The following is a 144,179-nucleotide window of genomic DNA, read 5'->3' as shown; positions in this document are numbered from 1 at the left end:
TGCAGGAGTGGGAATGGTGGGGCAGAGCTGTGGCCTGAGGTGTGTGGGCCCCGTGGGGCTGCTCAGCACGACTGCATTTCATTCCTGGGAGTGTGTCCTCCAGGATGCAACCGTGGGCACAGGAGGCTGAGGGTGTGTGCACGCTCAATAAAATGTTATTTTCTCCTTCACAAAACAATGGCTCCCCGTTCCCCCATGAGGCAAAGAGTGCACAGACCCCAGCGGTTAGCGGGGCCTCCAGCTCACCTGGGTGTAGGTGTGGGAATGCCAGGCCCCTGGGCTCACAGCACGAAGACCCGCCAGGTTCCCGGAGCCTGACCGGACTGACCGGAAGAGAGACGGACCAAACTCTCACCTCCCACTATTTTTATTCTTTCTCTCGACCCGGCACAGAAGCAGGATTAGATGGGATGCAAAGGGGAACATGGAGGAGAAAAAAAGCCCTTGTGTTAGTTGAAGATGTCTGTGATCTGGTAAAACAAGAATTTGACTAGACTTTTCTTTTGATACCCCGTCTAAAAGATTTATATTATTTTAAATATATTTTCAATGCCATCTGGAAAACAACCTGAAATCTTGGATTTAGTGCGGGCTACTAATAAAAAATGACAAGCCGCTTCATCCTGAAATGGCAATAGAAATATGATGCAAATCTATGAAAGTGATCTACATGGTATATATGCATATACACACTGCTGGTGTGTCAGTCAGTGTTACTGCAGAACAAATAGCCCCACATTCTTGGTGATTGGCTCTGGGTAGAAAGGCCACGTCTTGGCAGTGTGGGACACAGTCACGGTGACACAATGTGACAAAGGAGACAAGGGCTTCCAGTCCCACGTGGCTCTGATGCCACCTGCCCTCCCGTTGTCCCCACTTTCGGGGTACAGCAGTTCTAGGATGTCTCTGCCCAGTCTTGGGATGATGGGCCCAGAGGGCTCCTTAGGCCAATGTCCATCTCCAGCAGCTGAAGGGCCTCAGAACCATTCACGCCAGGAGCAGCCCAGGAACGGCAGATGTTGGCCTGGAAAAGAGAAGATGGGGAGGAGGATGACGGTCTTCAAAGATTTGAAGGGACTGTCATGGAACAGAATTAGACTCGCTTCCTCCTTCCCTGAGAGGTGGAAATCACAGGGAAGTGTGTTTTGTTCACACATAAAGGACAGTTTTGTACCACCCGATCTCTCCCAGGGAAGGAGGCTGTCCCTGTGGACCGTATGGTGACCTGGAGGGACGCGTCCGGGAGGACTCAGGCCCCAGATGAGCCGGTCAGTGGCCTTCAGGCCTCTGCCAACCTAGGAGCCTGTGGTCTGTGGGGCTGCCTGCCTGACAGCACTGGATATGGGGGCCGGCTCCTCAGCCTCAGTTACCATCTATTCCAATACGTCAGACAATTCTTTAGAGGGTGACCGGAGCATATTTCACAGTTTTACTTTTGAGCCATTTGACTAGGATTTTAATTTTTGGGAGGTGTGGGGAAATCTAAAATCGTGTGAAGTTTATTTTAATTTCACAGATGTTGCAGATCAAAGGGATCATCCTGGAAAAAATACCCTCATGATTTGAGATGATCAAATTCTTGTAGCCATTCTCAGAATAGTTCAATGGCCCAACCAGAGGCCATTTATGGCCCTTTAAGTTGTCTTGAGAATAAAACGGTGTTGCCATTATCACACCAAAGCATGGGTTTTCATTTTGTTAAAACATATTTTAACTGTTGAGAAATTATATGCAATATTTGTTGTTTTTGTCAAAGAGGAAAAGACTTGTATTAGAGAGGCAAACACGTTTTCCAGATACGCATGATTCATCCACCAAAGACTTTATGAATATCTGTTTCATTACATTTATTACATTTTGGGCTGCAACTGGAAAAGAAAAGAGAGTGGAAAAAAATAATCAAAATTAATGATGGCCTTACAAAATAAGATGAATGTTCTAAAATTTCTATTTCTATTTCTAAGCTGTGAAGAATTTACATGAAGCTTATGTTATTTTAAAACATTCCTTATAGCAATATGAAACTTGACGTTTCATGTTCCCGATGGTGAATTAGAGTCAATTTGGTTAGCTGGTGTGGTGCTGCTGTGTTTCCCAAAGTGAGTTCCTGGTAGCACCAAACCCAAAAGCTGCTCCTCAGCTGGTTCTGTGAATTTTGTGGTCGAAAAAGCCAGGAAAAACTAGAACCTGCTTCCCTGACTTGCAGAGTCATAAATTTCAATGGCGTTAAAGGCTCTGATGGAGTCTGCCTGTGGCATAGTGGTTAAGTTCCCATGCTCCACTTTGGTGGCCCAGGGTTTGAGGGTTCAGATCCCAGGCAAGGACCTACACATCGCTCATCAAGCCATGCTGTGGCAGCATCCCACATACAAAGTGGAGGAAGATTGGCACAGATGTTAGCTGAGGGCCAATCTTCCTCAGCAAAAGAAAAAAAAAGATTCTGAGATGTCTTATAATAAAGACTCTCATTAATTTCTCTTGCAACACATTTCTGGAAACTCTGGGGGTAGGATTACTAGCATTGGGTTGATTACCAGGAGATTTGGTGCTGGCCCTGGTCCTGCTACTAACTGGATTGTGGACCTTGGGGAAGCCACTTTCCCTCTCTGTGCCTCAGTTTCTCCAGGTGTGTATCAGAGTTAGAGCTGTGCCATCTGCAATAGTTGAGTTGTTCACAATTATTCACTCTCCCCTTCCATGTTAAAGGATTGCACATCCTTGCCCCATTGCTTTGGGCTTATCCATGGGGTATGCTTCAGCCAATGGAAGATGCGTGCATTGGACTTAATCCACATGTGAGAAAAGCTCTATCTAGGAAGCACTGTGGGAGCTTCTGCCTGCTCTCCGGCTCTTTTCCTCTGCCTTGAGAGCCAGAACAGGGCTGCTTCTTGAGCCTGGATCCCGGAATGAGAAGATGCTCGGATCAGGGCCACAGCAGCAGACCCCGCAACACAGTGAGAAAGACGTGTTTGCTGTTGTAGCTGCTGAGAATTCAGGGCTGTTTGTTACTGCAGTAACGCGGCCTCCTATACCGGCTCAGGTCCCCTCCGGCTCTGACACCCCAACATTCACAAATGCCTCTGACCCCCCTAAGTTGTCCCCTCCAATCTCGCCATTGGCAGCAGCCCCCTGCACACGAGACGCCCATGACACTCCTCCCCACAAAGTCTCCAAGTGGCCCCTGTCACCATCCCAGGATTGAGGGTCAACAGCCTCTAGTGGGGACACAGCAAGAACCCAAGCCTGCCCACTCCAGGGTTTTGACAGATTTGGGCATTTCCAAAGCCTGTGGGTGCTTAAGCCAGGACTGTCCTGGAGGCCTGAGAAGCCCCCTAGGAAAGAACCCGTCCAAAGGGAGGAGTCAGCAGATCTTCCAGCCCAGCATAGTCATACTGTCGTGGCACGCGGGTTCTCGAATCTTCCAGTCCGCCTATGCACTCATGTCTGTGGATGGGGACAGTGGGAGCCAGGGCAGTGCTGAGCTTGGACTGTGTGTGACAGAGCTGGGGGCTACTCTGCCATCCTCCTCAGCTCAGAGACTTGTGGCACCAGAGAGGGGAGTCGGGTCCTCAGCGTGGGGAACTGGGCTGTGGACATCTCATAAGACTGGTGCGGGGAGGCGAGAGGAAGAAAGTGGAGGAAGCTGCAGGGTGGCCTAGAGGCCCGGGTGCTGCTCCCTAGGTGTAGAGTCTAGAGGATGCTTCAAGGGGGTTTGAGGGGTCCTGCAATGGCAGGCATGGGCAAAGCCAAGAACGCAGGTTGTATTGTTACTGGGATGTGGCTTTTTTACCCTCAGAGGGTGTGGCCCAGCATAATACGCATGGTGACACAAGTCTTTTCAAACCTGCCCTGTAAATCTGTCCTGAGCAAATACTTCAAGATGCATGAAGATGTATGAGTATTTGGGAAATGCTCCTTGCAGGGTTGTCTGTATATCACGACGCTGGAAACACCCCGTATGCCCGTCAAAGAAGAATTGTTAAATACAGGTCCATTCATCGATGGAATACTCTACAGCCCTGAAAAAGGACAAGCTGCCTGGGAAGCTGTTGCCGTGGAAAGACCCCTGAGAGACAGAGTGGAGTGAAAAAGCAGGTTCACAATGGTATGACCATGTGGATTCCCTTTATTCTAATTATACACGACCCTCCACTGTGATTCTTGCAGAGTGGGGAGAGGAAACGCAGAGCTACTTTTTTTAATGCTTTTGGACATTTTATAATGAACATGCATTTCCTTAAAAACTAAAACAGTAAGGCTATTTCCATTCTGAAAAAAAAATTTTTTTCCCCCAAGAAGTGACAACAGTAGCCTACGAGTGATGTCTTGGCTTCCTGGCCTCATGTTACGATGTTCCTGCCTTATTTTCCCAGTCAATATTGGGGTGAAAACCAGGCAAATCAAGTTCCTTTGGATCCAGGGCAACTTACTCATAAATCTTTCCAGCAGAAATTTTTCCACCTTGGTGCAAACAGAGTCGATCCCTGTGGCACGTTACTGAAACTTTGGACATTATCGCAGTCACACAAGTGTGGATTTGAATCTTGCGATTGTGACTTCCTAGCTGTGAGCTGTACGTGCGCTGTGGGCCTCAGTTTCCTCAGATGACAGAGACGGTTGTGAGAACTTCATGAGCAACATGTGTTTAGAGCTCAGTGCTGTGCTTACACAGCAGACAGCGCAACGGTTGGAGCGTGCCTGCATCTTCTTTCTGTTTCTGTGTTTCGTCTGCCTGTTCTCTTTTCCCCTTTAATGCATCTTGCTCTTCTGTCTCATTTCTTTTCTCATGCTCATAGTCAGCCCAACTGTCTTCCATAAGTCCTTTATGTCCAGATGGATGGCAATCCTTCCCTTTCCTGCCCGTACAAACTGAGAGAACAAACGGCCTCGTAGTTGTTTGTCTGTATCTGTGCTGTCCAGGACAGGTAGCCATCAGGCACGTGAAATGTGAAATCTGAGTGCTTAAAATGTGGCCAGTGCAAACGGAGATATGCTGTAGGTATAAAACACACAGCGCTTTCAAAGACTTGGCAAGAAAAAAGTAATGTAATATATCTCATTAATAATTTTTTGTATTGATTACAGGATGAAATGGCAATATTTTGGAGATATTGGGTTAAACAGAATGGATAACTAAAATTAATTTCACTTGTTCCCTTTTATCTTTTTAATGCAGCTACCAGAAAATTTAAAATTACATCTGTAGTGTGCATTACATTTCTGTGGGGCAGTGCTGATCTGGGTCTGCCGTGAGCATTTATTTCTCTCAATATACCTCTCATGTGGTGTATTGGGCAATACACCACGGTGGGCCTGCATGTGGACAATGGCACGGAGGAGACCCAGGGCAATGGTTCTCCGCTATGTGGGAGAACTCTCTGGAACCTCAAGTTCAGACAGCCACTTCTTAATCTGCCTCAGAAATCTCTTAGGTCTGCACAAAAATATTGGACACATAAAATAGAACACATCTATTTAGCCAATATTTATTCTATGTATCTACTGAGCCAATATTTATTCTAGGTATCTATTTAGCCAATGTTTATTCTATGTATCCTATTACTCTATGTATTCTAAGTAAACTTGACTTCCCAGCCCAAAGAAGCATGAAACAGGTGGGTCTGAAGAAGGTACAGAAGCAGGAAAATGTGGTTTCTTACTTTACAGAAAAGATGAATCATGAGCCTCCTTGAGAACCTAAATGTCCCCTAGGCATTTAAAAAACCACTCGGTCAGCTGTGGTGACCTTTCCAGGGGAGGGTTATTCTAACCTGGTGTCTGAGTCTCTGTCTGTCTTTTACTCACTAACCAGAATAAGCTCCAAGAGCAGGACGGACACCTTCATTGGCTCCCATTGACCCAGCTGACTGAGGGCAGCAGAGGACGAGAAACATCCCACAGGCTGAATCCGATGAAGGATTTGGGGTGGGGCAGCCTGGCTCTGTCCCCTGCCTGCCGCGCGCACTTAAGCCAACTCTTGTGTCTTGACTCTGTTTTCTTCTTTTCTTTTCTTCTTGATGCTCTGGCATTTGGGGCCTCGATCCTGGAGGGACGGCCCCTCCCAGGGCAGGCTAATTCCTAGAGAGAGCCAACAGCTCCCCAGCAAGCGTGCCTGTGATACACCAACCAACCAACCAACCCAGAGCCCACACCTCAAACGTCTCCTCCATCTCACCCGCCAAGTCAACACCCCCTCTGCCCTAGGTCACCCAGGGCCAGGTGCAGATACGAGGGAAGGCCCCAGGGCCCAGAGCCCACCGTAATTATTCAAACTAGTTATTCTCACCTGTGGACTCTGCCCTGCCTTACCTTCCCACAAAAACCCCAGGAAAGGCCGTGGGCCATGCTCTCCCCTCTCCTGCCCTCTGCCCCTTGACGGACCCCGGTGCCTTCCTGTGTAACCCTGCACGGTCTCTGTGCCTCCTGTTTCTAGGCAGCTGTGAGGATAAACTCCGTCCCTCATGACAGTCATTTCTGCGTTTGCATGTCTTACCATTTCTGATGAAAACAAATCCCAGGCACATCTTTAGAACATCCAGGCTTCATGGAGTCTTGGCTTCCTCATGGATGTCGGTGTCCCCTCCACAGGGAGAGTCTGTGTGTGAATGTCACTTGGCACATTGCCCTTCCCCACAGAGCTCAGAACACCTGGAGAGATTTTCAAAAGAAGGTGCCTCCTGGGCCAGCCCCAGTGGCCTCGTGGTTAAGTTCAGTGCACTCCACTTCAGCAGCCTGGGTTTGGTTCCCGAGTGCTGACCTACACTGCTCTGTTAGAAGCCATGCTGTGCTGGCAGTCCATGTACTAAAAAATAGAGGGAGATTGGCATGGATGTTAGCTCAGGGTGAATATTCCTCAGCAAAAAAAAAAGAAAAAGAAGAAGAAAAAGAAGGTACCTCTTATGATTTCATTCTCTTTTTCCACTTTGTTCCATGATGTACTGTTATGTCTTTTATTAAACAAACAGACAAATAAAAATGAAAGTCCCTCAACCTTGGAGAATGTGGGCTCCAGAGTCCAGGCTCCAGGAGCCTCGGGGTGGCCTGCATGCGGTCAGATTTGGGCACATACACCTCTTCCTCGGCCTCAGCCCCAGCTCTACCCAACCATTCCCCTCAGCCCCTCGCAAAGAGGGGGGGGACCAATCTCCAAGTCCCCCTTCTACCCTCAGCAGCCATCGGCCTGACACCCACCGAGGGGAGTGAGCTTCTTCTCCCCCTGAGTCGAGCTCTTCCTTAAACTGGTTTGTTTGGTGTTCCCAGCATGGGAATGAGTCAACTGGAGGACTGGTGAGCAGTGTATCCTGTCCCATGTGCATCAGCTAAATGGGAGCCTGCAGTCCAAACGCACATCTCCACAGTGGCTCAGCCTGATCCTCCAACTTCCTTTGTGACTGAGGTCACCGTGCTCCCCCAGCTTTGAGCCAGAAGATGCTGCTGGCGGGAAGACTCAGGGCAGGCACCAGGACTGCAGGGTTCTGGGCTCCTGGACACACCAGGTATCTCTGTTCGCCTTTCTCAAGAAAAGCCAAAATCTGAGAAATGCCCAGGGTAGAAATGGTTGAAACTGACGCGAGCTACTTCCCCGCTAGAGGGACTCACCCTGCTGCCCTCTGTGGAGGACTTGGCGAGAGGAGTCCTCACCACCTGTACCTGCGCACAGGTACCAAGGGGGCGCAGGTGTCTCCGCCAGGCGGCCAAGCATTTCCCGTATGTTTCCTTCTCCAGAATCTGTCCTTCAGTGAGGGCTGTTTGGGAAGCAACCCAGCAGACACTCAAAATAAAAGAGTGACACTTGAATATTTGAATAAATCCCAGAAATGTGAGATTCCAAATGGCCTGCAGAAGGGAAAAATTTAGAAAGCGATGTTGAACGAAATAAAATCAAAGAACAAATGGAAGCATCCTGGGAGGGATCAGAGCAGAGGACCCTCCAGGCCACAGGCAAAGACGTCGACATTGGAGTTGATCCAAACCTTGTGATTCTCCTGCTTTGCTCGCGCAGAACATTTCTTGCGCACAATTTACGCGATGACATCAGCTTTCCGGGTGAGTCGGAAGAAATGAAAACACTATGCATTAGCTGTAATTCATAAGGTCAAAAGAAAATGATCGGACAGATACTTAACTGTATTCAATTACTAGAAAAGTCTGTTTATTGTAAAATAAGGTAATCATCTCAAATAACTCACTTTATAATGAAAAAAGGGATTTTAAAACTTTTTTTCCATTTACAGCAGAACATCTTTAACTGAAGAAGAAGTTGAATCAGCTTTTCACGATTATATATTTCAGTTAGCTGCCTTAAATCCTTTCTGGAACAAGGCACGGTACAATAAATAATCTATGTTTTACAGTTAAATCTGGAATATATCACAGTAAGCCAGCTAGTTGGGGCCCGGGTTTGCCACAGGTGTTCAACAGAGAACCTAGAAATGTTTGCGTCTGTGTGGTAGGCGGCCTGGTTTGCAAATTTTTTTAAAAAGGACAAAATATGGTTAAGATTTTACCCAATCCGTTTGCTTTCAGTCTTTAGAGAACTCTGTTTCTAACTCTCTGGCTCCCATCTCGATCAGATGATGTCCAGAAGACCCCAAAAGGAGTCTGCTGATGGAATGCTGCAGGTATGCAGCCATCAGGGCTCCTGAGGCCTGACTAGTCAAATCCATTCCCTTAGAAACAAAGCATCCTACTCTTCTGGGTCCACCTTCCACCAGAGCCAGACTGTGGCCCTCTCTGTGAAGGAAACCTCCACCTCGCCATTGCCTGAAGGGTGAAATTCTGTTGGAAAGTCACAAGGCTAACTTCATTCTGTGTCACCGGGTGACAGTATTACAGGGAGAGGCGTCCATGGTCAATGCCAGAGCCATGGGCACTGGGTTAGATGTGGGGCAGAAGGCAGAAGGAAATAATCTGTGTGTTTTTCAGCCAAAGCCTAAAGCTGGAAAACCCATCCATTGGTAAGGGATCCAAGGCCTTGATCATGGCAGAAAGTGGACAGTTTCATCCTGATCAACTTATGCACTCACGATGAAACAACGGAAGCAAGGGCATGGAATTCCACAAAGACAGAATCCAATGACTTTTCATCTGCCTAACCCATGCTTTCCTCCCAAAGGGCTCTAGCCTACGCCGATCCAACAGAAACACATTTGAGAACACACCAGGTACCACTTAAAACGACAAAGGAGGCAAGAAAGTTGGAACATTAAGGCTTAAAATAAATGTTGGTCTGTGGAACCATTAATAAAAAACTGACTACCTTTGGCGTGGATTTGTCCCACTGTCTTATTCTGAGTTGAAAACACTAATAAAAAAATAATATAGCCTTGAATGTAAAAACCATATTACCCCAGTCCCAAAGATTTCTTCTGTCAAGAAACCCCAGGGAGTTGTCAAAAATAAATAAAATCTAAGCTGAAGAGAAAGTTATTGAGAGGGTGGGATATGGTAAGAACCTTGTCTGTGGCACTCAGGAATGCTGGGTTGACAGATGTAGCTAATTCTGAAAGAAAACCTTCCTATTTGAATAACAAGTAAAAGGTGTTTAAAGAGAGAAAGGTGATATTTTCCTTCAGCAAGTACAGCTTGTGGTGAGTGTTACATAAATAGTGATTAAGGGCCCTGTGTCACTTTCCTTCCCTCTAACAGAGAGAAAGAACATGAGCTCATCAGAGTCTTTCCTCCTCGGCTGGTCCATTGCAGAGGTCAGATTGGCCAGAGCTCCTCGGCCATATTCAGGGGAAACCAGGAATTTCGATTTTATGTTATTTTAATTCAAAAAGTAGAGGGTGCTTGTTAGTTTGGCATTTGGTTTCGCTTGCTTTTTGCAGCAGTTTTAATGATGACTGTGTTTACTGTATGTGGAGTTTCATATGTTCTTTGGGGCCGGGTCACATCACATGAGTTAATTTGCTTGGAGAATGAGTCTGGGAGAAACGGTTGACAGGAATATTTCTGCAGCTTCTGAAAGGGCAGTTGACCAGCCAGAGATGGTTAGTGCAAAACTCAATGGAGAGGCCATACCAGACAGTGGGAGGGATGACCAACCCAGGAGACTACGTGTGTTCGTAACTCGCCTGGTCAAACTCTTTTAAATCTCTATCCTTTATTTCCTGCTCTGTTAGGAAGGCACAATAGTAGCTTAAACCCTTTCTAGGTAAAAGACTGCCTTATCAGTCTTTTAATACTGATACTGATAATAGTGGTGACAGTACTACTAATAAGGTAATTACACTCATAGTGTTCCAGTTCTTTTTTTTTTTTTTTTTTTGAGGAAGATTAGCCCTGAGCTAACATCTGCTGCCAATGCTCCTTTTTTTGCTGAGGGAGATTGGCCCTGAGATAACATCCATGCCCGTCTTCCTCTGTTTTACATGTGGGACACCTGCCACAGCATGGCTGAATAAGTGGTACATAGGTCCACACCCAGGATCCAAACTAGTGAACCCCAGGCCACCGAAGAAGAACGTGCAAACTTAACTGCTGTGCCACCAGGCTGGCCCCAGTGTTCAGTTCTCCATTGCCATGTAACAAAGTACCCCAGCACCCTGCAGTCTAAATCAATCATTTAATTATAGCCTGATTTTGTGAGTCATGAGTTCAGGCAGAGCTGGGCTGGGTGATTCTTCTGTTGCACACTGTGTTGAAGGATGGAGGTCCTTGGTGGCACTCAGCTGGCAGCTTGGCTGGGCTGGAGGGACTATGGCATCTGGCACCTTGGCAGGGATAACTGGAAGGCTGGGCTTGGCTGGACTGTGGACCACAGCGCTCCCACATGGCCTGTCTCTGGGTAGTCCATTTACTTATAAGGTGGCTCAGGGCTCCAAGAGCAAGCATCCTCTGTGAACAAGGAAGAAAGGACATGGGCTTTATGACTCAGCCTCATAAGTCACACTTTTTCTATATCCTAGTGGGCAAGGCAGTTGAGAGCCCACCCAGATTCAGGGAGAGGGGGTGTAGACTTGCTCTCCCCACCCCCGCCCCTGCAAAGGGAGGAGTGAAAAAAAATGGCCGCCCTGTTTTAAAACTACCACAGGCAATGAGAGTGAACATTTGGTGACTATTTCCTGTGTGCCAGGCCATCTCTATGAACTGTATTTGTATTAAGTTGTTTCATCCTTACCACAATCCTATCAAATAGGTAGAATAATCCCCATCCTATTGACGAAAAAATTGAAGAACAGAAAAGTTAACTAATTTGCCAAAGTCACACACCCAGTAAGGGATGGTGCAAGGATTTGCACTCTTATAAGGTTGTTTTGAAGTTCAAATAAGATAATGTGTGAAAGCCCTTTTAAAAAATATGATTTTTTTAATAGCCACCTTGTCCTGAAAAGGATTTGAGGTGACTTTGTCAAGGGCAGAAAGCGGTATATGGAAGCAAGATACTACTGTCTTGCTACTGAGGCCAGAATGACTTTAAGACACATTTCTGACTCCCTCGCTCCCTTGCATACCACCCTCAACAGTTCCTGTCACCTTAACGACAAAGCTCATAATCGTTTGCAACAACACGGAGGCAACTGTCTTCCTCAGGTTCCAGGGAAATTGAGCATGGCTGACCTGCCCATGGGAACACCCCTTGGGGACAGGCAGATGGCCCAGTTGTACCTCCCTGGGGACTACGGTTGGCAGAGAGGGACATGGGGAAGACCACAAAGGGTGTTCGTGCTGTGCGACACAGAGGACACATCCTTCCTGCTGCCACACAATTTGCAGGAAAGTCTGCATTGTTTGCTGAGCCTCCCTGGCTGCCTTATATATCATTTCAACTTCCCATCCTTATACTTTTTTCCTTGGCGCACACCAATTCTTTCTCTTTTTGGACTGTCTCCTTCGGCAGAATGTAAGATCCATGTGAGCAGATATTTTTGTCTTTGGCTTTATTCCCAGCTCCTGGAAGAATATCCAGAACATAGTATGGACTCAGTAATTAGGTGGATGATTTCATTGTCCACTGAGTTGTTCACGGCCATAGAGGCCCTGTGTGGTTCCACAGTCTCATCAATTATCCAATGGCCATAGGAAGGACTCATTGGTTAAAAGAATGAGTACTTTAATGTCGGTGGATTTCTTATCCTGGTTGAGGTTCAAGGAGAGTCCCATCCTAAATTTGAAGGCAATTGAGGAGATTGAAGGTAAGATAGAAGAGTAGAGATCTTGGAGACGGCCATTCTTGGTCAAAGTTGGGGAGGATGTGAGCAGCAATGAGCATCCAGAATCAGACCAAGGCCTTGCTATGCAAAGCGTAGTCCCTGGACCCACTGCACCAGCATCTCCGGGAGCTTGTTAGGAATGCTCACGCCCCAGGGGATTTATTTGCACCGTAGGGTCTGAGAAGCACTGGGTGAAGCACTGGCAGCCCAAAAGAACCCAGCTCACAGGATGCAGGCTTTTAAGAAGACGAGAGGGAGGGAGCCAAATGCTCTGGGAACTCTCTCCTCCGGGGGAGAAGAAGGGAGAAGGGCGAGAGGACGGGAAACCTGGGGGATGGGGAAGGAAGGCGTGTTCTGCAGGAGGCTGGGGAGTGAGACGGCGCAATGAAGCTGCTTTAGGTTGAGGCAGGCGGAGGAGAACAGACCCAGGGCCCTAGGTTATAGTTACCTAACCTGGGCCCTCTCTAGTATCCTCCAGGCCTCCCTCCGGGCGCCTTCTAGGTGCCTCCAACGTAAAGCCGTCCATCTGCCACCCTCCCACGCACCTGCTTAGAGCAGGGACCTGGCCCTGCCCTCTTCAGCAGATGCTCGCCTTCCCTATATTTCTTCTTCTCCTGCCTCCTTTCCCTCCCCATCTCCTAGCAAATTCTATCCACCTTGAGGTCTCCACTTCATGGTCACCTCCTTCAGGAAGAGCATCCCCCAACTAGTTAGCTCCCCTGTGACATGGTCCTAGAACTCTGACGCCTGGAAGTACTCATCACACATGAAATTACATGTTCGTTGTGGATACTTCCTCACTTTGCTGGAAGCTTCAAGAGAGCAGAGACTATATTCCCAGCACCCAGGGTAGGGCCTGACATAGTCGAGTTCAACACATATTTGTTCAGGGATTGAATAAGTGAATGGATGAGTAGTCCATCAGACTTTGATCAGTTGGTAAGTTTTGGTTAATAGGAAAATAACACTTTTTCATGAGCACTCTGGCAGATGTTTGGTTCCTCGCTTTCTTCCCGGCTAATAGAACACCAGCTCTGTTGAGTGTTGGGCAAGCCCAGGAGAGGCCCTTGCCCAGCCCCAGGGGGTGAGTCATGACAAGGATCCCAGGCCTCTTTGCAGCCACTGGCCTGGTGGTGAGGGTGTGACCTAGATCTGGTCGGAAGACATAAGGGAAATGTGCTGGGGCTTCTGGAGGAGATGTCTTTCCCCACCAAAGGAGGGCCATAGGGTGACCAACTTGTCCCAGTCTGCCTGGGACCTTACAGAAATCTCCGCTTCAGTCTTGGGCATAGGGGGCTGGTTGGTCACCCCAGGCGTTGACCCTGGGCATTCTTTCCTATTTGAGACATCCTTGTGTCTGCAGCTACAGCTGCAGAGGCATCTTATGACCATGAAGTGATGAGTTGAAAGATGAAAATCTAACTTATTGAGAAGACCTGAGCAGAAGAAGAGTTCTCAATGATATCACTGAGCCACACAAGAAGAACCATGGAATTTTCTACTTCTCACTTCTTGTTACACAGCACAGTCGATTGTCTATGTTGCTTAAGCCACTCTTGGCTGGGTTCGCCATTACTTGCAGCTGAAAGCAGTCTAACTGATACAATCCATAAACTGCAGGGGAAATGCGCCTGCAAAAATAAGACCAGTGGAGTATAAGAAACGCAGAAGGCAAGGTCTCTGCATGCTCCAAGTTCTATAAACATTATTGGCCAACAACGGGACACATTCGGATCCGGGTCTCAGGCTGGAAACCACTCGGGCATCTCGCTGTCATAGGTGCTGCCACACACACCATCTGTTCAAATATTGTCAAACAGAGAAATCCTGTGTTGAAAAACTCCAGCACAATTCAGCTACACGTTTTACCTGCAGCAACAGGCAGAGCCATTATTTGAGAATTTCCACTAAACAAACAAGCCTTCCCATTTCATTTGGTAAGCCACGTGTGCGACGCGCATGAAAAGCAGAGTCACGAGCATTATTTCGCCTCCTTGATGTGCACATTTTTCATGGCCCAATAGAGGTGTGTGTGGTTTGGCTCCACTAAAAATTCTCTGCCCTTCCCCGTAAGCTTCAAAACAAAAGTGCTCTCTTTACGTGTCTTTCAACAACCTTTCGTCTGCAGCCTTCCTGTGAGCTGGATTGACTGACTGCTTGGAATTTCAAAGGGAGGCTCCCCGAAACGCGCTGGGACCTCCTGCACCTCCCTTCACTTTCAATTACGCTGGGTGTCCTGTGCCTTTTGGTGCCTCTCCAAGTTAGAAGTCTCCTGAGGTTCTTCATTCCTCTGGAACAGTGTTGGCAGCTCCCCCGGGTAAGGAAGAGCAGCTGGGGGTCTCAACTCACAGTTGAAATCAAGTAGATCCATCTAGCATCTAGAGGATGCCCTTGGTGACACATTCCTAACCGTCCCACAGACCCTAGCAGGGCACTCATGCTCAGCGCTGCTGACATTTTGGATCAGATAATCCTTCGTTGTGGGGGACTGCCCTGTGCACCGTAGGACGTTTATCAGCACCTCTGGCTTCTGCCCGCTAAGTGCCCGTAGCACATTCTCCTCCCAGTTGGGACAACCGAAAATGTTTCCAGACATTGCCAAATGTCCTCTGGAGGGCGAAAATCACCGCTGGTTGAGAACCACAGGTTTAGGGGAACACAGGAGTTATAACAGAAGTTACGAGGTTCACGGACGCTCACCAACTCCTATTCTGGGGCTGGGGATGGGCATTTGGGAGAGCTTGACGTGAGTAACCGACATGGGCAGGATGTCAAATCGGCTCAACTTTTAGTGACTGTGGGGAAAAGGTGGAGAAAAGGAGAAATCAATTTGCAAGTCGTCCACTGTGTTGCATGAAAACATCCCCATAAGTCCCAACCCATTTATTGCATTTGATTTTCAAAGAGCTCTTCTGAGCCAACCCCCCCATGTATCGCTTGGCACGGAGGAATCAGACACCAGTCACCGTGAGGCTCAAGTTCGCCAAAGCCTCTTGTTAGGCTGGCTTCGGGAGCCCCACACGCGTCAGAGTCTCAGCGGTATGGGAGCCTGGGGGGGTCCCTGCAGGTTAGAGGAAGGCCTGGAAGTGAAAATAAGGAAGGCTGGCTCTGATCTGTAAAGAGAGTGGATTCCAGTGGGCTAAGCACCATTGGAATGCATCTGTCACCCAACCATTCTATCATCCAACAGATGCACATACTGAGCACTGTGTGAGCGTGATGTGACCCTAGGTGCTGGGACTTAGACCAAACCAGGAGCCCCTCGGAGCTCACAGGCTGGCGGGGGAGCCAGGATACAGACACGAGGGGAAAGCTGATGAACAGCAAACGCAATCAAATGGCGCTGAGGGCAGGCACTGGAGGAGTCTGGAAGGGAGGCGAGGGTGAAGCTGGAGGGGGCTGGGCAAGGATGCCCAGAGGAGGGGGGAACTGAGTGAGTGAACCCTGGAGGCCGTGTGGAGCTGGAGAAAGCGTGAGTAGGCTGAGGCCAGCAGGAAGGCTGGGGCAGGGCAAGACACACCGGCCAGGCAAAGGGACTGAGTGGCGGTTGGCGTTGTCCTTTCCAGAAATGGTGGCAGCGCTTGAATGCAGTAGGGTGTCAGTTTGGGGGACTCATGGGAGATGAAATGGAGAGAAGGAGCAGGGGTGGCATGGGGGAGCCTTGAATGCCAGGCCAGGAGGCCAAGGTCCTGTCCTGTGGTCAGGGAGGGAAGCACGATGGGGTTCTGCACAGGATCAGGGATGCAAACACCGAGTGAGTGACTGAGTGAGTGGGGTCTGGGCCAGATGGCGGGGGTCCCACAGGGGGCCAGGCCCGAGCTCAGTTGACACCAGCCCACTGCCTCCCTGAGGAGCCAGCCCCTGCCCTCCACCAGCCCCCACACAGTCCCTGGTGGTGTTCCTTTCATTTTAATGGCCGTAAACAAAACCCTCCTCCACAAAGGCCCAGTGTGTGGAAAGCGAGAGCCTGCACGTTTCTCAGCGTCACACCCCATTTATCCCACGCGAGAACTGCAACCCCACCTGGAAGTGGGGAGTCGGGCAATTATCAAGAGAATGTGATCGATGGAGACAACCAGTTGGGAATAATCGGGTCAAAAGCTCCTCTGTTTCCTAAAGGACCAGTTGGCTGTGGCTGAGTTTCTGCCGGAATCATCTGGAGATCGACCAGGACTCTGCAGTCCCCTGGGCGTGGTGTGGGTGGGCCTGGGAGCCCACACAGACCCCCTCGGCCCCTCCTGGCTCTGGGGAGGCCAAGGTGGGGCCTCTGAGGGCGGGCGTTCTGCAAGACAGAGGGCTGGGAGGCAGCTCTGCTCCACATCCAGGAGTCGAGTCCTGGGGGCCTGTGTGGAAGGCATCTGCTCTGTGTCCTTCCTCCACGTCCCTGGGCCCTCAAGGTGCTAGGCTGGTGGGAGCCAGGCTGGGGCCTTTCTCTGGCAGCAATTTGGGTTTTCTCACAGCCCCTCACTGTGGTGCTCAGTGTGAGGGACAGGCAGGAGGGCACATCGGTGGGACAGGCGCCCAGGATCACCGCTTCCTCTGATGCCCAACTCTGTGCGTCAGATCAAGAGCAGGTGGTCCCCGATTCCCGTGCAGGAGACGCTTCTTTCTAGGGAGGATGTTGAGCCCCTAGTGCTCACCCCTACTGGCTCTCCAGATGTGAACCGAGCAGGGTGGGCTCAGTCTCCATTCCCTGGGACCGGCTGTCTCTGTTGCAACCATGTGGAGAGGATCTCCTGCCTGGGGACGGAAGCCATGCTTGCCAGGCTGGGGGTCTGGGGGGTGTTTGCTCTGGAATGCCCTCCTGTGAGCAGATGGGCCGCCTCCTTAAATCCTCCTTATGCAAAGCAAAGGTTTTAGGGCCCAAGGGCCAGACAAGGCCCTAGTGGCTGGGATATGAAGACAACTGAAACACAGCCACAGGCCTCTCTAAGCGAGGAACGAAGTGGGAGAGAGTCACGCACGCTAACAAGAAGCCATCATGTTGGCGAGTGCTTCACGGCTCAGGGGAGCATCCGCCCACCTGGGGAGTCAGAGCCAGCACCCAGAGAAGCAGCCTGCAGGCTGCATCCGAAGGGAGGACAGGAGTCTTCCTCACAAAGAAGGGGGCATCGGTGGAGGAAGAGTCCAGACCTCACGTAGCTGGGAGAGGGACTGGTGAGTGCCTGGAACCGTGTGGGGTGGGTGGAAGGGGAAGAGCAAGGAGAAGGGGCCCAGTGTCCATCCTGGAGCCCCACCACTCAAAATTCAGATTTGCAGAGAAAGACTCCAAGGGGCCAGCTCTGACGCATCCTGTGCCCAGGATGCTGGTTACTTTGACCAGCAACCGAGGTCACATGCATAGGTGAGGGTGGTTCCCCAGGAGGAACAATCCAGAGTGCTGTTGGTGAAGGGGGGAGGTGGATGGAGCACTGGTCCTGGTGGGGAGCAGAGAAGGAGAAGTTTTGTCCTCCAGTCTAGGATGGCTTGAGGAGCGAGAGGAGATAGAGAGTGGGCAGCCCATTGCCCGTACCAGCAGGAGAGCCCAGGAACTAAGGAGGCAGGAGCCGCTGGTGGGGGTGGCAAAGGCCTGGCTCTTCCTGGGGTCCTCCCCTCAGGGTGGCTGTTGGTGTTGACTATCTTTTACTGGGAACAATCTACTTTGCTAAGGGGCTTTCCTACACTGGCCTGTGATTCTTCACATCCCCTGAGGCAGGTGATATTTCTTCATTTTATGGATGAGGAAACTGAGGCCCAGAGACTCCTAGTTCCTTGCTTAAGTCCACATGGCTCTGAGGTCCCCTTGACCCCCATGGTCCCTTCTGAAACTATGGGCTGCTCCTCTGGGTATGCTCTTTAACAAACAAATCAGTAAACTCAAATGTTTCTAAAAGTTTCATGATACCCTTTACAGGAACTGTGATGGGTCCAGGCAGTGTCTTAAAACCAGAGCCAGGACACACCTCATTGGCCAGGGGCACTGCTCTTCACCATGATGCCCAGCAAGGCCTGTGGGTATCATCAGCACTGGAGTCTCCCCTTGGCCAGGACAGAGGAGGAAGATCAAGCAGGTGGCCACGAAACTCCGGTGGGCTGGAGATGCAATAAACAAACATCATCCATATTATATTTTTAAATTACCTTTTTATTTTTCTTTTTAGTCTGGGTACTACAGTCACATGGTTTAATAATCAAAAGAATACAGAAGGTACAGAGTGAAAATTTGGCTCCCTCCCGCCTGCCCCCTCTCCTCTCACTTCCTACCTTTGTTGAGTATCTTTTCAGAGTTCCATTAGAAAGCATCATTTACAGACTTTTCACATTCGCATTCACGGCTGTCTATCGCCCGCTCAGGAAACGCAGCGTGTTTAGTGAATGTCGAATACGCTCTTCAACTCAGAGAAAAATCTCTCTCTGAGCCACTTGAAGGAGTTTGAAAATCCTGTTCTGAAGAATCTTTGCTCTGAGGGAAAAACATCAACTTCATAGCTTTGTACATCGGATAAATTAAAGCAAGACCCAAACTCTCCTTGAAAACGTAATCTATCATCTAGGAAGAGATCCTGTGTTTCTCTGGCTTGGAAACACTGCTGCTTTGTCTAACACTCAGAAAATACATTAATAAAGCCCCAGGGATCCTTTGCATCTGGAACTGCCTCTGTGATAACAAGATCCCCAGATGCCCTGTCTCCTTTGTCCTTGGTGTTGAGTTAGACACTGGAGCTGGTCTTCTTGGGCCACTTAAGAATGCACCAGAATGGAGGAGGGCATGAGCGCTCATCAGGCGAGAGATTGTTCTTTTCTGTAAAGCCAAATGAACAGAATCTCCTCTCTCTGCGTCTCCACAGGCTTGGCATTTGCTCAGCAAGAGGTGGTAATAAAACCTTCTCCAGCGGGGCCAGTTCCTGAGAGTTTATAAACAGCACATCAGAGAGGAGCAGATTTCCACCAGGAGGTTCTGGATTTTTAACGAGCAGTGGTGTGCTCTGAGGAACTTACAGGGGATGAGGAACGGCCAGTCTTGCCAGCATTCAGGACTTGGAGGGCCCGGCCCTGTGGCCGAGTGGCTAAGCTTGCATGCTCCGCTTGGACAGCCCTGGGTTTGCTGGTTTGGATCCTGGGCGTGGACCTACCCACCACTCATCAAGCCGTGCTGAGGTGGCGTCCCACATAGACCTAGAATGACTTGCAACCGGGATATACAACTACGTACTGGGGCTTTGGGGAGAAAACAAAAAAGAGGAAGATTGGCAACAGATGTTAGCTCAGGGCCAATCTTCCTCATCAAAAAGCATACCTTAAAAAAAAAAATAAAAGGCTTGGAGGCCACGGTGACTGCAGAGCGGCGGAAGCGCCCGCTGACTTCCTCTGGATGTAAAAGTTCGGTTCGGAAAAGCCCCAGAGGCCCAGCCGGGGACATGGAAAGGGAGCCTGTGTTGTTTTTCAGGGACTCCAGCAGGAAAGCCTCTGCTCTTTTAGATCCCTTAACCTCCTAGGCCAGGGGTTGACGCACTCCGACCTCTGGGCTGAATCCGGCCTGCTGCCTAGTTTTATCAATACAGGTTTATTGGAACACTGCCCCACATACTTACTTTCATATTAAGCAGTTGAGACAGAGATCCCCATATGGCCTGCAAAGCCAGAAATATTCACTATCTGGCTCTTTACGCAAAAAGCTTACTACCTGTTATAGGCAGCAAAGAGGAGCATCGCCTGCAAAGGAAAGATATGAGGCATCTTCCTGGGCTGTGAGTTTACTCGAGGAGCATGGACAAAAAGAAATATGGTAGGTCGTTTCCACAGAAATAGAGAGGAAAGGAGGCAAGAACACAGCCCCACAGGCCCCCCCCCCCCCAAGCTGGGCTGTTGGAGGAGCTCCAGCCCGTCGGTGCCTGTGGTTGCCAGCGACGCCGGGAGGGAGTTGGGAGTTACAAGAAGAAGAGCTGTCTCAGGGACACCTGGATCAGAGAACTCTCAGAGCTGTCAGGCCTCAGCGGAAACTCTCCGATACGTGGCCCTTTAGTTCCAGCTGCCAGGGGGTCCTCAGAAGATGGGGTGCTTAGGTACCAAAGTCTCGGGCAAGGTCAGCCATACACCATCCCCAAACAAGCAGCTCCTCGTCTGTCCAGAAGCCTCAGAGTCTGAGGTCACCCACAGCTGACCGGGGGTCTCTGAGGTTTCACCCTCTGCCTGGTAAGGAGGAGATGGCCCCTTAGGCAAAGAGAGGCCTGCAGGCGTAGCCTAGCTCTCCCGGGGAGGGAGGACACACCGCTGAGTTGATGACCCCCCCGGGCTGGGTCCTCCAGCTGTGAAGACCATCCCCTCCTGGTCTCACCCCCAGTCTCAAGCTTCTCCTATTTGAATAGTTACAAACTCTCTCCTTTTCCGTTTTTTTCCCCTAAAAAATTAACTATATATTTATTTAATTAAACTTTATGCATAGCATTATTACCAGGTGCCATGCACTGTTCTAAGTGTTTTACTGAAAAATAACTAAATCAATCCTCTTAACCTCAGGGTGAACAGATGGCGTTGTCTCTGCTGTGGGATGGGGAAGGGGGAGGGAGGCAAAGAGGATAAAGCGAGAGAGAAAGGACAGTGAGGGGTACAGAAGAGGAGTGAAGAGGAAAGAGTGGAAGAAACAAAAATCCATAAAGAGAGGGGGGAGGGGAGGGAAAGTGTGTGCTTTTCACCAAGGGCAACCATGAGACGCAACCGTGAAAACTGTGAAAACTCTCAAAACCACAGACGCCATGATTTCTGACACAGCGAAGATCTTTGGTTATGAACAAAACAAGATACAGTCTTCCCTCCATTTATATAGTTGTTGCATTCCTGGAATACATAGTGCAAAATTCACCTTACACTCACAGGGAATTAGTTTCCAGGCTCAGACACTCATAAGCAGGTTTTCACTTACATCAGTGGTGCGTGGGACAAACGACAAGTTTCTGTTGAGAGATACTGTTCTGTGCCTGGCCTTGGCTTCTGTCCCCTGGATGCCAGAAGCCCCGGTTGCCCACTCCACCCTAATCGTGCCAATCCAAAATGCCTCCTTCAATTTCCAGAACAGCCCCTAGGGGGCAGTCCCACCCCTGTTGAGGACCACGTATCTATTGGATACTTACTCCTGTGCCAGGCGTGTGCCAGGCTGCGGAGGCGGAGGGGCCTGCGAGCAGAAATGAGTCAAACTTGGAGTCCAACCCCACAAAACATGTCCTTTCATTAAATTAGGGCTGTCAGACTTAGCAAATAAAAATATTGCGTGAGACATACTTAGGCTACAAATTACTTGTTTATTTGAAATTCAAATTTAACTGGATGTCCTATAATTTACGGGGAGCCCTACTGATTATACGAAGACCATAGGAGCCGCGGTGGGTGGGCCGGCAGAGGGGCTCAGGGCCCTCAGAGGAGGATCTGTGGGAGAGGGCTTGTTGGCTGTTTCGGGCACTGGAGTGGCCCCTTCCATTTGCAGAGTTCTACATAAGCAGCAAGTCCCTGAATGCTCACACGATCCATGGGTTGGACATCATTATCCCCAGCTGGCCAGTGAGGCCATTGAGGTGCTGAGGTCATGTGACTCCCCCCCAAACACGCATCCCACAGAGGCAGGAGAGGGGAGGCTGACATAAAGCTCCCCACGACTGTCTGCAGGAGGCCCCACACCCTAAGGTTGGCTGAGGTGTGTTAGGAAGGGCAGGCGTGGAGGCTCGTGGTGGGAAAGCCTGCCGCCAGGCGTGGCCTTCTCAAGGGAAGAACTCAGTGTCAGAGAGCCTGGTTTAGATCTGGGGTTTAGCGAGAGGGGCTTGGAAGGGGTGACGGTCTGCATGGCTGCAGAAACCAGAAGCTGCCTGGAGCGTGAGGAGAAAATTGTTTGCAGGTTTTCTTGTACCAGGGAGGCCAGCCCACCTGGAAGGGAAAAGGATAAGAGATGTGCACTTGTTCCTAGGAAAAAAGCGCAGGCCTCCCTTTGGCACATGCCTCTAGCCCAGCCCAGCACCCACAGTCCCACACACTCAGCATCCCGGCCCTGTCATCACCACCTTTGAGCCTCAGCCTCAGGACTGTCCAGGAAGCCACGGACCTGCTGAAAAGTTTGTCCCTTCCGAGACCTGGGTCTACAGCTGGCTCCTCACCAACAGGGGTGCTCTTCCAATGGTGAGGTGAACAGGGACGGGGGTCCCCACTCAGTGGGGTGCCCAGTGGCCTGTCTTCAGGACAGGGAGGAGAAGGCCCTGTTAATGCCCAGACACACAGCGACACACGGCGAGAGATGACAGGAAGACGCTGGACGTGGCAGGCTTCATTCTTAGCTTAGGCGTGTTCTTATTTATACATGGCTTAACTGGACCAGTTTTCACTGAAACTCAGATTCCATATCTTTGGGGGATGAGTTCACAATTGGTCATGGAATATTCTCTCAACAAACAATAGCAGAGAGGCTGGCCTGGGACCTGCTTCGTGGAAACCCTTTCTACGCCCGTGGGAGCTGGAGGCCGAGTTCTCCTGCTGGGAGCAGCCTGGGTAGGTTGCTCAGAAGATCGTGTCCTGTTGTTTGTTATTAACATACACACAGTTTATATACAAACAGATGCAAAGCTGGTTTTAAAAGTTTCTTGAGAACGTGGATGTCTCCTTTTAGTCTCTCCTATGAATTTCCTTGTTAAGCCTTTTTCTTAATAGATGATCTAAAGGTAAACTTAGCTCAGCTCTTGTTAAAATAATTAGAAAGTAACAAGGTCTTGGGCCAGCCCCGGTGGCCTAGTGGGTGAGTTAGGCACACTCTGCTCAGCAGCCCGGGTTCGGTTCCCAGCGCAGACCGACATCACTGGTCTATCAGGGGCCATGCTGTGCAGCAGCTCACATACAAAATAGAGGAAGATTTGCAACCGATGTTAGCTCAGGGCGAATCTTCCTTTGCATTAAAAAAAAAAAAAAAGCAATGAGGTCTTGTCTTGCTGTATGAATCCTAATGCAAGGCTGGATATTTCAAAAACAGATCCAAAGTTGCACATGACCAGGTTGGGAAGAGCTGGGGGTAGAAAAAGAAGCTAACTAGTAGTCATTCCTCAGCTTGCAAATGTTAACTGACAGGCAGGACATTTAAACCTCTGAGCCTCAGTTTCCCTTTCTGTGAAATGGAGGGGTGTGATGCATCAGCATCTCCCACCTGAGGATGTCCATTAGAACCACCCTGGGGAGCTTTCTAAAATACTCATGTGGGGTCCCCACTCTGGTCCAGTGGGCCTCGGGCAATTGTGGGATGGGGAGACAGGGAGGGTTCTTCGGTATTTTTAAAAAGCTCCCCAGGCAGTATGTCCTGGAACGGCTTGTTCCAACTTGAGCCAATTTTTAAATTTGGGGGACTTTTGTGAGCTTGGGGGTTAAACAGTCACTATTGAGAATTTAAAAATATAAACTTAGAATTAAATGTTATATTTAAAACAGACGTAATAAATCCTCAAAACTCATCACTTCCTCATTATTGTAGTATGTTTCACTGCTACCTATGCTCAGAGGTTGTTTGTGTCTATTGTGGCTGTAGAGCGGAAACATTGTATAATGCAGCAGGCTGCTTCATACCTCTTCCCAACTCCCCCTCACTGAATCACATGGTAGCTTGAAATCAGCAGCTGTGGGAGCGTTTACACCACAGAAATTGGCAGATGCTACAAATCCATGTTCTTTCCCCTGGAGGATCCAGCGGGTAAACACGCCCCAGCACACCACTGTCCCCAGTGTGGTGTAGGGTTAATTCAGACCCCTGATAATACAGTGATTACTGGCTCACTTTTAAAAATTTTGATCTGAAGATTAGGCTGCTGAACTTTCACTTGCTGAGATGGCAGCACCTCCTGGGGTGAGTGGCTTTGTGGCTACAATGTCTCTTTGGCCACACATTTCTTTTAAAGGAGAGACTGTTTGCTCTGCTCTCCCCTGGCGCTGAAGAAGCAGGTGTGTTTGTGCAGGTCTTTAAGGCATCGTGAAAGCAAATAGGCTTGATAAAATCTTTTCTTTCCTCTTTTCTTCATTCTTCTGTTACTTGTATTGATCCAGGTCTTTTCCACAGGCAGAGAGTAGGCTGGCTGTGTTTGTACATTTCTGCAAATAGTCGTGGAAGCTTATTGTATAGAAACAGGCTCTGTTGCAACGAACCACAGCCAAGCGGGTGGCTGGCGACTTCCTCTCCTTTGAGATTTTGGTGTTTGGAAGATTTTCACTTAAACTTTTTTCCACAACTCGGCCTGGCTCCTTTGTTGCCTTATTTGGAATGCATACCAGCTATCGGCAGGGTAATAATACCAGCAGAGAAATCAATTCTCTCGCTGGCCTTTCATGGAAAGTTCAAGCTTGCCTTGGGTTGGGCCCTCTGCTTTCCAGCCTCAGTATGTTTTGTGGCATGTTAAGGGAATGAGGCTGATGTGAACAGATTGTGTGTAAAGTGCTGAGAAGTTAGTTGGTGTTAAAAGTGAGCCCTGTGGGCTGCTGAGGTCTTCGAAGTGCCCAATAAATGGCACGCTCTTCCTTACCAAGTTCCCATCCAACTGAGAAATGAATTGAGGGAGTAAGGTGTCCCGAAGATCGTAACTGGTAAAGTCTAGGTGGGAGGATATGGCTTATATCTGCAGACAAATAAGCCCCCAGACACCGAACACCGAAGCCCACATTTAGGCAGAGGTGTGTGGTGGACCTGGGACCCCACCCCCACCCCACAGGGAAAGCCCATCTCTGGGGGTACAGGTCACTCCCAAGAGGAAACCGACAAGCAAGGGCTCACCGCTGGTAAGCTGTTTCCCCTTTCAGATGTACCAATCAGGAAGGAGGAGTGAGTGATGGGCAGAGAGAGACGGGAGTTACGCTAATGAGCTGCCCCCTAAAAGGAATCCTGAGGGGCTTCTCACAGCTGCCCCAGCCTGCCCCAGCCAGCAGACACTGCTAACACGAGTCCTTGTCATTAGTAGCTCTGGAAAACTCCTTTGTTTGAAAGCTGAGCCCTGCCTGTATTATAGCAGGTTTACAGAATGGAAAAGAGAGACCCATCCCATGGTCATTTCAGAGTGCTTTCAGGAGGGAAACAGGATCCTATAGTTGTCTATCCTCACAAAGTCAAAAGTTCTGGCCTTCTTTACCCTTAAGTTACTATCCCAGATTGAGAAGCATTCTTCCAAAATTCATGTCCACCTGGAACCTTGGAATGTGATCTTACTTACAAATAGGATCTTTGCAGATGTCATCAAGTTAAGATAAGGTAATCCTGGATTAGAGTGGCCCTAAATCCAATATGACTGGTGGCCTTATAAGAGGAGGAAAATGCAGACACGGAGACTCAAGGAGAACAACGTGTGAGGACGAAGGCAGAGACAGGAGTTACGCTGCCATAGGTCAAGCAATGCCAAGGATTGCCAGCAAACGGCAGGAGCTAGAAGAAGCAAGCAAAGATTCTTCCCTGGAGCCTTCAGGATGGCAAGGTCCAGCACGTGGCCACCCCTGCGGGCCGCTCCAGGCTGGAAGAGGTAGATTGTCCTTGCTGGAGAGAAAATGAAGGAATGGCAAAACCCAGATGTTGTTGGACCAGTACAGGTGATGGCAAGGATGGGGTGCCCTACGGCTTAATGTCTAGTGAGACCCCACATCTCCTAGATGCTCACCTCCCCCTCGACCCCCATAGTCCATTAACCAAATCCCCAACTAGAGCAATTCCCCACCCTCTTCCCAGGCTTCGCCTTTGGCAGGAAACAAAACCTGGCAAGCAACTCTGTAAGCAACCCCACCTCACAGTGGGCTGGGAAGGGGCTGTGAGGGAAGGCCCCATGTCGGGCAGTAGGGTTTTGGGATCTTTGGAGGGTCACTATAGGATGCCCCTGTATCCTTCCGGATGCTGCTGAGGAGCTGACCACTCCTTCAAGGCCTCAGCCAGGTACTCTGCTGTCATTCTTGACATCGTGGAGGGCTGGGGACAGGAGAGCTGAGCTGCAGGTCTTTCTATGTCATTACCAAGCTTAATTTTCAAGATAATGGAATGTACTGTAATGAGAAGCTCCTTTCCAGGTGGTACTTTGTTGTAGGTAGAACTTGCATCAAATTCCCGGTTTGAGGCAAAGTGGTGCACATTGGGTCCAGAGTGGAGATTTAATGCTACACCCTGGCAGGCCGATGAGCTGCCTCATGGAACCCAGTCCTTGTGTAGGGGCGAAGCAGAGAGCAGCAGACTGACTCTGACCTTGGACATTTGCGTTCTCAGCCCCCAGCACTGGTCTGATTCTCATCTCAGCTTTATCCTTTCTCCTCCGGGGAATCAAGGCCTGCCTTTGGCATCTGTTCTCCATCCTACTTCCTGACCCCTGAGATTGAGGCCATTTATTAGGTTTTCCCCCAAAAAATGTCTGATTCTACTGCTGAAAAATTACCATGGCCATTCTCAAGGAGGATATAGTCCCTGTGCGACTTCTTGCTTCTTTTAGTTCAAGAAGAAAAGTTGCATTTTTCTACGTAATCCTGTTGCGGTATTTTTTCCTTCATTCAATGTATTCATTCAGATAACAGCTCTCAGCCTTCTCATTTCTCATTCCTAATCTTTTCTTTCTCTTTTCTGAGATTTATAACTTACATATGCATCTGACTCTCTCTTTAAATTTATTACGTTGCCTCATTTTCCTTCCCATCACACCTCTGCATTCACCTCCCGCCTGCCCGCTGTGGGTCCTTGGTGGAGCCCAAATGCACCTGATGTGTGCTCTGCTGCACGCTCTCTTCCTTTGCCCAGTACATTCCATTGTTCTCATCAAAATCTGTAGCCTTCTAAAACGTCTTCACTTTGCTCAAAGATGATGTTCTTTTTTTTTTTTTTTTTTGCTGAGGAAGATTTGCCCTAAGCTAACATCTGTTGCCAATCTTCCTCTTTTTGTTTGAGGAAGATTCACCCTGGCCTAATATCTGTGCTAGTCTTCCTCTATTTTGTTTTTGGGCCACTGCCACAGCATGGCCACCAACAAGTGGTGTAGGTTCATACCCAGGAACTGAACTTGGGCTGCCGAAGTGGAGCATGCAAAACTCAACCACTAGACCACGGGTATGGCCCCAATGTTCATTTTTTTATTCACAACTTCTGATGAGGATTGAAAACAGCAGATTCTAATCTTCGTGAAAGAAAAAACACTTGCTTTTCCTGCATCTCTAATCAAGGGTGTTTACCTGAAACAACAAAGAGACAATGATCTTTGCATAGAGACTTTTTTAGAGTATTAGGCAACTCAGCAGTTTCACCATCACATCTCCCATTGAATCTGCAATATATGTTTCTCTTTTAAGACTATTCAATTTTGTTAGAGACTGTAAGAGAAACGAGTAAGGAGGACAAATGAAACCATGTACGGAAGCAATTAGCTTGAGATCCGTCAGCATAGATAAAGGAAGTACAGTGTTTGTGGGTTGAACAGAGTTAGAAGGGATGGAAGCAAATACACACGAGGAACTCGAGATTCACGAAGTCTTAACTCAGCCCCCATTGGTGCCACCCATTCTGGCTCCACAGGTGCTCTGCCCAAGAAATGTAGCTGTGTGGGTTGACAGCCCCTGGGTCTGTCGACCATCAGCTAAGACTAGGAAGAGGAGGGTCACTGTTGACATGTTCATGGCTATCTACAGAGGACCTCTCAAAGGTTATCTTCCCTTAGGAGGGGCCACTGGAGCAAGTCACCCTAAACATGTACTCTATATGAGGAGAAAAATGGTGGGTAGTTTAGACGTATCTTGTCTAAAATGTGAAATAGGGAAACTTGGCACATGTCATCTCTTGTCTAGAAGCTTCTCTCTCCTTTTGCCCTCTGGGGTCTTCAGTAGGCATGCTCACGTCATTCTCACCTTCACTGGTTCTCAACCATAGTGCTGCGTTTTAGTGGAAAATTCTTGATAATAAAAGCTCCTTTAACATCCGAAGAAATGGAACCATTCTAGCAGAAAGACTGGTCCAGAGTTTGATGGCCACCTTATCTAGTGGCAACTCACTGAATGAGGCTGAGGAGGAAACTTGATCAAATCACCATTCTCTCCAGTGTTGGACCACCGGCCAATGCTGGGAACAGATGTAAGAGACACCTTTTGTAAGAGCACTGTTTCTGCTCTAACAGAAGCATCGAGGACATTGTTGCATCACATTTTATGAGAACGTTCATGGAACCCTGTCTGGGCTAAGTGCTAGCAGTGAGGTAGTTCTGTTTTCCCTGAGTTTATGGACAAAATCTTGTATAATTGTCCAAGTTTCCCTTTGGGTGTTGGCTGTGGAAAGCTTAGAGCAAATTGGTTTTCCACTGCCACAGGTTGAATTATGTCCTCCCAAATTCATATGCTGAAGCTCTGACTTCCAGTACCTCAGAATGTGACTGTATTTGGAGTTAGTCTTTAGAGAGGTAATTAAGTTAAAATGAAGTCATTAGGGTGGACCCTAATCCAAAATGACTGATGTCTTTATAAGAAGAGGAAATTTGGACACAAACACACACAGAAGAAAGACCATGTGAAGACACAGGGAGCAGACGGCCATCTAGAAGCCAAGGAGAGAGGCCTCAGGAGAAACCAACCCTGCTGACACCTTGATCTTGGACTTCCAGCCTCCAGACTGGGAAGAAATAAGTTTCCATGGTTTACACCACCCAGGCTGTGGTACTTTGTTATGACAACCCTAGCAGGCTGATATACTGACACATAACCGTCATATAGATATTTAGTTTGCTTGTGTTTTCTCCTTTATGCTTAGTTTCGTTTTATGTCTCCCACACTTGCATTTTCTTCTTTTTCACCTACTTTTTAACTTAGACTGCTCAATTGTGTTTTAGTATCCTTTTACATTTTCTGGACTCAGGCACATTAAAAATAAATTTTAAAAATTCTTAAAATGATATCTACTGGGCATCTCATGTGTTTAAGTTTCTGTCCTGGGTACCAGGGAGATCCAGCTTGGCAGACTGGGATGTGCTTAGCAGAGTGCCTGGTGTTAATAAGGTCTCAATAAATGTTGGTTATTTTTACCAGCTAGGAGTTGCTGTACCAGTTAGCTTTTGCTACGTAACAAAGTACTTCCAAATTTAATGGCTTAAAATGGCAAACATTTATGATGTCTCATGATTGTGTGGGCTGAGTGAGCAGTTCTGGTCTGAGTCAGCTCAGTTGGGGCAGGGTGGTCCAGGATGGCCTCACTCCCATTTCTGGGACCTCAGGTGGAAGGTCGGGACGGCAGAGGCCTCTCTCCACATGGTCTCTCACCCCCCAGGAAGCTAGCCTGCGCATGTTATGTAGTGGCTAATGGATTCCCAGCAGTGGGAAAAGGCAAGCTCCAGTACACCCACCCTTCAGATCTCTGCTGGTGTCACGTTTTCCAATGTCCCATTGGCCAAAGCAAGACACATGGCCAAGCTCAGATCAAAGGATGGAGACATAAATTCCACCTTCTAATGGCAAGATCTACCATGTACACTGCGAGGGCATGGATGCAGCGAGCAGGGAGAACTGGGGGCTGTTTATGATTACTGAGTCCAAGGCACTGAGCGAAGTACTTCACACCTGTTCTTTTACTTGATCCTGCAGATATATCCAACCTCATTTTAAAGATCAAAAGAGAAACTCAGAAAACATGTGGTGCTCATGCAAGGCCACGCAGTTAAGGAGTAGCAGAGCCGGGATTCAAACCCAGCCCTGTCCACCTCCAAGACCAATTTTCTTCCCAGTCAGCCATGCTGAATTGCCCTGGTGCCCTGGACAGAGTCTTACGCACTAGAGGTGCCAGTATGCATTATATTGTTGGTCAAACTTGAATTGAAGGGGAGGACAGACTCTGTGAGGAAGGAATGAACAATGGACTAGGAAGAGCACACCAAGCTTTAGGGTAAGCTCTAGAATAACGTAGGGCCTCCTAGTGGGCAAGATACCCACTTCTAGACCCCAGGCTTCAGCTGAACCCTTGAGACCATAATGCCTGCCTGGTTTGCGTCAATCGGATGAAGCCCACATGGGAAAATAGAGGTGGATTTTGAAAAGTTACCTGGGCAGAAAACACACGGAGGGAAGAAATTTCTTTTCTCTTCATCTTTCCCAGACAATAAAACAATTTTAACCCTAATCTTCAAGTTCCTCTTTTTTTTTTATGGTCTTGTCTTTTTCTGGCCTTCACCTTTCCTTAAGGAGTCACTTCTGTATATATTTCTCCTGGCCTCCTGGCCTTCACCCTCTGGCCACCTCTTCCCTGTCCTCTGCCCTCCTCCCAGGGCCTCAGTGCTGGCCTTCTTGCCATATGTATTTCTTCCACGGCCCCTCTTCATGCTTTTCCTCGGAATATCTTCCTGTCTCCTAATGCTGTTCTTACTCTGGACTTTCTTCTGAATTTGAACACCAAGAGGCACCAGCGGTGACCAGCAACAATGAAGCCTAAGAAAACAGGTCATTTGAGCCGGGAGAGACGTCAGTGAAACCATCTTAGTATTTGATTGGCCTTTTGTTAAGAGAATAGTGACTCTTTAAGCTGCGCCCGAGAGACACTGGCCCCTTTTTAGAGTGGACAGAGTTGGGATGGCAGGTACTGAAAGGGCAGCGTTGATAGCTGAAACTAGGTGTGCCAGAAGCCTGGATTGTGGCGACAGTTGAGAGACAGCCACACAGGAGCAAGCTGGGCACCAGCTGAGAGTCCAGCGGCCCCAGGAAGGACGAGCAAAGTGAAGCCCAGGTGAGGATTCAAGCTGGAGGAAGCTGCTGAGGCAGCGCACTCGACCCAGCCAGACAACAGTCAGGAGCCAAGGGGCACCTGGCAAGAGGCTGAAGAAGATGTTTAAGAGGAGCCCAGAAGAGCTTTCACATGCAGCACCAGACCACACTGGGGACACATCAACACGGTGAGATGCACTTACGCTTTGTAAATTACGTACCTGCTTCATTTTATCTTCAGGTCTGCGTCTCTGCCAACCATGGAAGGTTTAAATAATTAGACAGGCAGGTGAGTTGGGAGTAGGATGGGCAAGGAGGTAAAGGAAGGAAAGAAAGATGGAAAGAAGGAAAGGATGAGAAATTTCTACACTTCTTAACTAGTACGTTGGGTGGTCAATGATTAATTGACCAGCTTGTTTTATTAAGTGACTCTCACTGCCTAGAAGCTAGACAGATGTATATATTTGGACTCTAGAGGATGTCAGCAAAATATATTCCTATTCTTACCTTACTGCAGTAAGAAGGGATGGTTTGTATGCTTTTGAATCATTGAGTACATGGAAATGGGATGGTAATTTTGAGATTCACAGACTGTGTGCTCCTGTAGCTTAATGGCAAGATTAGTTTCCATTCCAAAGAAGGATAAACCCCAGTGCATTTCTGGACTGTGTGGGGGTCTCCAGGAGAGCCACTGAAGAAATGTCATATCATTCTCCATTAAGGGATTCCAGGCAGCCTTGTGCTATCTGTGAGCTCGTCTCACTGGAAAGGTTGGTGATGTTCTTTATGGTCCAAAAGCAAGATGGCTGCTTCTAGGGAGTAAGTGAAACCAGGTATAAATCCAGAGGAACTTGATCAACAGCTGCAATGTTATAAAGTTCAAGACCATAAACGTCTGTGAAATCTATGAGATTTGGGTTTGGGAGGGTCTGTCTATGTCAATAAATAGTGTCCGTGCTTCCTGTGAACAACGGACCCACTCCCCAGACTGTCTCCATTATCAAATACCACACACACAGCAGCAGCATCTGCTTATGGTTTTATTTGTCCCCTTTTGTTAAAGCATTAGTGAGGTTGCATGAGATGGTGGCTAAGAACATGGACTCTGGGGACGAAGCCCCTGGATCCAGACCCCAGCTCTGCCACTTACTAGATATAAGTTACATAAGCTTTTTCTACCTCAGATTCCTCACCTCCAAAATAGGCATAAGGATAGTCCTACCTCCTAGGGCAGTCATGGAGATAAATATTAACGTAAGTAAATACCTGGCAAGTAAGGGTCAATTCACATGATCAGTTATTCTTGGCTTATTATCACCGTTCGGCATCACTAAGCATCAGGATCAGTTAGAGCTGATAGACCCAAGGGAGAAGCCAGGAGTAAACAAAGGGGCCCCTGCACATTGCCTGGTGGTAAATGAGACAACAAACAGGCAGAATGACCGGCATTAGCAATCTGGGTTCATTTGCAAAACAGAAACTTTAGTTCTATTAAGAAGAGAATACGATATAGAGAATTCCATTACATAATATGTTGACGTGCTCTACCCACTTTTGTCCTTATCGAGAGATGGGGATGTCTGTTTTTCAGTTTGATTTTTCTTGCTAAATATGAGTTTATTTCTTAAAACTGTCTCTACCAGTAACTAAAGATGAAGGGGTAGGGAAGGGATGGCGGGGAAGGAAGCAAAACATTGGGAACTGGCTTTAATTTAACAGGAACATAAAAAAAAAATGCAATCAAAGCCTTGTCATTTAGGTTAAGTGGAGAAGATAGTTTCTTTGTTAGAAATTATTCCGCCACAAACAGTACAAAGTATTCTATTGTTTTCACTACTCAAAACAATTTCATGTGAAAAGAATTCTAAACATTTAAATAGGGCTACAGTTTGAGAAGTCACGCAATATGATCCATACGGTAACAAGACACGTATTCTCGAAAAAGCATGTAGAGAAAAGCAGAATAGAGGTAGCAGGAGAGCAGGTCGCTAATTAAGCATTAGTTTAATTAATAATGATTCATTAATGATGACGATAATTTAAAATTTTTCGTTTCTTATTTTAAAATATTTTATTTAGATATAATTAACATAAATACAATGTACAGATTTTCGGTGTTTGGTTCAGCAAGCTTTGAGGATTGTATATACTTTGGTAATCACCACTCAAAACAAGATATAGAACATTTTTTATCACAGAGAAATTCCCCTTGAGTGCTCTCCAATCTCCTTTCCCCCATCACTTTCTGACTTATTTGTAGATTTATATAGAGAGATTAGTCTTGTCTTTATTTGGATTTCCTATGAACAGAATCAAATTGTTTGTACTCTTTTGAGTTTAGCTTCTTTTGCTTGACATATTGTGTTTGAGAATCTTCCATGTTGTATCTATAGTTCATTATTTTATTTATTGACAAATAGCATTCCATTGTATGAATATGGCATATCCAGTTCTAGCAATATTTATTACAAAGACTTTTCTGTCTCCATTAGATTACTTTGGCACCTTTGTGGAAAGTCAATTGACTGTCTATGTGTCAGTCTATTGATCGACTCTCTATTTCATTCAGTTGATTTCTGTGTGTATCTTTCTGCCGATGCTCTACTGTCTTGACTACTGTAGCTTTATAACATATCTCAGAAGCACATAGTGTAAGTCTTCTGAGTTTGTATTTCTTTTTCACAATCATTTTGGATATTCTGGGTCCTTTTGGAATCAGCTCACTTATTTCTTCAAGAAAAGCCTGCTGGAATTTTCATAGAGATTGTGTTGAACCAGTATGTGAGTTTAGGGAAAATGGACATCTTAACGTTATTGAGTCTGCCAACTGATGAACACGAAAATATTCCATTTATTTAGATCTCTTTCATTTTCTCAGAAATGTTTTGTAGTTTGTATGTGAAGTCTTACACACTTTTCAGTAGATTTATTTGTTTGAAGTTTTGAATGCCATTGTAAATGGTAGTGATTTTTAAATTTCATTTTCAAATGTTTGTTACAGGCATGTGAAAATGCCACTGATTTTTGCATATTGACTTTGTATATTAAGACCTTGCTAAATTCATATAATTCTAGTGATTTTTTTTTGTATCTCCTTAGGGTTTTCTCAACATAAAATAAATAATTCGACAAGTTAAATAGTAAATAAATTAAGAAAACTAGCAGCAATAGTTTTAACCATCTATTAATATGCCTTGCTTCTAAAGGTCTTATTCCTGTGGTGGTGGTGGTAGTTTCAATGGGGAAGATTTTTACAAAGGAAAGTTGATAAAGCAAATTCTTCATATCAATTGAAAGATTTCAAAACCCCATGCAGTTAAGCTTCTAAATAACACCCAGACACACACGGGCACCAGGACTTTGTAACTATTTATAATTCACACCTTTGTCTATACACCTTTCAAACTGCAATGACTGCAGTCTTAATACCTAGTGCTGTCATTTTTTCTCCGATTCGTACAGTGTATTTCCTGTATATGTACAGTAGACAGTGTTTTGAAATCCCCTCTGATTGTCATTTGGTAAATCACATCCCCAGTTCTGGCATGGAGCAGGAAGGAGCAAGATTGGAAATGATAATAGCTATCTTTTAGGGAGCACGAAATATACACCAGAAACAGAGGTAAGCAATCTATATGCATCACTTCATTCATTCTTCACAAAGACCTTATAAAATTAGAATCACCATTAGACCTATTTTACAGATGAGGAAACTGAGGCTTCGATTCAGTTGTTCACCAGGTCACACAGTTAGTGAGTAGCAGAGTCAAGATTTGAATCAAATTTCTTGACTCTGGAGCCCACAGTTTTGACCGGTTTCTTCCAAAGCATCTGTTTAAAAAGGAATCGTAATTCTCTGCACTCACTGGGTAGAGAAAAAGGAATGTAGCCAAGCTTAAAAATTCTTAGGCTGATAAGAAATGATACCAACTTTTATTTATTACCATGTAATGGTTGAGGGGTGGTAATAAGTCTCCAGTGCAGCTAAGTGAGATGCTCAGAAGTCCAAGCTCTCCTCTTCAATCCCTGGTCGCCATGTGGAGCCGTGTGAGGGGTGTGGAGCTCCATGGCTGGAGAAACAGCACCAAGCCCAGCCTCTGTGAGGGCACGTCATCCACGGTGCCGTATGCGATGGGCCACATCAAGCTGAGTTAGGAGGCTGCGTGGTGCACCTTGGGGTGCTCCCTGCTTTGAGGAGCACATCCAGTTCACACGCACGCACACAACCCACAACAAGCCCCCTGTACAGATGCAGACGACGCCAGGGCTGGAATTACATAGCGACCCCCAAACAAAACAAAACAAACCCAACTATGGGCAGTAAAAGCCTGGGATAACAAGCCCAGAGAGCATCGGCACCAGCATTGCAAAAGATTCCCCAGTATGCTGCGGATTACGGAACCATAAAGGGATGCTTGTAAAACAAAGCCTGTTGTGCTTCTGCGCCAGCCGAACTTGGCAATCCCATTGCTATATCTGATTTCATCCAGGGAGGAGGGCGCCTTTAAGATTAAAATGGGCTCGAGATGATTCAATCAGACTCCATCCTTTGCAGATTCTTCTCAGTTAAATCCACAGCAATGTTTTTATGATAATTTAAATTTTCTATATGTTGACCTTTACCCTTCATACCTTAGACACGTAGGGGTGGGGAGAGTACTTTATAACTCCTGGGGACATTCCAAGAAAATGTCACTCACCGGTACCAGCACTATCCTGGAATTTCCAGTCTGCAGAATGGAATTTGGCAGGATCCCTCTCCATCAGTCAGGGCACCTGGAGGTAACGGTATGTTCCTCGGCTCCAAGCGGCATTCCATGCCAAGAATCTCCATCTCCTCAGTCTGCGGTTGGGTTAGAAATTCACTCCTTTACAGGCTTCTCCCCCTTTAAACGCTGGAAACCTTCCAACCTGAAAGCCTGCTCTGAACTCTGGGGTCCGTAAACTTAGATGCGGAGAATGAACACTGCTCGTCTCTAAATGCTGAAGGGCACATTCTCCTGGGATCTTTTATGCCGCTCTGAACACCATTGACCATGTGGTGGACAAAGAACATAACATAGAAACAACAGTTAGCAAAGCTTCTCATTTCATCTAATAAACTCCGCATCTCGTGCAAGAGATTGAGGAAGAGGTTTTAAAAGCACTTTAATTGTGCTGCCTTTTGTAAGTTTAACCACACTCAACACAATTACTTTTATTAACATACTGCAGTAAGGATGGTATAGGGAGCATGCTGTGCATTTCTGTTCTCTGAATGGCTTATTTTTCCAACTTGAATTGTTTCTAAACTGGCCCGGTAATATTATCATTTTCACAACCCCCCCGAGCCTATGCGACTTTCTACACAGAGCCATTAAAATACTTGGTTAAAAGTGGGTGTATTTTCTAAACGTTTTCATCTAAAATTTTTGTCTACCACGATCTCCCTCTTCTACTTTATATTGTGAAAATTTTCAAACGGACAGAAAAGAAGAGAACATAGTATAATGAACACTCACCTACTAACCATCCAGATTTAACAATTGTTAATATTTTGCCATATTTGTGGCTATCTGTGTTTTTGTTGTTGTAATTTAAAATGTTATAGATATCACTATGTTATGTAATAGTAATGACACTATGTTACTATATACATTAGTAAGTATCTCTAAAAAATGAGAAAATATTCCTCCATAGCCTGCACCGCATTCCTTGTCTTCACTGGTAATCCGCTATCCTCTATTACTTTCTGTACACTGGCAGTTACATCTTAAGGATTGGTTAATTTCGGGTTGAACGGTTTCTGCCAAGATACCTTCCCTGCTGGTGCTGTGCACTCCATGTTCCATCACATCAGTGCCAGGTTGCCCCACTGCTAGTGATGTGCAGATTTATGCCTGGGTTAACAGGGTATACTTGGATCTCTCTCTCCATTATGAAGTTATCTCTCCAGTCTTACAAGCAACGAGTCATTTGCGGGGCAAGACTTTGTATCTGTGAATTATCAGGTTTCCCATCAATTCTTCCCTGAACACTTCCAGCATCCACTGATGACCCCGATCCACTCAGTTGCTTCATTCAAGGTTACAAAGTGGTGGTTTTCTAGTTTGATCACTTATTTGATATTTATTAGATAATATTCTTTCATAATGAAGAGTTTTCCCTCAAAATCAGGGCTATTTTATAACCCTGATGTATGGCCTAATACTTTCCCTTTAGTTACAAATTTTTAGAGTAAGTTTGCTTAATATCTGAAACCTTGGAAATAAAATAATTCGCTGTCCTCTATTGTAAATGTCATATTATTTGTGATTTACTAGTGTAAATGGCTTTAGCGTGCTAATATAACTTCAGGTCTATAAGACACCAGAGCACCAGTAAACTCAGTAGAAACACTTAATTCAGCAGTAAACAAAAGAAAACGTCAAATTGGCTAATCGAGTAGGTTGATTGACTATTGGCCTCAAATGACAGAACTTCCATACAATGGCTTGTCCAGTAGCATCATAGTGACACAGGCCCAGTCTGAATTTTTAAAGGAAGAGTAGGGAGGGTGTGTTTGTGAGGAAAGGAGAGAGAGTATGGAAAGATAGATTTCGCCTCTTTGTTTCTTTTATTAGGATTTCAAAATTTTTCATTGTCATCAGCCAAAAGCATTTGAGTGGCCACTCAGTCCAAACTCTCTCCACCCCCATGCCAGGGGAGCCCAGAGTGTAGACTGTCTATTAGGGGAGCCCCAAGTCAGGTGGCAACGCCTGGGAACTTGTGCCTTCTTCCTGCTCAGCCGTTGTCTTGGGCAACCCCAAGGACAGCATGACCTTGCCTTGAAAGCTGAGGAGACCCAAACACAGGGCAGTGAGACCTTTCTTGAAGGGGGTTTGGAGCAGCGCATCCCCTGTGGCATGCTCAGCATGTAGGACCCTGTCTACCTCACCAGCACCGCTCCCACCACCCCGTGCTCCCTCCAACCCCAGGCCACCTGCAGGTTCTCCAAGAAGCACAGTTCCCCCACACGTCCAAGCTGGCTCACCTCGTCCACTCACTAAACCTTCACTTGTCTTTAACATTTGGCTCCAGGGTCCTCTCATCCTGGAAACATTTCCTAGAAGCATTTCCTAGCTGCCTTTTCTCTAGGCCTCCAGCTCGACTGTAATTCCTGATTTTCTCATTGTCTCCCCTATTAGACTGCAAGCTCATGTGAAAAGGGGGAATCTTATTTCTCTCCAAACCTCTCTTGCCTAGCATTGAGCTGCCACATAGGAGGGGCTAAGGAAGTGTCCTCTGAGTGAAAGAAACGGATGAGCAAGAACAATGAATGACTGTGGTTTATCCCAGGGCATGCATAGATTTCCCTCCTTCCCTTTTCCATCAACGAAGTGGTGAGCTGATTTCGCTCAAACCACGCTGAGTTAAATACACCTGGGTTGGAGGTGCATTGAGCCTGAACAATTTCAGGCTCAACGAAGAAAATGTTTTGCTTATTAAGAGTAGCCATGGAGGATATAGGTGGGACTAGAGAAGTGAGAGGCAGAAGGGACTGGATGGGAACTGTGCTCAGATTACGAAATGCTTTCACCAAGAGCATTGTTATAAAGAGCTAAGTTACCAAAGCTCAACGAAATAAACAGACCCCCCCCCACCCCCATCCTCCCAAATGAAAGTGGTCACATAATCGTGCTGTGATGAAGGAATGCCGTGAGTCAGATGCTTCAGAATATGTGAATAGTCATAAATCAGTGATTCCCGGCTTCGAAAGCAGCATTCTTGAACATCCATTAATCTGCGGTTGGCTCCTCGCGAAGCTCTTGGGCCCCTCTGGGCTTCTCTATCTCTTAATTGAAGCGGTGTGCCTTGGAGAATTATTGCTTTCCTGCATCAACTTTCCCTTCCAAGGGTGGATTGCAAAACAAACACAGGAAAAAGAAACTGGATTCAATTTCAAGGCAAGAACCTTCTCTGAGTGCGTCTATGTGGACGCGCACGCCCTCGAAGTTCCATCCCGAGGCAGGATGGGCTCTTCGATCAGGCGTCCTAATTGTTGCTGAGTACAAGATGTCAGGCTGTCTTTCCCGGCTGACTTAGAGGTATATCGCAGTTGATGAAATCCAGGGCTGCAGATCAATTCACAATGGGATGAAGATGTGCTCTGGAAAATGTAGCTCCAGCATCTTTAATGTCTGCCTGCTCCTTTCATCCCAACCTTCACACTCCTGGGAGCTTAAGTGTTTGTAGTCAGCCCAGTGGCTGCAAGCACCTCCTTCTTCCTGCTGACAGACAGATGTCTTCCGGCCTCCTTGCCCATCAGCATGAGGCCCCTGATTTATAATCCTGAATCCAATGAGCAGGGCCTGCCGGGGCTAGACCGTCACCTGCCTTTGGAATTAATCTGAAGGGGACCATGGCCCAGAATGAATGGGCCACCTCATTTAGGTTTGTGTTGTTCGAATGAGAAAGTGCTTTTGCACATGGCAGCCTGCTGGTGCCCACATTTGGAAGGGGTGGAGCCAAGGCCATTTAAATCATACACAGAGAGCAGCTGCATGAAGCATCACCTAAACTGTAATTGCAAGAGCTTATAGGGATGGGCTGAGGCAACCGTACGGCTGTAGGAGCCCAACTTAGAGGACAAAGTCACTCTGAGTGTTCCGTTTCACTGGAAAAAAAAAAAAGCTTCCGTAAAAAAATGCAAAGGAGAAATTATTTGGTTAGGCTGGGATTTGTGTTTATAGTGGTGGGTGATGTTTAACTTCTCCCAAGTCGAAGACCTCTTAAGTTCTCAATTTTAAAAAATAATAATTATTTGTTTATATTTGTTTAACACTGTGAGCCTAAGTGCTTTATAAATATTAGCTCACTTCCTCTTTCTAACGATCTTATGAGGTAGGTACCATTATTACCCTTCTCATATACCTGATTGCAGGTCAATGGTCATATTGTTAAGTACACATGCTATCTCCAATAAGTGTGTTAGAATTCCACCAGCAAACTGATTTAAGCATTTCATACCAAATTACTAACTAATGGGTAAGAGATAGAAATGAGACTTACTGGTTCGCTTAGGTATGATGGATAGAAAATGAGACATGCTAATATGATCAAAGGTCTCTTAAAAATTTCCCTGAGAATGATGGTTTCAAGTTTCAGTGGTTTTCAAATAACCTTATGGAATCAAACTAGACTGAAAAATAACCATAAAAAGGAGAAAGGAATTACAGAAAGCACACTCCAGAGTTGAAACTAGTCTTGACCACTGGTAACCAGTGTCCGTAATCAACTTGTGGCCGCTGTGACTCTGTCCTTTGTCTCTTCGGAATTTCCACTGGTCTTCAGCAGCTCCCGCAGGGGGATGAGGAAATTTAGTTATAGGATCAGCTGTAAAAAGTTCAACTGCTTCGAAAGACTCCACAGCGTGGTTTATGCCCAGCGCCAAACTTCTGCACGTGTGCCGTGCTTTCTGAAGGCCTCGGGGCTCTGCAGTGAAAACAGTCCTCTTGGGGTGTCCAGACATTCTTCGGCGTGCACTGGAGCCTGCCCAGTCTGGATGGTGGACATCTCTTCCCACCACCGCATTCAATGATAGTAGGTTGGTAGCTTGACCTCAGCTGTGGTGGCAGCATTTACACCACGGAAATTGGCAAATACTATAGCAAGACCACTTTTCCACCCCCAGAACCGGCTGACACCACACCACCGGGGAAGGAAGTCTGAAACTTTATGGATCTTTCCAACGAAGCAGTATAACAAAGAACTGTTAGGAAAAATGGAAACCATAGTGCTCTAAGAAGATTGCAGAGTTGCTTCTAAAGAACCAGTGGCGCTGGTGTTCGAGATGGCCTTCTTTCAGAAGACCCAGGGAGAGTGCGTGGGGTCTGTCCTTACCAGCCACAGGAAGAGAGACAAAACCGCTTACCCACTCACTACCTCCATTCCGTCCTGCGCTTGCTTTTACGCACGTGCTGGGCATAGCGACTTCTGCTCTAAACCTCTGTTCCCACCTGACTTGCTACAATTCTGAGAACAGCAAAATTAATTATTTTGTAACTTGTGTCAGTCAGAGGAAAACACTGAGGCAACTGTTAGTTTCCTATGGCTGCTGTAACAAATTATCACACGCTGAGTGGCTTAAAACAACACAAATTTATCCTTTTATGGTTCTGGAGGTCAGAATGGGTCGGCAGGGCTGCGTTGCTTTCTGGAGGCTGCAGAGGAGTGTTCATTTCCAGCTTCTAGAGTCCGCCTGCGCTCCTTGGTTCATGGTCCCTTCTTCCATCACCAAAGCCAGCAATGGCTGGTCCAGTCTTTCTCAGGTCGCATCACTCTGACATTGGCTCTGTCTCTGTCTTCTGCACTTAAGAGTCCTAGTGATGACAGTAGGCCCACCCAGATAATCCACGATAATCTTCTTATTGTAAGGTCATCTGGTTAGCAACCTTAATTCTGTCTGCAACCTGAACTGACTCTTGCCATGTAACATTCACAAGTTCTGGGGATCAGGACGTGGACATCTTTGATGGGAAATTATTTTGCTTTATCACAGCAACTTCACCTAAGGTCACCTAAGGTCTTCCATGAAACACCCTGGAAGTGACTTCAGAATTCCATCTGTCTTTTTTGGAGGGACCTAACCAAAGTGACTCCTCCCCAGCCTCTCTCCTCCGTGATAGCCAAGGAAATGTGGGGTGAAACCATATCTGTTCTAGATACTGGGAGTGGGTTTTTCTGCTGTTTCTGTAGTCTTAAGAACCAAGATTGGAGGTGCTAGTGTTTTCCTTCCCCAAATGGTTACTCTATCCGAACTCCTTAAAACCATGTCCTTAGTTCTAGCTCTGCTTGGCTTAGATATAACGGGAAGTTCTCGGGTGCCTGACACCCTTGTACACATGCTAAAGCCCAGCACACAGCAAGTACGCCTCACTTAGAGAATCAGGCATCCTTCTTGACATAGACCATGGAGTGTGTGATTGAAGATTTATCCATGAATGCAAAGAAGTTTAATTGTGCCGACCTCAGGGCACTTAAACACCAACCTGGACTCCCCCGTTTTGTGTCAGGCTTAGCCCTCAAGGAGGTATGTTCCCAACTTCGCATTTCCAAGGACCCCACAGAAATGGGGTGCAGACAGTTGGGGAGCAGGGAGGCCAGACTTAAGAAACGTGGACTTTTAGGTCATCAGATACGCTTTCCTGCCAGGGAAGGAGTATGTTGCCTTAGAGTTTCGGGGACCGGAATTAAATCAATATCTGTCTTTTGATAACATAATTCAAATGGAGTGTAATTGCATGTGGGGGAGAGGGAGTGGATTTGGGAATAGGTCCCAGAGGAGCCCACGCAGAGGGAGACCCAGCCCAACAAATTGCTGAACCCCTTTGGGTTTGCAGAGCCCTGTCAAAGGGCCCTGAGTGTCACCCATATCATCACCCCCCCAACATAAGGCCTCCGCACTAAACCTCTAAGCCACCATGTGAGCCAACATTTTCTAATAATCATTTCCTACATAAAATCAACAAGGGGGAAAATTCCTCTTCAAGCACATGTCTAGATGGTTCCATTTCTCTTTGACAGAGAATTATCAATGACGGCCCCATGGCTCACAAGACTGTAGCGATTGTAGACCTCTGATTAATGGGGTAAGACAGATTGTTGATATTCGTGGAATTCAATATTCTAACCTCAGACCCATGTTTATGCACATGGACTTGCAACTTTGAAAAAAGCTCTACTTTTCTCTGGTTATTAAGAGAGAGCTCTAGAGCAAGAAAGCCAGGGCCAACAAGACTCTTTGGGTACCCTAACCCAGACCATGCTTTTTATGCAATAATTTAGGATTTAAAATCCAAATGATGCATAGTGATCCTCTGGCCACAATATTTTTCCTATTGTACCTGTAATTGGGCCTCAAGGAAACCCTGCAAAATCCTCTAGGATTAACTTTTCAGAACAGTGTGACACTTTTCTCATTCTCACAAGCAGCAGAGAATGTAACTCACGTATCCCAGGCTGCCATAGTTTATTTTTTTTCTTTGCTTCTTTTATTTCTTAAAAAACTTAGTGTGTAAGACACAGAGCTCTTCACGAAATGCGACCCCTCTGAAGAATGATAACATTTCATTTTGAATTTGTGCGGCACCCAAGTTCATGGTGAGATGAAGGTGACCACTTTCATTTCCATCATCTTGTTATGGCTTCAAAATCATGCTGTGTTATTATTTGCCCCATTTTGCAGAGCAGCTAAATGAGGAACAGAATGAAAAATGTACCCCAAATTACCCATGAAGCCAGGGTTATTAGAATTCGCAGGTCACTGGGCTCACCACAAAACTACCCCACTTGATAAATAAACGCCATGAAGAGAACAAGGCAAGCCTCCGTCCCACACGATCACTGGCTGCTCCTCAGGCGGGGAAGAGGCCAGATGCAATTTGTTCCTGCAGAAAGAGCACAGAATGAGCAGGGGGTCATTTGAATATTTTAGAGATAAGACAGAAAGTATTTCTTTAGAGGTTACCAAAAATTATTCTTTAAAGCAAAACTGACGAGTAAATCATAAATACAAGGTGACATGTGGATTGGAAGTTCTCCACTATGGAGAACTGGTGGGGCTTTATACGAGGGAGGAAAATGGGTCTTTTTCTTCAGGAATACTCCAGAAAAGTTATTGTCATGTTTTTAGAGCCAGAAAGTGGGAATAAGCTTAGTATTTAGCTGAAGGATGAACTGGAGCAGAATTGTGAAGGGGATAAATTTATCTTTATTCTTTTCCTATTTCCTCTTGGGTTCCACTTCTTTGCTGCAGCCTACTTCCTGTCTCTGGATTGTCCTGGTGACTCATGCGTGCTAAAAGGGCCCTATGATGAAGGCTCACCAATCCCTACCGAAAGCCCCATGGTCCCAGACATCCCACTCCATCCAACATTATCCATCCTAGTCTCATTCCTTCAGAGTTTCTGTTTCCCTACATGCAAATGGATGTGGGTGGGTTTATCAGAGAAATTATCCTTAGGAATACATTAGCTAGATGGTATGTCACCTCTCGTAGATGTGGTGATGATGATGATGACATTAGTAATAATGGTAATAATCTTCACTGCATTTTCATGCATCAGGAATTTTGAGTATCATGGAAGGAATGCACAAAAAGTGAAAAAATAATATTTAGCTTCTGTTATTCAAAATAGGATTTTGCAGCAAAAGAACACACTTGAAAATCATTGGTTTTTGAGAAAAAGGATTTCCTCAGTTCTTTTCTAGCCACTGGCATACCCAGAGCCAGGAGGGGAGGACTTAAAGCGTAGAGTTTTACATTCAGAAAGAAAACGAGAGTGGCACCTGCTCCTTCCAGCCCTGGAGGATTGTGGGATGCAGGCAGGCAGCCAGCAGAAGGAGTTAGTGGTGAGATGTGTGGGTCCCAGCTCACGTCTCCAGAGAGAGGGAAGTGCATTTACTAAGTCGAAGAAAATATACAAGGCAGAGGGGTTCATGTTGTGCTCTCTATTTGGGGGACATCACTCTGCTGAATGGTTCCTCACCAACTTAGAGGGCCCCCGAGAAACCGAGAGGATGGAGGGCACTGTCTGGCAGAGAGAGTCTTGCGGCACTAGACTGAGGCCACCAGATAGCTAAGCTGACTCATAGAGGGTCTGCCAAGTGGCCACCCTGGTGGGCACCACGTGACCTGCACCAGAGGATGTCTAGAGGTAGATGGAGTCCACAGCAGAATCCCAGGGGGACCCCTGCCCTATAGGACAGGGCGCTTAGGATGGAGCCATTTGGACCTAACTTGTCAAGACGGTTTCATCATCCATGGACATCAGCTGGCCAACTCGACCCCAAGGGGGGACAACCAGGCCCACCCACAGACTGTATTCGTACCAGGTTGTTTCCCCCCAGGCCCCCAGAGCACATAAACCCTCTCCTTCCTCCATTTGCCCAGATGCCACCCTGGAGGGGGCAATAGGATGAGACTTGGTTTTACACCAGACTAAATACATTTTTTCCCTTCAACCCAGTGACTAGAGACTTGTAGGGAAGATCAGATTCGTTTTGGAAAAAATAAAGAAGCAATATTGCGACATTTCCTGCCCCTCTGAATTGTAATGAGAATTAATATTTTCCTGTTTTTATCCCCACTGCATCTTCCAAGTCTTCCTTTTGTCCCCCATCCCAGGCTGTGTTCATCCCCAGAGGGCCATGTCCTAAGGGTAACTAGTGTGGGGCTTCGACACAGACAGGCTGCAAAGGTTGACTGTGAAGATGTGAGAGCTGGCTCAGCTGGAGGAGAATGTTAGAGGACCCGAGGCTGGTGTCCCAGCAAAGTGCAAATTTATGGAGAAACCAAGTTCTGAGTGTAGGAAGCTTACGTTCCAGGGCAATGTGATGGTGATCTTGGCCTTGTCAATGGCGATCATTTTAAAGATAAATATCTGTTCACAGATCCCATAGAGAAAAATCCACATTTACAAAACCAGTGCACTATAGAGGAATATTTTTGAATTTTGAGGATGCTTCACTTTCAGATAGATCTATTTATCTCAGGTTCCCTTAAATAGTGACCTCCCCAAACATGTGCAAGTCACGTGTTGGGGATAATTAGCTTAATTACCCCTGAAGAGAGGGAAAGCATAAACACAGAGCAGGAGCTTCTTCAACTGAAAATTGGTCGGAAACAAGGGAGATATTTGTCCAAAACTGGTGTAAGTCAATGGGCAATGCAATTGCATTTACTGAGACTTTTTTTTCAGGCAGACAACTGTGGGTAAAGAGAATTCTTGGTAAGTGGTACCTCTCCTTCCTGTGATGCTGTGCTCAGTACTTTCGCAGTGGTCATCCCCTTTGATGCCAACAGCCAACTACTGAGGCCAACATTACTCTCAGCTCAGAGAGATGAAACCACAGAGAGTTGAGATAGGGAATCTCCCCGAGGTCACATGTCTGGAAGGGGCAGAACTGAAATTCCAAACCCATACATTGTACTCAAAAGCTGTGATCTGCCAACCACATCTGTAGCCTGTTGGCCATGAGACCTCAAGAAAAGGGACTCAACTGAGGGGACCACAGGGTCCATGGCCACATGGGCAGCACCCTCACTTGCTTTTCTGTCTAGGTGTAGACTTCTGACTTAGGTCACCCCTGACTCTGGGCGAGTGTGATACAAATGGAAGCTTTTCGTACCTGTAATGTAGGCCGGTTTAACTAGAAAATACTGGAGGACACACTTTGGCAATTGAGGACTCTAGAGAAGTTAAGGACAAGTCCCTTTGCTCTGAGAACTGCAGACTGGAAGACGAAAGAGTCCCGGAGGCTGAGCTGTAGCTGCCCCTCTCATCCGCCAGCCAATAAACAAGGGGGCCACACTCAGCATCTGGAAGAGAAGTAATAAAGTTACTCACCATCAACCAGAAAGCTCAGACCCCTGCAAAGGGCCCTTAGAGGAACACAGCGATTTAGGGCTGACGTTTGCTGAGTGACTTCTCTGGGGATGCTACTGGAGATGCAGGTTGGGAAATGATCAAAGTGAAACTTCCTAGAATTCGTTATCCTAGGGAAGTGGAACCCAAATCAGATTTACCGTGCAAAGTGACTGAGTACACACACACCCACATGCAGACACACCCCTACAGAAAAGTAGAAGATTGGCCGCGTGTGTCCACATTCACAGTCTCAGAAGCTTCCGTTAAATCTAAAAGAATGCCAGGTGGGACCGACAAATCTTTGGAGAGTGTCACGCACACCCACTGACCAGTCTTCACTTAGGAAAGAGAAACCCCCTGTCTGTGGCCCACGGAGTTGTAATGAGCTGGCTTTTAAGCCGGCCTGGAAAAGCTCCTCACAAACTGCACATATATCCATCACCCGAGCGAGCCCCAGTGGGCTCCTGCACTCTCCGTTTTACAAAACATTGGAAACGTTTGAACTTCTGAGAAAACTTACGACCTTGGAACACGTTACCTGTTTTCTTACAACTTAATGAGACTAAATCGTTGATAAGTTCTGTTTTGAAGCCCAAGAGTGCACCCCCCGGGCGGAGCTGGGGGGGCCGCGTGCTCCTTTCCAGGGATGGATTGCTGGGCTGAGCAGCGTGCGGGGCCGTCAGCCCGCAGCCCCCTCCCTTGCCTCGTGGTCTCCAGTGATTTCTGGCGAAGCCAATGCGGTTTTAGGCTGTTATAGCTTGGCAATTTGTCTGAAACCCCTCCTAATATATTCCAAATACTGGAAGAGCAGCACTCTCTAACTCAGGGAGGGTTATTATGGGTATTCTAGCACAGCAGCTCTGCGAGCATCCTCAGAGTTAGGCAGAGCTAACGGCATCCATTCCTTCATTTGCCAAATAAATGATGGCTCGTGGCCTGCCAGGGCTCTGGCTGGCCCGGGGGAGCCCAGGGGCTGTAAGAGAGGTTTAACTTTGCTCTCAGGGGGCCCCACAGTGTGCTGGCATGCCCAGCAAATGAGGAAATAGTTCTATGACCATTAAAGAGCTGGCAAAAGGCATTTGTGGCTGTGATTCAGGGGAGACTTCAGAGTTGGGGGGGTTATGAGGAGACACATCAGATTTTGCAATTCCCTCCCAGGCTGCCCCAGGCCCCTCAATCCTGCAGAGGAAGGGGCAGAACATAATCAGTATTTGTTAAGTACCTCCTCCATGATAATCCATCCTGTGGGGATCAAAATATGGTCCTCTGCCCTCCAGGAGCTTACCACATATGAGGGAGGTCAGTCATCCTTAGGCCTGTATGGCTGGAAACACTGTCACATAGTGGGTAAGGCACCAGAACATCGGCTCTCTCCTCAGATCTCAGGTTTGTCTCTCGGTTCTGCGACTTTGGGCGAGTTTTTAACCTCTCTGTGCCTCCCTTCCCCCTTTGTGAAATGACAATAATAACAATATCTACCTTCTGTGAATGTTGTGAGGAATGAGTAGGTAGAACCCTCAGAATGAGGCAGGTCTGATCCGCGCTCAGCCCTTCTTGTGTGTAGCCATTTATATTATCACCCTGGCCCTTTCTCTGTCCCCTCTCTGCCCCGTGGGGCACCTGTAACCCTGGATTGCAGTTCTCTGTGCACAAGTCCATCTTTCGGGGCAGGGTTTGTGTTGCTGGAGTGCCAGGGACCAGGAAGTAATCAACAATCTCTGAGGGAAGGACTGAGCAGAAGGAGGGCTGGAATGACCGTGATAGGTGGAGAGAGAGGGTCTGGCTTCAGTGGAGAGGTGTATTCTGGCCACAGCGCCTCGCCCTGGTCAGGTGCAGGTGACTAACTGGGACCGGAGTGAGAATCTTGTCTGCTAGGTGCTGTTGACTATAGCAGGGTCCTGCCAGTGGCTAACCACTGAGGCCAGCGTCCCGTCCTTGCGGAGGGGAGGCTGACTGACCACGAGGAGGAGAGGTGTCCTGCTTGATCACCTCCCCTGGCTCAGCGCAGCCAAGCCTGGCCCTTCCTGAGGAGTCACCAGGGCGGGCCCATAGTGGGCACAGGGCTCTGGGGAGGGTGGGGGCAGGAAGCGGGCAGAAAGGCTTGGGGTGATGAGGTTGGATTTGGGGCTCCCTGAGCATGGGTGCGGGAGGGGAACCCAGCAGAAAAGAGTTGGAAGGTGCGTCCTGTGTGAGCCCAGGAGCAGTAGCTGGGCTGCAGACCCACAGGTGTCTGTGCCATGGAGGGGGCCTCACCTGGCTAGAGCTGCTGGCCTCTCCCGTGTCGAGACATACCCCCCCTTCCCACCTGCACTTCCACCTTCCTCTCACCCCTCTTTCATCAGAAAGCAGGAGTCCATGGAAGGGACTAAGACCACCTGAGGCACTGTCAGTTCGCTCGGTCAGCTCGAAGGGAGTCCTCCATCAGAAGGGTCCTCTGAGGCCACAGCAACCTCCTGACGCTCTGTCACAGCTCGGCAGCCTCTAGAAGAGTCAGTGCACGTCCTACCCATGCAGGAACGGCTCCCATTTGTCGGGCGCTGTCTTGTCAGGCCTGTGCCCAACGCCTGGCGTGTCCCATGTCAGCCAGCTCCTGGGCAGCAGCTCAACCGAGGTGTCCTCCTTACAGACGAGGACAGGAGGGGCCTCTGCACCCCCAAACCCGGCAGGTAAAACAACACTCCCGGGAGCCAGCCGGAGAGTGCCAGAATCAGCAGGAAATCCCAAAGCGGGAGGCGCTCCAGCTCAGAGCCCGGAAGAGGGATGAGCAAGGCTTCGTTCCAGAGGGAAAAAATCGAGGTTTCAGGCAGAGACGGCGCCGCTCGGCAAACGACGGGCATTCGATACACTCATTTAGGAAATGGAGAGGCCCTTTGCAGTTCAGTAAAGAGTTTCGTTTTTGCCTCATTTTGTGATAGGGATTCAATTGAGTTTACTTCCTAAGTCAGTAAAAACTAGTTTGGCCAAAAGTAGCGGGTTTTGGCTCAGGTATGAGGCTTAATCCAATTCAATCATGGCCATTTCTAGAAGGCCCGAGTGAGAGTGTTAGAGGCAATCACTTCCAGCAAATATCATTAGCGACCCTTTTAGGATAATGAGGCCTCGAGCAGGTCATCTCAGTTCAGCCATGAACGTGACCGAGCGCCCTCAAGGCCCACGAGTCCAGCCACTCGACACAAGCACCTCCCTTTCCCGCATGGGACATCCTTTAACAAGGACAGGGATTCAGAAAGCCCACTCGGCTGTTAACATCGGCAGCCAAAGCACAGGCATCTTTGCAGTTGCTAGAACCATCCTTATTTTATGGTCATTATTTTTAAAGCAACACTGGATGTTTTGCTGCTGAGTAAAGCAACTACTGGTCTCCATATCTTTTTTATTACTTGGGAGAATTTTTCTTCTGAACGTGTTTCAGAGGTACCTTCTGGTTTTCCTGCATTTGGCTCATGCCAGCAAGCCGCTTACGAGAATCCCTCATGACTCCGTGCCAGCTCCGAAGCACGTAATCAGTTGCAAATGTTTCGAGGCGGATGACCGATGAATTCAGTAACTTTATCACTTCTCGCATTTTTTACTGTTAGCAAACTGTAGAAATCTCACAGGAGACAACCTCCTTCCCTACTTCCTCCCCCCTCCACAGTCCTTTAAAAATGATGAAAACAGCAGCCAAGAAGGATGGCTTGTCTGCAGCAAGGAAGGGCAGGACTGACAGGGTCACGCTCAAGGCTCATCTCAGCCGACAGGACAGAAACAGTTGAACGGAGCTGCCGTTTGTCTCAGTGATTGCCAACAGCGAGTGAGAATTCCACTTGATGTTATTTTTCTTTTCATGTGAAATCTGTCCCCCTGGTGTGGTCCTGCAGCACCGTCAGCTGAGGGATCGCGCGTGGCACAGCTGGGGTCTCTGGGAGGGGCTGTGATGACAGAGCTGGTTCAGAGGCACCCGCCCCCGGGTTGTGTCTCAGACCCAGACCAGAAAAGCAGCTTCGCTGATGGCTAAGACCCGTCTCCGCTGTAAATAATGTGCAGGCTACAATCCAACAGCGATTTGTGGCGCCTCCGCCCCGTGCCAGGCAGTCTGCCCAAAGCCGGGAACAAAATGATGATGGAGCCCCCCAAAGAGCCAGTTTGCGGGCTGAAGGGGGAAGTCAGACAAGAAAACTGGGCAGTTAGAAAAAGCGCTGAGTGCTGACGTGGGACTAGACCCAAGCTGCACTGGTCAGCTCGTGCGAGGAGGCAGCTCTGGGGATGAAGCCTGTCTCAGCATAAACAGCGTGTTTGCTTGGCAGTCTCCCTGGGTCTGCTCCTTCCTCCCAGCCGAGAGCCCCGAGGTCGGCCGGGGCATCCTGTCTGCGTGAGTTTCCTAAGGGCTGGTAACAAAACCACAGCCTGAGCAGCTTAAACAACAGAGAGCTATTGTCTCACAGCTCTGGAAGCCAGAAGTCTGACATCATGGTGTCAGTAGGGTTGCTTCCTTCTGGAGGCTGAGGAAGAGTCCCTTCCATGCCTCTCCAGCAGTTCCTGGTGGTTCCAGCAACCCTTGGCTCTAGCTTGTAGATACGTCACTCCAATATCCGTCTCCATCCTCACGTGGCCCTCTCCCTTTGTGTCCCCATGTGTTGCTGTGTCTCTACAAAGATTTCTTCTGAGGACATCAGTCATATTAAATTAAGGGCCCACTCTACTCCAGTATGTCTTCGTCTTAACTAATTATATTTCCAAACAAGGTCACATAATGAGGTTCTGGGCAGACACTTCTCAACCTACCACAGTCTCTGTAGAGAGCTTGGCTGGCCGCACGTGCGTCTCTCACCTAGCACAGTGGCTGTTGCTGGCGTAAGGAATCAAGCAGAGAGAGAATTTGGGGGGATGCAAGTTGACTCAAGTGGAGCAGGGACCTCTGGACAGCTCACCAAGAACTCGAGAAGGCCAGGAAGAAGGACCGAGCCCCACAGAGTGGAACTTGGAAGAACCAGGAAGTGGGGGCAGATGATCCAGGCCCATGTTGGAGACAAGTTAAGAAATGGCGCCAGCTGTATATAACGGGCAGAGATGGAACAAGCACTGGGCACTCAAATGCCATGGGCCTAACTTTCCAGATACCACCTGAGAAATCCCAGCAAAGAGATGGTTAGGCCATTCCCCTTTGACCTCACTTGATGGGATGACCCTTAGCATGCCAATTCACTTTAGGGCCCCTCAATTTCTCCATTAACTCATAATTATTAAAACTCTGCCCTGAAGTGCTTTGGTGTAGAATAACTGTAAAGTGAAGCCTACAGAAGTCTCTATCCACTTCCACACCCATGAAGGGAAAAGAGTTTACCCAACCTTTTGCATCCCAGTGAGAGGACCTAAGTGGAAGTTGTTGCTGTGACAATGGTCAAACTTCCCAATGCAACGGCAGCATTTATTGGCTCTCTTGGGGTCACTTGAAAACCACGAAAAATATTTTCAGAAGAAAATTACTTAATTCACTGAAATTTAAATATAGGTTGGGACCCCCTAGTGCATCGGGGCATTTAGAAAGGCCATGTCTTAAAATGCGTCAGAACACAGGGCAATCACCATTCCAGAAGGAAATCTTTGATGACTCCCAGTTCATTCATTCTCTCAGCCAATCGCTAGATACTGATTTCAGACCGTGTAAGTGCAGGCAGGTTCTAGACACCAGGTTACAGTCTGGGGAGGGAGAGAGAGATTAGAGAATCGGCAACATGCACTGGCTTTGGAGAGCCCTCCGTGCTCAGGAGAAAAACAATGTACAGCAGGGGTGGGAATGTGGGGGCCATGAGGCCAGGGAGGGATTGCATGTAGGAAGCTGGCCAGGGGAGGGCTCCTGGAGACGGTGACACTTGAGTGAAGACCTGAGGAGGACCGGAAGTTCTCCAATTCATGTCCCTCCTTGGCTTCAGCATCCTTACCTGGGGCAGGTGACTTCTTCCTTGAGCTGCGGCCAAGAGCCTAGAGTCCCTCCCCCACCTCCACCCCACCCCCGGGGTGCTGCTGTTGGCTGGAGATTCTGAGAGCAGCCTCTCCTTTCCCCACTCAGCCTCGTGGCGGGTACAACTCCCAGAAGCAATTCCTGCTCCACCTCCCCTTCTTCCAGGAAGCATTCTAGAGGACATTTGGTCTCTGCAGAAAGGGAGTGAAGACCACTGTCGCTCAGGGCCTCTGCAGGGCTCTCCCAGACAGACCCGCACACCTGCCAGTCGGTCTTCGGCTCCGGCGGGGCCCTCTGTGTCTCGAGGGCGGCTCGTTTTACCAGGGAGCCCACGCATTACTCCTCCTCATCAATTCACTTTTCAGCACCAAATACATCTTTCTCGTTTTACAGCATTTTCTTACACTTCTGCCACTTTTGGCTTCAACGAGAATTCTCAGTAGCTGAGAGGTATGTGTGTGTGTGTTTAACAAACATCCAAAGGAATATAAAAATCTTGTTTGAAGAAAATACCCTTTCTTTTGGTCTCCATTTCTGCTCATGCCAACAGAAATCATGGCAACATGGACAAGTTTAAATTAAAAAACACCAAAAATTAATTCTCTGGGCATGGTGACATATGATAAAGTAGGAAGCTGATTTTGTTAACATTTACTGAGGACCTTGATAATTGAGGCGTTGTGCATTGTTTGGGGATCAAAAGGAAGAAAGTAAAACTGACAGTCCTTGCCCTCAGGGGGCTCACAGCCCCAACCGGACACATAACAAGGTCACTATCACCATCACGTAGCAGCTGGAATATGCCCAGGGCATTATGAGAGGCCGGAGAAGGGGCATCCAATGCAATCTGGGGTCATTGTAGTCAGGGAAGCCTCACTTTTGTAGAAAGGAGAACCCCTCATCCCTCTCCTGTGTCATCCTGGAAGGATTGTCCTGAAGAATCTCAGCTCCTCTTCCCATGGGTTCCCACCTCTACTGACCAATCTCGGGAGGTAATTAATTCATCTCTTCAGCACCAATGAGGTCCACCTCACTCCATCAGGACCAGGTAGGAGAGGGGAGAAATAGAAGAAGCTGAGGGGTGGTCAGGGCAGTGATCCAGGTGAGCTCTGTCAGAGATCAGACCTGGCCACACACAGGAACCCACACTTGGTGAAGTCACAGAAGATTCCACGATGCCCAGGCCCTGTTTTCCTACATCTTGGAGGCCCTGGTGCTCTCCTATCTGATCTGCTCTTTCAGGAGTGTCTTGACCAGCTTTTGGAGGTGCACACCTCTGAGGCAGGGCCGTTTCTATTACTCATTGGTCACTTGGTCAACAGATACTTCTTGATTTCCAAGAATGTGCCAGGTGCTGCTCCAGGATCAGGCAAACAAATTAGACTCAGATCCTGCTCCCATGGAACTTATAGTTCAGCATGGAGACAGACATTTATCACATCATTGCACAAACCGTAAGAAGATGCATCTCTCCAAATGCTGGGAGAGAGAGGTCCCAATGACCTAATAGGGGAGTCAGGGGTGCTTCCTGGAGGAGGTGAAGCATGTGCAGACATCAACCAGGAAAGAGGGGAAGGAAGAGTCTGCTTGGTAGAAGAAACAGCATATGCAAAGGCCCCATGGTTGAAGGGAGTGTGGTGAATATTAGGGACTAAAACAAGGCCTTGGGAGCTGGAGTTGAGAAGGCAGGGGGGTCATGGAGGAAGGGAGAGGTGGGAGGGCCTGTGAGCCTACCCAGAGCAGCAGCCTCTTTGCCAGACCTATTAGAGAACTTTTCTCTGCGAAAGAAGCAAGGGGCCCACCTCACTTCCATCACCACTTACAACTCATCACGGCTGTCTCCTCTGGAAGATCAGGGCAACGGCCAGTGACTTCCCTGGGGCACGTGGCCACTAGTCGGCAGAGGCAGGACTCAACCTCGGGGCCTGGGGCCACTCCCTGCCTGCACCGCTGCCGAGCAGGGCTGCAGGTGCCCCCACCCCTCCCTGTTCTCTGAGCTAAGGGCTCATTAGTGTCAGAGGCTTGGCATGGGGACCGTGTCGTTTTCCTTCGCTCTCCCACAATTGATCCATCATGCTGGGACCAGACAGCCGCCCCTCCAAGTGTTTCTGATTCGCTTAATGGCCCCTGGGCTCTGCTGTGCTGCCCTCGGTGTCTGCCAGACTCACCGTGCTCTGGAAAGCCCTTTCAGAAGGTTCTTTTTGGTCTCCTTACCCAACCATTTTAAAAGTGCTATTTTTAAATAATAGTTTTGTGTTGTCCAATTCTTTGACAACTGTCATGTACTCCATGTTATTGAAATGTACTATTTCAAGTACATAACACACACACAGTATAAAACATAAAAGACACGAACGGGGATATGGTAAGTCTTTGTCCTGCTCCATCCTCCAGCCACGCAGCTCCCCTCCCCAGACACAACCACTGTTAACCAATGTCTTAACTGGTGTTCTAGCCTGTGTACCATGATTTCACTATTAGCCACCAAACCTATTTAGAACACTTTTCAACTTGAAAATGCCGGTTTGCTTTATTCACGGTTTGCTTTATTCTCAATTTCCTAGGAATATTCTAGCTTGAAAAATGCTCCTTTTCATTTAGTGCAAGGTTTCTCAACCTCGGCACGATTGCTGTTGGGGCCGGGTCAGTGTTTGCTGTGGGGCCATGCTGTGCATTGCAGGATGCTGAGCAACTTCCCTGACTCTACACACTGGATGGCCAGGTAACACTGCCCCCCTCCCCCCCCCGCCCAGTTGTGACAACCAAAAATATCCTCAGATGTTGCTAAATGTCCTGGGGAGGCGGGGAGGAGGGCAAAATCACCTCCAGATGAGAGCCACTGACTTATTGTGGTTACTTGGAATGTACTCTCCATCTCGTTAGAAAAAGGACCTGGGGACTTGCAAAGATTCAAAACTCCAAAAGGAGTAAAAATAAATGTTCAAGATCGACTCTAAGTTGAACATGGTTGAAGCTTGGGGAGGGGTATAGAAGAGTTCATTACAGTACACTCGTTCTTGTGCATGGTTGACATTTTTTATAAGAATGAAGATAAATGTTTACATTTTGTTTGAAATTTTTCATAGTAGAAAAGATAAGTGTCTATGTGGAGGAAGTGCGAGAGAGGAGGACAGCAGAGCCAGAAATGAGAAGACGCGCGTAGAGGGCCTGCGCTAAGATCACGTCCATTTTGCTAGCGGTGCATTTGATCTGAGATTCCCACAGTCAACCAGAGATATAATGTGATCTGTTAGGAGCATCAGTGTCTAGAGATAAAAAAATAAACCAGCTGCTCAGCACAAGCACGGCTCTTCCTAGCAAAGCGACCTGCAAGATACGTTACAGGGCAGTTGCCTTGACGCACAGAATCAGCGAGGGGCAGCTTTCTAGAAACGCTGAATCAGACTCTAGGGTGGGGCCGACAGTGTTTTCTTAACCAGTTTTCTTTAGAAGTGGGTCACTAGATAAGACGAATGTGCTATTTAGTAAAAGTAATTCAGTAAGGCATGAGAACAATGCACCCATGTGCAGATCTCCGAAGATCTAGATGAATCCAAGAATAAACTTCAGAGTCGCTAGAGGTTGGACGGCCTCAGAAATACTACTTCTCTCCGGACTTTTAGTAAGTCCTTGTTATAACCCCTGACTGTGCCCGTGCAGGGAAACCCATTTAGGCCGGCCCCGCCGGCTCTCGCTCTTGCAGCTGCAGCGAAGTCGTAAAGCCTCTTGGAAAAACTGACCATCCTCAGTGAGGTCTGGCATCTGAGAAGTGTTCAAGGTGTCCCCTCCCACCCCTCCTCCACTCAGCCTCCCAACAGGGCCTGCCACACATCTCCTGGGGACGTGCCAGCAGAAGCAAACTTGGTCCTTAAAACTCTGAAAGTTCAAGGCATGATCATTTTAGTTGGAAAAACTGCTCATTGCAACTATAACAACACTCCCATAAAGTGCCAACAGCAGCCCCAAGTTTCATAAATGCAACATCTTGTTGAGATATAGTTAAATATAGAGTGGAGGCAGATACAAACGTAGTTCAAAAAAAATACTTTGGCCTATTTTTTTTAAATATTTCAGAAAGATTAAAAAAAAAAGAAGCTTGAATAATTGAATGATGCAAATCCTTGATGAGCTGGGCAACTTGAAGAGAAATGTAGGCACAAAGAGCCTGCCTGCTTAGGGAAATTACAGTCCTTTGCATACCGGTGACTTATTGAAGCTGACGTGGTTGATGGCTGTCTTTGATCTTCTGGAGGGATAAGGGTCCTTCTTGGCTCCAAACAACCTGCATCTCCCCCTGATACCAGGGAGCAATACCTAATTTCTGATGAAGAATCGTCTCTAACAAGAAGCCCCCAAAAGGCTCGGGGACCCAGAGACTGAAGGCTCTTTACCCAACCCAAGAATGGGTTCCTACATCTCCTTATGACCTCATTTCTAACCGTTCAACCTCAAAACTCCAAGGCTCTGTAAAACACTGCATTTGGATCTCTACTTGTTAAAACTCAATTCTTAAGCCTCCAAAATCTGAGTAACTCCCGTCACTCTAGTTTAAATGGAGAAAGTGCAAAAGGTGGTGGAGAACCAGAGAGAATCATAGCAGGCGAGGGGCCCTGCTCCATTCCTTTTTTTCTCTCCATAGGTTTAAGAAATACCTCAACCCCCTTGGGCCCTCTGCATTGGTTTGAGGCTGGAGAGTCGTTCACTTTTCAATTACCAAAAGCCATGCACTCTTTTTCGCTTGATGTCCACAAACACAATGACACTGGCCTGATATTTACAACCCCTCCAGCAAGCAAAATGCAATTGGCACACGCTGCAGTAGCAAGGATTAATAGTGGAGAGCATTGTGGTTTTGTTATTAAGTTACTTTCAGCAATTAGTAAATTTATTGTCCTAATTGTTTTCACATGGCTGCTCGATGCACATGTCTTACTTCACCGATGTCCTTACAGTCTTGGCCCTGTCATCATATTTCAGCGTGATCGCTGCCCGTCTCTCCAAACTGTCCAAACCCATCAAAAGCTGATTTGCAGTCAGGTCAGCAGGAAAGAGGAGTAAGAGTTCATTCCAAAGTCCAAGGCATCTTTGGATAAAACCTAGAGAAATTTCGTTTTGGCTCACGGGGCGTCTGAGAGCGTGCTGCGGGGGAGGGAAGAGCTGCCTGTGGTTAATGCACAGGAAAGTCCAAATTCTCCCCAGCCTCAAATTTGCTGCTCCTTCCTAATCCAGACTCCAGTTCCTCTTAATCCTCCTATGGAAGCAGTCAGGTGGCGGGGGCAGGGATGACATTCTGGGGACTGGGAGAATTTTGTTCCAGTCTCGAGGTCTGAGCAAGATTTCTAGGGTGCCCAGAATCCAGCCATACCTGCCCTGTGGATGGCGTCTGGGTGCCTAGGAGTCTTGGCTGGTTCCGCACTCAGAGGCTTGATTTCCCAGTACCCTTCTGCCCGGGAATGGTCATTACTCTTGGTGCTACCCTCCTTGCAAAGAGGGGTGATGGTAGCAGAGTGGGGCCCAGGGTGAGGAACTCACCAGGGCATGGTGTGATTCTGCCTGTCTCCCACTGGTTCCTGAAGGGCACCCACTATCTGCCCAGCTGGCAGGCAGCACCCCTGTAATGAAAACCTGGTTAGTGGGAGCCAGGAGTTGGTGTGACTCTTGTCTTCTCAAGTGTCACCCACCGGGTCCCCAAATTGAAACCCGGCCACTAGTATCGCAGCCAGAGCAGGTGCAGCCCAGCATAGCAGGTGGAATCAGTGACACAGGTGCTCTGGCTGCAGGCAGCCTGGGGGGCCCCTTGGATGACTCAGTTTCCTCACCTTGTAAATGGACCCTATAATCATGCTCACTTTAGGAATCAACTAGAAATTTCGACAAGAACAAGGAGAAATCCCAGGTAATGGGGTGGCCCTTGACTTTCCATAGTGCTTTTATGCAGATTAGGTTATTTTTGGCCTCATCACACATCTGGAAAGAACGGAGAAATATATATATTAACTATAGCACAGCGCTTCAGAGTGGGGCCCTGGAGCCAGCTGCCTGGGTTCAAGTCCTGGCTTGATCATCCATTAGCTGTGGCCTTGGGACCCATCGCTTCAATTTCCTCCTTTGTAAAATGGGCACAATAAGATCCATGTCACTAGGTTGTTTTGACAATTACATAAAGCACTTATCATAGTGCTCGATAAGTGCCATCAGCAAATAGTAACATAGTTATTAAATTATAGCAAGAATCTGAGAATAGCTGGATGGAAAGGCACCTCTTGAGCATCTTGAGTAACTTCTCCATCCCTCTCCTCACCCTTGCCGGGTAACTGGGCTAATCACAAATCCCTCCACCCGCCACTTTGTTATTTCTCTATTGTCTGTCTCCCCCGACCCAAGTGGAGGCTCCATGAGAGCTTTGTTCTGTCCACTGCTGTATCCTCCCACCTCACACAGTGCATGGCACAAAGGCTTGATACATATCTGTTGGGAAAAAATGAATGAAAAAAGGCAGAATGCTCTCTCTGAGCATCTCTGGCTGGAAACTGGGGCTCCCTACACCTCAGAGGACAGCCCCGGCCCCAGCAGATGGGTCCCTCTGCCTTCCCTTGGGGTGGGGGGCTTGTTGCAGCCTGCTGGGGTTTTCACACCCCTGCTGCCAGCCAGGAGGGGCACATAGCCAGGTTGTGCTAATTAAGCCTCTGTTTTATGCGCACACGTTTGAACCTGACCCGGAGTATGCAAATGTGTTCCCAGCCAGAAGGTAATGCGTTCTGCTGGTGCTGGCACGGGTGTCGTTTCTGAAGAGAGCAGTGCTCCCCGGGGTAGCAGCAGCGGCAGCCACAGGACAGGCTCAGCTTCGGGAGAGACCGGAACCCGCAGCGGTAATTCCACTCCGCTGCTTGGATTTGTCAATTATTCATCCCACGCTGCGCAACGGGCGTAGCGCTCTGCGTGGCCACCTGCGGGCCACTGAGGCCCCAGACCGGCTCAAGGCGGCTTCCAAGGAGAGAAAGGGGCGCCGCTGTGCCTCGAAGAGCGGCCATGAGCTGGTGTGAAGCCGCCCACGAGGGGTGAGTTCACGGGTTGCAGGGCTTGGCCATCCCAGGGATGCTTCCAGCTCAGCCAGGGGCGCTTCTTTCTAGTCCCAGCCTCGGGGACATTTAGAATGGGCTCAGGCTAGCCCCAAGGAGCTGACAGTGCTCGGTTCCCCGGTAAGTAGGTTATGAGGTAAGAGAGGCCTCCCTGGCTGCCTGTCACAGTGGGGTGGGCTGATCAGGGGGCAGAAACTAAGGAGTTCTTGTGTCTTTATTTTCATCGTGATGTGAACAAGATCTGGAAACCATTGTGTGAGGCTGGTTCTCCCAAAGAAGTGGAGTCAGAATTTTCCAGGCAGGGGGAGGGAGCGTGTGAGGCTTATTAAAATGTCTTAGAAAGTCTGCAACTAACTCTCAGATGGTTCACACACACACACACACACACATCCACAGAGAGAGGAAGAGAGGATGGCAAAAGAGAGGTGCATCCTGAGACAAAAGAAACTGTAGTTCACAATTAGAAGTAAAACCAAAGAAAGAAAGACACAGACCTGTGCTCTTGACCCATGCCCTCTATGGTCCACTCTGCTGGGCGTTTGGGCCATCGTTTTTAGACTTCGTATAGAAGGCCTTCATATTTGCTGTAAAATTGTCACTGACTGATCTTTTTGCCATTTTGGTCATTTGCTCTTAGAGAAGCTATGTAGTGATAAAAATGCTTTCAAAGTAGAGAGTAAGGACAGTTTTATTTCTCCATGTAAGCCAGCATGCTTCCTGTTCTTAAACAATTAGCTCTATAAAACTCACATTTTCCTTTTTGCTTTGGCTGCTGGGAAGCTCAGAGCTGTGTTTTTCACTTGCATTGTAGCAGCTTCTTTTAGAAATAGGACTAGGATGTGATTACTTCCATCCTTTTGTTACTTGGTTCTTATAACATACACACATGCACACACATACTCCTTTTCACTAGTTTTCTTGTACCTGTGACTTTTATTGCAAGCTCTTTCAAGTCGTCTTTAAAAATAATATTGTCAAGGCAAAAGTGCAGAGCTTCATACATGGTGAACCCTCAACAAGTACCAGGTTGATTAACCGACCTACCGAAAGGAAGGAGGTATTTTTCAAAGATGCAAATCTCTGTCTGAACGCTTCACTTCAATCTTCTCTACACAAATCTGTCCACTTCTAGTCATCATCCTCCTGTCTACCTCTCTCCCTAATTGATGCCACTGTTTGCTTAAACCAGAAATCCAGAAGTCACTCTTGGTTTCCCTTCTTTTCTCAACCCTAACGTCCAACCCATTAGCAAAGCCTGTCAATTCCGTCCCCTTCTCTCCTGCTCCCTGGTCACTGTCTGACGGTGAGGAATATATGATTCCCTTGAACCACAGCAATAGCTTCCACTCCTGCCCGCTTGCAATCAACTTTCCACAGTGGGGGGTTTAAAACCTGAGTCGCATCATGTCCGTCCGCTGTATAAAATGATTCAGTGCCCTCCCATCCACTTAGAATAAAGGCAGACCTACTCATTGCCACCTACAAGGTCTGGCCCCATGACACCTCTGCAGGTGCATCTTGGGTCATTCTCCTCCCACCCAGCCTGGCCCACCTCATGCGGTTTCTGCACTGGGTGCTCTCCTCCCCCTGCTCTCATCCGCACTGGCTCCCTCCTTCCCTTCCTCTGGGACTTCACCTCAAGTCACTTCCTCAGAGACCCTCTCCTCAAACCCCCACCCACCCCCGTTCATGGCAGAAAGGGGCTGGATTTCAGAGGGCGGTGCTGTCCGATGTCCCCCATCAGAGGGAGAGATAAATGCCACCATTCAATGTGCCCCTTCGCTTCCTTTCCAGAACGCATCCATTTGTAATTAGATATATGTATATGTCTAAACACACACACACATATATTTGTTCTTTTGCTTATTTCATTACTTGTATCTCCCACTAGAGCTTGGACACCATGAATGCAAGAACCTTGTCTGATTTATTCATAAGTGTATGTTCTCATCTGGTATGGTGCCTGGCACATCGTAGGTGCTCAATAAATGAAGGAAGGAATAAGTGATTCAGAGCCCCTTCTCGGCATCCCTTGCATTGATATGAGTAGCCACAGAGACTCTCTAGCCAACGGTTTGGGGTGGGGTCCATGTAAAATGTCTGGCTCTGAATCCTCAGTTCGGAGCCCAGGTGGAAGAGGGTTTCCCTGGTCAGGCGTGAGTAAGAAGCTCTCTGCGTGGTGGGTGGAAGCTGGAGGAATGAAGCTTTCGAAGTGGGGCTGGTGTACAGGTGACAGGGGCTTTCCACTGCCTTTATTTCGGTCCCCACCTGGGTTGGGTAATCTCCACGGTTAGAGGAGGAGGTCCGTGACTGTCTTGGTCCTGGCTAGGTTGCATGTGTGTGATACCTCTGTCCACACAGACTGTGGAAATAAATAGGGTCTGATAGAGGTGCTTCACTTTGAACTGTAGCATCCCACGTGCCTTGATGGACCACCGGAGAGGCAGCCAAGTCTAGCCATCGCAAGTGAATACAGAGAGCCTGGAGGGAACGTGGCAGTTTTCTCTCTAGTGGACATTGGGCAGCACTGCCCTCCAAAATCCCGTCCCTTTCTGTCGTGCTGCTCCACGACCTGCCCGCCCCACACACTGTGACAGTAGTAAAATTGTGGTAGTTATCGCTTTCCCTTTTTCTTGCTAAGCTTTATGACTTGTTCCTTGAAACCCATTAATGTTTGCCCCAACCACTTAAGTTGTTTGGGGCACAGCTGGGGCTCCAGAAAATGGTGTGCCATCAGGTTTACTGTATCTTTGGTTGATCTATACTATAAGTGTTGGACTTTTGTAAACCTCCGCCCAACCTACTGTGGAAATTGTCAAACACACAGCAAAGATCAAAGAATAGTACAGTGAACAACCGGAGACTGTCAGCCTGGACCCAGCGATAGTTATATTTTACCCTGTTCATTCTCTCTCTGTATATATATAATATGTAGACTATATATCTATGTAGATACACATATATGTTTTGTTTTGTTCTGTCTTATCCATTTAAAAGTAGATTGCAAACAATCGTGACACAATAAATATTTCATTCTCCCAAGAACATTCTCCTATAGATCCACAATACCATTCCTACATCTATTGAATTAACTTCAATTTAACATCATCCACCAGCCAGTCCAGATTCAAATTTTCCCAATTGCATCAAAAATATCTTTTAAATCTGGGTTTTTTTTTTTCCTCCAACCAAGAACCAATCAAAGGTCCACATGTTGCTTGTTGTGTCTGTCTTTTAATCCAGAAGTCTCCCAGCCTTTTTTTGTTATGGCTCTGACTTGTGAACTGCCCGGTCCCGTCATCTTCTAGAAAGCCCTGTATCTGGATTTGTCCTGGCTGTGGATTTGCTTTTGGTTAAGCAAGGTTAGCAACCTGGTTTAATGTATGAACTGTGCTCTGCCAATAGTTAATTTCTTCAAGATATGGTGCTAGGCAGGTTTATTTATAAACTGTCTACTGCTGAAAAGAATTTAAAGCAGTTTACAATAAAATAGAAAGTCTGTTGAATAAAGAGAAAATGTTTTATAACATGTAGGAGGATGGGAGATGGGATGAAGGGGGAAATATGCCGTAAACATATATTAATGAGGTTTGTGTAACTAAACCTGAGATTTACCCCAGAGTTTTCTGGCTGCCAAAGCAAAAATCAAAATTAAAAAGTTAAAAAATCATCTTCGGGAAAGATGAGCTTTCCTTGCACTGGATATAAAACTAATTTCTCCCATGGATCCTTAGACAAACAGCATCAAACAAAATAATGAGCAGCTTCGTAAACAGTTTCAAAAATGATTCAGGAACATTCTTCACTGAGCTGCTTCTGTAATATAGAAGGTCACCAGCAAGGGCACAACATTAAAATATAACTCAGTGAAATCATTTTTTAAATGAGTCCAGTGTTGGGAGGTTGATTTCTGCATCTAACCTGATTTGAGGACAGAACTGGTGTCCCCTGAGGATGGGGACTCCTGGCCCCGACTCTGCTGTGTCTGCTGGCCTCCCCCGGACAGGTCCTCAGGAGCAGACAGGTCCCAGCTGAAGCTGGATGCTGGGACAGAAATAGAGCAAATGCAAGGCTGGCCCCCAGGGAGGAAGCTGAGAGAGGCTGAGCTGTGGGCTCCCCAAGGCAGACAGCCCCCCATCCGACAACCTGTCACAAAGGTGGCCACGAGTGAACTTGCAAGCTCTGCTGAGATTTTCTCATAAATATTTGCTCTCTTTGCTTAAGTGCAGAACCCAAGTTCAGAACACCACAGCCGTGCTGCCTTCCTCCCTCCCCTGGAAAACATTTCGAGAAGGTGTAAGAGTGAGAATGGGTTCCTGTTCTCCATGAGGGAGGACCTCAATCTGGCACCCTTCGTGCCAGCCTGCCTCTGCCTCCAGGCAGTGAGTTAGCTGCAGACGGTGCCCCTTGCAGCCTGCACAGTTTAGCATGTCCATTCAAACTTTGGAAAGTGTCTGCCAAAAGACAAAATGCATGCTCTTTCACATAATAATTTTTCAGTTATATATTATGTATGACATCATAGAAATTTTGGGCATAGAGAAAATTGATGATCCCACCACTCTTGAAAACCAGCTAAGTCAGTTGCTCAGAAAGGCTCTTGGAACAAGGGGTGGGAACTGCCCTTTCTGTCAGCGCACCTGTTTATTCCCTTCTGCAACAGAACTTGCGATTACACATGTATTTATATTTAGATGTATACATGTACAAACACGTGTCTATATTCGTATTCCTTTAGTCTTTACATTTTTTCATATTTATAATCATAATTTGTATATAATTTTTCACAGAACGTTTTCTCACTTCATTTTGTATCATATGCTTTGTTCCATTGCTGAGTAGTCTTTACAAAGTCATTTTTTAAAATAGGTGTAATTTTCCATTGAATGGATGTCCTGCAATTTAATTACCCACCGCCAGAGTTGTGGACAAGTCTGGTGTTGCACCTTTTCTTTTCATCCCACATAAATCGCACTCCTGGGGCTGTAATGATACAGTGAGATCACGGCTCCCTTTCCTGGCTTGCAGTGGCTCAGTTCCGCCATCATCGCGGGGGAAGGCGGTTGCTTTTTTCTTGCTGTGGCTGGGAAACACGCAGCCAGCTCCTCTAAAGTTGTGTCATGTTATTGAAATGTGAGTGTTGGGAGAGAGGTGAGGACACGGCCCTAGCAGGAATGAACCGAAGCTGGGTGGCATTGTGGAAGCGGGGCCCTGAGGCTGGCCCTGGCGGCTTGCTCCTGGTGGAGGACGTCGGGCAGATGTGGCCAGGCCTGCACTTGGCCGGGAAGGAGTCCGTGCGTCGTCGTGGTGGGATAATGCTGTGGTGATTCTGTTCCCCCAGCCTCTCTCGAATGCATTCGCCCTAAAGCACAGTGTGTGTTCATGTGGAAGTGACCTGAAGGTCTCTGGGTGTCAGCCGTGCTGGAGGCTGTGGTACGTGAGTCGTCCGGAAGCCGTCTGTTTTCATCATCCTGTCCTCGTCAGAGAGCTTTGAAGTTCATGGTCCTGCTCTGGCTCCCTCGGGGGCTGTCCTGTGCCTCTACCATAACTCTTTTCACAGTCGACCTTGGGGTGTATTCAGATGCCACCCCCTCAAATCCCCCGGGGACTCCAGGATTCCTAAACAGCAGGGATTATATCTTTAAAAGGATTAACTTCCATTAGTATAACGCCCATTAATATAATATAAAATTATTCATTTCTGTTAATAGAATGAAAAATTTTTAAAAAGAAACACTTCACCCAGTAAACTGAACTAGCACTGTTTTTCTGTGTTCAGCGCTGGCCCTGGGCTGCATGCAGGTCAGGTCTTAGCAATTTATTACCGTGGTATCGTTGCTGCCCTGTGTTCTGTCTGCTCTCTGTCTCTGGCTTCGTCTGATCATCAGTATCTTCCCATGCTGGCACAATGTCTACATAACCATCCTTCTTATTTTTTTTTTTTTTTTAAGATTTTATTTTTTTTCCCTTTTTCTCCCCAAAGCCCCCGGTACATAGTTGTATATTCTTCGTTGTGGGTCCTTCTAGTTGTGGCATGTGGGACACCGCCTCAGCGTGGTTTGATGAGCAGTGCCATGTCCACACCCAGGATTCGAACCAACGAAACACTGGGCTGCCTGCAGTGGAGTGCACGAACTTAACCACTGGGCCACGGGGCCGGCCCCCATAACCATCCTTTTTAAAGGCTCTGTGATAGCCCAGAGATGATGGGCCTAACCTAACTCTCTCCAGTGCTGGACACAGATGCTGAGTCCACGGCTGTAAGCTGTGAGCATCTTTAAACACAGGCCCAGTCTCAACAATCCAGTATCTAGGGGGTGAATGCCACTGAAGCTCCCTCCCGACCACATGGCAACAGAGCAGACCCCTCCCCGTGCTCAGTGTCCCTGTCCCTCTCTGGCCAGCTGGACTCTGGTGCCCCCAGTTCCTCCTTCCCACGCTTGCTGAGGGAAGGTGAAGCCAGATGTGCGGTCCCGCCTGAGCTGAGCTATGCTCAATTACCCACCAGCCCCTCTGAATATGGTTTCTATACAGTTCGTTTCTACGTTCTGGAACTTCAGACCATGCTGAATTTACTTGTTTTATGGCTCGGACTTTCAGGAGCAGCATGATAGATGTTAAACGTGTGAGTCTCTCAGTGCTGGTAAAATAAACCTTAATCAAACTGGGGTGTCGTGACTCAAAGAGTTAGATAGCCCTTAATACATGATGTCAATCACCAATACAGATGTTGCAAGTTGAGTCATTTGGTAGCATAGTAACTTTATATGGTCAGAGAGCCAGCTGTGGACATTTAAGGGGGAAAACCCTTTTTATTTCCATACAAATATATTTCTGATCATAACTTAAATATTTTCTTTAGGCAAAATACTGATTTCTCTTTCTCACCATATTCTGTAGGGAAACTCTTGATATCATTTTGTTTTTCCACTCCACCAAACTAGCTTTCGAATTAGAGATCCTGCAAGACTTCGATTAGAATCTCACTTTTGAAATAAGTTTGAAGCACGTTTTTTAAGGCTAGTATTCTATCCTCGAGGATTAAAGTCCCACCCTCGCTTGTTGACAAGCAGTAGTGTTTCCTGAGGGCTCGGAAAATCCCTGGTACTAGGATGGGGACCTGAGGTTGGCTCATGTCAAGGTCACATGGTGTCTTCTGGGCACAACTCATTCACTTGACTCCCGACCCAGTTACTAGCATGTTACACTCAAGCATTGTCAGAATAGTGTCCCCTTTGCAGAGAAAATGGCGTTTATGGTTGGGCCATACTTAAAGACAACAATGACTTTTCCATGAATTATTGTACATATTTCTTCCTGTGTCCATAAACAGAAAGACCATGAGAAACCCACACGTCCTCATTTGTGAAGAACGGAATCAGACGAGGTGAACTCCAGGTTTTATGGATCAGTATTTCCATTTCTCCCAAATCCATTTGACTTTGAAATACCAAACCTAGATGCAGACAGACACAATGTAATATCCTTAAGTGCCACACGTTATAATGAAAAGTAAATATTATTGATTAAATTTTTAAAAATATATTCTAATTAGGTAGGTAGTACAGAATATATTCTCCTTAATTAAAAAAATAAACATTACAGAAAAGAACTAAAGTCCACTCTGACTCCCACCCCCATCCTAACACCCTCCTGCCCCTCCTGGAGACTATTATTGGTTTGGGGGTGTACCTAATAGAGACCTTTAAAAAAATGCATTTACAGACACATGCCACTATATATGTGTGTCTTATAGGTATATATACCTGAAAGATATATAGCATTGTTTTTTAAAAAAACGTAATTTGTTTCACATCTTGGTCTTTCAGTCAACCATGAGTCTTGTAGATCTTTCCTGTTTATAGAGGTAGCCCCCGTTTCTTTATCTGGCCTGTTTGAAGATTCTCTTCTGGTCTCCCGTCTCCCCTCCTCCAACCATCCTCCTTGACCCCACCAGGTGCATCTAAAGCATGACTTCCTCCTGCTGTTTGAAAGATTTCCCCTTTTCTGTCTGTTCATTCTTCAGAGCCCCATCAGCCATCATCCATGCGGGGGCTCTCTCCGCCCCCTACCTCTGTCAGATGTCATCCTTATCTCCCCTATCTCTGTAACCTACATTTGTATCTGTTATCGCTTGGATTTCGCTTATATTTTTATCACATGGACTTCCCTTAATTATCAATATAATTAACCTAACCCTCACCTAATAAAGGCTTTTTTCTCCGGCTGTCTCTTTTACCAGACTACCTCTGTGAAGACGTGGACCACATTTCTGTTGATCGATCCACCCTGCATGCATGCACAATGTGTGGCTCATAGCAGGTGCTCAGTTAAGGTTGGGTGGTCTGCCCGAGGTAGGGCACATGAGCTTCTCTGAGGAAACTTCTGCCTAAACGTGAGGGCAGAGGGAAGGCGGAGTTGCTGCAGACCAGCCTGTGGCCGGGATTGCTGTGCAGAGGGGACCGTCCCCTCACACACATCCGTTTGGGAGACTCGAGGCTACTTCTGCATTTGCAGGGCACAGTCTGTGGCTGAAACGGAATTTGCAAACCAGCTTCCCACAGTGCTTCTGTTCCTGTTAAAAATAAACCCAACTCCATCCATGAGGGTTTGTTTTCTTAAAATAAAGAAAATACTCCACATCCCTCCCAAACCTGCCTTTGAGCTAAAACCTGACGCAAAGACTTAATCTTTAACTGAAATGCAGGGTGAAGCATAAACGAATACTGGCAACGCTAACCTTTTGAATCGTCCTATGAAAACCCACGTCCCTGGGAATCGCACACTTGGGTATCTATTATGCTGGGTCCATGGAGGGGAACAGAGTTAGCAGGACTGCTCTGACATTAACATAATGTAAAAACTATACAGCAGTATTTTGTTCTGCATAAAACATTTCTTCAGCTATATTAATTTCATATGTCAGGTAATGCTAATTTTTTGGACTAAGAAGTATAAATAAGGAATAAGAAAAATATCATGGGAAAATTTCCATAGCTCATATTTCATATATCAAGGGATGCTAATTTTTTAGACTAACAAATAGAAATAAAGGATAAGGGAAAATATTACGGAAAAATGCCCGTAGTGGTTCATTCCTCGTAACTTCACACAAGTTATCCAGGAAGACCGTGACTCAAAGGGTGCATATATGGAATAAGGATTTGAATTTTTTGCTGCAGGGACGGTGGGCAGGAGATGAAGAAAGAAAGGAAGCCGTGTGTTCTCTCTGTTAGAAAGTGCCATTAGCTATAAGTACAGGTTGGGGAAAGTTTTTTTCGATTTGAGAAAATTCTTTGTATGAAAAGACACATCCTTTCAAACATGATTAATATGTCTTGCCTGTGGCTTTCTGCTCAAATTATTTGTAATTCTAGTGAGGAGGAAGCGTTTCTTTCTAGCCAAAACAGCCGTCTGGATGAATACAAATGAGTTTATAAAAGGCTTGAGTTCCTAATGGGGTAGACTCCGTGCAGGTCACCTTCATTTGAGTTCTGTTGCTGAACGCTGTTAGCCACAGCCTGGCTTCATTCTCCTTGGGCTTGGTGGATGGAGGGCCGAGGCAAGGTTGCTGCTCGCTCTGCAGCAGATTCTGCCTGTGGTAGACATGGGGAAGAGGAGGAGGGAGGAAGCTGTTTCCAGAACCTTCCACTGCTTCCAGAACCTTCTGCACCTTCCATAACCTTTTGATGCCTCCACATGCAGACTGTTTCACTGAGCAAAGTCGATTTGCTGGGCAACCTGGGGCCCAGGGTGAATCACTAGTCTCCAGGACAGGAACAGATGCTCCCTGCATGGAGGGACGGCGCTAGGGACCACAGTCTTCAGGATCGACTGATGGGGAAAGAAGCCCAGCCCAGCTCCATGGCTCTGCCCTCCAGTGAGGACCAGGCAGGAAGAGACCTGCAGCCCAGCGGAAAGAGCAGAAACTGGGAAGTGATCGAGTTGCCTTCTTTCTGAGAAGGGGAAGGTTGGGATATTCCAGAAAGAAGAATTGCCCAGCATTTGGCTTCCCCAGTGCACAGAAGTTAAAAGCTTGAAATCAGATTTGTGGGTTCAAATCCCTCTCAGGCTGTGACCTGGGCAGGTTGCTTTTCCTCTCCAGCCTCACCTGCCTTCACTGGAAAAGGTAATAATAACACCTGTCCCAGAGGACAACAGGGACAATTAGATGACTTAAGCGGGGAATACTCTTCCCACACTGCCTGGCACACGTTAAGGGTTAAGGAAATGTTAGTTTTAGGTATGCACACTTATTAATAAGGCTATCATTGTTACTTACTCATCTTTAACAATAATTAAAGGGAGTGACAGCTAAAGAAATTTACCTCCAAGGGCGAGACCAGAGAAGTTGAAAACCAAGAGTGATCTTAGAGTATTGGCAACATCGTGTCAAACACTGAAGAGTAAGAACTAATATTTTAAAAAGTAAAAGTTTTAAAATGACTTTGAACAAGAATTAAGTGAGTTCGAGTCAGTCCAGATGATGAAACTGGACTTTTCCCACTAATTTTTGCCACCTTAGCTCTGCGTCAGACTGGTGTCTAGAAAAGGGACATCCCGGTGATGTGGCCAAAACTAGGGTGTCTGAGGACCCCTTCTAAAACTTGAGCTTAATTTTTCCCAAGTAACAAAATAAAAATATGCAACAAGGCAAAAATGAAATTAGGAAGTTAAGTTTAGAGGTGCTTCTGAATGCCTGAACAGCGACAATTCCGTTTTCCTGCCAAACACGGTGAAGTGCTGTTTCTCCTATTTTCTCCCTTGGGAATTAAGAAATTATTGCACGAGAAGTCATTTATCTTTAGTGCAGGTACAACAAGGCTATAACCACATATTACCCAAAATGGGGAATTCACGTCACATTATTTTCTATCAGTGAGTAATAGACGGGAAATGGGAAATGTCACCACAAGGCTGGCTGGCCATCTGGTCAAAGCTGCTCCGTGCATACAGCAGCTGATCTGCATGGAAATATTAAAGCAACAAAGTCTGAATCTGTTTGGCTTCTCCAGGGAACCTTAGTTCATGCATGGAAGGAAGGCAATAAAGTCCAATTATTCTGGACAGGGCTGCACAAGGCATATGAAAATTATCTCATGGAGGGTAACTCTAAAGCTAAGTATTTTTTAAAACAGCCATCCGTCACTCCAAGTAACAAAATCAAACAAACTGATCAATCTCTGAGGAACTACCCATTAATCAAAAGATGGTGGTGAAATGTTGGCAATTTTTCATCATTCCACGTGTAATATTTTAAATCTGACATGCTGACAGGGTGGTCCGAATATATGAAATTATCAAGTCCTAAAGGAAGGATAAGGAAGCTGCTTAGTGCGGGACCATTTGTGCATTGTCTGTTTATTGTGGATCCCCAAGATTTCCAAGAAAGTGCTTGCTTTCTGCTTATTTGGGGCACACAGTACCTGTAGTTAAAAATGACAGTAATAAGAGGCTCTTACTGCGGAGCATGACTGAATCATTGGGGAAACCCAGCGCTTTTCCAGCACTCCCAGAGCCAAGCTTTGGACCGTGGAAGCCCCACGTCTCAGGAGGTCGGCGTATTGGCCCCACCTGTCTGTGCTCGCGAGCTGTCTCACACCGGGCAGAGTGGCTGACTGCAACAGTGGAGATGGATTGTGCTACTCAGTGGGTGATTGAAAGATTAGCTGTAGTTAAACTGGAGTGAAATTTGTCACAGGTGTTATTGCCTGGGCCAGCCTCGCAAGTGTAAAGTGCTGGTAGTTGGCTGGCAGGATTGAAAGTTTATTTGAATGAACACACTTTAAAAAAATAATAACCATGTTCTTCGTCTATTTTTATTTTCTCTACTTCAGTGAAAACACAAACATCCCAACAGGTCCTGCTGGATTTTCAGATCTCTGAGTCTTGCCCGGCACCACACTGTGCCAAGAGGAATGAGCGGTGGTAAAGAGGGAACTTAGATTGAGGAACTGGCATGCTGAGTTCCGGACCTGGTTCTAGATGCTGTATGGCATTGGTCGAGTCAGTGCATCTCTCGGGGGCTCAGCTTCATGGTCTATAAAATGAGAATGTCGAACACTAGATCAGGAGCCAGCAAACTATGACTCATAGGCTGGACCCGGCCCTCTGCCTGTTTTTATAAATAAAGTTTTATTGGAACACTGCCACACCATTCATTTCTGTATTGTCATGGCTGCTTTTGTGCTACCGGGGCAGAGTTGAGCAGTTGCAACAAACCTAAAATATTTACTGTCTGGCCCATTACAGGAAAAGTTTGTCAACCTCTGGACTGGATGAGCCCCATCCAGGTTCCTTCCAACTCTGAAACCTATGGTTCTAGGAAGAAGGAAAGAATATGAGACCTTTGGGTACCTGAGTGGAAGGGACAGCACTGAGGTGGAGAAAGGATCAAAAAGATGGGGACTGGATGGGCCAAAATAAGTGCTTTTTATTTATTTATTCACCTTTTCCCCTCATGGTGTTGCTTCCCCCTGCCCCAGGGGCCGTGCTTTGGGGGCCCACGATGGAAGTGTGATGGGCTGGGAGAGGGGCCCAGCTCATGTTTTAAAGACGCAATAACCCTTTAGCAGCACACGATTCCCAATAAGAAATTGATGATAGCCGTGGCTCGTTGGCGCCATTCTGACAGCCTGACTTTCCACAGGCAGGACAGTTGTGTAGCTGGTGGGTCAGATCTGGTCGGTGGTCTTCATTAGGCAGCACCTGATGCCGTGCAGAGGGCATCTGCTCTCGGTCTGCCTCACTCCGTGCAGCCCACATGTGGCTGCCAGACCCGTCCCTGCCCTTCCCAGCCCACCAGTTGTCCACTTGGGAAGTCGCCATTCGAAGCCTCTGCCGAGGTGCCGAAAGTCCCCCTCAGTCTGGCCTCCCTGAGCCCTCCAGCTCATGCCGGCTCCTCTGTCCTCATCTGCTCTCCCTGCCTTGACTTTTGGGCTCCCTCCTCCAGTTCTCCTCTCTGACCACTGTGCTGCTCCCGGGCCCTGGAACCTTCTCTGTCTCCCCACTGTTAGCTTCCACCTCTTCCTCCTTCTAGACTCAGCTCAGCGTTCACCTCCTCCATGAGGCCCGCTGGCCTCTCCTTCCTCGGAACTCCTCTAGCATATTTCAGCAGACAGACATCTGCTCATTCCGTGCACTTCAGTTCTGGCCCCGTGCCACACATCCACACGTCCTTGATCTCAGGGTCCCCGTCTCATATTCCTCTTGTGGTTGCAGGATTGGGCCTTGACTAGGGAGTCAGTGCTTAATCGATTATCGAGTGGTTTGGCCAGCCCTGCTGAGGGGGCCTTGGCACTATTCTCCACAGGAGGTGGAGACTGGCGTATTTCACAGAGCACCTGCGTGGGGTGGAGGGTCTGCTCAGCTGTATCAAGGTTCGCAGAGCAGCTTCCATGGGCAGCAGGAGCTGGAGAAGGCTCTCAAAGGGTCCTGAACTCCAAAGCCATCAGTCAAGGTGTCCTAGGAGCCGAGGGCGGGCAAAAGTGGAAGCACTGTGCATCTGTGTGCATCCCTGCATGCGCCAGAACGATCTGAGAAAAGATGCACGTCCCTGGACCCCCACTCACCCGAGTCCCAGGTCAGTCCCACTCCCACACTGTGTCACGCCTGGTGCAGAGGATGAGGCAGGACATCTCCACCCGGGTCCTGTTTCCCCTCCTAACAAATGCTTACCACTCCTGCTGGAACGTGACTAGGTGGCTGTGTCTGAATGTCACATTTGAATACCAAATGGCTGCATTCGCCCTCATGGGCCCAGGTCTGAGAGGGTCTGATATATAATCCTGGCTCTCACGTGGCACCCACACTGACCACTCCCCTCGTTTCTGGGCCTCTACCATGGTCATGTGGAACCTAGGCCGTCTGCCTTGCTCAAAGTGAGGAGAGCCTAGCTTCTCCCTGTGACTGACTCTCCCGATTTCCCCCATGTGGATTAAAATTCAAGGTAGACAAACACTGCCAGCAGCTTGCACTGTTGCAGGGCATGGATCTCCCTTGTTGTGCTCGTAGAGGGCACCAGCCCTGGTACTGAGGTCACTCGTCTCCCCATTCTGCCATGTCGCTGCTCCACAGTCCTGGGCGCTGGAGGCAGGGCTCTCATTGCTCATGACAGTCACCAAGGCAGACATCTTCACTGTCTGTAGGGCACACACCAGAGGATTGAAACAGGATGGGAAAAAGCCATCTTGCAGTAAAACTTACACTCCTCTCCAACTTACCTTGAGCACAAAAGGCCAAAGCTTGGGAAAGAGAGAAATGTCGATACTTTCCTTCAAATCTGAAACAGTGGTTTGTAATTTATGTGTTAACTCCAGGGACAGAAGCATCTTCTTGCAGCGTACTTGGGTTACCCTCCCCCGCGCATCTGTATCCTGTTCTCTGGAAGGAACCATATATCACAGCGTCCTCCAGATGCCAGCACACGGAGTGTGTGCAAAGGAGGGCAGCGGGAAGGGGCAGGACCGAGCTTCCGTCTCCAGAGGGGCTGGGGTGGGGGCGGGGATGCTGGGCTCTGTTCCTCCCGCCTTTGCCGGGCTAGGAGCAGGCATCTTTGAAACCCCCCGCCCATCCTGGGGAGCTTCCCGTGCCTCCTCAAGTTAATAAGTGAGGACAAGGAAAGACGTGTGCCAAGTCAGGATACACGATTTGGGTCTGAGTTATTCCCCTGGGGTTCTGATTCATTTTATTTCAAGAAAGGCTCCGAGCCCACCAGGGTAATGACATGTATTCTTAGATAAAGTAAAGTGGGGTCTGGAGTTGGAGAAAGAGAGGCCAGATGAGCTGAGTGTCGGGTGTGGCTGCCTTGATTATACTGGACATGAAAAGAAGATGAATTTTATAATAAACGTAGGTGCCAGCGAGCCTGCTATTATCTCAGTTTGGAAATCAGTTCAATCCACAAAGAGGAGTGCAAAGATTTTGCTTGGAGGTGCAAATCTATTTTTAAAGTTAAGGCATTGGGCCGGCCTGGTGGCACAGCGGTTAAGTTTGCACGTTCCGCTTCAGTGGCCCGAGGTTTGCCGGTTCGCATCCTGGGTGTGGACCTACGAACCACTTGGCAAGCCATGCTGTGGTAGGCATCCCACATATAAAGTAGAGGAAGATGGGCAAAGATGTTAGCTCAGGGCTAATCTTCCTCAAAAAACAAAAAAAAAATAAAGTTAAGTCATGAATAAACGTCATATAATAACTTGATAAGGATTTTTTTATCTGACATTTTGCCATTGAGAGAAAATTCTAAAGCCCGAGGGTGTCATACCGGCCTCTGGCCTTCATGTCTGAAATACTAAAGATTCTCCAACATGATTTTTAGTTAGGAAATCACAATGCTGACATTTCTCTTGAGAAGTAAGGGGCAAGGAACCAGGATGATAAATGCATTCCTGAATCCTTATGCTGCTGCTCCCCCATCAGCCGGCCTTGGGGCCCCCAGCCCAGCACGAGCTCTGCATCAGGGACCCAGGTGCCCCCTCCAGTCTGCATTCTGGTCCCCCACCCCCAGCAGTGACCACCAGCTTTGGGCCTCACTCTGTGGCTCCCAAGACATCTGCCCACACAGATGCACCTCTGATGCGTGGAATATGACTTCCTTGGCCAAAAAAATTCCAAGCCATCCACAGGACTCAATTTCAGGATTTTCTTGGAATGTTGAGAAAATCTGTGTCTTTGCCATGGGAACATTCAGAAGTAGAGGTTTGTGTGGCTCTAGTTACAAGGCGGTCTGTCTGAAGCTATATGACTGTCTGACTGGCTATTCGGCAGCCCACCTCACTCTCCTCTCCTGAGCATCAGTAACCCGGGAAAGAATGGAAACTACCTTTAGAAAATCCTCCCATCTACTTCCTATCCTTATTCTCTTTCTCCATCTCCATTCTTCCCAAGAGGATCCCAGAAGGGACCATGTGATGCCTCATGCTTCTCCCGGAGCAATCCGCTGGCCACTTCCGCGTGGTAGCTCAGATGCTGCCAGGAGCCCGCTGGATGCCCTGGTGGTTTAAGAAGGAGCTGAGCTTTACAAAACAGCCTCCACTTTCAGACGCTTTTGGACATAGCCAAGTTTTTAAATCTTTGATACTCAGTGCCTATCGGAAAAAAAAGGAGGGTTTTTTTTTTTCTTCCTTTCTGAAATGACAGCTTTTTGAAAAAGTCTGGCCTGCCCCCAAGCCACTGCCATTTCGGGCTGTCTGCTCTGCACAGCTCACAAATTGAAGCAAGCACCCTCACTGCAGCCTGAGCTATGACAGCATCCCGCGAGAGTCACTGCAGAGCAAGGAGCCGGCTCCACGGGGTGGTGGGAGGAGGGCAGTGTTTTAAGAGACATGCTGGCTCACTCCTGCCAAACATCTAATAAAGATGGATGGCTTGTTTTCTCTTCTCCGCCCAGGTGCCATGGGAGGGCCTCTGTGATGGCTGCCGTGTGCACATGAATGCACGCAGGGCAGGGCTGGACAGGCTTGGAAAGAGATGTTTTACTTGGGGTCACTGTGGCTTCTGGTGGATTGTTTAGAAGTATAGAGTCTGCATCTTTTGTGGGTTGAACTGTGTCTCCCCAAAAGAGGTGTTCAAGTCTTAACCTCGGATACTTGTGAATGTGACCTTATCTGGAAATAGGGTCTTCGCAGATGTAATCACGTTAAGATGAGGTCGTACTGGAGTAGGGTGCACCCTGATCCATTGACGGGGGTCCTTATAAGAACAGGAAAATTTCTGATGCACAGTCACAGAGGGGGCAGAGGGCCATGTGAAGACAGAGGCAGATAATGGAGGGATGTATCTACAAGTCAAGGAGTGTCAAGGATTATGGACAACCCCGTGGAGCCTTCAGTGGGAGCGTGGCCCTGTGACACCTCGATTTCTGACTTCCAGCCGTCAGAACCATGAGCCAATAAACTTCTATTGTTCTAACTTGAGTTGTTTACCACCCAGTTTGCGGTAATTTGTTACGGCAGCCCTTGGAAACTAGAATACCAACTCTGATGTCTGTGGCTCTTGCCTCTGAACCACATGTCCTCACACAACACTGTGAGATCTCATACAAGTACCGAACTGAGTGGCTGGAAGTAAGGGAAACGCTGCGCTGGCCCATGGCATCACGCTCAGCAGGCTCCCTTCCCTGGCGGTAAGAAAGCAGACTTCACTGGACAAAAAGCTTTTGTTGCAGTAAAGCATGAGGTGGGAAAATGAGAATGGAGGTAATGGGCAATTTCCACATTTTACTTTCCGTGCTACCGAATGGTTTACACCTTTACGACGAGAACATAATAATGCAGTTACTTTGCGTGATTGAAAAGTAATGCAAGAAAGATTCTTTAAAAAAAAATAGCTACATCCAGGCAAAAATGGGGTGTGTAACCAATGTGGGCAAGATCTTCTTTTTCAGCAGCTGAATTGGGTGAGGTCCTCAGGGTGGAAGGGTGACGGAGCTGAGAGATGAGAATCTGCACCGAAGGCTTTTCTCTAACTGGACTTGGGTGGGAAAGCAGAGAAGCTTGTGGCTTTTACTGATACTGATTGGGAGAGAAATAGCCCAGAAGGGAAAAGGAGAAGAAAAATAAAAATACATTTTGCCAGTGCCAAGGCTGTGTTGGTGGAGTTATGGTCTCCTCCTCCAGGAAGCACACCCACAGGCCTGATTTGCAGCTCTGTGTTGCGACTTCTCAGTGCCGGCCTGCTGTCCACGTTGACTGTGTACCTCTTGGTCTCTGTCTCGAAATTTTGGGTAAATTGGGGCAGAGATGATATCTTGTCTTTGCATTCCTCTCTCACTGCGTCTACCAAATGTGCCACCGGTGTTCAGCTAACCTCAACATCGTTGAATTACAGTCAGAGGTGCAGAAGTGTGAGAGAATTTTTTTATCATTTGATAAGATGAAGTTTGCAGTTTCATCTCATTTTTAAAATTTTTAACATTTTGAAATTTGAAAAAGAAGTGAAATTTGTAAAGCACAGGACTACTAGGCGGACTGAAAACCTCTTTCAGACCAGAGACTGAAAAATTTGGGTAATTGTATTAGTCAGCAACAGAACCCACAGGGTGTGTGTGTGTGTGTGTGTGTGTGTATTACGCCTTCCTCCCCCAGCCCCCGGCAACCACTCCTCTTTTTTCTTTCTCTATGAATTCAACTATTCCACCTCATATACATGGAACCATACAGTGTTTGCTCTTTGTGACTGGCCTGTTTCACTTAGAATAATGTTTTCAAGGTTCATCCACATTGTTGTGTGTATTGAAACTTCATTCCTTTTTAAGCCTGAATAATATTCCATTGGGTGGATATACCACATTTTGTTTATCCAGTCATTCATGAATGGGCACTTAGGTTGCTTCCACCTTTTGGCTACTGTGAGTATGGCTCCTATGAACGTTGGTGTACAAGTATCTGAGTGCCCCTTTCAGTTCTTTGGGATATATATCTAGGGGTAGAATCGCTAGGTCTCACAGTAGTTCTATGTTTAATTTTTTGAGGAATCTCTGTGCTATTTTCCACAGTGGCTGCACCATTTTACATTCCCACCAGCAAAGCACAGGTTTCGATTTCTCCACATCCCCACCAATACTTGTTTTCTGTTTTTGTTTTGTTTGTTTTGGTTTTTGTCTTTATATAATGTCCACCCCACTGGGTGTGAAGCAGGAAAATGTTTAAATGAGATCTGACTTGAGCATTTGCAGCCCCCCAAGCCCCTTCATGTCAGTTTAAGTTCTGCAGATCAGTTTGACAGCCAGAGCTGGATTTTCTACCCCCTCTCTGAGTTTGTGATTTAAGAGTAAGCGTTCTTCGACTTCCCTCCAAGAGGTGAGCGGGGTGACTGATTTCAAGCTGGAGATGAGACCGGGAAAGGAAACACACATCTCCATGCAAGGGCTGGTGTTCCGAGCCCACGTGGGAGCCGGCCAGGCCCTCTTTAGGATCAGGCTGAATGAGAAATCATCCCAGTCCCTTTGCCTCTCTTTCTCTCTCTCTGAATCTCTCTCGCTCTCCCAAGCAACCACAATAAGTAAGACTTCATTTCCCTGTTCTCCCTTCAGGGGCCCAGCTCCAACACTGCGAGAGCTTATCCTGGTTTAAAACATTTTAAATCAATAGCAGTTTGGGGCCACTGGAGTTTAATTCAGGTAGACTCCTCTACAAACCAATCGAAACCGTCATCGCTTCTGGGGCAAATCCTGGTGGATCCTGGGCACACCTGCAGTGGGCCGTCTCCCAGCCTCTCTCGCCTCTTCCCCACTGCACAGCGGCTTTGAGACCCCACTGCTGGCCCCACCCCACACTCCCTCCAGCTCTCAGGAGGCTGCTGTTCCCCTTTCCCACTCCCCCAGGAGAGCTGTGGGGCTTTCTACTCCAGGGTATGGTAACTTCCCATCGAAACAGCCTTCCATTGGGTTGGCTCCTTTGGCCTCCCAGGGGCAGCAGCTCCTGCCTCTGTTAGGAATTCGGATCGCACGCCCCAAGGTCCAGACTGAGTGACCACTTGTCTGATGCCTTCCTACATCACACTGGCAGTCCCACTCACCCCTGAGACGGCAGGGGGATGAGTGTCCCCATCTCAGGGTGAGCTCCCTGCCTCCCCAAGGCTCCCTCTCTCCTCCCAGCCACAAAGGGCTCATGACCCCTTCTCCATTCTGCAGTGTGTTCTAGTGCCCAGGAGGCATGGTCCTGAGGACCCAAAGGTCCCCTCAGATGTGCCCAATAGGTTTGAGGCCCCAGACAGGGTTCCTGCTGACTGGTATGTCGGTCAGGATGCATTAGCCCACAAGTAATAGATAATCCCACCTCAACAAAAAGAAAAATGTGTTCTCTCATTGGAGCAGAAGTTCTGAGGCAGGGCAGCCACAGGGTAGGTTGATTCAGTGGCCCAATAATGTCTTTAAGAACTCAGTTTTTTCCATCTTTCTACCAGCATCCTCAGGGTCTGGCTTGGTCCCCAGGGTAGCTCCCTAAGACACAAGATGGCTGCCACACTGCCAGCAATCGCATCCAGATGCTGAGATATCCAGTAGCAGGAAGAAGAGGTGCTTTATCTTCTTCATTCTTCTCTTTAAGAGCAAAGAAGCCTTACCCAGCGCCCCCTGGACATCCCCTTAAATCTCACTGGCCCTGACTGTATCACATGATCAGCTCAAGGAATCACTGCACAGGGACGGGCGCACTCTGATTTCTCGTTTTCTCCAGGTATCTCCTGAGACACTTGTACCCATTCCTGAGCAAAACTGGGCTCTGAAGACAAGGAGAAACAGATGTTGCAAAGTTTGTGAGACCGGCACACTTACCTTTGGGGTCACTCCTTGGTACCTATCATGTACTTACTTCGTTGTTATATTTTTCACTTTTTTCCTTTTTCACATAAGAAATACATAAATATTTTCTGGCTATAAATAATTTATTCAGTACAGACGTATATGCAGTAAAAATATGTCCTTCACCGCCCTCCCCAACCTCACTTCCCTCCCTAGAGGGAGCCTCTGTCTCTGTCGTGGTGTGTCCTCTTCCTGTCCCCTTTATGCATTTGCATATAGGCACATGTTCATACACACATAGATGCTTCACTTTCATTTTGACATAGATGGCATCTTGTTTTGCTGCTGGCACTTCTCTTCTTAGCTCTCAGTACTTACAGATCCATTTCATTCACTTTAATGGCTGAACATTATCCCATAGGGTGGATATTCCATTGCCTTGCATTTTAACTAGCTTCTCAATCTTGTGCCTCATCCCCCTAGCTAGGTTATAAACATCCTGAGGGCATACTTTTCTTTCTATCTCCAAGCACTTAATACGATATTTTCCTACAAAGGGAAAGTCAATTACTAGTTATTGATCGGAGAGGTCCTCTCTCCCCTGGCCCCATAAGCGTTGTCTTAGCACTTCTGACTGCCTGAGGTGGAGCCATTCTCTGAGCCAGTGGAAGGCACACAGCACCATAGTCTGTCAATTTGTCACTCTTTTGTGTATCGACAAGAGTGAGAAGTCAATCTACTAGCAAGAGATGGGTGATAACTTCCCACTGTTCCTTTGGAGATGTTTTCTGGGTTCAAGATGGCACACCATCTTGGTGTCCCTGAGCAGGTTGTCAATCCAGAGTACTGGCTACTTGCAAAGTTATACATTATCTCATTGTTCGACTCAGAAAGGACCATCGGGGCAGAGTTATTAACAGCCTGTGCTTCCTGGAGAACCGTTTCAAGGGCTACTAATGGTGTTCACAGACTATTGAGCTGGAACAGTTATCCATATGCTTAGACACACACTTAATGACCCTTTCCAGGTTTCTTGAGGCAGTCACAACTGCATAGAATAGATTACAACTGGAGGTCTTCTAGACCCTTTTAGTGGTGAGAAATTCCTTCAATACGAGGCTATCATCTCAAAACAGACCAACCAAATCTGGGGCTGGGATGCAGTTTTCAGGGCAATCACTCTTCAAGCAGATGTTGGCGTTCAGACCTGCTGATAGCATCAATGAATATCATCTCAGGCCTTGGTGGGGCTCCTTGTACTTCTGAATCTGCTGAGCTTCCTGTAGTAGCCAAAGCAATTACCATTGTGAAGGAGCAAAGAAACAGAACACATGTCTCCCAGATGTGCTCTTTGCATTGGGGAGGACTCTCGAAATTTGGGCCCTAACAGGAAATCTGGAACGATGAAAAGAAATCAAACAATAGGAATAAGATTGAAATTAGCTTATGTCCCTCAGCTGATAACACACAAGGGGAAACTTTTTGATCAATCATTTTAATTAATATTGATTACAAAAACACTGGTCCCTACTACTAAGAAGTCTACAATTGAATTGGAGAAATATAGCATCCGCATATGAAGGATTGGAGTATGATACCAGACAATACGGGATCAAGACTAAGTAAATGCCTATTATGGGTTCAGAGGGAGAATCCATTGAGATGGCAATGCTGTGCTTCCAAACAGGGCTGATAATCTGCCTTGACACATCCTGAAAAGACTGAGCCTGACCACGCCTGCTCACTTATATAAAAACACAAGCACTTGTCTTTGGGACCCAGCCTGAATTGCTTTGCTGACTTGCGTACCACCGTTTGTGTCTTCATTTGTAGAGGTTGGAGGGTTCCCAACCTGCCTCCCTGTGTTTCTACCACTTCCCTTACCTTGAAATAACCGTGACCATGACCACTGAAGACCTTGATTACTCTTCTCGCCTCACCTACACCCACCCCCTCACCCTAATTTGTTGAGAAAAATATTGCCGGCTGATAGAGAAGATAGAATCAGGAGAAAACCTAGATACCTCTTGTTAAAAAGGGTTAAGTGGGTTCATAGTAAGTAGGTTGGAACCCAACTTGATGGATTTGGCTGGGGGTTACCATACAGGCCCCACCCCTGTGCCCTGGTACCCATGTCCCCAACATTCTAGGTGGGTGTTTCTGTAGACAAATATTTTTTCAGGCCAACATTGGATTATATGGCTGCAGCCCTGGGATTTAAAAGGGAAAGATGAAACCTTCACAGCAACTTGGAGTTTTCTTGCAAGGGGAGTTTTCTCTACAGAATGTTTTGTTTTAACTGGTAATTAAAGATGGGCAAAACACTCCTGGAGAAATGGGTTTTCCTCCTCTCCAAGCCCCTTTCTCCAAGAGAAACAGGCCCAGGCAGGGCCACAAGGCCCACCCTCCTAACCAGGGCCAACTGCTCCCAATAGTTTATGGTCTGGTCCACTTCAATTTCTCATGTGTTACCTTTCTAGGAGCTGCACAGCCCAGCAATCTGGACACAGGCCAAGGAGTCAAGAACTGTTGACATCCAGGTCTCCACTCTCCCACTGACACCAGCGACCATTCAGCCCCGGCAAACCATATGGCCCCTTATTTTCCTGATGTATGAGGTGGGTAGAATGCTTTCCCCCCAAAAGAGGACTCCAAGGGATTAATTAGTTAAAATCTGTAAACATGGATCATTATAATTATTATTCCAGTTTCTAGTTAAAAACTGAGCTGGCCAAAAGGAAAGAAAAACCTTTGCTTTTCCGGTATTTCCAGTCTGGCTGGTGGGAGACTGTCCCGGGAAGCTCGGTGCTTGCTGGGCCTGGGCCCAGAGCTGTGCTCACCAAATTTGGGGAGGAGGAGGCCAAGAATCCAGTTGAGCCCCAGGTATAACTGGGCTCTGGGTGTTTACACCATTTGCTCCAGCAAAGGCTGGACATCTCCCGTGAGACCCAAGGGGACATGTCTACAGTAGGGCCCTAAGCCTTTAAGCTCTTTGGGGATTGACAGGCTGTGAAGGTGACTGGTAAACTGCCTTTTGGTTTCTAATGTGTCAATCTAAAACCAGTGCGTCTTCCTCAGGAGAACCTCTGGATTTCTGACGTTGTTAGAGAAAATGTCTGTATACTAAGAGGAGCCCCCAGCTCAACAGGGACTCTTTCCCACCATATTTATCTTCTTCGTAGCAGCCCCTCCATAGACACCTCAGCCAACTCACCACAGCTCCCCTTCTCTAGGTCTAAAAAAATCCCATCCCATCCCAACTTCTGCTTCCATGTGGAAAGCACCCCTTCCACTTGTCTACCCTTCTCAATAATTTAGCCCAAAGACAGACCACGGGCAACTCTCTCTGCCGGGTTCCAGTCTGAGTGTCCGCCTCTTCCCAAGACGGCCGACACCGGCAACGCCCTTCACGGAAGGCAGCTGTCTCCACCCACAGGGCAGGGCCTCCTCCTGCTCCACCAAGAAAGTCAGGACATAACACCGTAAGCAGAACAGCCATGCCCAGGGCCAGATGGAGACAGGATAATAATTTGACACTGTTTAAACGGTGGTTGTAAAATATTTGCTCAATATTTACTTAGAGGAAAGACTTAGTGCTCTAAATAAACAAAGGAAGGCCCTGGAAGGGGGAAAGGGCCCCAGAGGGTGGCCTCAGCCTCTCCCCCACCTCCAGAAAATTCATTTCTGGCCCCAAATGTGCCGCCTCCTCTCAGCAAAACAAAAGCAACACAGTTAAGGGCACCTTCCTGTCTCAGAAGGCAATGTCCTGGAGCAGCTCCCTCGGAACCCCTCCTTCCAGGCCCTGTTCACTATTCCTTCGCTCTCCTCGCTCTTTCCGCTGAGGGCAAGTTCTGGAAAAGACTCCTGTCTCTCTAACTTGCTACTGTTTTCTGCGATGTTGCAGCCATTCACCTGGCCCACCCTGTTTAAAAGGAAATGTAGGGGCTGGCCCCGTGGCCGAGTGGTTAAGTCCGTGCGCTCCGCTGCAGGCGGCCCAGTGTTTCGTTGGTTCGAATCCTGGACACGGACATGGCACTGCTCATCAAACCACGCTGAGGCAGCATCCCACATGCTACAACTAGAAGGACCCACAACGAAGAATATACAACTATGTACCGGGGGGCTTTGGGGAGAAAAAGGAAAAAATAAAATCTTAAAAAAAAAAAAAAAAAAAAAAAAAAAGGAAATGTAGCTTCTTTCCAAACGCACTTGGAGGCGTAAGGACTCTGGTCTTCGTGTAAGGGGGCTCTGTGCCTGCGTGCCCCCTGCCCACCACTCCTGGCTCCCCGGGCCCCCCAACGTATCTGTCAGATGGGCCATGATGTAGAAGGTGCACAGAAGCTAAGAGGGATTGCCCTTTGGGTCTTTATTTTCTTTCTTTTTCTTTAAAAATTTTTTTTAAACAGTGATTTGGTCCAAGCCTACATTTTAAACATAGAGAATTAACTAATTCCTTGCAGAACACGCTCAACTCCAGCTAACACTGAAAATACTCATTACCAAGAGTGTTTATAGTGCAGTGTGCTGTGCTGAAGGCCCCAAAATGGACAGGGAGCCTCCCTCCCCAGCTCTCATCCTCTGTGGGTACAGACTGTGATGTGTGTGAGTGTATATACATATATATGTATATATATTCATATGGATGGATGTATATGGTAATTACATACAACTTTCAAAAAAAGGTTTTCCGAAACCAATGGTATCCTAATGAATTGGCACTGAGCAGGGGAGAATGAAACAGGAAATGTGTGTGTCCAATTTGTTAAAGTTAACAGCACTACTGGTAGCCAAGACACTCACTCTATTTATGAAGCAGGGCCAGGCAACCCTTCTTTTATTTAAGTAACCAACCCCAATCCCCTTTCTGCCCATTCCATTTCTACAGAGTAATTAAATACTCAGGCGGTTGCCTCTGGGTTTTCTCACCTAGTGATGGCTGTGATCTCTGGAAGCCTGGGGTTCCTTGCCACACGTTCCACTGGGTTTTATAGGGTCCCCCGAGCCTGGTATGGCCTGTTACTATAAATATTCACCAGCTATGGATGAGAGCAATCTAGGAGTTGTGGTTTTTTCTTTGTTGATGTTTCTTGACTTTAGAGCATGACCCTGTTTTGTGCAACCCCTCATTTCAGATTGTATCTTTGGCTGACTGATATTTGTTGCCATTGCTCGTACCTCTTGATTCTCTGCAACAGGCCGTTTGTTCCATATTAAATTAATGCATATTTTTACTTTAAAAAAAAGTACAGAAGGATGTGATGTTAAAAATGAAAGTCCTGGGGCTTGCCCAGTGGTGTAGTGGTTAAGTTCGCGTACTCCGCTTAGGTGGCCCTGGGTTCATGGGTTCAGATCTGGGGCGCAGACCTGTGTACTGCTCACCAAGCCATGCTGTGGCGATGACCCACATACAAAATGGAGGAAGGTTGGGAACAGATGTTAGCTCAGAGCCAATTTTCCTCACCAAATAAAATAAAATAAAATAAAATAAAATAAAATAAATGAAATACCTTCTCCCCTGTCGAGACTCTTAGCTCCACTTCCCAGAGGTGACCCCTGTGGACAGATATAGCTTTCGGGAGGGTTCTGTGCCTGATCAAAGTGCGTATTCTCCTTTTTGACACGAATAGGATCATACGGTACCCATTGTACTTCACCATGCTTCCATTACTTCAAATTGCGTCTTGGAACTCTTTCCACATCCAGTCTTTCCACTTCTCCAGTACCTGCAGAAGCATTTAGTCTTTTAACGGTGCATACTATTCCATTGTGTGGGGTGCCTTAAGTTAACTAGTCTCTTATGGAAGGACATTTAGCTCTTACTCAGTTTTTTTCTCCCACTGAGTCAATGAGTACTGGATGTTGTATTATGTGTGTCTTTGCTTGTTGTAAGAGTATATCTGTAGGGTGAATTTGTAGCAGAGAATCTGCTGGGTTAAAGAGAATTCACAATTTACATTTTGATAATTATTACCAAATTGCTTTCCAAAAGGTACCAACAGTAGCATAGTGCAACAGGGCATTTTTTAGAGAAGCCAAAGTGCCCATTTAGTTATCCGTAAATGGAAATCCGTGGTGCTTTTAGCATCCCTTCCATCAAAGTCAGCTGATTCGGGCTGGATGGAGCCGGGAACGAATTTAACTATGGACTTCTCTCTGTGTTTCTCTTCTGAAGCTAAATATATAAGATTTGAGCGATTCTGAGTGGTTTTGTATTTTCTTTTCACTGCGGCCACCTGAGTCCCTCTTGTCGCAAGGTCAGTTTTAGGCTTGCTTTTGTGTGTGTGCTCTGGACAAGGGGAGCAGCTCGGGGGTGACAGGGTGAGGTCTCTGGGCCTCTTCAGAGCTAGGGGTGCTTCTAGGGTGAGCTACCGACTGCAGGCTCAGAGGCTGGGGCTCCCCGAGCTGTGTTGTTCTTAGAATTTCTTTTTACCTCTCCAGTCATCCTGTCCTTCACCATCCGAGTGCCCCTGTTCTTTGGCCCTTTTCTGCCTGTATTGTCCAGTAGAAAATTTTCAAGAGGTTCAAGAGGGACGTCATTCCAGGGTTGCCCCCTCCGCAGCTCAGGGTGGGAGCGTCTCCCAAGGTGTCTGGCGTGAAAAACTACTTTTAAGAAAAATTTCTAAAACCTGTTATGGACCGATACTTTTGTAAAATACTGGAAATACCACATTACTAGAAAAAGGAAATAAGAAATAAAGACAAACAAAATACAAACCTAATTTCTTTTTACTAGATTCAACAGACATGAAATTACTTTGTTATTTGGCTATGAAGGTTTTGAAATATTTTCTCTCTTTCTGTTCTCATCTCATTGGAGATGGGGACAGTTTGAGTAGCATTGCTCTAAGCGTGTCTCCAGAAGCTTCTACAGGCTTCGTTTCCGCCCTAAGGCTTCTATCATTTTGCTGGGAGAGCGATTCTCATTAAACAGGGGAAGTCGTCCAGGTTTCAGCCGTGGAGGCCGGGGGTCAATCCCCAGGGTTAACACTGGGCTTGGGTTGAAGTCGGGGCCCTGTGCCATTGACCCTGCTCCCCCCTTCCCTCAGCTCTTCCTGTCGTGGGAAGCAGTAACGCATGTGTCCGGGGTATCGTGATCTGTTGTCTTCACATCAGAAAACATCATATTGTTTCCTTCAGGTTTTACTTTTTATTTGATTTAAGTCAAACATCAACCTTCCTCTTACTTTCTCTTCTCTATAGCCCACTGCAGACAAGCAAAATGGGAACCCTGGGGTTGTGGATAAAAGGGAAGCAATAGTACCTTTTCTATCAAGCCATTAAAACTTTTCAATTCATTTTTTAAATAATTTTACATTTTGTGAGCTAATTCAGATAGGTCTTAATACAAGGAAAATAACGAGCAACAACCCCTCAAAATGTGAGATGTTTAAGTTTTTTTGTCTTTAAAAGGGGTGGATATTTCATTTTTAAATACTTGGAAAAAGTTGGTTTTCAGAGTGCCTCTGGGAACCTGAAATAGCAGGTCACAGCGGCATCTAGTGGAAATTAGTGGTATAACAGTTGGAGTAGACGGCAGAAAAATTAAAATACTGTAATTTTGAAGTAGTGCGTTTCATCAATTATAAGAGAGATTTTTTCCTGTTTTAAACATTTTTTTAATTCAAATTTGGCTTGTAATATATGGCATGTCGTAGTTTAATTAAATTTTTTTCTTTCTCAGTGATACTTCATCTTGCAATTGATGACATCTTAGTTTCAAAATATGATTTGTCATATGAAACTTCATATGATGTTCATTGTTATCCTTTCTTTCAGTAATATTTGTTGAGCATATACTTTTTATCTGTAACGTAGTGACTTATTGTGTGTATTATATTCGTTCCATGTATTTTTATTGCATTATGTTCAAAACTCTCAATTGTAATGCATAATGTAGATCTTTCTCCTTTGTGATACATTAATGCACTGATATTACTCAGGACTAATTCCATGAATTTAAAAATGCTCATTGCCTAGGCCCACTAGTTCTCAACGCTGGCTGCATTAGAATCACCTGCAGAGTTTTTCTAAACTGCACCCGGCCAGACCACGCTCCTCAGACATCTGATCTAATTGGTCCAGGGGGTGGGGCCCACACATGAGGAATTTTTACAAGCTCCACAAGCTTCAAAATTCTAATGTTCAGCCTGGGCAGAGAACTTTCTCCTTCATTCGAGTCAGATGCTTTCAAGATTATAGAGATTTTGGGGGCCCGGTGGCGTAGCCGTTAAGTTCACATGTTCCGCTTCTCGGCAGCCTGGGGTTCACTGGTTTGGATCCTGAGTGCAGACATAGTACTGCTTGGCAACAGCCATGCTGTGCTAGGTGTTCCACGTATAAGGTAGAGGAAGATGGGCACGGATGTTAGCTCGGGCCAGTCTTCCTCAGCAAAAAGAGGAGGATTGGCAGTAGTTAGCTCAGGGCTAATCTTCCTCAAAAAAAAAAAAAAAGATTATATAGATTTTTTAATAGTTGAGAAATATTTGGTATTTTGTTTTATAGCAAACAACTCGTTTCTTATAGCTATCATAATTATGAATGCAAAGAAACTCTACTTATTAAAGCAATAATAGGTAACACTGAAACCCTGATATTCTAGAAAAAGTCATTCCTAAAGACGTCATCATTTAGTGTATCATCAATAACGGGCAACTTGCATTGGGTTCCTACACGCTCATTCGCACAGCATTATTTGAAGGGAACACCACAATGAGATCAGGAATGCTGATGAAGTGTGGAACAGTAGCTATAAAATTTACGAGATGTCACAGTCATATATCTTTAACACACCATAACCCTCTCAAGTAATGTCTACCCACTAAGGAAAAAAAAAAATATCTAAGATATCATTTCCTTGGAATATTCTTTTCTTGGCTCAGAGTGAACTCTCCGAATTCCAACACCGACCCCTAAGCACACTACAAGGATGGCATCACTGCTCCTGACCTTCTGGCTGGTGCAGTAGTAGAATGTGATACCACATCAGACCTCGACAGGGATAAGAATAGTATTTCATGGGAGACAGCTTGGAGAAGAAAGGACCGTGTGCATTTCTGGGCCCTCCCACTCGCTAACTTCGTGATCTTGTACAAGCTACTGAACCCCTCAAAGCTTTTGTTCCCCAAGATGCAAGCTTGGGATAACACCAGCAACTCCAGCTCTCGCAGGTGTGAGGGTTAACGTACGTAAACACAGAACACGTAATGGGCAGCCGATACAGTAGCAATTACGGCTGCTCACAGTAGTTTCTTCTTACTGCTTTTAGCTCATCGCAAAAAGTCAGAAGACTGAGTTTTCCAGCATATTCAAGGCAGAATAATACCATTAACCCCTTCCTGCCTCGTCCAGCCTCTACAAACTGTGGTGTGCAAGGCCCAGGCATTGGATACGTGTTTAAACAATAGCTCAGCCCCTTCGGGGTTCCTTGGATTTAATTAATAACCGGGTTTTTTAAATTCATAGGACTCTTTCTTCTATCCAGTATTCTCTCATGGCAAAATAACAAAGTCCTAAAATATTCCCACTTCAATCTTCCTCCTTCCACCATAAACAACCCCTACCAGGGGCTGGCTGGGAGCCTGCTACGTGGCCCTTCAGAGAGAACCACGGGTCCATTAACTAAGGCCCAGGCTGCTGATAAGAAAGGTTAACAGAGCCTGCAATCGCGATCGCTCCATCGCAATGGTGACCCTATGGGTATGGGGCAGGAGGACTGTGCCCATGTCAACACAGCAGAAAACAGAGAAGAGAAACAGTAAGAAGGGAATCTTCAAGTAGGAAATTGGGGAGTTCCTGGGCCCATTCCCTAAAACCCATAAGTTCCAGTTTAGTTTTACTGGTTCACCCTCAAATGTCCCAGATTCCACCCAACACCCATGCCTTTGAGCATCACCCTCCCTGGGTAGGATGACAGTGGCCATATCCCAAAGGTCCTAAAGGATGTTAAACTGTTTCTACCACTTACACTAGAGAATCTCAATCATGCTTTTCACTTTTGTACAAAAGAAATGTGCTATGGACAGAATCTCCCACTAATAATGTATTTTAATGTCCTGCAGATATGTCAGTATAAACCAGCAACTGTCCTTGATTTTCATTTTGCTCATATAAACTGGGTAGATATGCCTAATAGAAATAGAGGCTAGACTTAGGTGAAATCTTTCAGTTAAACCTTTGCTCCTTCCTTCTTCAAAGCAAAGAAAGAAGCTCCAGGCTGAGGTAGGTCATCTCCAAGCAGACAGCATTCACATCGCTGAGGAGATGGGCGCTGAATTGCAATCCCTGCTCCCCATTTATCAGCTGGGTCGCCCTGGGCTACTCACTTCACTTCTCTGCATTTGTTTTCTCATCGTTAAATGGGATCTAATAGTATCCACTATGTAGAGTTTTGCGCAGGTTAAATGAAATGATGTAAATGGAATAGCTGGCTCAGGGATGGCAGTTACTATTAACATGTAATGTGGCATCTATTTGAAACTTGAGAGTAAACATCAAAAGGGATCAGCAGTTTACTATCGAAAGTTAGTTGAATTTTTAAAAAGAAAGGAAAATATGTAAGCAAAACAGAGCTTAAAAAATAGAATACATCTCTTTCTTGAGAAAGAATCCTTTAGACGCTATTGTCGGGCAGGCAGAGGTTAGACGTGTCACCCAGCCCAAGGCATCAATAAGAGGGCTGCAATGACAGGTCAGGGGCTGCAAAGTTTGAGGCAGCCTGCTGGCCAGCGTGACCTCGGGTTAGCGCCAGGCCAAGAAGGCAGGGCTGGGGAAGCGCGATTCACCCCTCTCAATCTTTCATTTCGTTTGGCTACCCCCCAATTCCTGTTAGACATGGTGTTGGGCTCCTGAATATGGGGCCGTGTGCTAACTTGCAATAAATAGACTAAAAAGGGGGAGCTTTGCAGCTAAGCCAAGTCAAACAGCACTGAGAAAACCTATCCTGAGTTGCCCTGAGGTGTTTCCAAAAGCAAAGCAAACATTATAAATGAACAGCATGCTCTAATCCCCGCCTCCAGGGAAACCAGCAGGGAAAGACAGGTAGACTCTGTTTGCTGCTGGGGCAGGCTTCTGGGCTTAGCACTGCCCACGGGGTCACTCCAGAGACCCCCCAGATTCTCCCCACTGGCCCCTGATTTTGTGAGAATGTCGCTCTGCATCGGGAGACCAAGCAGCCGTCGAAGCAATTGATCACCCAGGAAGCAATAAATCATTCTGGCTTTGCTCTCGCTGGCTCTACGAGCTATAAGAAGTCACTAGTTTGTCTTCGGCTCTGCAAGCGCATCTAAAATCAATATTTATTGTCTCCATGTCTAGATCTGTGCTTCTCAACTGTACCACGCATGGAATCACCCGGGTTGGGGCCGGGGCTGACACAGAGTCACGATTCCCAGACCCGCCTCCTGATGTCCGGATTCAGTAGTCTGGGTCGCGGCTCTGGAACCTACACTTTAACGAGAAACCCTGCAATGCTGAACGAGGCAGACCACAGGCCGTCCTTTAGAAACTCCAGTCACATACAAAACAACCCAATTCTAACCCCAATCTTGTTGTATTAACATCCTAAACCGACTCAATCCTTAATCAGAAATTCTCTGTCGGAATCCAGGGCCAAAAAGCAAAATGGCTACACTTGTGCACATTATAAGTGAAAACTTATTGAGTGTCCTCAGTCTTTGGATTGTGTCACGGGGTCAGAAGCACAGATAGGTCACGATCTTGGCCTTCCACAAGCCCAAACTCGAGCCGAGGAGATGGCTTGTCAGTGCAACACCAGCGAACTGGAGAGGTAGCGAGTAACTCGGGGATGGAGGGGTTCCACCACACGGTTGCTCTCAGGTGCTAGAAACAAAGGATATCGGAGTGGCTCATAGTGCTTGGGAAAGACCATGGGGAATCCCATTCAACGGAATGAGCATGAACTGAGACCTACTGTGTGCCAGCACAGCGCCCGGTGGACAGTAGCTGCACTGTGAGGAGGATGATGGGCAGGCTGGAAGGGAGCAGGAGAGCAGTCTGACTGGGGCATGGCGGGCTGAGGGCAGAGAGGGGCAGGGGCTGGGAGGTGGGGCAGGTGGGAACCACTTGCATAATAGGATGATCCAGGCTATGGGGTGGGGAGAGGTGTTGGAAATTCAGGTAGAGGAGTTTAGACTTGATTAAATAGGCAAAGGACAAATGGATTTCTTAGTAGAAGCATAATATTAAAAGAAGGGTTTCTTCTGGATCAGAAGAGAAAACTGCTAGGACAGGCACAGTCAGAGAGGAGATGAGCTGCCAGGCTAGGGTCTTCCATGATGAATTCCATGGAATTCCATGGCTTGAGTTCCAAGGATTTCAGTGTCAGTGGAGAATGCGGGTATACTGGGTTGAATAGTGTCCCCCTCCCCAAATTCATGTCCTTCCTGGAACCTCAGAATGTGCCCTTATTTGGAAATAGAGCCATTGCAGATGTAATTAGTAGAGTTAAGATGAGTTCATACCGGAGTAAGGTGGACCCTTCATCCAGTATGACTGGTGTCCTTATAAGAAGAGGAGAAAAGACACATAGACACCGAGCGATGATGACAGAGGCAGAGATTGGGGTGATGTGTCTGCAGCCCGAGGAATGCCAAGGATTGTGGGCAACCACCAGAAGCTAGGAGACAGGCATGGACAGATTCTCCCTGTGAACCCGCAAGAAGGAACCAACCTTGCCAACACCTAGATTTTGGATGTCCTGCCTCCTAGTCTGTGGGAGAAGGAAGAAAAGAAGATGAGGCCAGGTCTCTAGGGAGTGAAGGATGGCAGGGCAATGACAAAGAGTCCACTGCGGGGGCGGGGGGGGGGGGGGCGTGGCACGGAGCCAAGGGAGCCCAGGAGGCATCAGCTCTCCGTCCAACAGTGTCCAGAAGACAGAGTGAAGTCCTCGGAGGAGGAACCTGGTAGACACAGCAGCTCCCCCACTCTGCACTCCCTGCACATCTTCTGATCCCCTCATCCACATATTTATTTCCTAAACAGGTATCACAGTAGCCACATGCTTAGTAAAGGTTTCTGAGCCTCCTCCGGAAATTAAAGGATTTTTCTGGTTATTAAATTCATACCAAATGATTGTTAAGTGGGCCTCGTTTTTCCATTTAGGTATTGGGTTGTTTCAAAGAGAAAACACAATGCTCCCATTTTCCTCACTAAATTATAGCCCTGGACTTCCCCTATAAATTCAAAATTGGAGAAAGCTGAAGGCAGAATGGCCCCATTCACACAAAAACTCTAAAGGCTAGTTTCCCATGAGTTGAGCGGTTCATTGGCCCCGAAACCCATGTGTATTATGTCGCTTACTTCTCAAGGCTTACCATCATTGATACCATGTCTCTCTCCCCCTCCCTCAATGAAATTTGCTAAAAGAAACCACACGAAGGTGGTCCTTCTGTAGTATCAGGGCAACTCATGTGCACTGAGACTGTGCAAATTGGAAAAAAGGTGCCTCACCCAGGAGGATGGATTGCAAAAAGACATACCTGTATGGGTGGCCAAGGGAGCCGCTTAGAAGAAATGGAAATGGCCCCACGGGCAGGTAACAAGGCATTGCCGGCCAAGACCCAGTTGGATTTCAGCCCCTACGAGACCCACATTTGCCTCCGGACAGACACAGCAAGCCGGGTCCCAATTCAGAACCAAAGCTCCTTTGAGCATCCCTTAAGTGGAGCTGAAGGACTCTGCTAAGGGCTGCTCCTGCGTTCCTGTAGACTGCTTGTATGCATATGTCTTTTCCTGGATGGAAGAGAAGAAAGCTTTGCTGTCAGTCTCCGTTTTCACCTACCCATCACCTAACACAGTCCTCGGTCGCAGCATCCTCTCACAGTATGTTTGTTGAACTTGAAGGCCCGTGTCCAATTTGAGACTTGAAATCCCTCCTTTTATTCAACCAACCTGTCACCATGCAAGTATTTTTCCCATCGGCTGTTCTACTGGTCTTTAATAGCTACATCCAGACAACGGATGTAAAATAAAATTCCGTGTAGAGGGAAAGGTCAACTTTTAATCCTCCAGCACTGGAGAAAAGGCATTGTTATTATTTATTTTTTTCTTCTCTCCCCACTCACACTTCTTTGGGCTCACAGAAGCATCCCCTCCCTGTCAACAACGTCACTCTGTGCCGTCACCACGAGGGGCTGAAACTGAAGATTGACCACCATGGAGAACCATCACTTCCATCCATTTCCTTCCATACAACCTTGAAAGCAGCAAAGGAAATTAAACCACAGCCCTCGTGAGGCCTCCCGGCCATCGCTCCCCTGGAATAACATCCTACCACTGGCAGCTGATCCGGGGCACGGCTCGTAACTCAGCCCTTGCAGGTGTCTCGAGGCGGTTGGGACCCCGGTGGGGGCAGTTAAGGTGACAGATGTGACCTGCAAGGGGGAACAATGTCTCAGTTACATGGCGATGAAATAAGGAGTGATTTCTCAGCCTCGTTCTGGCTTTCCTCGGCTTAGGTCAGGCCTTTCAGATGATTTGTGCGAAACTTTTGAAGTTCGGTATTTTCACAGCTCGAGCTGGGCCTGCTTGAGTTTGCTGAAAGATAAGAGTTATTGGCGATATGAAACATCGATTTGAAGAGGAGAGAAAAGAAAACAGACTCGGAGCCGCTTCCTGTTGGAAAGCAAAGAAAACCTGTGTTCTCCCTGCCATCTTTTCCTTCCTTCCCCACTGGGTGGGAGGGAGCCCTGTGTGCACTGTGAGCCTTTGCTATTAGGGCTCCATGTCAGATGATTTAAACTGGGAAGGGGGAGCAAGGGGTGCTCTGTGGACGTGTCCCGTGACCTCTTGGGCCCTGAATTCCCCACCTGGTTCTAAATCTGGAGGAATTTTGCCCCCAGGAAAAAGGCTTCTAAATCCTCTTAGACTGAGCGCGGTCCTTCAGAAACGTTGATTTCTGTAACGCAGTGTATTTTAGCTTCCTAGGACTGCTGTAACAAAGTACCACAAATTGGATGATTTAAAACAACTGAAATTTATTCTTTCACAGTTCTGGAGGCTAAAAGTCTGAAATGAAGTTGTCACAGGGTCCTGCTCTCTCTGAAGGTTCTAGGGAAGAATCCTTCCTGCCTCTTCCAGCTTCCAGTCCTTGCCAGCACTCCTCGGCATCCTGTGGCTTGTGGCAGCATCACTCCCATCTCTGCCTCTGTCTTCACATGGTCTTCCCTCTGTGTCTCCTCTCAGTGACTGTGTCTAAGGACACCAGTCATGTTGGATTGGGACCCACCCATCTGACCTCATTTTACCTTAGTTATCTCTTTAAATACAGTCACATTCTGAGGTCCTGGGGTTAGGGCTTCAACATAGGAATTTTGGGTGGGATGCAGTTCAGCCCATAGCAATCATCCTTCTTCTTTTTTTTTTTTTGAGGAAGATTAGCCCTGAGCTAACATCTGCTGCCAATCCTCCTCTTTTTGCTGAAGAAGACTGGCCCTGAGCTAACATCTGTGCCCATCTTCCTCTACTTTATATGTAGGACGCCTGCCACAGCATGCCTTGCTGAGTGGTGCCATGTCCACACCCGGGATCCGAACCAGTGAACCCCGGGCTGCAGAAGCAGAACATGCAAACTTAACCTCTGCACCACCGTGCCAGCCCCATAGCAATCATCCTTCTATGCCACAGTGGTGAGGACTCAGATTCATGTCCACCACTCAGGTGTGCCAAGGCCACAAAGCTTCTCTAGTTCTCTACCTTGTGAGCCCCTCTCCCACAGTAGCAGAGGGGACTTTAATTTGTCATTAATATTATCTCCGCCCTCTCTGGTTGAAACAATCACCTTTGATGGAACAGGCTCCATTAGGAAAATATTTATCGGCAGAGTTCAACTCTTATCAGAGCTGTTTCTCTCTGCCCACCCTTATATCCAAGATGGCAGCCAGTGCACTGGGAAGTTCATGGTCCTTATGGAGGAGGGGACAGGTCTGCTGGCCTTCTCCAGTCCCTGCCCTGGCCTCTTCTGCCAGGAAGCTGTGCTGGTCCTGGTGAGCGTGCCTACTGGCAGTCACTCAGGGATGTGTGGGCTGGGTATGCCTTTTGGGCACCCAACTGATGTCCCTGCTAAAGACAAGGGACTGAGGGCATAGGCTTGGGGGCTTTCAACGTGCAACCAAGCCAATGTGGAGACCCCCCAAGGTCTGATGGTATGCCCACTCCATCCCTGGCCAAGGTGGGCTCCTTGCAGCCATTGGCTCCCAGCCAGACTCCTGGCTGCATGCTGGTGCTTCTGGGACATGTGAGGGTCTCTAGGTCCCCTCTGTGCTGCAGAGGAGATGAAGGCACTCCAGATTCCTGACTTGAGATCATCCATCCCACTTTCCTGCAACCACACTGTGCTCCCCAACACCCAAGCACCCCCACGTTGGGAAATGGTAGTCTCCTCCAAGGATTCCAAACAGGGAGCAGAAGAAAACCCCATTTGCTTTGGGCTCCCCCCAGAACATTCGATGTGGGGGAGATTGGGGCAAATGTATGTGACGACTGGCTTCCCCTTCCTCAGCATTCCTTTTCGTCCTTATCCACCAGGTCTGGAAGAATTGCGCTTCCCCCATTCCTCATGGCAGAAACTTGCGTGTGATGTCCTGAGTTTTCTGGATTATAAGAACCTCAGAGAGCAAATCTCCAGGGCTGAATCTTTATACGGTAATACAAGCTAAAGGAATTTTGAAAATTCTCTCTCGCCAATGCTTGGCTTTCAAGAACACTGTCTTTCTGAAAATATAACAATCTATATTGGATAAAAGAAGCCAAAACCTAGTTTTTCTTGCTCTTTCTCCTCCATGCCTCGCCTCCTGGGGCAGCCAGAAGGGCAGCCCTCTCTAATCACATATCCCCAACTCAGCTGGGACTTTTAGGGGGACCTGCCTCTCTGTGGAGCTGACCTGAGACCAAGAGTTTGGGACACAGGCCCCTTCTCAGAGCCTCTTACCAGCTGCTCACTCCAGGGCTGCCCTCTTTCTTCCTTGAGCCCAGGAGAGTCTCCATGTCTCCCCAGGTGGCAGGAAAGCAAACCAAAAAACTGGCTCCACAAGGATTCTTTCAAGATCAGTTTTGTCCTTCTCCTGGACTTCAACTCCTAACTTTATTAAAGGCCAAGAATTTGACCAAGTCCTTGCTCTAATATGCCCCATCTCTCCCAGCCTAAACAGCTCCCAGCCAGAAAGGGGGCTGTATGAGTTTCCGGCGGCTGCCATAATAAATCCTCACAAACCAGGAGGCCAGAGGTCCAAAATCAAGGTGTCATCAGGGCCATGTTCCCTGATGGCTCCGGAGGCTGTAGGGGAGGATCCTTCCTTGCTTCTTCCAGCCTCCAGTAGCTCCTGGTGCTCCTTGGCTGGTGGCTGCATCACCCCCATCATGGCCTTGTCTTCACATGACCTTCTTTCCTGTGTTTCTCCTCTTTTCCAAAAGGACACCAGCCGTTAGATTTAGGGCCACCCTAATCTACTAGGACCTCAATTTCATTACATCTACAAAGACCTTTTTTCCAAATAAGGTCACATTCTGAGGTTCCAGGTGGACATGAGTTGTGGGGGAGACACTATTCAACCTACTGCAGGGGCTCATGGGTTAATGCTCCGTCATAATGTTCTTACTCCCATAGTAATGGGTGCTCCGAAGACAGTGGTGCCTGCTCCTCCTCACCCATCCTCCCCACATTTACCATATTTATTTGAAAGCTCTATGTGTTTTCATATAGCCTTACACATACCTTCGGAAGTCGGCAGCTCCTGCCGACAGCAGCCTGCAGCCTTTGCTCCGGGCTCACCCACACTCTGCCTTTCCGAAACAGCCCTCCCCCGTCCCTGATCTTTTATGACCATTTACTTATTTGTTTATACCCCTTCTTATTCCAAAAAGGATTTCAGGCAGATGCCTTTTATTACTGGGCTAAATGAACACAGCAAAATCCTGTAGCAGATACAGTCTTCTCCGCAAACGTAAATTTCCATGAAACCAACATGAAAAAACCCAAAAGCACTTGGAAATGAAAATGATCGTGTTAAGCTTGACATTGGGCTCCCTTTCATAGTTTCGTTGACTCGCTGAAACAGATTCCATTCCTTGCGTTCTGCTTTCGCAAGCTTTGTGTGTTCCTCCTTGTTCTCTGGTTAACCTCTTTATGGGCGCTGCCTCTGGATGAGAAGAGAGACTCCAGATTGTTAGGAGCTGAAGATAGTGATAAAAGTGCCTTGTTTTAGGCCACGAACCTTAGAAAGGTGGTTGTGAGTGAAGTTCTTTAGGACATCTGGGGAACCCTAGTTCATGGACCAGAAATGTACCCTGCGGTCCATGTGACCCTAACTGGTTTGCTCAGGGGAGCCACTGACCAATGTTTTGCAAAAATGGAGAAGGGCATGCAGCCGCCTGATTTAACGATGGAAAGGAAGGTCTTTTTCGGGCTCGAAGTTATTCTCCTTTTTACCTTATTGACAGAGAATTAGAAAGCTTTGGCTTTGCTGCTGCCAAAAGTCATTTCAAGAAAAAATGTGTATGTGGGTGTGTGTGTATGCACGTGTGCATGTGTCCATGTGCACACACGTGTGCATGCGTGTGTATGAAGGGGAGGGAGGCAGAAAGCAGAGGTGGAGGGGAGAGCACAAACCAGCATCGCTCCACGCGTATCAAATTGAATCTTCAGCGTTTCCCTCGCCCTTTGGAAAACGGCCTGAAGGTGTCTGAGCATGTCTCATCCAACTGCTGTCTGATCTGGGCCATCCGAGCTATTTTGAAGGTATTTCAAGCTAGAACCCAGCAAAGTTATCCTGGGCCCTCAGCTGCAGTGGACAGAAACCAGGATTGGAAGTGGAGAAAAGACCTTTCAGAAAGTTGTGCTTGTGGGGCTGGCCCCGTGGCCGAGTGGTTAAGTTCGTGCGCTCGTTGGTTCGAATCCTGGGCGCGGATATGGCGCTGCTCGTCAGACCACGCTGAGGCAGCGTCCCACATGCCACAACTAGAAGGACCCACAACGAAGAATATACAACTATGTACTGGGGGGCTTTGGGGAGAAAAAGGAAAAAATAAAATCTTTTAAAAAGAAAAAAAAGAAAGTTGCGCTTGAGACCCACAGTTCATCCAGTGAATCCGGAGTGCTCAGTGCCTATTTGCGGATCTCCACCCTCAACCCACTTGCTCATAACAAGCGCCCTTTCTGACAGCTGGAGGGAGGCTTGGCCACTCTGGGCCAGCAGCCTGTGGAGGAAAGAACTTGGGGCTTGGACAGGAGGCCCAGGGCAAGCTGTGAGGACTGGACAAGATGCCTGCTCATGATAACAGCTGCCTCACAGAGTCATCCCTAAGAATAAACAACAGTCAACGTAGACGCACTTAGTAAATTACAGGGCGTGAGGCACCCAAGGTGTGACATTTGGCGTCAGTAGACCTTCTACGTGTTGAGGGGATCGCGATCAGGAGGAGCCCAGATGGGTTAGGCTTTTGTCCAGAACAGCAGGTGGATGAGCTGGCAGTCTTCTCCCGCCCCACCTGACGCTGTGCTGCCCACCAGGTCCTGCAACAGGCTACGCGGCTGCCTCTTTGTGTGATAGCCGGGCCTGCCCACACCAGGCCGAGTGGCCTTCCCCAGGATCTGGACTTGGCACTTGGCTTTCAGAATTAGCTAGAACAGAGACAGGAGGAAAGCTTTATTTGGATTAGTATCTGAGGAAATTTATTCCAATGGAACTCCTTACACATAAACTAATAGACAGGTACAAGACCACACTGGATGGGCTGGCCCAACTCAGAGTGCCTAATATCAGATCAGTATGTTCTCTCTTTATATATACGTGTGTGTGTGTGTATCGCGGTAAAATACACAGAACATAAAACTTACCATTTTAACCATTTTTAAGTGTACAGCTCATTGCACTAAGTACATTCACACTGTTATGCAACCATCACCGCCATCCATCTCCACAACTTTTTCATCATCCCAAACTGTGTCTATGTCCCCATTAAATACTAACTCTCCATCCCACTTCCCCCAGCCCCTGGTGACCACCATTCTATTTTCTGTCTCTGAATCTGACTACTCGAGTCATCTTATATAAGTAGATCATATAATATTTGACTCTTGTGACTGCTTATTTCACTTAGCGTAATGCCTTCAAGGTTCATCCATGTTGTAGCATGTGTCAGAATGTCATTCCTTTTTGAGGCTGAGTAATATTCCATTGCATGGATAGCCCACATTTTGCTTATCCATTTATGGTTCAATGGATATTTGGGTTGTTTCCACGTTTTGGCTATGGTGAAAAATGCTGCTATGAACATGGGTGTTCAAAAATGTGTTTGAGTCCCCACTTTCAATTCTTTTGATCTCTTTATATTTTAAGACATAATTTTTTGGCTGTCACTTATCAGATGATCCCTGGGCACCTTGGTTGGGAAGTTACTGGTATCCATCTCATCCAAAGGTTAACTCTTCCTGTGTCCAGAATACAAAAGGGCAGTCAGCAAATACAGGATCATGTCAAAACGGCTGTTGCTGAGATTGTTGTCAGCTAAATTATGGGCACCAGATAAATAAAAGTGAGGTCATATTTCACAAATGTGTTGTTTGAATTTCAGAAACTTCTCATTTAAACCAACTGACCAGCATTAGCCTGCATATTTATGCACTGACAGCACCAAAGGAGCCCAAGCTGAGCTAAGACATACCTAGCCCTGGAGAATGAAAACATAAACAGGAACCTATTTAATTCATGTCCCCACTGGTCTCCTCTATTAAACACCTTTGCCATCAGTTAACCTGTCTATTCTCTATTTGGAAATATCCTTGCTAAGCAAAATTCTATCTGACTCTCTAAGCAGACTATGAAGCGCTATTAACCTTAGTTATTTGGGAAGGATCATTGCAAGAAACAGGCAAATATTATAATTCATAGTCGATGGGAAATGAGGGGTTCTCCCACAGTAGGCTGAGTGGTTTCTGGACAGTTACTTGGTTTGCCTTTATTGTCACTCTGTTGTCACTTATCTCAGGATGAGAGGGTATCCCAAGGCGGCCAAAGGGGCAGCTTCAGAAAACAAAACAAAGCATCAGATTAGGAAGGCATCTTGCTTTTGCTTTGTATTCGGAAATGAACTTGACTGCTGCGGTTACTGTGTAGCATCCTTCACTCTACGGATTTAACTTGCATTCAAGTATCATTGTTGACAGATGAGATTTTCCCGGTCCTAATGAAAATCACAGCCTCATGCCACACAATAGAAATAGTAATAAGTAACTAGTGAGCCACTAATTGTTATGGGTTGAATTCTGTCGCCCCAAAAGATATGTTCAAGTCCTAAGCCTGGTACCTGTAAATGTGACCTTATTTGGAAATAGGATCTTCGCGGATGGAATCAAGTTAAGATGAGGTCATGGGGGAGGAGGGGCTAATCCAATATGACTGGGGTCCTCATAAGAGGAAAATGCCACGTGAAGAGAGAGGCACACAGGGATGAGGCCATGTGACAACAGAGGCAGAGACTGGAGTGAGGCAGCTGCAAGACAAGGACACCAAGGGTTGACGGCCACCACCACAGGCTGGAGGAGGCCAGGAAGGATTCTCCAGAGGGAGCACAGCCCTGCCAACACCTTGATTTTGGACTTCTGGCCTCTGGAGACAATAACTTTCTGTTCTCTTAAGCCACCTGGTTTGTGGTACGTTGTTACAGCAGACCCAGGAAGCTGATACGCTGGCCAAGCTTTAAGGCTATTTACTTAGTGAAAAGTAGTAATCCTCTAAGTCTGATTTTGCAATTCATTCTTCATCTCAGAAATGATGATCCTAAACCCCCAAATATGGGGCTTTCCAATCCAAAACCTAATGGACATTCATATATAAACGATCAGATTCTCTCCTTCTTCCTACCTCACTTATCTTTGGGGCCGTTCCATGGTATTTTCCTAAAGAAAGTATCTTTTTCCCAAAACAGCCCAGGGCCCCAATTCTAAATCCTCAGACTGTGTCCGGGCAAGGGTGGTCTGGCTTGCCCCCACCTTCCTCCACCCTGGTGGGTCAGCAACTTCTGAGCCCTCCTCAGTGAAGAGACGAGACCGCCCATCCTGCAATGGATATGTCCCCCTCAGCCGGTTGCAGGGCGACAATGGCTCTGAGGTTGGTTGGTTGGTTGGTTGGTGCAATTGGGCTGCTCCTGGCTTCTTGTCCCACCTAAGCCAACAGCAGGCAGGGAAGGAGTCTTCTCCATCAAGATGGTCCCTCCCCAGTTAACGCCGTCATCAATGCCAGGACCCTGAAAGGTCCCAAATCCCCAAACCAGCACCTTAGCAATGTGGCACCCACAACAACTCTCTCCAGAAAGGAGTGACGAAAACTCTCCTTCAGTGATCCCTGTGACGGACAAGGCACCATCCATCAACTCCTTCAACCAGACCCTTACCAAACCCTGAGCCCCCTATTGCTTTAACCAAAATGGGGGCTCCCTTTCCAAGGATGACCCATGCTCCCTAGTTGCCGTGAGCAGAGAAGAATCCCCTTCTCCTTCACTGTCTGGCTCCAAAGATGCTCAGAAGGGACAGCTGCCTTGAGCTCTGCTCTCTGGACCTGACGTGACCTCTAGACCTCCCTGGACACTGACACTGGGACCCCAGACAAAGGGTCAGGCACACTTCAAGGCCCAGCCAGCAGTTCCTGGGAAGATGGCTCCATGGTTTGAAAGTGAGTGATGTGTCTCTGCTCACGGCGAAGCCCAAGGGCTATGAAATGCAAAGCTCGTACAGGACTCAGCTCCTTCCATGGGTCCTCTGATCCCTGCTGAGATGGAGGCAGACCTGAATCAGAAACGATTCCGCCTGTCAGCACGGGCCGGTAGCTGATGCTGAGCTGTGAGGGCTGCAGCAGGGTCCAGGCAGAGCCTGCAGCAGGCAGCTCATTTCAGAGATGTGATATCCACAGTGATATGAGCCCAGACACTGAGGCCAATCTGCCTGGGTTCAAATCCTGCCTCCACCACTTAGCATGACCTGGAGCAGGTTATTTAACTTCTCAGAGCCTCCGTTTCCCATCCCTAAATGGAGCTAATAGCAGTACCTAAAGCAAAGGGTTGTTTTAAGGAGTAAATATATGTAATGTGCTGAAAACAACAACTAGCACACGAGTGCTATGCTGGTGTTCAGCCCCATTGCTGTTACCGTTATTATTAATACGAGGAATCCACGAGTCAGACCTCTGCAAAGTTAACATGAAACTTTGAATAAACTGAGCAAGGTCAGGTTTTACAATGGCTTTCACCCCAGCAAGAAAGACAGAGCCCGCTAATTGCAGGCTCTAGTTGCTTGTGTGTCGCTCAAATCAAGAGACCCAAAACAGTAACCCAAAACCACAGGCCCGCTGCAAACATTACCTCCCTTTCATTCATTCATTCAACAAACTTTTACTGACTTCCTAATGTGCATCAGACCCTAGCCTGGCTCTAGGAGGAATCAAAAAACGAATCAAGCTTCAAAGACCAGTTGAGATCAGAATAAAGGTGATCTATTCATCCATCATCTATCCATCCATCCATCTATCTGTGCATCCGTCCATCCATCTAATCTGAAATATCTACTGGCTTCCATCACATCCATAAGGACAGAGGTTGCTGTAACTCAATGGAATGATTTTGGGGTGTTAGGAAAATCCTTACAACCCTCCTTCCCCAAATCCTCTTTTACCTCCTGATTGGTGTTTGAAATTTCACTATTAACTCTTTATCCCTTAGACTTAAAAATACCTCCTGGGAGGGATAAAATGTTAAGCCATTATGAGTCATTTACACCTGAGAGTTTAAAAAAAGATCCAGTGGCAGGTGGGAGGAACGAGGATGAGCGTCCTTGGTGGGAGAGAAGGGCTGGAGCCCCAGCCTGACCTGTCTGCTAATTGTCCTGGTGCGGCTGGCTCTGTGCACCCGCGACCCCCACACTGAGAGGGCAGGGCAGTATCTCTCTTGCTCACACATGCTGGAGGTCAATAAATATTTGATGAGTGAAAAGTGAATCGATATCTTTATACTGAGACTGAGTCACACAGTGTCCCTGTGACTTTGCTCTCTGGCCCAGGAAAGTCTCTTTTGTCCATCAGGAGCCACCGGCCAGGGCCATGGGCTTGGGAACTTTCCCACTTCAGCCCATAACAGGAATGAATTGTTCCAGCGAAAATCAAGATGAATAAAGGCTTAACGAAAGTCTACAAAACATAACATTATGCCCACTTCATGCATTGTTAAATGTAGTATTCCTAAAAGTATCGTAATATTTTAAGACAATCTGGGGTTTGCATTTTCTCTGTCTGCAGGGTTTCCCAAGAACACACAATGAGTGCCAAGAATTAAAGGCAGTTGTAAATTAAATGTATTACTTGTAGCCAAATCACTCCAAAGGCAAAATTACAAAAATTCCCCCAAAAAATCCCAGCATAAAATTATAGGTAGCATGGGCACATTTTACTACATATGATATTTACTAAATAGAAAAGGATCTAGATGTAGGAATGACCCTGAACTAAAGAAGATTTTGTTTATGACGGTCACTTCCAGAGAAGAAACAAACAAACAAAACAGCTTTTTGGATTTGGATTGTGGATCAATCCTCCATCACTAATACTTAACAGACACTCTGAATTCCTGCCCCGGGTTCCCAGCACTGTCCCAGGACACTCCCCTCCTCTGCCGTCACCATCCCATTGCCAAGGACACAGGCACAGGCTCTGGTTCACGCCCAGGGCCATTTGCCCACACGAGTTCCTGTGCTGGGCCTTTTTTAAAGCACCAACCAAAGCCACCCGGATGGACGAGCGCACAAGTCTGAGTCCCTGCCCTTGGAGAATCTCCATGGAATCCATGAGGAAGGCACAGGCACACGTGGCAAGTCAAACTATGGTTCTCAGCGATGCTGAGTCCCAGAAAGGCCGGCAGCACACCTGAAGGGGCTGGAGGCCTCCCCAGCAAGGCCCAGTTCCCTGGGCCACCTTCAGGCACTGTCCGAACTTTCAGAAGAACTATCCCCAGCCTGTGGGACTCTCAAGCATTCTTCTCACATGTCCCAAGAAAGCCATTTCCTTCACCACGTCTCCTGTCTCCAACTAGTAACAAATTGCCCCTCGTTCCACCCGTGCTCCATGACCCACCCAGCTCCCCACTCTACCCACAGAAATCACTAAACTGCCCATATCTGCACTTGTAACCCCCCCCCCCAAAAAAACAAAAACCAAAAAACAGTTGCATGTTGATCGAAATTCCCTGGCATGCATCCAGAGCCCACAGCAGCCTACAGGTTGAGAAACTCTGAGTTGCCCAATATGATAAAAGTCCAAAGCAGTATGGGGACAACGGCCAGGTGACGGGCTCAGAGGAGGACGAGAGGTCAGGGCAGCAGGAGGGGATCCGCCGGGGGTCTTTAGCCATCGGCAGGAATCGGACCGTTCGCTGGGGAGCCGTGAGCAAGAACGTAGAGGACTGGGTGCGCACAGCCAATCGCCCGGTGCAGAGAGCGAGGGCAGGTGGGCCGCGCTGGACTGTGCACGGCCGTCAACGCCGGGCTGGGCGGTCAAGGTTTTATCTTGCCAGCCCCTGAGAGTCACCAGAGGGTGTTTTAGGGAGGCGGTGACTATGCTCAGATGTATCAGGCATTTTTCCAAAGTGCAGATATGACATTTCTGGTTGGTCCTGAATGTCTGCCTTGGCCCAGCTGCCTCCTGTCGTCCACGGGGCAGTTAACCATCCAACCAAATGACACATGTGCCCACACAGGCCCTTCTCAAAGAACACAGTAATTGTCTAGACACTTTCCTTCAGTTACCCTGGCCTTGAAGCTTCCAGTCGGTGGAAGCGGGAAGACAGGAGGGCAGCATCGTCCCTGCAGAGTCCTTTTTTCACACAGGCCAGTGCCCAGCCGGGTTCCAGAGCAGCCCCACAAGGGGCTCAGGAGACGGATGGGCCTCTGCACGTGAGTTTGGGGTGAGGCTATGAGTTGGGAGGGTTTGGGGTTGACAGTCGTTTGTGTTGGGGCTGTGAGGCCCCCGCCGGTCGGGTCTGTGGGCAGGTGAGAGTTCTCTAGACGAGGTGGTCATAACCCCTTTGCAGAAAGGCGGCTGCAACTGGGCCTGGGGGTCCTGTGGGACCCAAGCAGCCGGGTGTGAGGGAGCCGGGCTCCTAATGAGCCAGGAAGGACAAGAATCCGGTTCCTGAGTGTTTGGGCAAAACTCTTTCATCGCTGGCCAGGCCTGGGTCTGGGAGCAAGGACTGAACCTGTCGAGTGTTGGGAGAGAGCGTCAGCTTGGGGGGCCTGTTGTCACTGCCCTCTGTGTGCCGTGAATGTTCAGAGTTTCCAGACTTGGGAGCCCCCCGGCTCCCCACCAATGCACACAGACATCGGCAGGGGAGAAGGGGAGGGCAAGTTAGAGATCTCTCTTAATAAGGGTAAGAAATGGTCCTGAAGAGGGGAAATTGCCTGCAATTGGATACATGAGTTAGTCCTTCAACCACCTCCAAGCCCACATCCCCAACAGCTGCCACGGCCTTCCCAGGATGGGTGGGAGGGCCAAGGCCAAGTAGACAGAGACCCTGGATTAGCGCCCTGAGTGGGTCCTTGGAGCCACTCCGGGCACTGGCTTTTGGTTGCACTTTACCACCATGAGATTTAATTCCTGCAGTTCTCAAGGCCAAAAATCTCTTAATCACTAGGGTTAGTTTTGAAGTCTTTGGAAACCAAAGGCTAGCCCCATCATCGCACTCTCCCAGCATCTCAGCTCTGGGTCTGGGCTCAGCTCTGGTGCCTGCGTTGGCTTCAAATGGAATCGGGAACAGATTTATCTGCAATGGTGATAAACTTCGGTAGCACACACCTTGCATTTGCTGGGTGTCCTTCCTTACAGGGATCACAGGTTTTTCCATGTATTATCTTAGCATCTTCCAGACAGCTCTGGGAAGCAGCTGTTATGATGTTGACAGCCAGGTGACTCATGTAAGGCTGAGCTGTTTGCCCAAATTAGTCAGACTTGCAGCCAGCCTCCATTCTTATCTGGCTCCATCTGCTTTGCAAATCTCTTAAGCTTACTGTGTTTAACTTACCCATCTCTGTCATGCATCTCTTCTTAAGCATCTGCAGAGAAATCTGTAAAAAGAAAGAAACCAGTTCTTTCTTTAGTGCCATGAAAATGTTACTATAAATATTTCCCATTTTCCAGTTAGCATTTTAAAATTAAAGACCAATAAAATTGAATGTCAATTTTTGTTTTCAAAAACTCATTTTCTCGAGGCCGGCCCGGTGGCACAGTGGTTGAGTTTGCACGTTTTGCTTCTCGGCGGCCCGGGGTTTGCCAGTTTGGATCCCGGGTGCAGACACGGCACCGCTTGGCAAAAGCCATGCTCTGATAGGCGTCTCATATATAAAGCAGAGGAAGATGGGCATGGATGTTAGCTCAGGGCCAGGCTTCCTTAGCAAAAAGAGGAGGATTAGCAGTAGTTATCTCAGGGCTAATCTTCCTCAAAAAAAAAAAAAATCATTTTCTCTCTTATATCAGAGAATATCTTCCATTACACAGAACAAGAAGTCTAAAGGCCTGTTTTCAAGGCTTCCAGCGATGTCGTTTTTAAAATGCAGACAGTCAATCTTGCCAGTTCAGGAGTGATTCTTGGCACTTTTAAACCCAAACCTTCCTCCCTCCAGCTGATCTTCATGCTCCTTACTCAGGTAGCAGGTCCTCACACCCTTTGCAGGACGAGTGGCTGCCAGGACCACAGGCTTTTCCCTGGGTGGCCAACAGCAGCAATGCACAGGGAATTTTCCACTGGGGGTCATCTGCTGGGAGGGTGCCCAAGACTCGCCCTAAGAGAGCCTCCGTTGCAGAGTGACTCTGTGAAAGGAAAGAAGGGAGAAGCTGGGACTCAGGACCTTGTCTGCTTCTCTCCCCGGGGGCTGAGCCCTGCCGGAGAGCAAGGAGGCCTCGAGCAAAGTCTCTAGGGTGAAGAAGCAGGCCACCCAGAGGCGGCTGTTCCCTTCAGACCCAGAGGCGGCTGTTCCCTCCAGACTTGGATGCTCACACCCACGCCCACGCACCTACAGCCTCCCTGGAACAAGAGAGAAATGAAAACTGAGGTTTCGAACACCAGGTCTGTTTCCACTGGCGGCCGTTCTGGGGCACAGGAGACCAGCCATAGCTTTGTTTTCAAAAGGCTCCTCCTTGGCAGCTATTTACAGAGGCATCTGGGCTACACTTAAATGAAGAAAAAATAAACATATGAAACCATATTTTTTATTCTGCAGAACACTGCAAAAGTGTCTCCTATTCCTTTCAACATTTAAACTAGATGTACTCATTGGTTTAGGGGAGGAAAAGTCCCAGTGTCTAGTTCCTGGGTCTGTCCTTAACCGGCAGGGCAGGCTTCACGGGCCCGCACCCTGTGGGGTCCCGTAGGACCCTAAGCTCAGAGGGCCCTGCGCTTGGGTGAATGCGCTGTGGTCGCCACTTTGAAATTCTTAACTTCTGAAGAAGGAGCCCCACATTTTCATTTTGCACCAGGTTCTGCAAATTATGTAACCAATCCTGAGAGCAAGGGTAACCAACAGCACCATGTACCCTTCAGAGAAAATGCACGATGTGGCCCTGTGCATATGTGTGAAGACTAAGCTGGAAACACCTCGCGCTATTTCATCCACAGGGCCTTTGCTTTTACAAGGACCTCTGCTACCCGAAATCTCATACCTCACACAATTAATTCTAAACTTCTTAAATGTTTTAAAAACACGTACATCAAAGTAGCACTGGCCTCCCCCCGAGGACTGACCTGGTCATGTTCTTTTTTTGTTGTTTTCTTTTAAAGATTTGATTTTTCCTTCTTCTCCCCAAAGCCCTTAGCTGTGCATTTTTAGTTGTAGGTCCTTCTAGTTGTGGCATGCAGGATGCCTCCTCAGCATGGCCTCATGAGCAGTGCCATGTCCATGCCCAGGATCCGAACTGGTGAAACCCTAGGACGCCGAAGCGGAGCCCGCAAACTTAACCACTCAGCCATGGGGCCGGCCCCTACCTGGTCATGGTCTTATACTGCGAGCGTCACTGTGGGGGCCACGGCCAGGAGGGGTTTTGTTTTCAGGGGCCATCCAGGAAAATATCAATGCCTGCAGGGTAACTTCTTGGCCAAGATTAACACATGAGGTGGGCCGAGTGCCCAAGAGGGGCTGGGGTCCCAGAAAGAGGACATGGCTGGTAAGAACAGGCTTCTGGGGAGGGCGCTGGAGGGCAGGAGCCAGATGGCAGAGGGGTGAATAGGGAAACTGCCTCTTTCTAGGTGCTTGGCTGTCAAAGAAGAAGAATGGGGGTAGGTGGGGCTTGGGGTCAAGGAAGGGCAAAGTATGGGACTCACACAGGTAGGACGTGTGGATGGAGAAGGGGATCTGAGGCAGACACAGTGTGAGGGCAAAGGCTTACAGGGAGAGCCGAAAACACTCTGGGGACAGTGAGAAGACCAGTCTGGGCACAAGTGTCCCCACATTGGGAGAGCCCAGAGAAGGCCCAGAGTCAACAGGCAGAGCCCGTGAGTGGAACAGACATTTGTACTGTGACTCTGCTAAAGAGTTTCAAACTCTTTTAAGGCTCCTGGTAGGACCTTCCCAAGTCACATCAATGAGGACAGTGGTTCTCAAACCTAGCTGCCCATCCAAATCACCTGGGGGCAGGGCTCAACAGTGCCCATGTGTGGACCCCACCCCAATCAATGGATCATCCTCCCAGGGGTGGCCACGGCATCGGATCTTTTTAAAGCTCTCCAAGTGATGCTGACACATTGCAGGGTGGAGAGCCACTGGATTCAGGTTACTGTACTTGGCTGGAAGGCGCAGAGTTGGGGGAGCAGGAGGGTGAAACCAGAGCAGAGCAGCCTCCAGCCTGGGTGAGGGCCAGCTACCTCTCCCCACCCACACACCAGGAAGCTCCCTTCCTGCAGAGACCAGCCCAGCAAGGATGAGGGAAAGAGGAGAAGGAGAAAAGCAAAGAACTTAAATCGTAATTTATTTCATCTGTCGAGTTATCTGGGGTCACACATCCAAGAATGCGGTCTGTGCATTTCCCGGCGCAGTTCAGATATCATTTCCCCAGCCCCAGTGTCTTGGATCCTATCCTCCAAAGTGCAAAGCCACAGTCCTTCCTTAGCCTCTCGCTCTACAGAGAAGTACAGGTGTCAGATAATGAGGAAAGAGGGGTGGCTTATGAAAACAGAAATTGAAAGCTAAATTCTAGGAACAATATGTTTTTCACATGGCAATCCAGTGAATAAAAGACATAAAGAGCAGAACTAAGACCTATGCCAAGATTTGCTTGACCATAAGCAAGCAGAGTACTTACTAGACATGCACACTTCTGTGCCGGTCCTCTTTCCAGCCCTGTTTCTCTTTCTCTCACCTTCACAGGCAGAAATTAAGTCAACAATCAGGGAAATGTAACCTCAAAAACAATGGTGAAACAATCAGATTACAGATTGTCCTAAGTAATTCGCGGTGGCTCTATGTCCACGGGTGGTCCTTCCCACCAGCTTCTCCACCTCCTCTCCTACCAGCCTTTTATTCCACCCTCCCCGGTGGTCCCAGCCTTGCCATGGTCTTACTCTACTGCTTGCCATTACCCACCATCATCGCAGTGACGAGCGTGCCAGTCTCCAGCCACCACCGCCTGTCCTTCCTGCTCATTCCTTCATGTCCTCACTTCCCCCCTTCCCAGTGTCAATTCCACCATCCACCGTGAGACTCACTCCTCTGTATACACACTCATCTCCTTTCATCATTTTCTCCTATAAAAGTCCCAACTGAATTCAGTCCAGCCCTTTGTCCTCTTGGGGCCCACACAGTGCTGCCGACTGTGCTGGAGAAGGCAGCTGATGGTCTCGTTGTACCCTCGTGACCACTTGCCTCCCACAGGCACCTGCTGCTGACCTTGTCTGAGTCCAAACATGCTGCTGCTGTCCTACGTGCCCAGGAAAGCCCTTCTCTCTCTGCCCACACCTCCAACACCTCCTTCCCCATCCTCCTTCCCAACACATCATCGTGCTTCCTATTTCCCTGAGGATACTGGAGCAATCTGAGCACACCCACAGGTGCCCACTGCCACATCTCCAGGCTCCCTGCATTGGCCTCCCTCCTGTCCTGGAATGAACAGTCTGCACTTGGTCTGAGCCAACCTCTCTAGTTGCATCCCAGAGTCCCTGCTGTCCTCCATTCAAGAACATCTCTACCACATCATCAATGTCTCCCTTCTTACTGGATCATCTCCAAAGGCCTTCAAACATGCTTCTCATCTTCAACAAATAACAAAACAGGACAAAAATCCTCCCTTGACCAGACATCCCACTGGCAACGGTTCCTAATGCTTTTGTTGGTTTTTTTTACTGATGTTGCTGTTTACTGGACTGGTTGTTTGTTTTGTCCTGGGTCCCTTTGGCAATCTATTGAAGTCTTATGTATCTCGTCTCCAAACAATGCTTTTAAGTGTATAAACTAGTACACAGGATTATAAAGGAAGCCAATTGCCTTGAAATACAGTTAAAATATTTTAAACCTATTTTGTTCATAGTAATTTATGTGTTCCTGTATTAATGGATTATATTACAAGACCTAGCAGGGGTCTTATAACTACCGTCATTTTGAAATCATAACAAAGGCAAATGGTCTGTCCAGGTATCTGCAACACCTGTAATGCAATACCATCTCTCCGTGATTTCTATCGGTGATGAAGTTCTAGGCACTGGTAACATTGCTGTAGATGGCTGCCCCTATTCATAATACAAGGAAATGCTAATTTTCAGTGAGAGGATGATGAAATCAAACATGCAACTTCTTTTTCCCCACCCAAGTTGACAGGTACCCTGAATTAGATGGGCCCTGGACCCCAGATTAAGAACTCCCATCCTACAACAGTTGCCTCATTTCCTGGTTCCCCTTGATGGTCCAAGTCCTTGAAAGAATTCTCTGGGCTCATGTACCCCTGTCCTGATTCTCTCTTGAACCCATTCCAATCACTCCACCGAAACTATGCTTATCAAGGTCTCCACTTGCCTTCATCTTGCTAAATCCAATGATCATTTCTCAGTACTCAGATTACTTATTTATCTGATGTCTTGACACAGTGGATCACTCTCTCCAACTTGGAACTCTGTCCTCACTCACCCCTCTCCCTCTGGGTTGCCTCCTTTCATCCCCCAGCAACTCCATATGCCCCATGGCTGGTTCCTCCTCATCACTCCAATCTTTGATGTTGGAGGGTTGCTGGAGTCACCGGTCAGGCTCCTGCTCTTCCCTGTCTATACCCACTTCCTAAGGGTTCTCATCCAGTCTCACGGTTTTCAATCCCATGTCAATGCTGTTGAGTCCCAAATAGACTTCTCCAGTTCAGTCCCCTCTCTGAACTCTGCACTCACATATCCAACCATTGGTATCCCCACCTGGGTGGTGATAGCCATCTTAAACTCAACACATCCAAAGCAAACTCTTCTTTTCTGCCCTTCACCTCCAAACCCAGATCTTCCCCCCCACCACTGTTTTCATACCCTCAATAAATGGCAACTGCATTCTTCCAGTTGCCCAAGACAGAAACCTTAGGGCTGTTTTTGACACCTGTCTCTCACAGCCACAGCTAAACCATCAGCAGACCCTGCCAGTCTCACTTCAAATGTTTCTAGAAACCAACCTCTCCTCAGCACCCACGTTTGTCATTGCCAGCATCTCTTACCTGGATGATCACAAGAGTCTCCTATTTGTTCTCCCTGATTCAGCCCGTGTGTGACCTCGGACAAGTTACTTAACCTCTCTAAGCCTCAGTTTCTCCATCTGTAAATGAGGACAACAACATGCACATTATAGATTTGTTAAAGGATTAACTAAGTCCCTACCAAAGGAAGCACTTAGCACATATCTGACATATCGTAAACACGCAGTAAATTTAGCTGTGATTGTTTTTACTCTTATCATTAATAACTAACAGCTTCTGTGCACCCAGGCTCAAAAGGCTAAATTTACAGAGAATGAGCATTAAACATCCCTTTTAACTGCTTCTTAGTTAGCATTAGCAAATTTTGTCTTAGGTTTTCATTTGACACCACATTTTTAATCACTGCAATATAGTCCCAGTTCAGTGCTCAAATAAATCATTTTCACAGGCTTAGAAAATTCCGAGAAGAGTTATCTTATTCATGGAGGTTTCCAGCCCAGCTGGGACAATGTCCTGCTGCTTGTTTTCATTTCTGCTTTGATGGAAGACCCAAAGGGAGGCCCCACTGAGCTCAACTGGATTTCCAAGGGAGAGCCTGGGCAGCTGTCTGAGTCATCTTATCCAAACTTGGCCTGCGCCCCAAATTTGGGTTTTTATGGTCTATGAAACCAAGACCTGTTGATTTAAGAAAACCAGACATCTAGCCTGAAAAGGCCAGCCCACCCAATTACATACAGACTGGAGAACTGAGCCCCCCAGACTCTTTGAGGAATCAATGGATTCATACACTTTTCCAATCTGGAGAAGCCAAGTCATTTGATCGCCGTATGGGTTGCTTACTATAGTTGGCACTTGTTCTTGAGTTTTCGCAAGGACAGAGGGCCTTCCAAATTCTTCCTTCTCCATGTCCTCTAACCTCCCCCTGGATTCTGTCCTCCACACTTTGGGACATGAAGCTAACCACTGCTTTGTTGTTTTCCACAACAGATGCAAAGCCACTATACTGTTCTCAGTGCCTGTTCTGGAAGGGGACCGACTTGCCCTATTCAGACATGAGTGCTTTTTTCACATGAGTAACTCCCCATGCTGCCATTCAGCTAGTGCCCGTCTTGGTTCCCTAGGGATGCCATAAGAAAGTACCACAAACTAGGTGGCTTCAAACAACAGAAACTTATTCTCTCCCAGTTCTGGAGGCCAGAAGGCTGAAGTCAAGGCGTTGGCAGGGTTGGTTCCTGCTGAAGCCTCTGAGGGAGGCTCTGTTCCGTGCCTCTCTCCTAGCCTCTGGCGGTTGCTGGCAATCCTTGGCATTCCTTGGCTTGTAGATGCATCACTCCAATCTCTGCCTCCGTCTTCACATGCCATCCTCCTTATTTCTCTGTTTTCACATGGCCATCTTTTTATAAAGACACCAGGCTTACTGGTTAGGGGCCTACCATACTCCAACATAACCTCATCTTAATTAATCACGTTTGCAACCATCCTATTTCCAAATAAGGTCACGTTCTGAGGTGCTCGGGGTTAGGACGTGAACATATTATTTTGGGGAGACACAATTTAACCCACAACATCCCTTATAGAAAGCTTTCCCATAGAACATCTTAGCTATTAGTCATCTAAACATCATTTAAGACTTCAGAAAATATCCTTATAACTCATGTTTTTTCACTTTTCTAATATTTCTCTTGTATAGCAAGTTTTTAGTCACCTGTACCTTGACAAATGAAAACAACAACACAGCAAATCTACACTGCTGTCTTGTCAGGGAAAACGGCTATGCAAAGGCACCAGTGTATTTTAGTAAATGAAACTGAATAATTTCATTTTAAAATGTGTGATCTACGGCATTGTTAATGCATTCTAATGAAATTTGGTGAGTTGAAATTAGAGAAATAATGCCTCCTGGGAAATGGTTTAGAATTCTTATGGCCGTGGTAACTTAAACTTGTATTTTTCACTAAACCAATAGCTTGTGCAATCTTGCTGAGTTGAAAATGGCCTCTGCCATTATTTAACCAAATACCATGACTTTCATTTGTAATAACACAGGCTTTTCCCACAACCAGTTCTTGTTCTGAAAAATAGATTTTTCTTTACTCATCCAAAAGAGAGGGGAAACATTTAACCTATAAATTGTCATTTCTATATGACTTGGGCAAGATATTTCACATTGGTCTTTCTGAATAAGACCAGCAAGCCCTAACCATCAAGGTAGGAATAAGTTGGCCACATAATCATTCTGTCTCTGCCTCTCAGAAAGACTGAGTTTCTTCTGCACTGGGTGTAGACAGCATAGAAGTTCTCATAAATTTAAAATACAGATGCCTGCCAGTCTGGAAATAACCCAGGGAAAGTTACAGAAAGTTTGGAATAGTAAAGAAGGAAACTTCATTTTTAGAGCCAAAAAAACCCACAGTTTTTAGGATGCTAAATGAATATGAAATGGTTTTTCCAAGGTATTACTTGATCACTTTTCATAATTCTTCTATATTTGTGTAAGACGGACTAAAATAGTGCCTCCAGAGTATACCTAAGCTTCTAGGAAAGAGGTCCATTTGCTTTGTACATTATTAAGAAATACAGTATCCACTAAGTATGTAGGAAATGCCAATTGGAGTTATTTCATTCTGATATAGCATAAAAGTCATTTTCTTTTCTCATGTTGGGTATTTTTGCTAATTTATCTCATTTAGGTAAATCCAAATCTACCTTGCATTTATTCTTAGTTTCCAAATTCTAGCATTTATTAAGTATCTACACAATAATGAAGAGGCAGTCTGGATGGGGTGACAGCAAGGACTGACAGTTTTTTGAAATAGACATTATTCTTTTTCTTCTTCTTCTTCTTTTTCTCCCCAAAGCCCCCCAGTGCATACTTGTATATTCTGGTTTTCTAGTTGTGGGCCCTTCTGGTTGTGGCATGTGGGACGCCGCCTCAGCATGGCCTGATGGGCAGTGCCATGTCCATGCCCAGGATCCGAACTGGTGAAACCCTGGGCTGCCGAAGTGGAGCGCACGAACTCAGCCCCCTCAACCCCGGGGCCGGCCCCAAAACAGACATATTCTTAAATTGCTGACCATCTAAGCTGAGGCAACTCTGCATTCTTTCAAGGTCCAAGGACCATGTCCGTTTAAAGGCAGCTCTTCATTTTCCTGAGAAAGCTCTAGGAAGCAGAGTTTTAAGCTGTCTTCACAATGGCGCCGACACCACTTCAGCAGCCCTGGGGGCAGACGTGTGTGCCCTGGCCCATTGCCAAGTGCTCCAAATCTGCTCTGACTGCAGGGTAGTCAGAAGCTGAAAAGAGGCTCGAATGGCCAAATCGTCTGACTCTTCACCCAAACAAGAGTGCCCCGGGTGGTTCTGGGTAAAGAAACTTCTAACACGCCTGGCTCGAGCCCTGCTTCCCCACGTACAACCTGGACCGCTCCCACCCCGGGTCTGACATTTCCTTCAGCACTGTGGGTGGAAAAGAGCAAAGGAGCTATGTGTCCACAGGAAAGCTATTCATCGTAGGGGCCCAGGGACACTGAACAGTGAGAAAGCAGGAGCAGAGGCTAGGCCAACAATACATCTGTCCCTTGTCCTGGCCAGGCTATCCCCACTGGCCACCGCTGTTGAAATGATACCTAATTCAAAAACAAAGCTCCAGAGTTGACACAGCTGGGGTCCAGGTGGGCTGGGAGGTGAACTCGCTGGAGAGAGCTCTACCATATGCTATAGATTCCTGCCTTTTAAAAAAAGTATTATTCTTTCCTTTAAAAAGAATATAGCTCACAGACAACAGAGGAAGGAGACAACATAAAAGTTTATATGAAAAAAAAGAAACCCTTGCCTTTCAGATCGGGTGCTCATAAACCCAGATCCAGTTGGAGGGGCTGACAGCAGCTTGGGTGTTTTTCGCAGCTGCCCTTCGCAGATTTTCACATTGCTTTATAGCCCTGGGGTTTTCTGAGACTCTGTTGGGGGCAAATCAGAGCGTCCTGTTGGCACTCCTCTTTGTGCTCATTCACTCCTCTCGAAAATCAAACTGTCTTTTTTTATAGCAACCCCATCACATTGTTGCTCCATTAAACTTTCAAGGGACTTGCATCCTCTAAGTCCACTTGCCGAAGGGGTTTGACTTCAAGTTGTCTCTTGGGAAAGTCGGGGGAGGATGTCATAGTCAAATAAGTTTAGGAAATGCTGCACAGGAGACTTTTCTTGATGCACATTTGCATATTACCAGCAACCAGAAGTCCTACAGTTACTAGCTTTTCACAAACCTACCTAGCATTTATATCTTCCACACCAGGCAGCCTGCAAATGCAGCCTTTCAAGAAGCATTCCGTGGCAAACACTGCCCTAAATCCTGCTTGCACAGGCAACTAAGCCACCTACTGCCCACCCAGGAGGGTGCTTTGAGGGCTCCGTGAACCCAAAGGCAGGACCCAACATGTATTCCTGGAATGCCTCATCTCATCACATTCAGCCCCACCCACTCAGCCTGTCAAGGTCTTTTTGGAACTTGATTTTTAGAACCATATTTGTCTTGGACTCACAGCTCTCTAGCAAATGTTTCCACAAGTACACACGTCTGCAGGAAAAGGGGCGCCCATAGGTGAAGCCACCTGCAGGCCTTCAGCACGGCCAGTGGAGCCCCACACGCACTGCATCCTTCTGGGAGGCCATGCCGGGGCAAGTTCCTTCCAGAGCATCAGGGATGAGTTTTATGTGGTTTCCAAGGAGATGCGTTCCTTTGACGTTGTTTTTCCATCCACTGGCCCCAAAGTGAAAAGTGGTTGTTGGGAAGATGAATTATGACCTGATGCCAGTAGCAGCTGCTGGAAACTACAGGGGAAGGGGGTTGGGGGGCCAGTGTCTGGGAGTCGGGGGCTCATTAACACTCACTTCTTAAATTAGCAAATCCTTCCAGCACAAGTTTAAAAATAGCAACCTAATGGTTTCTAAAATTAGCAGTCACTGCTCTCCATAAATATTTAGACCTCCAATAAACCTCTGGTCCACTTCCCTAGACTAACGGGGTCAAGCAGCCCTGGCTCCTACGCCGCATTCTTTAGGATCAGGATACTTAATGATTGACCTTGACAAGCAAGAGCTGTGAGAAGCCTCAGAATGCCCTGGACCAGGGACAGCCCGGGCGGCCGTCAGCCTGGGGGCAGCCTCAAGCAGGACTGGATGGATCTCAGAGCCATTTGGAGAAATCGGCAGCCTCCTGGCTACCTGGAGAAACCGACCGTGCTGGTTTGCCTGAGACTGTCCCAGTTTCAGCACTGCCAAGTCCCCAGTGCTGTGCAACCTCTCAGTCCTCAGCACACGGGGACACTTGGCCACCCTGGCTACCTGAACCATTGCAAAGGGATCCAGGCCAGTGTTCTGAGACGTCTTCAGGGAGGAGAGTCCACTCTCCAGAAAACATTGATGACAGCACTACTACGCCCTCCCTCTAACTTCAGTCCTACCTGCTTGAGAAAGACAGAGTGTGAAGGAGGAATTAAACCACGGAAAATACTAGTGAGCCTAGGCATGAAACTTTCATCCCCTGCACTCAGTTTCCCCATCTGTAACACAGGGATGGTGACAGTCCCCACTTTACTGGGTTATTGTGGGGAATACACCGGGCAGCATATGTCAGTGCTTGGCCCCTGGCATCGCTCAGCCCTGATAAATTGGGCTCTCGGTGTCAGCTCGTCTCAGATGCCCGGTGCATCCAGTAGGTCGGTGGCAGGTGCTCTGGCCCCACACATCAGAGCGGTGCTCCTGTGAGCCCTGCCTTCTCCCCAACAGTGACCCCAGGACAGCCAGTCCCTCCCTTCCCTGGGCAGCAGGGACTGTGCGGGTCTCCCTAGCACCTGCACAGAGTGAGTGCTTACTGAGCAGGGGAAAGAAGACTTCATGCGGAGTCTAAAGCCAGCATTGTGACAAGATGCATGAGGCCAATCAGCATGCAGCGTGCATGAAGAGAACTGGGTCCTGAGCAAATAATCATTTAAAACATCAGCAAAAACCCTAACCTCGACCACCCCCTCCCCCCCAAGACCACTGCACGTCCTGTCCAGCACCAGGTTGTCACCTAGTTTTGTTTGTTTGTTAACCAGGACAGAACTAAGGATTACCTCCTACAACGCTAAGACATTCAAGCCCTGTGTATATTTTTAAATCCAGTGAGACGATCATGCAGGCCCCCAGTGGAAGCATCACTTGCTTTTACTAACCAAACCCTTCCTCGTGATTTCATAGCGGATTTCTTTACAACAGACCCAGGATTAAACACAAGAAGGCCTGGGGGCCCCCGAAGACATCACCATGAGCATCCGTGTTGCCAGGGAGACGCCCTGCCAGTGCAGGTTTTGCTCCCTGCAGCCTTCCCACACTTAATTGCAGAACATTCCTCTGCAGCCTACTGAATTCTTCGCTGGTTTGGGAAACTGAAGTGACTTGTCATCAGTAGAAAAGGCTCCCTTTTCTCCCTTCAGAATGAGAAGATGCTTTGGGGCAATGAAGTCCAGCTCTCTCGTTTTAAACAGGAGGAGCTGAGCCCCAGAGAGGGGCCCCCAGTCACCCAGCAGGTGGGGGCAGCACCATGCCCAGGATGCCTGATTCTCTGTCTTTTGCTCCTTATCCTGCCCCAGGCAGGAGAGAGGAGCTAGTGGTGTCCACTCAGGTATTTCTGCTCTCCCTCTCTCCCTTCCATCCTTCCTCCCTTCCTCCTGTCATTTTCCCTGCCTCCCTCCTCCCTCCCTCACTGCCTCTCTCCATCCTCCCTCTTAATACTTCCCCTATATGCCTGGCACTACATAGGTCTGGGGTCTTTGCCCCTAAAAAGTGTTCTGGATTTTGCCATAGTTAGAATTTTTTAAAATCTCTGCAATAGCTCCGAGTTCCCATTTCCCTGAAAGCCAGTGGCAGCCTTTGATTTGCAACAAGCTCACCCTTCTGCAGAGCAGCATGAGGGGAGGCACCCTGCCCAGAGGCGGAGGGTGGTTGGTTTGTGGTCCTGGTCACAGCACCTAAGGAGCTGGTGACCTTGGTCATTCCTGCCCCCTGGCATCAGTGGACAATCTCTAAGTTCACATCCAGCTCTGGGATTCTGGAAGGCAGCATCTGACCTGCCTATGGGGGTAAACCTCTCCCTAGCTCAGCGCATAGGGAAGTTGCCCACATTCAGAAAACATTTCATGCTGACAGGCAGTCTACATCTATTTCGTAAGTCTTAGGGGCACACAGTTTAACACTTGTCAGTCCGTTTGTTGATTTCACAATTGAACCCATGACTGACCAGACAGAAGGAAATGAGATTCAAAGGCAACAGAAATGTTTGAGGGCAGACATAAGGTAGAACTTCCCACGCAGTTGGTAAGTGCTGAGAGACGGGAATGCGGGCTCTGGAGTGTCCTTCCCTGGGGTCCTTGAGAAGGGCAGGCCAGCCAGATTTCTGCACATCCCTTCTAGTTCTGGCCTTCCAGGGAAAGTGTCTTAGACAAGCAGCTTATTCTTTCACCCAATGAAGTCTCCGAAACTATTTTAAAAAGTATGTTAATTGTGGTACCAACTGCCTATGGAAAACTCAGTTTCAGTGGCAGAAATAAATGCATTGAGATAATATTTAACCCATTTCCTTTCTCTCCCTGCCCCGCCTCCCCGGTTCATTAGGACTCCAGCAGGTGCCTGAGTGAGCGCGGCAGCCGGCCTGCGGGGCCATGGCCAACACGGCCGTGCAGCTCCTGGGCTTCGTGCTCAGCTTCCTGGGCCTGGTGGGCACGCTGATCACCACCATTCTGCCGCACTGGCGCAGGACAGCGCACGTGGGCACCAACATCCTGACGGCCGTGTCCTACCTGAAGGGGCTGTGGATGGAGTGCGTGTGGCACAGCACGGGCATCTACCAGTGCCAGATCTACCGCTCGCTGCTGGCGCTGCCCCGCGACCTGCAGGCGGCCCGGGCGCTCATGGTCATCTCCTGCCTGCTGTCGGGCGTGGCCTGCGCCTGCGCCGTGGTGGGCATGAAGTGCACGCGCTGCGCCAAGGGCACGCCCGCCAAGACCACCTTCGCGGTGCTGGGTGGCGCGCTCTTCATCCTGGCCGGCCTCCTCTGCATGGTGGCCGTCTCCTGGACCACCAACGACGTGGTGCAGAACTTCTACAACCCGCTGCTGCCCAGCGGCATGAAGTTCGAGATCGGGCAGGCCCTGTACCTCGGCTTCATCTCCTCGTCCCTCTCGCTCATCGGCGGCACGCTGCTCTGCCTGTCCTGCCAGGACGAGGCGCCCTCCAGGCTCCACCAGGCCCTGCCCAGGGTCGCAGCGGCCACGGCGCCCGCCTACCGGCCACCCGACGCCTACAAGGACAACCGGGCCCCCTCGGTCACCTCGGCCTCGCACAGCGGGTACAGGCTGAACGACTACGTGTGAGTTCCCAGGGCCTGGCCCTCCCTGAGCCCCGAAAGGCGCCAGGACCCAGACTGCCCCCTGCTGCAGGGGTCCCGTGGCACTCAGCTTACTTTTGGGCTGCTTTTGGTCCAAAGGAATAATGTGAACATGAGGAGATGGAGGGAAATGTGAACAGGGAAAGAGGGAAAAAGAAGAGAAAAGCTCTATATACCAAAGACTAAAAAAAAGAAAATCCTTTCTTTTTGTATTTATTACTATATGTATTTATGTGGGTGATTTAATTAAAAAGTGACTTGGGGGGGGTTGGTCAGTGGGGTTTGTTTGCAATACAGGAATAAACCTTTTGACGTGGTTGTTTATGAAATAGCGTTCGTCTCTGTTTCCAGACTCTTATTCTGTCTGCTAAAGGTGCTGGTAACCATAGTCAGTGCATTGTCGAGGTTCGGCGTCACAAGGCAATGGGGACGCTCCGGGAGTGACCACGACCCACGCGTGCCGGGAAAATCAGAGGAGGGCCGGGCTTGAGCAACACCCACTAAACACAGTTGTGGTATCCTGGCTTAAAGCCAGAGGCAGGGCGGACGTACAGGGCTTCCTTGGGAAAAAGATAATTGCCATAAATCAGAAAGTAGAAACAATGTCATTTTCTGCCACTGAGCTGTAGGCTCTCACTAGCAAGAAAGCAAAAGTCAGAAGAAAAAAAAGACGACGCGGACCGTGCCTGGTGGCTTGACTCTCCAGGCATTGGCAGGAAGCCCAGTTGGAAGCACTGCTCGCTCCGGTGGGCCGAGGCAGGACGTCACTGCCTTCTTGTCTCGGGACAGGACATGATGGCAGCTGCCAACTGAGCAGGTAGGAGAGTCTGTCGACTGTTCCTTTAGCTGGAAAGATGGGCTGGGAGGGCTGGATGATGTCCACACTTTAAGAACACTGATGATGCTCTCTGGCTGTGATCTAAGTCACACGATCAGAGAGCTGTAAGTGGTCTCACACACCCACAGCCCACCACTAGCCCAGGGAGCTTGGTCCTGTGCTATATCCGTCCATTTCACAGTCTTGCCCGTGATGTGCTCTCATGGTGTCCTGCTCCTGCCTTTGTCCTGAACCTCAGGCTCTGAACTTGGGGGCAAATACCCTGCTCTGTGGAGGACTGAGCCTGAGACTGACTCACAGAGCGGCTGTTACACAAAATCCCTCCATTCTCGATGGGTCTTGGAGTAAGGCCACCAGGGCTCCAGCCATCACTGTCTGCAAGGAAAAGAGTCACCGTGGGTCAGTGGCAGACATGGATCCAGCGGGCCAGGCTTGCTGGCGTGGCCTGGTGAGGCCCAGACCCCAGGACGAGGGAGGCAGAAGAAGAGGCTTCTAGAGAAGGGTTAGGAGGCCGGGGGGTCACAGCCCAGCACCCCTGGATCCACAAGGCTGTAGGTCACTTTATGCTGCCCTGACTTCATGCTTCCTCCTGATGGGGTCCTCCAGGCTCTCAGACCAGGCCGTCGAGATGGTGGTGGGAAACCCAGCCGCCACATGCTTCTCCTGCAGGCAGAGGCTTTCGCCAGTAACCAGTGTGCACTGAGCGACCCTCTTCTGATTCTGTAGGCTTCACCTGTTACACTTACTAAACTACACCTTTGGTGAGATCTAGCAACATGAAAACCATCTAGCAACATTAAAAAGTGGGAGTTTAAGGAACAGTCCTACACACAATTTCCTTTCTATTTTCTGCTGACCTCTAGATCCCAAGCAACAGATGCCACCTTTGTTTGGGACGAGGGGATGCTGTGCATTTTAGCCTTTATTTGACCACAGTGAAGCTAAGAGGGTTGAGATGTGCCATTCCATTTGGCTAAGGATTTAGATCAGAGAGGTCATGATTTATTTATGATGAAACAAGAAATTCAAACCTACTCTTTAAATTATAAAAAATAGGTAAATCTGGGGGCTGGCCCCGTGGCCGAGTGGTTAAGTTCGCGTGCTCCACTGCAGGCGGCCCAGTGTTTCGTTGGTTTGAATCCTGGGCGCGGACATGGCGCTGCTCATCAAACCACGCTGAGGCAGCGTCCCACATGCCACAACTAGAAGGACCCACAACGAAGAATATACACAACTATGTACCGGGGGGCTTTGGGGAGAAAAAGGAAAAAAATAAAATCTTTTAAAAATAAATAAATAAATCTGAACCAATAAAGAAGAGAAATAAAATCTTCTAAAAGCAGAATCATACCTTGATGGGCACCATCTAGGATGTGTTTAGTGAAGTTACTCTAGTTAATAGGCCTATTACAAATTAAAGAAAAGATAAAGTAGCTTTTTTTCAAACTCTTCCTCTTAATTCCGTTATTTCTAAAATAAAAGATGTCCCTGTCTCCTACTTAGGTGAAAAACTACTAATGATAGTGATCGCCATTTATTGAGCACTTCCTACCTGCCAGGCACACTAACTCGGTCCAATGAGATAGGTGAGACCCAGTGAGATAAATGCTATTCTTAACCTCATTTTACAAAGGAGGAAATTAAAGCACATAGAGATTAAGTTACTTGCCCAGGATCACAGAGCTAGTGGGTAAAAGAGGCAGGATTCAAAGCCAGACAGGTAAGCAGGGGGCAATACATGAACTCAAGTAGAGGCATGACCTATAGTCTAATTACTTTTAGGTCCAGACTGTTTCCAAATAATTAAGAGAATTATTTCATGATCAAATTGGATTCTTTCCAGAACCATCCCTCCACAGAGCTTCTGTTAACTGGGTTCTCACTGGACTAGATGAAACATGATATCAGACCCCGAGGTCTGAGTTTGAATGCCCTTAGAAAGCAGAGAAGTTGATCCGAATAAGACCTTGATTCCCTCCCTCAAGTAACTCTAAGAACACAATTCCCAGTCTCCTCTTGCTCTTTGCTCTTGTCACTCCTGAGACAACAGCCTCAGGTCCTTTGATCCCCTCTTTTGCAACATTACCGCCAAGGCCATCAGGTAGATGCCTGTTTCTGCCCAAATCCTAAGGACTAGGCAGTCTTAACCAAGGTTGTTTTGACAAAAAGTATGGTCTCCTTGAGGAGGTACACCATATAACCCCAAATTTCAGAATGAAAAAGACACATGCGTGAGACTCTGATGTTTTCCAGGAAACCGTTGTTATGGATATAAATTACACCATGACCCTCATGGGATAACAAATGCTATATTTCTTTGCTTCTCTAAATCAGATCAAATTTGGCTCTGCTACAGAGCTGTCTAAAGCCAGCCATGTCTTCTGGTTCTTCCTCCTGCACTTAGGAGGTCTCAGGGCCCCAGTACTAATAAAGGGCCTCCCATTGCTCCTCCCAGGCCGTGGCCCATCCATGTCATGTCCCAGTCCCTCCCTGGCCCTCTGTATGAGTAGGCACTGGAACCTTCCACCCTACAGAACCCTGGAGAGAAATAACCTTTGTCCCAGGCCCAGTCTCTGGGAAGCCACTTCCTGAGATGGAGCCACTCTTCTCCCATATTTAGAGTACCCGAATGTCCCCTCTTAGATAACACACCCTAATTTCTTTTGTGGGTTTAACTTTGTGAAATCAATGGCCCCTGAAATTGCCCAGAGAACCCTGCTTTCACGTCAGCCACTGTTGCCTTAAATGGAAATAATTTGACAACTAATAACAGTCCATTACTTAACAGTAGTAAACTGAAGACGGAGCCAGGATTTGTAGCCTACGTGCCTGGCCTCAAAGTCCCACGCTTGGCCACCATGCCATCTTGCTTCTCCCTGCCTTGGTCCCTCCTTGCTTTCTCACTGCCAGGCAGAGAGAACAGCATAAATGGTGACAGCGGGGCCAGAGATGTGGGTGTGGATCAGGCAGCAGAAGAGATCAGGATGTGCCTGAAGGCAGAGCTGGTAGGATTTTCCGATAGCTTGGTTGTGGAGTGTGAAAGAAAGAGGCTTGAAGGATGATGCCAAGATTTGGGGCTGGATCAACTGGAAGAATGGGGTTACTATTTTCTGAAAGGAAGAAGATTCTGGAAAGAAAAGATGTTCATCTAATAAAGTAGGTTAAGTTCGTTTTACATATGTTTGGTCTGAGTTTGCCTCAAGTGGCAATGTCAAGTGGGTTCATAGATATATGAAGCTGGAGATGAGGGAGAGATCAATTGGGGACCCGTCAGCCAGGAATGTTATTTGAGCCCACAGCTAGAAAGGATCCATTGGAAGTGAACATAGATGAGGAATCAGAGGCCGAGAGCTGAGCTGCAGAGCAATTCACATTCAGGGGCTGTGAGAACGAGGGACATCCACAAAGCAGCCAGATGAGGAACGCCCAGTGAGCGAGGAGAACCAAAAAGAGGGATATTCTGGAAGCTAAGGAGAAGGGAGCAAGCAGCAGTGTTTACCTCTGTCAGTCTTCACAGTAACGTAGGCCTTAGGCACTGTGATGGGCTTCATTTCACAGAGGAGGAAGCTGGGCTTAGAAAAAGTAAAGGAACTTGCTGAGGACTGCCAAACAGAAGGAGCAAACTGCCTGGTGTGGAGAACACTCACACGGAAATTAGAAAATTCTGGTTTCCAGTTCAGAGGTTGCAATAGCCCTTAAGAAAAAGATGCCTGTCCCTGCTCTTTCTGCATAAACATTAGGGCCGACCTGGTTACAGATTCGTCCCTGGATAACAGAACAGGGTCCCCTCTCCAGGTTTGGTGCTGTGCACCCCTAGAGCAGTTTGTGATTATGGATTCCACCTCAGATTAGTACTCTTAAACAGAAAGACAAGAGATCAATAAGATTTCAAAGGGAAACCAATTATATTGAAATATGTTATAAAAATATTTTAAAAGTATGGCATAGTAATATTTACGCTCCTTTATTAATGCACTAAATGACAATACCCAGGAAGGGATCTAATAAATACTGCAATTTCAAAGCAGTAATAAGTATAAATGATATTTTAAGAAATTTGCAACAACTGTAATTTTATGTGAAAATATTTATGATTTCCAGTAGTGATAGTCACAAGGGCTGATATACCAAAAAAAAAAGTAAAGAAATTTGCTCAGTTGACTTGAAGATATACTTCAGGCCCCTTCACATGACAAGATGTTCATGAAACCAGAAATTCAGATTATCTTTTGCACATACGTGATAGGTCATTGAAATAAGCCCCAAGAGCTACCTGAGGACCCCCCGGAGGGCGTTATGTGTGTGTGTGTCTGGGCGTGGCTGAGGACACCGGAACAGCAGGGTGGAGCTGGGCACCATTCCCGAAGACAGCAGAATCCTGGGTCCATCATTAATTCTCGGCGTCCCTTCCCCAATTTGTCCAATGAATACAATGATAAACCTAGAATGTTTGATGTTTGCACAGTAAGAGCCGTCTCAATGCCCTGAGGGGAATGCATCCAGTGCTCCCAAAGGCAGTATTCCCAACTGTTATAAACAGTTAAGGGAGTTCCCTGCAGAGGCCAGAGGAGCACCAGGCTCAGACACCCAGTCATGGGTTTCAGTCCAGGTACCACAGGCTGTCATCTGCACATTCCACAGGGAGGACGATGAGGGAAGGAGGTGGAGTCCCTGGGAGGGGCTTTGCTAAACCAAGTCAGGCCAAGAGCAAAGGCAAACCCATTGCATATTTCTTCTGTAGGAAACGTCAATTTTAGACAAATGAAATTAGAATTGACAATGTTCTGTATCTTAACAGTCACTATGGGGAGAGGAGGAGCAAGCAGAGAAGCCCCGGCGGGGAAGGACAAGTGAGTGAAACAGGTTTGCCCAAGACTTCGAGGACTGAAAAAAAAACCCACCCCACATCTCTTGTTGTATCCTCACCCCTTTATCACCTAAGAAAAGACACAGGGGTGTGTGTGTGTGTGTGAGACAGAGAAAGAGAGAGAGATTGAAATCTGAGGTCCTGTGTATTTGAAGCCATTTCTTGAATCAAAAAGCACAAAGCCAATTACTGGGCAACAATCCAAAGGAAAAGACAGAAATTTCATTCTAGTAAATTATTTTAAAATACTACCAACTGGCTTGTGCAGGTGTGGGTGGCAGGGGGAAGGCATTAGCAAACAGCCTATTTCCTGCTTGGGAAAGTCCAGTGAGGTCGCCCCATAAATCTGGGAGGGCCCAGCCCCCAGGGGGAGATCACCCGCATCCCCCTCACGCCTCTTGCTCCACCAGCTTCGCCCAGGAAAGCCCAGCACAAGATACACTTTAATTCCTTTCTCACGAGGGGCTTTCTGTTTAAAAGCTCATCACCCTGCCATCCCTGCTAGGTAAATGATTGACGGCTCAAGCTCTCCATCCCACCAGGGCAGCCTACCAGCTCCTGCCAGGAGCATCAGCTGCCTCCAACTCTGGGGAGGTCTGGGATTTTTTAAGTCATCTCAGGCATTTTTCCAAAATAAAGCATTTGCATAGATTTCCCATCCAGCATAATAAATAGCAAGAAGGCAGGATTTAACAGCCAGGAAAACATAGGAGAGTTTTGGTCTAGTGGCTTCAGCAGGTGGCCGGGGAAGCTGGTTCCTGCCTTGGGTAGGAGCTCACCGTGACCTTGGTGAGCACAAGTTGGAGGCAGCCGGGGCCCAGGACAGTGAAGAGGGTGTGGGAATGGGGAGCCCCAAGTGCTACACTTGGGGGTCTTTGGACCCGGCCAGCACCTGATTCCCAGCCCTCTCCCCAGACAACCCTCTCAGGAGGAGGAGTAGCCTCTTTTCCCATCCAAAGCTCCATAGATACTTCTGTTAAGAAATTCATAATTCAGCTTTGCAATGGTTATGAATTACTTCATAATGCCCAGGTGTAAGAATATCACATGCCTTCATTTTTTTAAATCCATTCTGGTTCTGATTAAAACCACAAGGAGGTACTACTACACGCCTACTAGAATGGCGAAAATTTGAAAGATTGACAATATCAAGTGTTGACAAAGAGGTGAAGCAGCTACAACTTGCATTCCCAGGAGAGGGAGCATAGATTGGTACCATTCCTTTGGTAATTGGGAGGGGGCACTGGGAGGACTTCTGGTTGCTGGGAATGTCCCCTCTCCTGACATGGGTGGTGGTTATATAGGTGTATTCATTCTATGATCATTTATCCAGGTGGACACTTACAACTGGGCTATTTTGTTTCTGTTTTTGTTTTCTCTACAGCTCACCCTGTGCTCATCTCTTTTCCCCACCAGATGGTGAATGTTTCTGCTCTAGTCACTTTTTCATTCCCACTGCCATGCACATAGTAGTTCCCCAACAAGTGACTTGTAATAGAATGCTTGGCTTTGTGCTTTACATAAGAATGCCACCATGGAATCTCTTTAGATATACAACTCCTCCTATATATTTTACAGATGACTTAGTTTATTTAAAAACTCCATTGGTACAGACCTTCCCAGGACCACACTGTGTGGAAAATAAGACCTCCTGGCACCACAGGCCCCTCCACTATCGGAAACTCCACTACAGGGCAGGGGACTTGATGCAGGCTAAAAGGGAGGAGAGAATGTAGGGTGATGCATTTCGTATGGTGCCCAAGAGTTCACCCCTTTCCCAAGTGGAGGTTGAACTTCATTTCGCCAAAAGACTCAAAAATAGACAACAGAGAGAGATGCATTCCCCTACAGGGTCCAAATGTGGTCAGGGTTAGGGTGAAACCAGGGTCTTTGGGGAGAAGCTCTGAAGTACGATTCCGGTGCTCTAAAGCATCTACATATCTGCTCTTTCGTGCACGAAATTCTTTTAATGAAAGCAAAGGCCTTCCATTTATATTTAAAGAAAAGGCTTTAAACTTCCTCTCTCTTATCTCCGAATTCTCACGCTTACTTGAGTCTATTCCCATCTTCTCCTGCTCTCTCTATTCCTCTCCCCTTGAAAAACCTTCTTCACACAAATTGGGGTCCCAACCCCTCCAGACTTCTCTAGACTACCTCCTTGACTAATTCTCTCTGTCCTGTGTTGTTCAATTCTTTGGTATCCTTCCTGATTTTTCTATTTGGTCTACCAGTTTTTTTTTTTTTTTTAAAGATTGGCACCTGAGCTAACAACCGTTGCCAATCTTCTTCTTCTTTTTTTCTTTTTTGCTTTTTCTCCCCAAATCCCCCCAGTATATAGTTGTACATTTTAGTTGTGGGTCCTTCTAGTTGTGGCATGTGGGACGCCACCTCAACATGGCCTGATGAGCAGTGCCATGTCTGTGCCCAGGATTCAAACTGGCGAAACCCTGGGCCACCAAAGCGGAGCATATGAACTTAACCACTCGGCCGTGGGGCCGGACCCAGTCTACCAGTCATTGAAAGAGGAGTATTGAAATCTCTGACTGTAAATTGAGGATCCGTCTATTTCTCCTTGCAGTTCTGTAACTTTGTACTTCCCATATCTTGAAACTTTGTTATTAGCTGCATAAATTAGAATTACATCCTCTTCATGTAAACCTAACCATGTCAATAATCTTATTAAATGTAAATAGTCTAAATACCTCAATTTAAAAAATAGAGATTGTCAAACAGGATAAAAAAGCAAGATTCAACTATACAATGCCTACAGAGAAATCCACTTTAAAAATAAAGACAAAACAAGTTAAAAGTAAAAGGATGGAAAAAATGTACAAGGTTAACACTAATTAAAAAAAAACAGATGGATTGTCTATTGTGGGAGATCACAATTGGCCACTGCAAAATGTGTCTCTTTTGGCACAAGGATTATTTTGGGCTGCTTACTTTTAAAAATGGCAGACATGAGAAAAGTTCTGAAAACCAAGTAGAAGTAGAAGCTACCCTTTGTAAGAGACATTTACATTTGTAAGGGGAATCTCCATTTGTAAAGATGTCTCCCTTTCTATACCAGGAAGAGGGGATGACCTTATCCCTAAAAACTCTTATCAGTGTGGAAGGCAAGGACTTAAATCTGCATAATAACCATATTCTTATTTACTGTGCTTTCCTGGTAATCTCCTATAACTGATTCCCCGGCCCCCCACCAACATCCTCCTTTGTCTTTAGCTGAAGATAGTATTTAAGGTAACAGCCTCTGCCATTTGGGAAAGCGGCTCAGTTTTCCTGGGTTTCTCCCGTGTATACATGTTATAAAGCTTTGTTTTATTTTCTCCTGTTATTCTGTCTCATGTCAATTTATTTCTTAGACCAGCCAGAAGGACCTAGAGGGTAGAGGAAATGTTCTTCCTCCCCTACAGTTTGGTGATGAGGATGGGATAAAACTTCACTGGCTGGATGCTGGTCACTCCTGGACTACTGCAAGCTGAGAGATCCTGGACCCCTGACAAGAGCCAGCAGGAGGTAAACGTTCTTACCTCATCAGTCTCCTGGATCTCTGTCTGCAGGGTCCATTGGAAGCAAGAGTGGTGAGGGATTTTTTTCCTTTTCTAAATCTAGATTAGCAGGAGGCAATATTGATGAAGCTAGCTTCTTGGACTCAGAGACTCTAGGAAATTTGGTCGAGTACTCATTGGTTAATTCATCCTTTTACTCCCAGAGATAGTCACTGTTTTTCCTCATCTCTGTTTTTTTATTTGTCATAAAAAGGAAAAACCATAGGGCAAGATGCAGGCATCTATAAGCTTGTTGTCTGGGAATATGTGCATGAAGTGGAAGCTGTTGCTAAGGGCATCTTGGAAGCCAAAAAGGCTGCAGATTTGGTGGGCATGGGTTGAGCAGGTAAGAGCCATTAGGGTGCTTGTCACCTCAAGAAGTCTCCCACAAAGGGATGAGTTGGGTCATGGAATGGGGTAGATGACACAGGTCCCCTGCCAACTCTAAGAAAATGTCCACGCAACAATGAGGTACTCTGTAATACCACACACATTCCCCAACCCCGAGGCACCTCCCTCCTAGGTATCATTCTGGCTCCAAGAGACCCACAGCTTAGCTAAAGCTGTTAATGTGCACATCAGATGAGGATTTTCTTTTGTCTTATTCTTTGTCTTGAGAACTTGGCTTTGTGACCTTTCTGATCTCTGCCCTCTGGAGGATCATGTACCAGCACGCATCTTGGCAGGCAGTCTAGTAGACTGGGGTTCCAGGACTCATTCTCCTTGTCCGGCTGTGTCAGCTCTCAAAGAAGTCTGTCATAAGGGGTCCCAATCACCTCCATAAGAGGCCTTTGTCATCTCAACCTTCGCTGTTTGTTGTGCAAGGATGGCCTTTGCTTTCTTAGACTATTTTTGGGAGTGAACTTTCTGGATCTCTTTTGGGGATGCCTCTTGCATTCATGGGTAAGCTTATTGTATGAGTTACTGTTAAGAGCCTACTCCTCAGTGTGGTCAGACGATGGGTCATTTAAATTGGAAAAACTTCTAAATTGGAAAAAAAAATTTTGAGAGCTCTCATCATAATTTTTATTGGTACCTATGAAAAGGCCAAATTAAAAAAGGAAAGAAAAAAAGACAAAAAATGACTACCCTTAAGACTCTGACTCAGGTTACAACTAAATTGAGGAAACGTAAAAGTGTTGATAAGATTACAAAGGTTGGAATGTTTGAGCAAATTTTACATAAAGAGGTTATATCAACTTTGCCTGAGTATGTTTTAAAATGTCTGACTGGGAATACTTCCCTTGTCCAAAATTATAAGACCAAGACCTATTGATAAAGTCCTAATGGAAGCTATGATTAGAGGTATAAGAGTTGATGGAATTCAGATGAAGTTTTGTAGGAAACTGACATCTATTATGGGCTTTATGTGAAGTGATTGTATCTTTTTGCCTGATTGTATAGTAGATTGTATTGTAGGGATAGACATTGTGTCTCACTGGGGAACATTTCCCCTGCCTGACTGTAAGACAGCATATAAATCTGCCTTTCAGACAATGGTAATTAAACATACCAAAGGAAAGTCAGTAGGGTTGCCTGAGCCCACACCTTATGAGATAAAAATTAGAGGCTAATATCAGGTGCTAATAAAAAGATAATAAAATCCCCACCACCACCTAAGGTAAATTGGTCTAGGGTTAAATTGTACACTTAGAAAAAAAGGACCTTTATTAAATGCTTTGTGCAGACTTTAAAGGTGTGATATATTGTCCTGAAAGTTTTAGAACATAGAAATCTTTTGATTCACCTCTTAAGTTAAAAATGTCCCTAATATAAAGAGGCAATTGGAAGAGTGTAACTGGAGGGGTGGGTCAGCTCTTTTTGTCATTCAGACTGTAATCCAGTTCTTTGGGGAACTGGAAGCAACCATCTTTGTCTTGCAAATTTCTGCAAGGCCAGAGGTATGACTCTAGAAAGCAGTTCAAAGTTCCTTTGCCAATCCCCAAACCTCCCCTGTTTCTCTCAAAATGCTCCTAGATACTGATTGAGAGAAAAGATTCAGACATTATAAACTAATAAGGCAAATATGCCCCAGAAACTCCATCCTGAAGAAAACTTGACTGCTTTCTCTGTGTCTTTGTGATGTAGAGTTTCTGCTCCCATCTTCTCTAGGACCTGAGAGCCATCCTTTGAAATGCAAATGTTTCTCACCAACTAGTGAGTTTTATGTTACACTGGAATCATAACAAAAATTTAAGAAGCTGTAAGGTCTCTGTCTGTGTCTACCTGTGAGTTCATGTGTGTCTATATATATGTCATATATGTGTGATATTTTACCTCCAGATGGTATGGTCAAAATTAAGAACTCTGTTTAATTGGCTTAAAGTAATCACTTACACAAATTATTTTTAAATATAATAGAAACTAACCCAAATGTCTCTCAAGTTAACAGGATATGAAATACGCTTTGGTGAATGAAAGCTTGTTTGAGTTTGTTGGTTTGATTAAAATAGACATGTCCTTAAAGTTATCAACATTGGATATGATGTAGACATGCAGCCTGGGTTTACTCGTCAAATAAGCTCATGTCATCCCTGTTACAAATTTGTCAGCAAAAATAGCTTAGAATGATAATTTTTGTCTAATGTCTCATGAAGTTTTCATGAGTAATCTAAACATAATTGTTGGGAACCAATGATTTAGATGTAAATGAGATAAGAGTTTAAACTTTTAGCAATAATTATATTTTATGACACATTTAATAACTTCCAAAATCTCTTTGATAACTGAAACCTTGACATTTTGCTAGATTATTTTAAATGATAAAAATTCATTGAGTATCTAGATCATTTCCAAATAAGATAAAATATTAGACACTGATTATTAAATATAGGTTTACCTACTTTTGAATTCTTATTACAGAGAAACTAAAAGGTGTTTGGGTCTATTGGTAAACATGTCCTGTGTTTTATTAAAAGATCATACTATAAAGTAACATATTTCTAAAAATTATGAAAGGTGTTTATGAATTTGTCAAGCCACAGAATGCTAATGTAAAAGAAAGTTTATAATTGCTTTTGTAGGGGAGGATGCCATTTCCTCTACCCACTCTAGGTCCTTCTGGCTGGGCTATGAATTAAATTCACATGAGACAAAATAACAGGAGAAAATTAAGCAAAACTTTATAACATGTATACATGGGAGAGGCCCAAGAAAACTGAGTAACTTGCCAAAATGGCAGAGGTTTCCGTCTTAAATACAATCTTCAGTTACAAAGGAGGATGTTGAAGGTGAGGGGAGTCAGTTATGGGAGATTACCAGAGAAGCACAGTAAACAAGAGTAAGGTTATTATGTAGATTTAAGTCCTTGCCTTGATGAGAGTTTTTAGAGATAAGGTCATCTTCCTTTCTTCCTGGTACAGAGAAGGAGACACCTTTACAGATGGAGATTTCCCTTACAAATGTAAATGTCTCTTACAAAGGGTAGCTTCTACTTTTCAGAGTTTCTCTCATGTCTGCAGTTTTTAAAAGTAACCAGCCCAAAATAATCCTCATGCCAAAGAAACATATCTTGGGGTGGCCAATTCCAATCCCCCACACTTACATAGTTTTTACTTGGAAATTAAGGTTTCTAAGGGTTAAAAATTCTAATATGTGATTAAAGCTACTAAAAATTAAAGCTACTAAAATTTCCTTGTATTCAAGGAAAGTATATATATTATCTCAGTAAAGAAGGTATAAAGAATGGAAATATTTTTCTTTGTTTGGTTAAGAAAGATAAATTTGTCCTAAAGAAGAAAGAAGGCATGGGATAAATTCTGAATGTGTAAACAAACAAACAAACAAACAAACACAGGAATAGAAGGTTTGTGAAAGAGAAACCTCGAGAAAAAAGTTTTGTATATGATCAAGTTGGCTAAGATTGAAATGAATTTAATTAAGTAAATGAGTTTTAATGTCAAAAGTAAGCTGGTGCAAAATTAGAATTTGGTCTTCTCTCTCTTAAAAGGGTAATTTTCTTGAACTTTTGGTCTGTTGTTAATAAAGAGGTTATAAAATGTTTTTCTTTATCTTTGAGTAAGTCTACCTAAAAGATAGAGAAACTATGTTTTGTTAAAATAATTTCCTATGTTCAAAAAGCTGAGGTCCCTCTATTAAGGTTTTTTTTTCAAGTGTTTCTGTTGTCACTTTGATTGAATGGGTAACTAGGCATTGTTTCATATTGACCAAATGCTTTAAAACTTTTTGATATTTTTTAGGAAATTCTCTCAAAATTAAAGTGTTTTGACTTTAAAAAAAGGAAAAGAAACTTAGACAATTTCCAACTAGCCCTGTGACTACTCAAGGAAATTTGTCCCCTCTCTCCCTAATAAAGAAGATACTAAACTAATTAGGCTTATTTGTTCTGTTAAATTACTTGGGAAGCATTGTCAAATAAGTCATGGTAAAACTTCTTAGGTGGTATTATGTGGGTAAATGTTATTTATGTAAGTGTTTTAAAAATTATCAGTCATAATCCCAGTTATCTTGAAATGTATGTCACAGAAATAACCAAGTTTCTTTGTCAATTGTCATTTTTGTCTTTCATCGTTTACAGACACTTATTGTTTTACTCTGATGCTTTTGCAAATATGTTTCACCTTTAAAGAGATTCATGGAAGGACTCTGACACTTACTCTGAAATACAGGTTTCTGATAAAGCTTCAAATCATAAAACTGAACTGTATAAAAATTACGGAACTCTAACAGAGAAACTGATTACTTCATGAAACTGTTAACAAAAGATAAAAATCAAAAGTTGATTACATGTGACTGAATGAACTGATGAAGATGATTTTAATTTTTATGACTTTTCATTTAAAATATTGCTGATTTTTTAAATGGTTTTTTTTTTTCAGATTTAAGGAAAACTTTTTCTCTTTTCTCTTAAGCTAACTATGATTTATAGCAATTTGAAAAATTATAATTTTGTAAACAGAATTGAGACATTTACCTTTTTATCCCTACTTGATCCCTCCAGGATTTGGAAACTCTTAGTAAGTATTGTTATTTTCATGGCAATATAGTTATTTTCATAAGTTCAATAACAGGACACAATTAGAAATGTTGGTTATGTTAACAAAGCTTTCACTGGAAGGTCATATTTGAAAGAAACATGGATAGACTCAAATATGACCAGACAGCTTTTGAGAAACAAAGATTGGACTTTATGAAATAAAGCCACTTGGAAATATTGGCCTGGCACCTTGTTTACAGGGTTCCCAACAACCTTACCAGATAAGTAAAAAACGTCACTTATCTGGCAGGAGCCTGGAACTTCAATATTTTGAGGACCTTGAGAAGAGAGAAATTCACCCAAATCTATAGGTATTACAGGAAAATCTGATGACAAAGTCCTTGGCTTGGCTTTCCTGGCCTCAAGAATCATTTAAAGTTCAATCTGAGATTCCTTATAAAAAGTTCCAGCAAAGCAGATTTTAAAAAGCCTTTATGATCAATTGCTATTCTTGCTGTAGTTATGTAATAATTTGGCCAAATTTATTGAAACTAGACTTACTTTACAAACCAGTTAGTCTTAACTTGGCTATCTTTGGTAAAAATGAGGGTGATTTTAGAGAGAAAAATTATATTTCAGTAAAAACTATAGTGCATATTTGTGGATATTGGATCCTAGCTCTGTTAATTGTCTTTGAGGTTTTTGTTTTCTACTGTAAACTGGACTAGATCCTGAATTCTTCTAGTCTCCTGAAATATCTGGCTACGAATCTCCAAACTAACATTTTCAATTTTTTCCATCATTTTTATTTGAAGTCAATGAGAACTGAAACCACCCTTATTCCTGAAGCCCTGAAAACTGAAGCTGGATAACTTCATATAAACTTTGTAAAAATCACCACGATAGCATGCCTGTTGCTGTGTAAGCCACTCAGAAGGATACCTGAACACTGATGACATCATCAGAGACATTTCAAACTGCCAAAGATGCTTCAATCTTGACATCTAGAGATCTTGACTGATTGTCTCCTGGGCTCAGAAACTAGTTTATAATTTGCTTCAACCATTAACCTTGTTTTTCTTTTTGTTTCCATAGAAATGCTTCTTATTAAATACATGACTGCTTGCTTCCACAATATAGGCCTAGCTTTGGGAGTCCACCTGCATCACTGTTTTCCAAAATGAATTTAACTGGACTGATCTATTATCAGGACTAAGAAATGTATTCAGTGAGATGGAACAATCTACCATCTCAGCTTCTGGGCTATGAAACTTCTTAAAGTTTCAAAGGACTGTGAAACTTCTTAAAGTTTCAAAGGTAAGACTATGAGGGGATCAGACTTGGCCACCCCAAAATGTGTCTCTTTGACATAAGGATTATTTTGGGCTGGTTACTTTTAAAAACTGAAGACATGGGGAAAGCTCTGAAAACCACCTAGAAGTAGAAGCTACCCTTTGTAAGAGACATTTACATTTGTAAGGGAAATCTCCATTTGTAAAGAGGTCTCCCTCTCTGTACCAGGAAGAGGGGGATGACCTTATCTCTGGAAACTGTTATCAATGTGGAAGGTAAGGACTTAAATCTGCATAATAACCTTATTCTTGTTTACTGTGCTTTCTTGGTAATCTCCCATAACTGATTCCCCCCAGCCCAACATCCTCCTTTGTCTTTAGCTGAAGATAGTATTTAAGGTAACAGCCTCCTCCATTTTGGCAAGTGACCCAGTTTTCCTGGGCTTCTCCCATGTATACATGTTATAAAGCTTTGTTTTATTTTCTCCTGTTATTCTGTCTCATGTCAATTTATTTCTTAGACCAGCCAGAAGGACCTAGAATGGGTAGAGGAAATGTTCTTTCTACCCTACACTAAATTAATATCAGACAAAGTAGATTTCAGAGCAAAGAATATTAACAGGGATAAAGAAGTTAATTTCATAATGGTAAAGTGGTCATAACAAATCTGGACAGTTCTGAAATACTCCCTCTGGCTTCCTTTTGACAAGGCCTGTTTACACCAACGACACTCCCTGCCAGCTTCCTTATTGCTTTGTGCTTCAAAGAAGCATAAGACATTTGAGGAAAGTCTTCAGCATGAAAGAAAGAAATGATAAGGAGGAAAAACTGACAGTAGAGGAAACAGATAGTTGAGGGAACAGAAGAGAATGTTTTAAAATCTCTATTCTATATTCTCAGAGAAATTCAAGATCTTATTTCATCCATAAAAAACAGAATGCTCTGGAAAAATCAGAAAATGGATAAGGCTCTTAAATTTTTTTAAAAATAGAATATTTAAAAGTTTTAGATAAAATAAATTTTAAAAATTAAATAGAAGGATTGGAACAGGAAATAGAGAAAATATTCCAGAGCATAACAAAGACTAAAATACAAATAAAAGGGAACCATGGACTAGAAGACAAAAATAGAGCATTATTATAGGAGGTCAAACCTCTGATGAACAGGAGTTCCTGAAAGGAACAGAGAAGATGGGTGAGTGGGAATAATCTTTAAAAATGATGAAAAAAATTTCCCAGAAAAAAATCAGCACAGCATCCACTTCCCTCACAGCCTTTCTTAGAATATGTAATTGTTTTATTAATTTGTTAATACATTCTTTTTGACTCCTCCATTAGACTCCAGGTCCTTCAGGACAGAGATTTTGTCCATGTCCTTCACTATTCTATATGCAAGACCTGGCACAGCCCTGGGTTAAAAATAGGTCTGCATTTTAATTGGAGAAGAAGCGGGAAAAGCAGGAAGCACACATTCCGCCTTGGAAAGCTAGCAAACCAGCTTTGATTCATACTATGGTGTAAATGACTGCTACCTTAGCAAGTTCAAGTGCCTAAGAGAGGAAGGGAAAGGGCACAAAATGAGAAAACTGGGCACTAAGATTAACTTGGGTCCTGTACCACCTGGCAGTCTACACAACTAAAGAACATTCATTGGAGAGCCCTCAGCCCAGAAGCTGCCTTTGGAGCTTGGGTTTAATTCACTCCAAAGTTAACCTGGTTTACTAGAGCATGAAGTCGGGGGTAGGGCGGGTTGGGGCATAGGGGTGAGGGCAGCAGGATGAGGAGGAAAGTTTAGGAGCCCCAGAAGTAGCAGCTGGGTCTTCAGCCTGTTCTGTCTGTCTAGACTCCACCTTGCTGCTCAGGCAGGGTGACTCTCTATGAACAGCAGACACTCTGGTCAGACCCCTCTGCCAAAGCCCCAAGGCCACAGGACCCCCTCCCTCATGGGCCATGGGTCTCATAGCAATAACTCTCACTCTGCGGCAGCTGAGGCTCCATTGGAAGCTAGAGTATACAGCTTCATCAGTCTCTCTTGCCCTTCCATGTTGGCCAGGCCACATTGGCAGAGAAATCCCCGTCTTTTATGTACTCTTTCCATTTCAGCTGCCTACTTTTTCCACTCCTGAAATACCAGAACAGTGTGTGAGGGCCCAGGTGTTATGGGATTAAGAAACCCTAACAATGTGTACCTTGGAGTCCATGACTAGTTCTAAGGGAGAATTTCAAGTAGGTGAGACTAGAGAATTGAGAAAGTGTGAAAGGATGGATGGGAATCCTACAGGAAGCCACAGAAAAGAACTTTACCAACACATTTTGAACGGTAGAAAATCCTTGTAATTAAAATGTAATAACAACCCAGCAATTCCACTCCTAGGTATATATCCCAAATAATTGAAAACAGACACTCGTACATGAACGTTCATAGCAGCATTATTCACAATAGCCAAAAGGTGGAAACAACCCAAATGTCCATCAACAGATGAATGGATAAACAAAATACAGTATATCCATACAATGGAGTATACTCAGCCATAAAAAGGAATGCAGTACTGAATACATGCTTTGATGTGGATAAACCTCAAAGAAAACATGCTAAGTGAAAGACACCAGACACAAAAGGTCACACATTATATGGCTGAATTTATACAAAATTGCATAATGTCTTCAAGATTCATCCACATTGTGGTATGTATCAGAATTTCATTCCTTTTTATAGCTGCATAATATTCCATTGTGTGGATAGACTGCACGTGCCATATGTGTTCCCTGCTGGACCAGCCCAGTCAGATTGGTGGTGCCCAGGGACTGGGAGTGGAGAAGAACAGGGAGTGATTGCTTGATGGGTATGGGATTTTCTTTTGGGGTGATTAAAATATTTTGGAACTAGATAGATGTGGTGGCTATACGACATGGTAAATGTACTCAATGACACTGAATTGTACACTTTAAAATGGTTAATTTTATCTTACCACAAGTTTTCAAATGGTTAATTTTATATTATATGAATTTCATCTCAATTTCTAAAAACTATAATAGTAGATGGTTCTCTATGGCTGTTACCAGGGAGGAAAAGGGGAGCTCACAGCCTGAGGCTGCAGCCAGGCGAGGCAGAAAGGATGGCAACAGCCCTGCTGCTCTACTCTGACCGCGCACAGAGAGGAGAAATCTCCAAGTGATGGCACCGAGTGAAGGGGAGACCTAGAGAACCAAACATCTGATGAGGACTTTTCAGCGGTTTCCAATGGAGTGCAAGATAGAACTCCCTCCTATGTCCCCTACCAAACCTTCAGTAAAATCTGTACAACCACTAATGCTTTCTGGCAACTGGGAATGTCTGGAGGGAAACTGAAGAAGCACTGAGTTCTATGTCTGGGCTGGAGCAAAAGGACAAAAGGGCAACTGATATCCGGGTTCCAGGAGAAAGAACACTCCAGTTAGGCTGAAATTATGAAAGGCCCCAACCTGTTACTATAAACTTCAAAGATCATGGTCCAGATAGGAGTGAGAAAGGATGTAGCAGGAGCACACACACGAACACCCAGCTTGTGAGCAGAGTGAGTGTTATCAGAGGAAGAGAAGGGAATTCTGAAAGAATCTGCCTCTCCCCACAACGTCCCCTGGCTTGAAGGAGCTGAAGGCATGGGTGGGCTGGGGAAGGACAGGAAAGCCTCACTTAGAACAGTTCCTCCATTGCAGATCAGCAGGTGCAGCAAGGCTTAGAGAAAAGGCTTTCAACTGAGCAGCATCCAGCTTCCTCCAAGCTCTGGGCTTCTTTGTCTACTGTTCCTTCTACCTAGAATGCTCTCCTCCTAAATCTTCAAATGTATTGTTCCTTCCCTTCATTCATGCTTCTGCTCAAATGTCAACTCCTTGTAGAGGCCCTCCTTTCCTAACTGGGAAGGTCTGGAGGCTGCAGACAAGTGGCAACTGTTACATAAAAGTAAGTCCTAGTATACAAAATAAAAATCTTACAAGCCAGGTTGCAAGGCATCACTCCCACTCAACTTCTCACACCAATGCAGAGGAACCAACTAAAGTCCAAGGGTAATCCCGTGTACACAGAACAAGATAAGACATCAATCCAGTTTCCCATGGAATCAGCAAATTCAGAGAGAAACCACAGGGCCAGAGGTTCCAGAATGCAGCTGCCCACAGCCTTGTTCCTCCTCCCAAACCCTCAGGCAACTGGAGATCTAAACAGAGAACAGAAAATATTAACCTCCCAGAATAAATGCTAAGGGGAGGATTTAAATAGTGCTCGAGAACAAAGGAAAGGGAAATTCCACCCATATTATTTTTGAGGAATCAAAATAACAAACATTTCCATCATCTCCAAAAGCTTAGTCATGCCCCTTTGCAATCTATTTCTCTCTCCACCTCCATCCCCAGGTAAATACTGTATGGTTCCATTTATGTAAAACTTTAGAAAATACAAAGGGTGGTAATCATACTTTGTTGCTTCTTATCTTTATGGCTTTTATTCCTTTTTCTTGCCTTATTGCAATGTTTGTAACCTCCAGAATCATGTTGAATAGAAGTGTCAAACGTGAGTATCCTTGCCTCATTCTCAATCTCAGGGAAAACAACTCAGTCTGTCTACCATTTGGTATGATGTTGGCTGCCATCAAGTACATTTTAGAGAAGACAATATGAATGATATAGTTCACGAATTCCTGACAATTGGATAACCTCTTTCTGTTGCCTTGTCATGTGAATGATAACTTGGCCGAGTATGGAAAATTGGATCATAGAGTACCCTTCAAACAAAGTCTCCAGTAGTCATTGTTCCATTTTTCTTCTTTCATTTAAAATTTCTGGAGCTGGCCTTGTGGCTGAGTGATTAAGTTTGTGTGCTCTGCTTCAGCAGCCCAGGATTTTGGCAGTTTGGATCCTGGGCACAGACCTAGCACCGCTCATCAAGCCATGCTGAGCAATTTAATAAAATTAAATTGCTAAGGAGAAATCTGAAGTTAGACTGATTTTTCTTTAGTAGATAATTTTATTTCTGCCATATTCCCATTAACCTTGCCTTTCAATAATTTTACTTGGAGCTTATAGTTCTTTATTATTTTTGTCCTGAATAATAAAAGACTCTTTAATGTACAAATTTATGTCTTCCTTTATTTCAGAAAATTCTGTTTTTTATTATACCTTTTGTTTTTCTATTCAGTTTACTCTATTATATTTTTTAGGTCTACAAAATTAGGTGTACATTAGATATTTGGGTTGCCTGTCCTCCGTATTGAGCACTGCCTTTCCTTAGATGGAAATGTTTGTCATCTTGATCACAGTGACGGTTTCAAAGGTGTGTGTGTTTGTGTGTATGTGTACATAAACTGATCAGATTGTAAACTTTATATATACAGTTTAGTGTACTTCAAATATGCCTCAACACACTGAAAAAATCTACTGGAAGATATGATCTGTTTGAGAGATAAAATTAAAATAAATAATTCAGAAGTGGAGAAGTCATAGGATGAAAAATCAGCATTGAGTATTGACTCTATTAAATATAAATCACATCCAAATAATGCAGAAATGCTAACTATAAGAATATAATTGTTATAACTCCTGGGAAAGAGGGAATTATTCTTAATTGACAATAGTATAAAGTAGGACCAAAACTCCAGAGTAGGCGAATAAAATTGGGGAAGGGAGAATAGGTGGTCCAAGAGTACTAATTTTCTCGTCTTTTATATGAGAAAATAAAGAGGGGAGGTTGTGTTACTGAAATTGATGCTTTGTGAAAAAACAGGTTTACACATATTATTTAAAGTTATAGAGGTAAATACTAGAACCCAAACAGACTACATGCCTTCTAAATTCAAGGGAGAAAAAGAGCCAATAGGGGAAAAGGTAGAAACAGGAGAAACAGCAAGGAAGTATTAAAAATACACACATGCACACACACATGAAATTGGTTTCAGGTAAAAGTAGTCAATTATAATACAATCAGATAAACTTAATAATTTAAATTTCTTAAAAATTCTCATTTTGGATTGAAAAAACAGTAAGTATATGCTGATATAGTAAAACAAAGTGACTTAGAAAAGCTGAAAGCAAAATTATAAGCAAAATGGTGGGTAAACTGGTGGATTAAACGACAGTAAAACAAAAAGAAAGCAAGGGAGGTGTTTAATATTAATATCAGAGAAATCTGAATTCAAGGAAAACTCTAAGTTATACATAAGGGTCACTTCCTCATGCTGAACTTTATAATCCACAATGAAAATGCATCTCTCCTGAAATGGAAAACAAGAGCAGAAACACATTAACAACAAGATATTTTAACTTACTTCTTAGTTTCTATCATCAAGTAAGACCAAAAGCTAACAAAACACAAAGAAAACAGATATAGATAGTCTGAGTAACAGAACGAACAAGATTTACCTTATGCATGTATATCTAATTCTGTGTCCTGAAGGAGAAAATACAGTACCCTGTCTTTTCAAAAACAATAGAAGACTACGCAATTTTACAATATATCAGATACAAAGAAAACCTCAATAAATTCCAAGAAGCAAAATAGAAACCACATTCTAAAGCTATAATAAAACTAAAAATAATAAAGTTGAAGCAAAAAAATATATGTTAATACCCAAACTATCAGAAACATAAAAAAAGTCTGTTTTTCCTTGTTTCAAAGAGGAAATCAAACTAGAACTTCAGCCTATCTAGGAAATTACAACAATGAGGATGTTATATATCAAACCCCGTGTGATAGGGTCAAAGCGGAGGCAAAGTAATAATCATATCCTTAAACACTTCATGCAAGAATTAATCAAGCATTCTAGAGGGGAAAAAAAACTAGAAAAATTAATACAAAACTTAAAGAAAACATAAGGGGAAAAAAACCCGGAAGAATTGATCATGAATTCCAGATTTAGGGTTTGGTTTTTTTTTCAAAAAAAAAACACAACAAAGTAGAAAGAGCACAAACTATCTTGATCACTTTAAAAAAAAAAAAAGACAGGGATGGGAGAGCACAAATACCTAAAATTGGGATTAAGTAAGGGAAATAATTATAAAACAATACTTTAGGCAACTCTATGTCAATTCATGGTCTTCTGGGAAAGTATATCTTACTAAAACTGGACTGAAGAAAGATGGAAAGGCTAACTCAGTAATTTGGCTAAAAATTGTAAAAGCTAGAGGTGCCTCTTGCTCAGATTGTTTGATGGCAGTTCCTTCAAATTTAGAAAGAGCAGGTGCTTTTGAGGCTATTTAATCTGTTCAAGGGCATGGAGAGGGAGGAAAGCCTCCTGATTGTTTCAGGTGCCAATGATTTACCTACCGTCTCTCGGGTCGAAAACTCATGGGGACTGGGACCTCTTTGCCATTCAGATTCCAACAGGAGGTGCTAGAGGGAGATGCGCTTCAGTAGCTGCCCCTGGTTCCAGCCTCCAGGTTCTCCTGGCTCGTCCCGTACCAGCTTCACTGCCCTCTTCAGTGCCATCGGCCATCAAGTAACGCCCAGTATTAAATCCCTCTGACACGCCTTGTATGGCTTCTGTTTTGCTGGCGGAACCCTGACTAACACAAACACTGATAGCAAAGCCAGTTCAAACGATCACACACACACACCAAACAACAGGCCAATCTCAGTATCTCAGTTATAAATATTGACACAAATGCATAATAAAATGTTAGCAAAGAGATCTCATAAAGACAAACATACCCTATAAATAAGATGAGTTCATTCAAAAGAGATCAAAAAAAGAAAAAGTATGTTGAATTCTTTCAAAGTAGATCTCAGTAAGTCAAAGAAGAAAAAAATAGGACCATCACAAGAAGAGCCGTTAAAATGTTTGAGAAGCTTCCACTGCCTTTTCTAAAACAAAGAAGTCACAACAAAGCTCTTTATATTTGCATTTGCGTGAAATATCTCTGGAAAGACACACAAGAAACTGATAACTGTAGTTGCCTCTGGGGAAGGAGACTAGGGTAGGATGATTTTTTATTACACCTTCTTATTATAGCCTCTTTGTAGCTTTTCAATTTTGAACCATGAGAATGTATTAAATATTCAAAAACTAATAAATAAATTAAAGGTTAAAAATAAAAATGTTTTAAAAGTTGAAAAATTCTTTAGTAAAATAGGATTCGAT

At 46.4% G+C, this 144,179-nt stretch overlaps 1 protein-coding gene and 2 long non-coding RNA genes across 6 annotated transcripts; 2 read left to right on the top strand and 1 right to left on the bottom strand.

Annotated features, from left to right (window-relative positions):
* Positions 1–27,208: 27,208 nt before the first annotated feature.
* LOC138920846 (uncharacterized) lies at positions 27,209–28,228 on the bottom strand. Its single transcript, XR_011432756.1, has 2 exons — positions 27,999–28,228; positions 27,209–27,329 (listed from the first exon to the last, which is right to left on the bottom strand). It is a non-coding gene; the product is annotated as an uncharacterized lncRNA (long non-coding RNA).
* A 30,521-nt stretch (positions 28,229–58,749) lies between these two features.
* Positions 58,750–120,917, top strand: CLDN14 (claudin 14). 4 transcript variants are annotated; one of them, XM_070252284.1, is made up of 4 exons: positions 58,901–59,215; positions 81,956–82,093; positions 96,018–96,134; positions 119,817–120,917. In XM_070252284.1, the coding sequence occupies exon 4, from the start codon at positions 119,864–119,866 to the stop codon at positions 120,572–120,574; it is 711 nt and encodes a 236-aa protein (XP_070108385.1). In that variant the 5' UTR covers positions 58,901–59,215; positions 81,956–82,093; positions 96,018–96,134; positions 119,817–119,863; the 3' UTR covers positions 120,575–120,917. The 4 variants fall into 4 exon arrangements, 3 of the variants coding, with proteins under 3 accessions (XP_070108384.1, XP_070108385.1, XP_001495906.1); XM_070252283.1 differs by lacking the exon at positions 96,018–96,134 and having other exon boundaries at positions 58,750–59,215; XR_011432912.1 differs by lacking the exon at positions 119,817–120,917 and having other exon boundaries at positions 96,018–96,144.
* Positions 120,918–121,121: 204 nt separating this feature from the next.
* On the top strand, positions 121,122–141,172 carry LOC138920910 (uncharacterized). Its single transcript, XR_011432913.1, has 3 exons — positions 121,122–121,405; positions 135,921–136,097; positions 139,135–141,172. It is a non-coding gene; the product is annotated as an uncharacterized lncRNA (long non-coding RNA).
* Positions 141,173–144,179: the final 3,007 nt, after the last annotated feature.

This window comes from Equus caballus, chromosome 26 (assembly GCF_041296265.1).
Source record: "Equus caballus isolate H_3958 breed thoroughbred chromosome 26, TB-T2T, whole genome shotgun sequence".
In the NCBI taxonomy this organism is placed as follows: domain Eukaryota; kingdom Metazoa; phylum Chordata; class Mammalia; order Perissodactyla; family Equidae; genus Equus; species Equus caballus.
Note: the sequence above shows the minus strand (reverse complement) of the source record. Positions and strands in the feature narration are given on the sequence as shown.

Coding starts and splice junctions, on each gene's coding strand:
- CLDN14 (XM_070252283.1), top strand. CDS start 119,864: ATGGCCAACACGGCCGTGCAGCTCCTGGGCTTCGTGCTCAGCTTCCTG.